At 38.9% G+C, this 143,884-nt stretch overlaps 6 protein-coding genes across 11 annotated transcripts; 5 read left to right on the top strand and 1 right to left on the bottom strand.

Moving 5' to 3' along the window:
* The first annotated feature begins 27,224 nt into the window (after nucleotides 1–27,224).
* On the top strand, nucleotides 27,225–30,345 carry LOC122845853 (microsomal glutathione S-transferase 1-like). Its single transcript, XM_044142344.1, has 4 exons — nucleotides 27,225–27,365; nucleotides 27,610–27,742; nucleotides 28,097–28,188; nucleotides 29,963–30,345. The coding sequence occupies exons 2-4, from the start codon at nucleotides 27,626–27,628 to the stop codon at nucleotides 30,207–30,209; spliced, it is 456 nt and encodes a 151-aa protein (XP_043998279.1). The 5' UTR covers nucleotides 27,225–27,365; nucleotides 27,610–27,625; the 3' UTR covers nucleotides 30,210–30,345.
* Nucleotides 30,346–40,038: 9,693 nt separating this feature from the next.
* Nucleotides 40,039–44,968, top strand: LOC122846415 (GTPase IMAP family member 4-like). 2 transcript variants are annotated; one of them, XM_044143374.1, is made up of 2 exons: nucleotides 40,039–40,370; nucleotides 41,615–43,267. In XM_044143374.1, exons 1-2 carry the CDS (start codon nucleotides 40,349–40,351, stop codon nucleotides 42,580–42,582), a joined length of 990 nt encoding a protein of 329 aa, XP_043999309.1. In that variant the 5' UTR covers nucleotides 40,039–40,348; the 3' UTR covers nucleotides 42,583–43,267. The 2 variants fall into 2 exon arrangements, with proteins under 2 accessions (XP_043999309.1, XP_043999310.1); XM_044143375.1 differs by lacking the exon at nucleotides 41,615–43,267 and adding an exon at nucleotides 43,640–44,968 and having other exon boundaries at nucleotides 40,067–40,370.
* A 252-nt stretch (nucleotides 44,969–45,220) lies between these two features.
* On the top strand, nucleotides 45,221–55,222 carry galcb (galactosylceramidase b). 2 transcript variants are annotated; one of them, XM_044143384.1, is made up of 17 exons: nucleotides 45,221–45,486; nucleotides 45,582–45,650; nucleotides 46,902–46,965; nucleotides 47,070–47,183; nucleotides 47,305–47,444; nucleotides 48,246–48,284; nucleotides 48,417–48,544; nucleotides 50,106–50,261; nucleotides 51,623–51,747; nucleotides 52,159–52,286; nucleotides 52,376–52,465; nucleotides 52,554–52,643; nucleotides 52,727–52,871; nucleotides 53,733–53,913; nucleotides 53,994–54,157; nucleotides 54,257–54,333; nucleotides 54,448–55,222. In XM_044143384.1, exons 1-17 carry the CDS (start codon nucleotides 45,337–45,339, stop codon nucleotides 54,589–54,591), a joined length of 2,004 nt encoding a protein of 667 aa, XP_043999319.1. In that variant the 5' UTR covers nucleotides 45,221–45,336; the 3' UTR covers nucleotides 54,592–55,222. The 2 variants fall into 2 exon arrangements, with proteins under 2 accessions (XP_043999319.1, XP_043999318.1); XM_044143383.1 differs by lacking the exon at nucleotides 48,417–48,544 and adding an exon at nucleotides 49,750–49,880 and having other exon boundaries at nucleotides 45,248–45,486.
* A 1,510-nt stretch (nucleotides 55,223–56,732) lies between these two features.
* ak7b (adenylate kinase 7b) lies at nucleotides 56,733–64,665 on the top strand. Of its 3 annotated transcripts, XM_044142599.1 has the most exons (19): nucleotides 56,733–56,863; nucleotides 57,032–57,090; nucleotides 57,470–57,622; nucleotides 57,714–57,822; nucleotides 58,233–58,327; nucleotides 58,441–58,551; nucleotides 58,634–58,717; nucleotides 58,915–59,003; nucleotides 59,091–59,181; nucleotides 59,256–59,333; nucleotides 59,460–59,609; nucleotides 59,691–59,819; nucleotides 59,898–59,994; nucleotides 60,607–60,729; nucleotides 61,439–61,474; nucleotides 61,561–61,758; nucleotides 62,378–62,598; nucleotides 62,818–62,976; nucleotides 64,136–64,665. In XM_044142599.1, the coding sequence occupies exons 3-19, from the start codon at nucleotides 57,497–57,499 to the stop codon at nucleotides 64,226–64,228; spliced, it is 1,989 nt and encodes a 662-aa protein (XP_043998534.1). In that variant the 5' UTR covers nucleotides 56,733–56,863; nucleotides 57,032–57,090; nucleotides 57,470–57,496; the 3' UTR covers nucleotides 64,229–64,665. The 3 variants fall into 3 exon arrangements, with proteins under 3 accessions (XP_043998534.1, XP_043998532.1, XP_043998533.1); XM_044142597.1 differs by lacking the exon at nucleotides 57,032–57,090 and having other exon boundaries at nucleotides 56,735–56,976; XM_044142598.1 differs by lacking the exon at nucleotides 56,733–56,863 and having other exon boundaries at nucleotides 57,013–57,090.
* Nucleotides 64,666–70,181: 5,516 nt separating this feature from the next.
* Nucleotides 70,182–109,317, bottom strand: si:dkey-288a3.2 (protein phosphatase 1 regulatory subunit 37). The gene is made up of 11 exons (XM_044142981.1): nucleotides 109,173–109,317; nucleotides 108,528–108,628; nucleotides 98,076–98,121; nucleotides 94,861–94,961; nucleotides 94,542–94,661; nucleotides 93,260–93,407; nucleotides 90,609–90,764; nucleotides 90,206–90,318; nucleotides 88,598–88,739; nucleotides 88,286–88,452; nucleotides 70,182–70,862 (listed from the first exon to the last, which is right to left on the bottom strand). The coding sequence occupies exons 1-11, from the start codon at nucleotides 109,315–109,317 to the stop codon at nucleotides 70,752–70,754; spliced, it is 1,350 nt and encodes a 449-aa protein (XP_043998916.1). The 3' UTR covers nucleotides 70,182–70,751.
* Nucleotides 109,318–110,681: 1,364 nt separating this feature from the next.
* vrk1 (VRK serine/threonine kinase 1) lies at nucleotides 110,682–120,642 on the top strand. Of its 2 annotated transcripts, none has more exons than XM_044143370.1 (13): nucleotides 110,682–110,798; nucleotides 112,497–112,675; nucleotides 112,822–112,877; nucleotides 114,672–114,741; nucleotides 115,229–115,316; nucleotides 115,621–115,729; nucleotides 116,352–116,444; nucleotides 117,707–117,839; nucleotides 118,251–118,371; nucleotides 118,463–118,521; nucleotides 118,821–118,990; nucleotides 119,707–119,797; nucleotides 120,346–120,642. In XM_044143370.1, the coding sequence occupies exons 2-13, from the start codon at nucleotides 112,516–112,518 to the stop codon at nucleotides 120,486–120,488; spliced, it is 1,293 nt and encodes a 430-aa protein (XP_043999305.1). In that variant the 5' UTR covers nucleotides 110,682–110,798; nucleotides 112,497–112,515; the 3' UTR covers nucleotides 120,489–120,642. The 2 variants fall into 2 exon arrangements, with proteins under 2 accessions (XP_043999305.1, XP_043999306.1); XM_044143371.1 differs by lacking the exon at nucleotides 110,682–110,798 and adding an exon at nucleotides 111,160–111,190.
* Nucleotides 120,643–143,884: the final 23,242 nt, after the last annotated feature.

Here is a 143,884-nt window from a genome sequence, read left to right as displayed (position 1 = left end):
ATAATTTTCATTCACTCAGGACTGACACTGGCCACATGCATTGCAGGTAGATTGTAGTAAAGCATTGATTAATGTCTGGTTTTAAAATTAGTTAACTGGACTTGTAGCGATCGAACCATTATACCAAGGATTTCTGTCGGCTAATGTGTGATCTCAGGTTTTGAAAATGGGCCGACAATCGGCTGACAGCTCTAAGATCGTAGTGTAGTGTGTGCTGGACATTAAACTAAGGAAATGAGGAATGAAGGGTCAGTGGAGAGCACCGTAGTTGAGCCTTTTTTTCATTCAGTGTCATCAACAGAAAGATTAAAAGGCCAGAAGAGATGATAAAGCTGATAATTAAAAAAAGGTAGATAGTTTTAATTTATTGTGTGATTAACTGTTTATTGCTACAGGCCTATTTCTGATTTGACTGTAGTACACTTGACCTGATTTTCTTGACTGCCACTTTGTTTCCTCCATTACATTGCAAGTAGAGCTTTAATCTTGGCTCTTGATTTCACAGCAAGGAGATTCTGTGAGATCAATAAACTGGAGCCACAATTCAGTGTGAAATAATCCTTGCCAAATAAAATTTGAACTTTCAATTTCAGCAGTACAGAGGACTCCATGTAAAAACATATAACCAGACACATTAAGAGAGCAGTTATCAACGATATAATTGATCAGGTTTTTTGGGGGTTTTTTTACCATTTCATTATACATTAAAATGTTGTAACCAAAAGACAGACTGTCAACAAATAAGTGACAACAGTTTAATGATGTGTGCAGGAACTTAGTTACATTTTTAAGGGGAAGCATGATGATTTGCCCTCTTCACATTTGAAAAAATATTTGATTTGCCCTACCTCCCCCACATTTAGAATAAAATATTACTCCCCCCAGCACTGTATCTATGTCTTTGTGAAAGACTGTATTCCATTTGATTGATAGGTGAATACTTATACCACTAAAACTCCACTTAAGGTTTTCCTGGCTACCTACAAAAACCAGAAATAAACAACAAAGTGAATCGCTAATAAAGGCTGATAAACACTGGAGAAGATGACATCTGTCAATGTCTAGCTCATTAGGAGGTGATAGTACTTTGTGATTTAACTGTGCTAGTGATTCAGTTGAGGTAGAGATGACTGAACTGCAGACATGCAGATCTGAAGCGTCAAAATTGGTTTTCATTCACCTGGTAGTGTGACGTAAATTGTGTCATTTTGTTTGCAGGAAGGCTTCTTCCTCTCCCTCCCAGTAGGAGGTCAAACTATTTTGCACAGAGTTATATGTGATGTGTTGTGTGATTGGTAAGTTTGTGGGACTACTTTATGTGGAATTGCACTCGAACAGCAATGTTTATATTTCGCTTCAACTAGCCCAGTTTTTGTATCCTTCCTCAGTCATATTGTAAACGCTTGTAAAATGTGTTGAGGACAAACTTGAGCAGCAATGGCACTGCCCTGTTTTTATGTATCAAAGCTCTCTTCTGTTTTCATGCTGGTGCTGGTTCAGATTTCTGGCTGAGTAAAATCCCAAGTAAATTTTCACCCGGTAATGCTAAAGAGATGTTTAACTTTATCAAACATTACAAGGGTTAAAAAGAAAACCAGAAATTCTGGCCTATTTGAAAGAAAGCAAGCAAAAAATAAGAACTGGTGTTAAACTGTCATGGTCCAGCTGGTCTGTCACCAGTTCAATGATCCCCACTATAAAAAGCAGACCAATACTAACTTTGTCAAAGGAGTTCTCTGTGCTCCCCAGTGGATAGTCTGATATTTAAAAAAGAAGAAGTTAAATTAAAAAGAGGACTCTCTGATGCTGCGTAACCTGGAATAACAAACTCCACTTTTTAATTGGACACCGTGTTCTGACCCAGTTGCTGTTCTGCCTCCAGTGAAATGTGTGCACTTTGCTGAAGAAGTGTGTAAACACATGCCAACAAGCTAATGAAGACAGAAGCCGTGGATGAAACGTTTGCGCTAAAGCCGACTGAACTCTGACAATATCGGATCCTACAACAAACTTACACCAATTAAAAAGGCATAATGAGGACATGTTGCAGGAGAGCAAACAAAATGATTTCTGGTTTTCAGATAAGGTTCCAGTTGTGTTGGCTCTGTTAAACTGAAGTGTTGTGTTAATGAGTGCTGCTGTATTTGCATGCTCATGAACTCTCTAATTGGCTGACTGACCTGGGAGAGACACCTGACGGTCATGAGCTCTGCCTCTGCACCAGCGGGTCAGTAATGGTGACCTGTGCACTGACCTCTCCAATATGGAGGAGGATAATAAACAAACGTGACAGCAGAGGAATTAGTTTTGAAGGAGAGAGGCCACATCTGAGCTCCACCTTGTCTTTGTGGAACATAGAATGCATTGCAATGACTGCTTAATAAAATCCTTGATTTTATGGTTTATCATCAATTCCTCTGGATAGAAAAACCACATTAACCTTAAACTAATTTGAATTAATCATATGGATTAAGACTTAAGCCTTGAAATTATGTCCATGAACACCACAAGAAGGATCCAGGGCCAGATCCAATCTTGATGGAGGCCTGTCCTAGGAATCCTTTTCATTTCTTGTAGCAAACAAAGTATTCCACATTTTATTTGTATCTGGTCTTCTTCTCTGCTGAGTGGTTGGAGTTTCAACATCAACTGGGACAAGCATTGCTTTTTGCTTGGTCCCTCAGTGGAAGGCTGAACCAAGGAGTGATTCAAAGAACTTGGTGTAGAAAATCTATGTGAGCTAACCATGAAAATGATGCAAAAAGCCAATCCACATGCAGAGATCTTGAGGCTTATCCCAATAGGAGCTATAGTACCAGGAAATTGTATTTGCCTCCCTACATATCTCTTCTTTTTATATTTCTATCACTCCTTAATGTTTCAGATGTTCAAACATATTCTAATATCAAATATAGCCAAAGTAGGTACGATGAAGTTTTAAAATAATTCCAAAGAATTTTAAGTAAATTAAAATTTTAATAAAACTCAAGAAAGTGATTTCGGAACATTCCACTTGCTTTCTGAGCCATTCAAAAATCAAATAGTGTGTTCCAGAGAATTGTCCTTCTGAATAACCCAACTGACCTTGAGCTTAAGGTCACAAACTGATGGCTGGACATTGTCAAAAGTAATGTCTTAGAAACAAAATGGGCCAGTACAAGGATTTGAGCAGGTTTGACAAGAACTAGACCATAGTGGACAAAATATGTCCAAAACTGGAACCTTTCTTAGTTATTTACAGTCTGCAGTCATCAATATCCATCAAAGATAGAAGCGAAAGTGGTACAGGGTTATTGTTGGCCAGGACTTTTTGATGCACTTAGGGAGAGAAGGCAGGTTTGTGTAGTTAAATTCAATAAGCAAACTAGTGTAGCTCAATTTCCTCAAGACATTTGCAGCAGATATGTGTGATGAATGGACCAATGTTCTGCTGGGAAACAGTGTGTCCCCCTATTCATATGGATCATACTTTGACCATTTACAACCTCTCAGGAAAATTGCATGTCCTGCTGTCCACAGCCCCTTTTAGCTGTAGATACTGTTGCAATAATCAGATTCTTCAGTGGTATATGTGACTACGGTAATTATTTTTTTAGCTTAGTTTTGTTTCCATTCTCTGTTTACTATCTGTCCCAGAAAGCATAAGAAATTAATGTTTGCTTTCATCTCTGAAGCATAGCTATATCATAATATATTATTAGAAAACATGACATAACAGAGCTATCTAATGTTTACTAAAATCTGTAGAAATCAATCCTTCTGCTGTACTTGATATTTTACATTCTTACCAAGATGTGAAGTGAAAAAGTTTTCCTATAAAAAGTATGAATGTAGGGATTGTATGTGTGATGTAAATTCGAAAAAAAAACAAAAAAAAACTGAATAATGCAGAAAATTCTGCCGCAGAGAAAGCTTGAAACCTTCTGATCAAGATGTTTATCTGGAAAAGAAAATCCTAATTAGTTTATTAATCTCAAGCACAGCAACAGTTGGATCCTAAGTGCCTAGACTTTCAAGTCTAATCCTATTAAATTATCTTGATGAACCTAATTTTCCTCCTAACTTTGCATGCAGTGAAACAATAAATATGGAACAAAGCAGTATCAAGTCTACTGATGAAACCAAAGAGTTTGATGAGACTGTGACCTGAGTCTGCGATGGTTCCTCCTGAAATAAAAGGCAGTGTAATTGAAATTTCCCCACATCCAGAGCGTCAGACGTGAGCAGAATGAAGGCCTGCTGGTCGGCTCATGCAGAGGCGCTCAATGTGCCTCCACTGCTCCCAGGCTTTAAAGTGCTGGCCACCAAATGCAGCAAACAGGCCCAAAGTCTTTTGTTATTTCAATCAGAGCAGCCTTCAAAGAGCGCCACCCCCCACCCCACTTCCTGTTCCCCGGAGCCCAGTCCTGCAAAGGTAAGGCAGGCGAGTGAAGTGCTAAATGTGTTCATTTGCAGGCGGCCCTCATTTTATCGATGTTTCAAAGCTGCCTGATAGATGCTGCATGAGGCGCGCTCGGCAGGGAAAGTCACTTAACCAAAGGGCATCTGTCAGCTCAGAAAATGGCTTCATGCATTTTCAGCTACTGCTGATGAATCCTTTAATGACACACATCCAATTAAAGAAAAAATAATAATTCTGCCCCACATCCACTTTGTGGACTTTACAAAACTTTACACAAACAATTATCAAACTTCACTAATAACATGTCACAAGCTAAGCTTTTATGAACTTTGCCTTGCAAGAAAAAGTGTTGAAAGTGTTAGTAAAAAGAGTTTTTAAAGTGCACAAACAAACTAAAGTACTAAGGTCACCAGTTGTGGTTGAGGAATTCTGAGATTCTGCTTCACCGCCCTATGCGACACCTTCAGTGCATTAATTACTCATCATTATGGCTTATGTTTATTGTTAAAAGTCAAATACATACTTATATGTGTTACCCTGCAACCTTAGAAGGCTGAGGGTAATGTATAAGATGATCTTCCCTCAACGTGTGGCGCTGTGATATAGAAAGGACGAGACACACATTGAACTTCTTTTACCTTCAACTGGAAGATTTATTCTTCTGGTGTGCTCAATCTTTTCTATGCCACCAACGCGTCACCGCCCCTAGCGGCCGCGCGCGGAATTGCACGGACTAAATGAAATAACACTATATAACTTATTACAAAAATTAAAGATATAAAATGAAAAATTATGTTGATGTGCCTATTTTCTTACTTCTTGGTTTTGTTTACTAACAACTTGTTTTTCACCCCTCTACATATGCAAGAAAAAAAAAGTAGAGAAAAAAGTACTCTTGAATCATAAAATGAAGCAGCTATGTTACTATCAGTAGACTTGGCTACAAACTATGTTTTATAACATTTAGCTCCAAATAGTTTGTTGCAAAAAAGTTAAATATTTGAAGTCATAAAAATGTGATGCCCAACAAACAGGGAAAAGTATTTCAGCATCAAAATTGTCATTTCTAAAGTGCTAGGGTATTTTCACTGGTGCCAGAGATCCCAACAACCCATCAAAATGTTATGGTTGCCACCAAAACACTATTGTATATTGTTCTTTTACTGGAAAAGGAGATGGCAAAATGGACACAGGAACCAGACAAGGATGCAGCAGAGCACTATGAATACCACACCACTGACTCTTGTATAAATTAATTATCCAGAACAGGAGTGCATCATATCTGACAAACATATAAAAAATATCAGATGTCTTGGTGTCCCACAAAATCTACTTCATTACTCTAAATTAGACCCATGAAACATGACTTTCAAGGCTAATGCACTGTGTTTGGAATTGTTTCTGCTGAACACCCCATGATAAATCCTGCTGTAAATGCTGTGTTAAACAGTGCAGATGGTATCAATCAGAAATCATTTGTGGGACCAAGAAAGGTTCACAAATGTCACTTGTTGTTTAAAACAGCATTAATAAATTAGACTGATGACATTAAGGCATCTGTCTGTGGGGATAACCAGACAAATAATGTAATTTGTGTGGCTAAACCGTCTCCCTACTCTGTAAACACACAGAAGATCAAACATTTACAAAATACGATGTTTACAGTAACAAAATGAGTTCGCTCCAGGTTGGTTCCATGAGTGTAGAAAACCACACACATTTCATTTTTTTTATGGAATTAGTAAAAAGCAGGTTCTAGCACAAGCCCTCAAAAATACTGAACCCATTTTGATGGGAAAAAATCTTGTGAGGTCCCGAGTCACATCTGTATATTTATAAATTTTGATTGTGCATCATTTGCTTTGCTCCATTTTGCCCACTGTCATCATTAGCTGCCTTTTTATTGACCAAATCATCACGCAAATTGGAAATGAAAAAATTTATTTGCTTAATAGAAACAAACAATTTTGAAATTTTGGAGTTTTTTTGATAAAAAAGTATTTGCTCTCGGATGAGGTGGTTTTGTGGCTGTATTGAATTAAGGTATACTGCAATGAAAACACTTTTTGGCAGCACACTAATCAATTGATCAACAACCTCATGCTACTATTGATGAAAAAGACAAAGAACACGGCTGTATTAGCCGATTATGCTCTTGGCACAGGATAATTTTTAATGACTTACTGCAGGAACAAACTTATTCATGTGTGGGACATGGTGTATATGGGCAAACTGGTTCAGATCATATATCATTTTTTTTATTTCTAACATAAAAATTGTTTTGTCAAGGAATCCTAACACTGTGAAGTTATTCTTTCATAACCTGTTTCCACTCTCTAACGACACATTTGCTATTGAGGGCAAAGCAAGGATATCAGTATACTGTACTGCTCACAGTCCACCAGCCAGGTCCACGTTTTAATTTAAATGAAGTAGCAAACGTAGCTCAGCAGAAGGTGAACGCTGAATCTTAATTAAATCTTATGGCTCCAGCTGCCCTTTAATTCATCCTAATTTAAGAGGATCACACGGTGTAATAAAGTCTGCTGCGAATTAATCTCACCATAAGGTTGCTCTTATAGCTGCTTTGTTGCCTTTCATTTAGACTCTTCCTATAATTTGATTCTTCTGAATACCATACTGTTTAGAGGTCTTTGACACATCACCAGAAAAAAACAGGAAACTCACAAATCAAATTTATTAAAAAAGTAATTATATGCACTACAAGTCCAATTCTCCTCAATGTGTTGGTTTGGATTAGATCACAAATATGAAAAACATGGAAAACAACCAATTTCTTACAATGAAGATACATTTTCCCTCTTGTTCATGACAGGTGTGGCAGGAATTTTGCTTGGCTGCAGTTTTCCTCCACATGGTTCAAACAAACTTTCTGCAATCTCATGAATACAAATAACTTCCTATATTTCCATGCATAGCTTTGCTCCGATCCAATTTTCCTGACCCATTTTGTAGTTTTGCACTCGGTGTAAATGCAGTTGAGGCTTCCACTCCACATTAAAGGTCACCCAGTAAAAATGAATATGGCAGAAGAACCTTTGATGTGTGAGATATGTATATACGTTTAATTCTGCTTTTCATTCATCCATCACAGAGGTGTTAGATGAAAACTATGTGAATAAGAGGACTCCATCACCGTTCAGAGGATTTGCCTGGAGGATTTGCTTACGGCACACTGTGCATACAGAACGCTGATGAAGATCACATCAATGACAGGGTCTTATGCAGAACAATCATCTTCTGACAGCGCGTCCTCCAAGTACTTACAGACTCATCTAGATGTCAATCCAGAATATTTAAGAGGTGTGTGGCAATCTGACATCTTTGGGACTTTAGCTAAAGCAATACTATTAGCATTAAAACCCTTTAAAGGAAATCAATTTCCTTCAGTTAGTTTGAGCCCACAATGAGATGAGTGATAATCATGGAGCCAAAACAGACTTTTCCATCTTATTCCGTCATTAATTATACATATCAATGGATATAGTTTATTTAAAGAAGAAAAATGGCTTGAATCTGGTGCTCCAGTTGTTTGCTAATGTGATCTGAAAGGAAAATATCAAGGTTAGTATGGTTGAGGTGGAACAAGAATAGACTGTTGAAATCTATGACAGGCAAGGCAAGTTGTTAATTTCTTGTTAATTTCCCAAGGCTGCTTCCCTTGATGAATAGATGAGCAGATAATTGAGTCATTAGCTTAGGAATAGCAATCATATTCAATAAATTATTATTATTATTATTATTATTATTATTATTATTATTATTATTATTATTATTATTATTATTATTATTATTATTATTATTATTATTATTATTATTATTCAGATGAAGATTGTTTGTCAGGTAAAAGTATCTTTACATTAAGCAGGTATTTAATGTGCATTTTTATTAGGGATAAATTTCTGTATTAAACATGTTTTTAATGATCGATCCATTGTTCTAATCTTAAATGTAACATTTTCATTTGCTGAAAGCAAAAACTCCTCATAATTAACAGAAATAAAGGTTTGAAAACCCCAGTCTGTACTTTCTTAACCTATATAATCTATATAATGTGTCTCAGTGAATTGAGTTACTGAAATAATAAACTTTTAAAATAATATTCTAATTCACAGGTGACAAATTACAGCCAAATTACAGTGCTCTAATCTGAGCACAATCAACAGTAGTTTCTTTAAATTATTTATATATTTCAATTAGAAGAAGTAATTGGCTCCCTGATTTGAACTAGAAATATCAACGTGGCAGAAAGCCTTTGACTACATAAAACAGACATGAGAGCTGATGTGCCAGACCTTATATTTATTTGTTTTGCATGAGTCTTGAATAAACTAGATGCATCCTTGTTGTTTCAATACAATTTTAAAAGGAGCAATCAGATGTGTCTGATAAAAAACGTGATTAATTAAACTTCCTTTCACTGTGAGGATCACTGTTAAAGTGGTGAGATTGCTGTTTGGAGCTTGTATGTGCTGTAACTCAATGCTAAGATGAAAAGACATCAGCAAAGATTTTAGTAAAGAAACTGCCACAGCCTACAATTTTTACGGCAATTGGACCACTACCAGAATTTTTGGGGATGTAAGGAACAGCTGCTAATCTTCTGAGGAATTGATGCGGCAACAAATTCACCCTAAAGTCAGACTGTGCTCAAAGAAAACAAAAGTTACTCTTTGTGTCGAAGTATTCTGGAGTCAAATGTGAGGCCATTTGTGTGACAGCTGAAGTTTTCTCAAACCAGATTATCAAAATGAAAATTGACCCAAAAAGTAGAAAAACCTTTCTTAAAATATTGACCAAAAAAACAAGCAGGATCAAACTATTAAAACAGTCCATGCAAAGTCAAAATCCTGACCTATTTGAAATGCTGAACAAAAACTTAAAAAAACCCCGAAGCAGCTTTTCAAAAATGAGGAGCTCAAAATTTCTCCACAAAGACTGAAAGTCAGAGAAACCACAGTTTTCTGTAATTCAAAGTATGATTGGCATTTTTTTTCCAAAGAGAAAAGTACATTAGAAATGTTTAGATTAACTCATTTTGTACTGCTATAAAACAGAATCTTGTTTATGATAATGTAAAGCTGCCACAGATGGTACGTCACTTACATTTTGTAAACTAGAGTATAAACACCGCTGTCCCATGTGCAGAATGAAGTCCAAGTAATTACTCTAAAAATAATCACTAACTGTTCATTAGCAGTAATTTAATTAGGATACATCTCTTCAGTCTACAGACTTTGTTCCATATTCCTCTCTCCGTCCCGGTGATAATTTCTCTCCTGACCAAACAGAGTTATGGGAGGTTGTGGTGATCTCTGAGCAGCCTGCACACCATGGGCCCCGGGGCCACTGGGAACGAGTCATTAATAACAGCCGACCGCTGCTGCCGCAAAACTGGAGCTCTACTCTTAACTATTTCTGCCTCATTTGCTGTTACACATGTAGAAACTCACCGCGGATGTACAAACACACACAGAATCATCTTCTGAAGCAGTTTATGTTGTTCATTCATGACGACGCTAAAAGCGGTTTTGGCAGGATTCTTTGTATGCAGAGTCTCGGTGTGGCATTTGGCTGAGAGATACGCTTGTGCAGCACGACGTTATGACAGGCCTGACATTTTACTCCCTAATGTTGCACATGCTGTTTTGCATCAGAATGTGTCCGTAAAAATAATGAGTCTTATCGTCCTTGGCTTTATTCTCAGAGGATGGTTGTGGTTTACCAGGCAAATGTTGGGGAATTTAAAACATTTACAACAAAAGAAGAGCCTTTAGGTTTGTTATAAAACAAGCAAGAATACATGAGCTTGGAATAAAGCACATCTTTTAAATAAATCTTTCATTGTGCTGTGACCCAGCAGAAATGGCTGCAACATCAAACACACACCTACACTTCCAATAAAAAAGATTGTACCCACTCATGTAAGGTAATAATTTTGTTTCATCGATGGTTTGAGGTGGAGTTATTGTAAAACAACTGGTAGCACAAGTTTGATATTTATTTCGGGCTTTCTGTAATCCAAAACGTTTAAGAATTGTGCATAAAACCTTACGTACTTAAATATAGCCTTGATACTTTTTTTGTGTTTCTCTGGAAGCTTGACTTACTTTTTTTTGACACATCAAACTTCTGGAATACGTTTGGATGAATATTTGACCACTCTTCTCAGGTGAATTGATAATTTCATAAAATTGGGTGATTATCTGTCACCAACCTGGCTTTTAACTCTACACCTTTTCAAAAGGTCAGGGCTCAGTGAAGACAACTGAGGGAGTCGGGTCTTCTCAAATCTTGACACTGTAGTGACGCAGCTGAGTGACTTGGACTTTTGTCAAGTCAAAGATGGAGATTGCCGACGTACAGACAGGAGGAGCATGCTCTCATCGAATGGCAGTTAGTGAGAGGTTGATCAATTCCAGGTGAGGCTCAGCTTGCTGCTGCCTCACCGGCTTCGCTTCCAAGCATTTGAATGGAAACGATACATCAATATATAGATATATTATATTTAGATATATATCTAAATATCTATATTTAGATATTTTTATCTAAATATCTATATTATTACTGGTTTAAAATAAGATTATTATCTTATCTTAATCCAGTCCAAAGCAGGCAGTGGATCCAGCAGTCCCAGGTCTTGGGTTGAAACCTGGAGCTCAGCACATCCAATCCAGGCCTGCAGTGGTCTGCAGCTGGACAACGTTCCAAGTTGAATGTGGGTCTAAAGAAACCAACTTGCAAATAAAAAGAACTTAATTAAGTATTAAAGTCAAAAAGTATGCAGGAGTAATAAATCCCATTTATAACAAAAAATAACATTTAACTAATAGCAAGCTTGCAAAAAAATATATCACTGTATGCAAACCTTTTTTAAGTTTATACATAACAAAAATGCAATACAGTGAAAATCATTCTAATATTCCAATGTTACACATTTCTCCGATTGGTTTTATGTTTATTTTCTTTTCTTATCGGAACATACAAGCAGTAATGCCTGTGACGCCATTTAGCATTAGCTTCATTTCAGGTTGCAAAAATACATCACAACACTCACTGCAGAAAATCACAGCAGGAAGGAATTTAACTGTAAGGTTCAGGTCACTTATCTTACCTACTGCCGGTTTCTGGTAGGAAAAGAAAACCCAAAATTAAAATTTGGTTTGCTGGTGCATTAAATTACAAGACAGAAATAAAATATAAAATGACAATAATATTCCGCACATATATGGGGGTTACACAGCCACAAACACCCCAACCAGTGGCGTGTTTGTGGCTGTTCCCAAAGACAAGAGTACCCTGGCTGGGGAAGCTCTCTCTAAGAATGAGAGCAAAGTCATTGGGGACAGTTTTTCCACTGTTCCGAAAGGGATAATCGACCCGGACGAAGACGTCAACCTTTCGGAGCAGCAGGCTGGTTCAGACATCCAGGATGTGATGAGGGCAGAGGCCACAAATGGAAGAGGTCATGGAAGACACAGAGGAGAACTTCTTTAAGTTCTCCAACGTTTTCCAAAACAGTTGGGTGAGTGCCACTTTTCAATCCGTCCTGAACCTGAGTGTGACCAGGAGGTGTCTCTGCTCATTTTCATGTTTGATAATATAGCATTTTTAAGAGAATGCCTTTTATGCTAACTAACTGAGAAGGTAAGTTTTATTTTATTTTTGAAGAAATGCTCTAACAATCCACAAAGCATTTAGTTAACATAAGATCAACAAGTTTAACTATAATTTATTGTGGAAAAAATGAATTTACTGGCTGCTCTTAATTATGATTCAAAACAAGAACTTAATTGGCCTTGGTCTGGTGGAGTGAACACACTTAGTGCCTACATCTGTTCCTCCATCCCTGAAGGAGCAAAACAAGCCATCAAAGCCAATTGTGTCCAACTGTGTATTCTTAACCCTGTGACTTTTCAAAACAGGGTCAATGAAAAGAGCTTTGCATCTTTCAGCTGGAGCCAAAATGTTTTAAAGCAAAACTTCAAACTCTCGATTTCTCCTCCAGGCTAGAGCATGACATCCATCTATCTACCTGAGGGGACTCCTCAGCCTCACCTCATCAAATGTCACGTCAGCTCTGATTGCTCATCTTTTCTGGGGTTGAAGGAGGTCACAGCCAAATATAACGCGTGAGCAAAAACTGCATCTCTTCCGTGCAGCGTGCACACTAACCTACAGCTGATGATGGATGGAGAGTGGTTTTCAAGGTTTATTGACGTCCAACATGGCTCATAATGAGAGTAAAGGGCAACACATTGGCATCCATCCATTATGGGTCAGATGGAGTCTTTGATAATCATCTTTTTGAAACGCCTCACTGTGTTCCAGCTGCAAGGTCTGTTAGTCAGCCAAGATTTAAGGCTCTAGCTGGAAGACCGGTAAAGGTTAGGAGGCAGTGAACACTGTAATTACATGCAAAATGCTCGAGAAAAGCTGTTTGAGCCAAGGGAAGGAAAGATTTTTTGGAATTGAATATGCAGGTAAAAAATTGACTTTAGCTTATTCATGCTTGAGCTCTGTAGCCTCCCTGTGATTCTTTTTGTTTAGCCATCCTGAAATGCAAAAAGTGTGCTTTTTTATTTCTCTTTCAGATATGTTTTCAGATATACATTCAAGTACAAAACCTTTTTTTTTAAAGTATACATAAACCATTATAGAAAGCACTAAGAACAAAGGACTGAGTCATTCTATTTCAGTTTCAGAGTGTTTAAATGTGAACAGTCTGGGTGTCAATGCACTTCTGAAATGTTTGTTACCATGTGGGTGAGTCTTCTGTGGCTGCTGTCTTGTGATTCAGTCAGAGACTAAGCTCTTTGTTAGGAAGTGAGGCAACAAAAGCCAGAGTATTATTGGTTGAGAGTTAGTTGGATCAACTTCTATCAGAGTGTTACATCCTTCCTGTCGATTTTCATGAGTAATTATTATAGTGGAAAATATGACGCCTATCATATTTGTGCAAACAATGTGAAGAAAGCAACTCCTGGTACCACATGACACATTTAGCTGCAGCACATCTAACTCTGTTGACAGCAGAAACAGTCTGCTTCTTCAATTACCTCCGCTGTCCTCTTCCAATCAGCTCTGTCCTGAAGCTGTTCAGGCGCTTACTTTTAATGAGCCACAGGAACTGCTGTCGTCCGCGTCCGTTGTCACTTTCAACACCGACAGGGACGATCAGCACCATTAGAACGAGATGCTGCTGCCAGAAAGTTTTCCCCACTGATGGTTTCCAATAAGAAACAAGTTGACGTTTTGTCATCTCAGGTGTCGGATCAAAGTGGATCTCCTGTGTAACCAAACAGCTTCATCACAAAGTTCCACAAATGTTATGTCAGCTCATATAGAGTTGTTGGCCTTCAGTAGCGACATGTCCAGATGATTCTTTTGTTAGTGCTGGTGTCTGATACCAAACTGGAGCCTAATGTCTCCGCATTGTGATGCACGTGTGAGCTGATTGAAACAAGACAGCGTTTACGAGACAATACCGGTGTTTTCTCCAGTGTTACAAGGACATTTTCGCCATCTGCCCCTGCAGCTTCGCTCTTTATCTTCTCCGTTGCTGTGTCACCTCATTCATCATCCAAGGATGAACCGGCCCGGCAGCGCGACTTACGTCTGCAAATTACTCCGGTGTTTAACTGAATGAATCCAAACCGAGCTGCTGATTTTCCCGCTGTTGCTCAAAGCTCATTAGTTTAATATTGCTGTTATTACCTGGAGAGCAGCTTCAAGAAACAGGAGAATAAAATAAGCAACTTGTACACAAAATATAAGAAAATAATGTAATAAAAAAACACACAAATACCTGTCTGGAAGCTATAATGGACACTTGTGATGTATAGACCAGAAACTAATCCAAAACCAACTTTATTTTAAATGGAACAAAAATAGAAGGACCAATACAGGAGAAGTTCATTGCTTACCCAAAAGTAAAACTTTGCATGTTGTTCAAATGATATGATAAGCTGCTTACTTTAGCTGCTGTAAGCCAACAGAGCCTAAACCAGAGAAGAAAGAGTCTGTTTTCTTGTTTTGGTGAGTCTCTTTGAAATAAACTGGCTTCAAGTATGTGGTGTGGTCTGCGAAGGGCATTACAGTTTATGAATCATTTTAATGAAGTCTAGGCGAAGTGACTAGAGGAATTAGCCCTATTGCCAGTTGTTCCCATACAAAGCCATTTCTCTCTAGCTTGATAAAATATTGTGTCGGTAAATTAGTCAATTGGTATTCATTAGGACTGCACCAATAAATCAGCCTCGATTTCCTTAATTGTGGGAAATCAGCAATTGACCGATACTTAAATGAGAAATCAGCCACTTTCCCCTTTTGCTGGGCCTGGAGAGAAGGCTGACTGACCGACCCGCCCAACAAATAGTTTCCTGATAGTTTTATTCTTGTTCAGCACTGCCTGTTGAATATCATTTAGAGTTTGACTATTTATGATAAAACTATTGTAAACATCAGAGAGGTGAAACTAAGAGTGGGATTAGTTGAAACCAGTTTTCTTTATTTTACCTGAACTGCAATCATAAGATTCATTTAACAACTTTTTTCCAACACAAACACATCACAGCCATCTGAAGATCGTAAGGAAAACTACTTTGAGATGTTCATTAAACAGTTTCCAGTGTTCTGGTGAAAGAAAAGCTGCAACTCAGCTGTGCCCAGAAATAAATGGGTTACTATCGGCAGGTCGTTCAACAGTGAAATTAGAGAAACACAGATGCTGCCTCGAATGTAAATTGTGAATAAAATTATCCTGAGGCTGATTGGGCGATTCAGCAGCTTTGTGCCTTCTGTGAGAGAATTTAACCCTTCATTACCACACAGTCTGATAAATGCAGACTGTGTGGGTCCAAAGGCTCCAAATTTAACGGTGAATAATGATGCTGCAGATGACTTTAGAAACTTTGTTTCACAAAAATCAACGAGTGTGCAAAATAAACTTAAATTAGAATATGTCAAAGAAAAGCGCCTTGTTAAATAACTCTCTTTTTATGCAAGAACCTCCCTAACCAATTTAAATTCAAATATATTTTTTTTCCATTTTGTCACCTAGTTTTATGCTTTTCAGTTGTAATAGCTGTTTTCTTTTCAACTGGAACGACTAAATGACTGATGAAAGGACAAATTAACAAATCAAACAGTTTTTACCTGAGTCCATCTGTTAGGAGTTGCAGCCTGAAAGGAGTTCCTCACAAGGACTCCTTTCAGCTTATTTGGAAAACCTCCCTTGGTGTGGTATTAATCAGCCCGCTGATACATTCTGGCTAAGGACCAAATAGGGTGTCTTGCAGATTCTGCTTCTTCTAGACTCTAACCATCTGTCACATTAACTTGATGATATAACACATAAACTTGTGATCGAATACTTCCCTGGACATCTCCCAAGACTCACCAGAATGTAACTATACTTTTCAAAATGACCATTTATGCTGGATGATACCATTTCAGGAAGGTGCATTCCCATTTCTCCTGGACTGTTTAAATGAACTGATGTTTCATATTATCAGTTTCTTTTGTAGAACATTGCTCATGGCCTTATGGCCCTCTCTGAAAGAACCAGTCTCTCTAAACCCAAACTGTATGCCAGGGTTTGTTCAGATAACTTAGATCTGGTGTTTTATTTGAGGATAAAATAGGGGCAACACAGAAACAGGTTGTCACTGCCAGTTCAGTCCTCTGTTGCATCTTCATAAGTTAATCTTAAATCAGAACTTTTCTTTCCCAATATGCAGCTATAAACCAATAAGGCTTGGCCTTGACAGAAACTGGGGTTTTCATTTATTCCCATTTGGCAAAATGTCAAAAACTTTGTTTTTGGCATGGAGAGAAGGAGGCCAAATTCAAGTTTCTTATGTGAAGTCTTTGTCTCTTCTTGAAACCAGTCTTGTCAGTCTCCCAGAGTAAGTTGGAATGGTTTGATTCTAGTTGTGGGATTTATGCAAAGATGAAAACTTTTCAAGCCCAACGTTTTCCTGCCCATGACAATGAAGATATCACAAAATTATTAGGAAAAACACAAGATGACTCATATAGCCTCATACAGGTACAAAAGCCGAAAAAAAAGAAGAAAAAAAATGGAAGTGAATGTCAATAATTATTTTACGATGATACTGGTTGATTATAAGCAAGACATCTCAATGAGCATCCTCTTATTAGCTAATTAGCTTTGAAATGACCTCACCCGAATGTGACTCCTTCATTGGTCAGCTACAGGCCATTTAGGTCTAAGAAATATTTACATGTGTAACCAGGTGAAAAATGGGTACATGTAAAAAAATGTATTTTTGTAAACCATGTTTTGATTTATCTTCAAACCAGTCTTGTCAGTCTCCCAGAGTAAGTTGGAATGGTGCTGTTATTGCAATGAGGTCTAAATTACCGGAAGATGGAAAAAACTTTTGTTTATGTATTGTGGCACTCTGACAATGAAGATATCACAAAAGGACATTTTTGAGGAAAAGACACAAGATGAAAAGGATAGCCTCATACAGGTACAAAGCGGAGAATCCAAGTGTTTGGTAATTAATGTCAAAAAATTATGTGAACAAAGCTAAGGAGAGGATGTTAATGTTATGTTTTTTCTTTGTTTGTCCTCCTTTAGATGCCACTGGTTTATTATACCCTTTGTTAAAGTTAAGTTTCTATGTGAAACACGTCTGCATCGTGAGCCATTTTCCCTGAAGCTGAGGCTTTACGTTGATAGAATGACCTCATTTCCTGAATGTTGACTCATTCTTCATTTGTTTCTTTGCAACTCAGAGAGAAAAGTGTTATTTTCATCTAAAAAATAAAGGAAATATTTGACATGCATAGCTGCATTATTCTGCTTCACATGCATAGAATAGACTCTATCCTAACATATATCTCAATAAGCTAGCTTTTTGAGCTAGCTTGTTTCTTCAAATATCACCAACTAACCTAACAGGAAAGCAGACACAAACACTCCTTATGTACCTATATTTCTTAGCAGATTCGTTTTCTTGGGAAAGATTGTAGATTTAAATTATTTAGGAAAATAACCTTAAAGCAGGTGTAAAATAGATTTTTCATTAAGCCCACGTTTTGTTTAAAAGCTGAAAAATCAACATAACCTAACTGAATTCAAACTCAACTGAAAAATACTTAATGTCAAAGGGAAATTAATTGTTGTCATAAGTTATTTTATCAAAGAATCTCCACAGTTGTAGATATTGATGATGTGGACAGGAAGGATCTTCAGTTGCTGTCAGTTGTGCAACAAATCTGAAGAATCCCAATAAACTGAAGCAATACCTCAACCCAAGAAATTAAACCAATTCTTTTGTTATGGCAATACAGGCCTAAAACCATCTATTCACATCTTTCTTCTTTCTGCCATTAGTTCAACTAATGACACAAATATACCTGAACTCATTTGAAGCACAGGTTGACCTCCCTCCCTGAAGATAGAATCCCCTATTTTTGGTGTGTGGATAAATGTAGAAGAAAAAATAGTCTTTAAACAAAATGTTGTTGAGGCAACTCAGTGATAACTTTGCCCTATATTTAAATAAATGTGACCTGGGAATGGAGGGACGAAGTGGAGGGGAAGATCGCAGACGCCATCTATTTCCCCGTTGCCTCTGCAGGGCTCAGTGGCGGCAGTTCTATGACAATATCTCTATTAGGAGAGATGGAAGGTGTGTTGGCTGCACATTATTAACTGCTGCAGGTCTCAGATCAGCGTACGCTGGCGGAGAGTAATGTCTGCTGACATCCAGTTAATGCACACTGCAGTGCTGCCACCAGCCTCTCTTTCCTCACAGCACCAAGGTCATCTGACCCGAGTGGTATTAAAAAACCATTTGTTCCAATTAAACAAAAGGTGTGTTGGCAGAGCGGAGCTGCAGGAGGCGGGTTAGAAGAAGCTTCAATAATACACACAGTGATTACGCCGAGCATGGTTGGCCTGCAGCAGTTAGCATATGGGACTGGACGCTTTGCATAAGGACAAAACTAATGTGACCTGGCTGCTTAAACTCAAAATGATGCAGCATAAGTTCTGATGAGAATCAGCTTCTTCGCTATTCAGTTTCTTTAGTTAAACTCATATTCTTCCTTCAACTTCATATTGCTTATAGCCAGGAGCAGAACTAAAGGCAAAACAAACCCTCAACATGCAATGAGGAACAAGATAACCTGATGGTCCACTGAGAATATCAAAATGCATCCCTTTGATAAACTCCCCAAAACTGATGTTTAATCATTTATTTATCCAGGAGATGGAGCATGACAGGACAACAGGAGAAACTAGTAAAGAAATGAAAACCAGTAGGTCTATATACTGAAGGAAGGTGGCCGATGACATTTGATCCAGGTGAGCTAATCAGGGGAATGTGGAACAGCTGAGGCAAACAGGAAGGCTGAGGGAAAAGACACGAATTAACTCAATATCAGTCAGTGGCAGTAATGCACCAATTTCAGTGTTTGCCAAAACATATCAAAGAGGAAGAAAAAGAAAGCGACTAATTAAAACCAAGAGAGGTGAACTAGAAACAAAAGTAACTACAAATCAAGAGGAAAAAAGCCTAATAATGACAGAACAAACACATCAGAAGTAAGCAAGAGATTAAGCACAAAGGAATTAATTTATGTGGCATAACCACAGCAATTTTACAATTCATAAATTATGAAAAATTCAAATTAAATTCAAAACCAAAGTACCCAAAGATCATAACATACTCTTCCTTTATAACAGCAGTTGGATCTGATCCAAAAATGAGTAACTATTGCATACACTACTTAAGTGTTTGTGTAACTTTATAATTAATACATTTTTACATTCACTCTGTACATTTCTCTTTGGCTTGTTCTATTCAATTATACATAAATCAAAATCCTTCTGAAAGATTTCTTTTTCTCTAGAAGAAGAGAGCCTTCCTTTTGGGAAGGTTTTTCTCCAGCTGCACTGTTCTGGCATGGAGCTGAAGTTTAGTCCGACCCAACCTTGTCAGCTCCGTCACACAATCAGCCTGCTGTTTCAGACTTCCAGCATGTGAAAAGCTTTCCCCGTTAAGCAGAGGTTGATTAGACCTCAGCAGATAAGAGCTGGGGCATCCTGCCGAGTGGACCTAACTGGGAATGGAGCCGAAGGCAGCACAACACAAGATGAACGATCTGTAATGAACCTCTGCAGAATCTGCCTCTGCCCCATTCCCCGTCCTGTCCGATAGCTCATCACGGCCTGATCGCTCCTCTCCAGCAGCTAATCGCTCCTCCGGGTCTCCTCTAGCCCCCCTCCAGCCCTCTGAACTCAGCCGTCACCTCCTCCCACTCCTCCTGTGATGGACGGATAATGAATCTGGTGCAGTGAAGGCAGAATGGGCCTGCCTTGATTTTGTTCGCTGATTACCTTTCTTTCAGTTGACCAGGAGCTCATTGTTCCAGGTGGAGGAGGAGGGGGAGAGGAAACGGCAGGGGCAGTTTTAGCTTCAGCAAGGGAAGTGCAGATGATTTTTTATTTATTTTTTTCATACAGTGCAAGTTTATTTCTCTAGAAATGAAAAAAATAAAATAGGTTGAGCTGCTCTTTACATTCACTTTGCATTCAGGAACAAACACTTAAATATATCCATTGAACTCAAGGAATGTAACTGGTAAATTATTCAGGATGTGAGCTGCTTTGCTTCTGTTTAGTCACACTTCCCTTTTCACTTTTAAATGGGGCTTTCTGAACATCTTTTTCCAAATATCCGGCTTTGCAAACTGCTTTAGGTATGGTAGCCCATTACACTTGTGTTTGACTTTTGGTCGAACTCTGCAAAAGAGTTTTAAAAGTTTTGGGTTGATGTTCCACCAGAGCAGATGCTTAAATGTAGTATGGATTTGTTCATTTCAGAAAGTTGGACTGATTTAGGTTATTTTCTTACTATATATGAACTTTGTTTAAAAGCCCTCTGCAGAGTTTTTTTTCCTACTCTGTTTTCATAAAACATTAATATCCATCTTATTCCAGAAGAACTGTAGTGATAAAAATATTCTTTTTTATATTCTCTGTTGTGTGTAACTATGTTAGCTTGCTGTGGCTGGAATCTTTCCAGAGTTTTCATTATGCTCAGTCATCATTTCAAAGTCAAGGATTGTTTAGCGTCAAAAAATGCACAGAGGTTAATAAGTGTCACAAAGAAGTGTCGGAGAATGTTTTAAAAGTTGTAAATCTCCTTGAAGATGTCTGCAATTTGTTAGGATTTATTATAAGTCCGAATTCTGTTCAATATCAGTAATCCATTTGGGATGATGATGTTCAAAGTTAAAAGTCTGTTTAGAGTTGGTAATTTATTCAGACCTAAACATGTAAGAGTGATATTAAAGTGAATAATTTGTAAAGAGTCTGATATATGAACTGGGTCAGGAATCTGTTGAGAAACTGATCCAGATTTCAGGACCACATTTGGATCCACCTGCTTAATCAGCAGCCTGATGATTGTCTATGAAACACTTATTGATTAACTGGAACTAGAAAAATTCCCCTTAAGTTTGATCTTCACTTTTGGGATTTTGTCTGCAATAGTCTGGATTTTTCCCTCAACATGTGTCCGTGTTCACGTGCATGACTGCTCTACAGGAACTAGCCTGGTTTTCCATGAATTTCTGAGCTTTCTTCAATTCACACCTTGTCCAGAACTAAGCATGTAAGAATGTAGGACAGACACCATGAGACCAAGCGTGACTCTGTCAGGGGATCAGCTCAGGTCTCCGACAGAGGGAGAAAATATACTTTGGTGGAAGGAGGAAGTCTTCCCCAAAGGTCTGAGGGCAGCAGCAAATCCTGGAGCTAATTAATCACCAGTCTGTCTGAGTTAAAAGATTCCCTCATGATCCTGATTTGTTTTGGAGGATCAAAACAAATCAGACCTGTGATATCACATCCCAGTGAGGCCTGAAAGGGATGGAAGCAGCGCAGAGCTTCAGGTGATGGTTTTCACCTCGGTTTGTAGTAGGCTCTTAATCCTGTTTAAACTGTCTCAGGGTGTTATCCGAAGGTAAAATGAGTGTAGAAGTGGAACATGAGGGCGGAAGCTGAAGGAAAGGACAAACGATCCATCTCAGAGACAAAGAGTAAAGGACAACAAGCTGTCCTCGCTGTAGATGGCCAGGGTTAATAGCCGCAAGCTGACACTTCAACCTCTGTGATTAAGGTTTCCTGCTGACGTAGCGCTCACTGCCTGGACAGGACAATACTATTTACCCACAATCCTGCAGTCATTTAGACAGCAGGGCCTTTATGTGTCAGGACCGGACAAGGTCTCACTTCTCTGTGATTGGATGTGAGCGTGTGTTTGCACTCCGATCACGGAGGACAGGATGGTTCGACTCCGCGCTCAGATCCGCAGCGCGGCTCGTAGGTGTGCGCTGATATAAAAGGAGCGTTACAGATGGAGCTGCTAATGTTTCCCAGCAGTTATCTGTTGGCCAGAACAACATGTCGACTGATAATTAGTTTGGTGCTGCTGGATTAACAAGTGGAGACAGAGCACTCAGACAGCTCATTTCATGCTGTGTGCTTCGGGTTTTATTAAGCAGCAGGTGAAGCTCAGTCTGTTTACAGGAAGAGGAAACTCACTCCCTAAAGGAGCAAAACAGTAGCAATTTATGGTAAAAAATTCAATTAAATATGTACAGTCATGGGTAAAGAGGTGAGTGTGACATTTTTCAGCACCCCAGTTTCTGTCAAACTGTTTTATCTTTAGTATGTTTTACATATTTAAGCAGAGAGGAAGACATTGTGTCTGCAGGAAACAATCTATGTGTTTAAACAACACTTGTTGAGTGATTTTATTCCTAGATAATTTACATGTCAGTGTTAAGAAGCTTAGATAATGAAAACATTTTTCTAAGAAGGTTCAAAAACAAGACTAAGGCTCAGTGAAAAGCAGCTTTTGAAAGAAAAGTTCTGAAAGACTTCCTCAAATTTATCAATTTCACTGATGTCTGGAATCTGCACCAGGTTTCTGTGCCAGGAATCTGATGAGAACTGGAATTTTGTTCACTGTTTGGAATCTATTTAGAGCTGGGAATGTGTTCAGAGACCTGTGTAATGAGTCAGAAATATGTTCAGACACCGACCCAGAGTCACAAATCTGTTTATATGTAGGACATTTCATATAAAAATTCTGAATTTGTGCAGGATCTTTTCAGAGTGTGGAATGTGTTATTTGGGAATCTTAATGGAGTTTGAGTAAAGAAGCTGCTAATAACTAAGAATCTGTTCATTTCTTCTTCCTTTAAAACACACAAATCATCCTGTTTATGAATCATTCTATGCAAATAAACTTAATCTGCCTGCTCTAACTCGAATCTCAAAGTCAATCTTTTCAGTCTGGAACCTTTGCATGAATCTGTTTAAAGTTCAGATTGATTGGAGTCTGGAGAGTTGGGAGATTATTTTCTCAAATGGGAATCTTTTTTTCAGTCAGAACTCAGAGTATGGGTTGTGTTCAGGGCAGGAAATCAATTCAGAGTTTAGATTATCTGTTTAGATTTGCAATCTCGGAAATCTAATCAGACAGCAATGTGTTCAGATTCAAGAATCTTTTATTCACTGGAAATTGTTTGTTTTTGAGCTAACATTGGTTCCAAGTCTGGAGTCTTTTTCATAGTCATGAATCTTTTCAGAGTTAAGAATGTATTTAGAAAGTACGCTAATACCAAAGCATGGAAATCTTATTCATAGCACATTAAAACTGTCTTCATTGCCATGACAGCAGACTCTGAAATCTGGAACAAGTTAGATGAACATAATGTCAAAAAATAATCTCATACTGACCAATCAGTTCACTTAGAAAATGACCAATTCAGACAGCTGCAGCAGCTGGACAATCAGAGTATTTTCTGTCATAATAAAGGAAGATAGAAATCTCAGAACTGATGCTGATTTCTGTCAATTTTCTAAACTGCTTCAGGCAAAGACTAAATAAAACCCTAAGCTGCGTGACGGTGGTTGGCCATCTGATCACCTGTTTTGCATGAATGTGCACTGATCCAGAGTGAGAAAATTGTCTGACTAATTGAGCTACTACAAGTCATGGCTTTGGGTTATTTGCCGCTGAATTAGTTTTTAATTTCCTCTGTGAGAACATTGTTTGACCTTCATTTTATTAAAGAGGAGCTGCTGGTGTATGTTCATTTGTTTGTTTAGTTTCTACAGATTTCATATTAAACTGAACCACAGAAGCAGCGTAATGGGACTTTAAATGGTCAAACTGTCTCATAATGTGACTTTAATGAGACTTTCTGATGGAGTTATGAGCTTGTCTGATAAACCACAGCTCTCAGAGGACAACCGCATCCTCGGCAGAGCCTTACACCTTCACAACTTTAATAGATCAAACACCTGTGAGGGTCTGAGCAAGTAATGAGGGTCTTAAAATAAATGAACCCAGACATTATTGGGGTCTGACAGTTCTTATGTGTCTCCAGAGCTCCTTTCCTGGCTTGCTGCGTCACTTCTTCACCTCCACCTCATTCCCAATTACAATACCATTTCTCATTTGCCTCAGAATCGGCTCCCATGGCCCCAGAGCCATGGCCTTGCCCAGTGATGATGGAGGAGATGAAAACAATCAAATGAGACAGAAAGGGAATTTTAATTAGAAAGTTAGTGTTACCTCAGGAAAAGTTGAAATATCCTTTTAAGGCTTGAATATTCCTCTGAGACGTTCTGAGGTTGATCCCTCTTCTTTAGGAAATCGGCTCTACCAGACACTCCGAGGATTTCACCGTGTTCGTCTCTCCCACTGTAACAACAGAACAATGACATGAAATATGCTGTTTCTGCAGGAAACATGTCAGTCTGCAGCTTTGCAGCAGCTATGAGCTGAATTAATGGAATAGGTCTGGATTCGGTCTTCCTAATGTGCAGCCATCAGTGGGATGCATTTTGTAATTACCAGTTTATTTATTTTTTTCTTTTTAAGAGTAATGTTCACTGTCTTTTATGTTCACACATGATGTAGATGTAAGTGGGTCAGATTTTTAAGATCAAGAAAAGTGTTGTGATCATGAGAAAAATGAGGAGAACGTTGGTAAATAACAATGCATATTGAAAAATTTAATGAAAATTTTAAGTTTTAAGTTTTGCCAATACTGTGCATTTGTAGTATCATTCCTAGCATAAACACCTTACTCTACTAATTTTATGTACTGTTCTTTTTTTTAGAAGATTCTCTTAATTCAGGACTTCTGTGCAATTTAATCTCCCAGCAGGTCATGGTGGATCTCCTGCTGAGCCTGGTTTTGACTTCTTTCTGTTAAAAGGAAGTTGTTCCTATTCACTGTTGTCATGTGCTCGCTCAGAATAAAAGAAAGATTGATGCCAAGCCAGTGCCTCGATGGAATCGACTGGACTTCCATATATCATTTTAACAGCTGGATGTAAATCTGAATTTAAAACTGGAATAATCTGGCCTGAATGTTGACTGAATTGGATTTTTAATAATTTATTGATTTATAAATTCAATAATTCATTAAATTGAATTATATATATATCATATCACTTTCTAAATGTACTGAACTGAACTGGAAGCTCGGTTAAATGTCAAAATGTTATTGAAATAAGACAATTATTACCCTTTAAATTCAAAATAATCCAAATATCCTTAACAACATCAGATGTTTTTGCAGATTTCATTTATAACAGCGAATCTGTTCTGTTATTTTTAATTATCTAAAGTTCCTTACACCAGTGTCTAACACAGATAAACAGGGCTGTGAAATGTCTAAATGAACTGTATTGGGACAGTGCCATCGTTAATGAATCCGAAGAATTTGGAGCTGGCTCCTCTCCGCTGTCTGAGCACATTCAGGTAATAAAGCCCTGTGAGGGCGTCAAGTTATATTCAGACTGTCCCATCTGCAGTGAGACACAGAGGAGCAAGACTGTTAAATCCTGTAGTGACAACAGGAAACACCCTGAGCGCTGAAGACAAGAGGATGACGAATTTTGATTTATTGTCTGGGTCCTGCTGTCTTAACGAAATGCCTTCGGGGCTGCAAGTTCTGGAAACAGACCAGAGAGTCTGAGCTCCAAAACATCTCAGGGCTGTTAGACCTCCTGCTGCAGAGGAGGCACAGAGTACGAAGGAAGACACAATGCAGTTTATTTAGACAAGAAGAGATAAACAAGCCACTTTATCCACTTTATATATTTGCTTTAATACATATTTGAGGTAATTTTGTGTTTTTATTCTTTCTCGATGTACATTAGACACCTGGTGCAGGTTTTGAAGAGATCTTATAAGTTAGTGAAAATGTAAGAGATGTTATCTCCAACTTCATCTATCATCTACTAATGAGAGTCAGAGACCCTACGTGTTGCTCCAGTAGATAATCCATCCTTGTTGATGAGATAGAGAAGTGGGGTCTTTCAACAAAGAGTGAGAAATAAATTCAGTGCAGGCGTCAGATCAATGGGCAGGAAGAATAGATCCCTTTGGCATGAACATTCTTACAACTAGTAACAGCATCAATTTTCCCTCCCTCCCACAGAGCCTGAGAGATCAATCACAAGACGGAGGCCTCTGATTGGCCCAAAGGGCAAGAAGCCCTTCAGTATGGAGAGCATCTACCTCCGAGTCTCCTTCTCCTTTAAGGGCATCATTTTTACAACTTTTGCATTTCAATTATGTTTGTAGATACAGCTCACAAGGATTATATTTGATTCTGTGTTTGAAATTGTGAATCACGGAAAAATGACATTAAATAAAGAAATCAGAGTACAACCGTGAACAAAAAATTGTTTAAGACTGAAACTGAGTATCAAAGAGCAGTGGCCACCAGTGTAAAAACAGATAGTAAAGTCAAATTTTTCCAGTGAGGATGAACAAGTCACTAAATAGGTATCTTCAGATATTTAAACTAAAATCTTAAGAGACTTTTTATCTGCAGCCCCATCTTTCATCTGTACTGAATAAATTTTAACTCACCTGCATCACCTACCAGGTTCAGAAGTAACCTGGATGTTTTTTGCATCAGTTTTCAGTTTTGGGAGGAAGCCCACCCTCTTGGATGAGATAAAATCCCAAGACAAAATATGTTCCAAATGTCCCAAAAAATCAGAAGAAAGGTTTTTGGAAAATAACTTTTTACCAGTCTTCTGGAATCCTTCCTTGCATGTCTGGGAGAATTTCAGTCTGTCCTCAACAGTTATCTTAGACAAGTTGCTAGAGCTCTTGTCCAGATGGCATTACATCACTGACTTACTGCAAATACTGAGCAATTTCTGAAGTGGCCACAGCACCTTTGTCAGAAGGGAGATGATCCAGGAATTTGCACTGCCTGCTTGGTCATCCTTAAACATGTAGCTACGACTGTCAGCTTGATGGTCCAGAAAACAGTTCAATCAACTGGAGCAGTTTCTTAGATGTGAGGCCAGTTTGCTACAAATTCATTATTGCTGTATGTTGTTTCTTAGAGCTTAGCACTGCTAGCAGAAGGAGATAGTAATGTCTTTCTCTCTTTGATAACAGCCAGCCTTCTAATTAGATTTATACTGTGGGTCCAGATGGGCACTTTCAAAGATATATACCTCCACTGATGATAAGAGTTTTAAAAAAAACATTTACTGATCAGTTTGGGTGACAAATGCTGTAGGTTTTTTTTTTTGTTGTTTTTTGTTTTTATTATTATTTAGAAAATAATCTTTTAAACTAACAAAACTCTTTGTAACATATTATGCGGTCACTCTCACACAATAATCAAGCGCAAAACCTAAAAGTTCAAACTCAAAATGTGTGTCTTTGCACTAAGAGAAGTTTTTATTGGCTGAGAAACTGAGCAGGTCGGCTCCAAACAGGAAGTGTAACTGAGTCCCACCCACTGAGTGAACTGGGTGGTGTCCTTATGCCTCTTATGCAACATGTGCAGACTGCTCCGCTTCTGCAGAGTCACCGCCAAGAGACAATAGAGCAGAAACACTGTAAGGTTTATTTCATGTTTTACGACTTTCGGCTTGTTTGTTTCCTATTTGCTTTGTATTTTTTATGAACTTGATGTGAGTCAGTGTATAATGGTGAGCGGGTTCACTGTATTTGCTGTGTAAATGCATGAGAACTTTGTAAAGTTGCTGCGTGAGGTGTTGACAGTACATGAAAAAGTATCAGTTTAATAGTTTTTTACAGCTAAAAGGAACACCCTGCTGCCTCCTCTTCCACCTTCACCAGGTGTTAATCTGTAGAAATGGCCGCACTCATGGAAAACGAGGTATTCAAGGCTTTCTCCACCTATGCTGCTATTGTCACACTCAAGATGATTCTAATGGGTCCAGTGACTTCGTACTTCCGCTTCACCAGAGGGGTAAATAACACAAATAGGTTACTGTTCTTTTAGAACAGTTTCTTTATTTTAAGGTTTCAAGTTTTACCATTGGAATCTGTAGCCTACTTACTGATTGGTCATGATGGTTTGTGAGATGATATTAGCATTTCTGCAAACCAGTCGGTTCAGTTTGCTGTCGCCCTACATGTCAAAACTCATCATTCAGCGCAAAAGTTTCAGAACTGAATACCAATAACAAAAAATGTTTTGGCTTCTTTTTTGCAACAGTTTCGACTCAAAGTGCACTCTCCCTTTTTCTGCTACTGGTTCTGGAATTCCTGGAATGCAGATATAAAACATTGAAATATGTGCACATATCATCTCTCCTTTCAGTCCTTCTGTAATGAAGAAGATGTTGCCAGAAAGTCTGACGAAGAAAAGAAGAAGTTGCTGATGAGTCATCCAGATGTGGAGCGAGCTCAAAGGTGAGACGCTCTACCTTTTGTACCTGCTCCGGATAGTTTTGGCTTTTGAATGGAATTTTGAAATCCCTCGACTTGAAGGGGTGGAGGAGGGAATCCAATAGAGAAATATTTTCTTTATAAAACTCCAACCCATTTAAAAAAAAAAAAAAAGTTAGTTACATAAACCTCTCCTTGTGTGTCTGTAATACTTTATTTGTTTGCTTTAATCCCAGGGTAAAAACCTGGATGGTTTCAGGTCCACACACAGAAATCAGGTCAACGTGGCTGATTTGGTTAGCTTTAATAAAAGCATTATTTAGGGACTTTATTTTGAATTGTTGCAGGAGTGCGATGCATCCATTCAGTCTCCGGATCAATGCACCATGAGCTGTGTCAGCGTTTTTGGCTTAAAGTTCTAAATCTGGGAAGATGAAATGCTCCCTGCAGTGCAGAAGTGAATCTCTGTTTCAGACAAAAGAGTTCCAATATTTGTTGTTTTTTTTTTCGCGAGTGATGGTAAAATGGAGCAGGAGATGGATGTACAGATCGGGGCTCTCCTGCAGAAATGATTTCATTGCTCTATTTTTTATTGTGGTAAAGAAGAAGCCAAACTGGACGGTGAAGCTCTGGCTTTTCTCGGCTATCCAACCCTTGTGTGTGCTCCAACCCTTATCTGGATACCGGAGGGCACATCCAGAACTCCACAGAGGGATTTTAAATCCCTTCTGGTCTGGAAACCCCTCAGGATTCCTCAAGAGGAGCTGTGTGGTGACAGTGTGGAGAGGAATGGGTTCCTTCCAGAACAAGTTGCCTCTGTTATCTGGCCTCCAGTAAGAGAAAGGCAGGGATGATTATTTGCTTTTTATTATTTACTCAAGAATACTCAGAGATTATTTGTTTGCATCTTACTGCGAATAATGTGCCACTACTGAGAAGCTGATACTTTTAGACCATATGAATATCACTGTGACTCAGTGACTTATGAGATGTATTTGAATCATTCCTAAATATATTTCAAGTGTTGTATTATCAGATTTACCTTTGGACTGTTTTTCTTAATTATTGTTTTTGCATTGTGTCTTTCATTTTGCTGACTCATGCAGATGTTTGTAGAGGGAGCTGCTCGCACTTTCTCCACTTCGATTTCAAAATGGTACTTTAATATTATGCAACAGGCCATTAAAAACACCTACCAACAGATGCACACCAGGTGTGATAATGACTTATTTTACAGCTCCTAAAAGTCTGAGCATTGGAGGACATCCACCATTTCCTGTTGGTGTTCCTAGTTTAACACATGATTTCCTTTTTCCTCTTGAAGGTGAAGTTTGAAAGCCTCACAGTAACCTGTGGAGCTGGCTCTGTGTTTCATGCTTTTAGATATCTGATAAGCGGACAACACACCATTCTGCTTATGTTTGTCCCTCGGGGAACAGGTTTGTGTCTGACAAACCAGTTTCTGACAGTAAAGCACAGACGTCATATCTACAGGTCGCATCATGTATCGGCCGTTTGCATCAGACTCCCAGAAAATAAGCAATGTTGGTGAAGTCTTCCTGTAAAGGTTCATTTCATCTTATAAATTGTTCTGATGAAGAAAAAGTACATGTCCACATGCATTATGTGACAAATAGGGCATCAACTGCCATTACCAGAGCCTGCTACTATTTCCTGAAATGATGAAAGATTTGCTGCTGTATGCAAGCCCTTTATAAATATAAATAGCTGAAATGAAATGCTTGTAAATAATCTGGAGTTTTGAAAAGATGCATCACTTTTTTTTTAAATCCTGCAGGTGCCACCGCAACGACCTGGAGAACATCATTCCATTCTTCTTCATCGGTCTGCTTTACGCCCTGTCTGGACCCAACCTCTCCTCCGCTTTGATTCACTTCCGTGTTTTCACAGCCTCCCGGATCTTCCACAGCTTTGCCTACATCCTGGCCTTTCCCCAGCCCAGCAGAGGGCTTTCCTACGCGCTGGGAATGTTTGCCACATTTTCTATGGCTTACAATCTGCTCAGTAAAGTTTTCCTCCTGTAGGAAGCGTAACACCCCTGACCTTCTTGCATGAGAGTTCTGTGATTTTTTTTTGATTTTTTTACTTTTTTTGCAGCTGACAGACCCTTCAAATATTGGGGCTTTGAATGAGAAAAAGCAAATAAAGTTTTGCATTGACTGTCTGTGAGTCATTTCTCCCAACAATAGAAACTCAGAACACAAGTTAATGGCAGCAATAACTGTGAATAATACATGTAGAGCTGAGAGTGTAAAATTAGCAGTAGGAAGAAAAAGTGCTTGGAATGTCTTTAGTGGGCAAAGTAAATCTCATAGACTTTGCTTGTTGGGAAAACAGTTTTGGGAGTGAAGTGCTCTGTTTGCAACACATGGAACAAGCAGATCCTTCATATGGTTGAAACTTGAGTATTCAGCAGTTTATATTTTAATATTTTATGATTGGCTTTAGCCTGAAGCTTTTTTTTATTCACAGAATTAAAATAGTTCAACCTCAAAGTAATCTAAACAATTTTATTAGGTTTTTTTTGTTAGATTTTTTTGCATTACTCATGGAGTGAATACTTCTAATTATGGCCATGTTGCTCAAGTGAAAAATGATGCCCAAGCCCATATGTCCAGTAGATGCAGCAAATGAACAGTGGATATCAATGCCATTGTGTGCAATAATTTCAGAAAGACCAGTCCCAAGCACTGAACCCTGTGGTACCCCGTGAGGTATTGTGATGTAGAAACTGAAAAAATTGAACTATTGGAGAAATATGATCTAAACCCAGCTTAGGTCTGTGATCTGCTTTATCAGATGTATGGAGACAGAATACAAACCTAGTTAACTTTAAAAGAAGGCACTGTGTTGATGATTTTAAATATTGTTTTTCTATCTAGTGAAAAGTGCCAGCAGTAAAGAAAATCAGGTCCAACCTTCATTCATCCCTTTGAAGTTAAACTTTGCTCTTGTTTTCACAACCATAATGGTGCTTGCTCCCGATAAGCTCTGAACTGTAAACAGGATTTGCTGTTTCCTGTGGAACGCTTTTATAGAAAAATGCAACTTTATCTGTAAATTAGAAATATTTTTAGTTGAGATTTCTGCATGATTAAATCCATGTTTGTATGCTGTAGTTTGCTGGCTTTTTACAAGTTGCTTGTGAGTTTTAACCTACACCCACAACAAGTGGGTGTGTGGTGCACTTATTAACTCTTCCAGTGATAAGACTTTTGGCACAATTCTTATCATGTAGTGGCAGAAGAGACAGAGCTTATGTCTTACTTAGCTGTGCTTAAAGATTCTGAATCCTCAGAAAATTTCCATACAGTTGTCTTAACAAATGGTCTGATATTTTTCTGGTAATGGCATCAGTCAGGGGGATATCAGTAAAAATAATCAAACCAATCACAACAAGAGCAAACACCATAAAGTCAAACCTTCCAAAACTAGTCATGCTCATTAAACTTTTAATCTACTCATTTTCACACATTCCAAATACAAATTATTTTACTGGAATTGTATGCGGTAAAGGAAAAACTGCAAGGTTATAAGGTGGAATGAAAATTACACATGATTTTATTATTTAAATAAAGGTCTGAAAAGTTTGGCATGCATTTTATTCAGCAAATAGTATTCAAGGGGACTGTTTACTATACCACCACTGTTTGCTGCAGTTGCAGCCATAAGACCTTTGGAGTTCATATCTGCATATCTATAGACTGAAATCTTTGCCAATTTGCCAGTTTTTGAGAAATTTGTCTACCTCAAGCTGAATATAATTTAAGTGTTGTCAGATATTCCTGATTGGATATAGCTCAAGACTTTGACTACTTCATTCTTTTCCGCCATTGCTGCTCTAGCTGTGTATATATTTCTGATTTATGGCTTCTATCCACGTTCCCACAAAAGGCAGATTTGCAGAATGCCTGACTATTAACAGTCCTCATGACAAAATCTTCTACATGTTTGCATGCTTACATTTTATTTTTCTGATGATGATTTAAACAAACTCCACCAGATTTCCTAAACTTGTTTTAATGATCTACTGGCCTTTAAACTTCTTCACAACTTTCTCCCTGACTTGCCACACTTCCCCTCTAACACAATCTTTGAGACCTTCACAAAAAAACTTGATTTATAGCAACTTTAACTAGTTAGGTTACTTTTGAAGGCAATTGGTTTCCTTCAAACGTCAAGCTGACGTCTGACACTCTTTTATTTAAGAGTGTCAGATTAAATAAAAATGCATGCCACAGTACTAAGATTTTAATCTGAACATCTTTTTCATTAGTCTATCAAACAAAGTCCCATTAAAATACTTCGAAGTTGTAATGTGACACTTCCAGGGGGATACTTTTGCAGAAGCTGCATCTGCACCTACCTGTTCATATCACCATGGTAACTGACTCTAAAACATGGTTAGCATTATAGGTGGTTTCTGATCAAAAGAGGATGTGAAGCTTTGGGTGAAAACAATTTCTGCTACAGAGCAACAGATTTGCATACTGGTCCAAAGTTTCCCACCTCCTACTGTTTCCTCTCATTAATTCAAAGGCTGATCAGGGCTGATCACCCTGTTAGGAGCTCGCCTTAAGCCAAACTGTTTGACTAACTGCTGCTGACCTAATGTTTATTTTCCTCTGACAAAACAGAAGTCTTGTTTCTCAGGAAAAGTTTTTTTTTTTTTTAAATTGCTTCGAGCATGTATTTTATTTTAAATAAAATGAAATTGACCATTGAGGCTCCGATCACTCCTGTAAAACAGCTCACTGCTCTGAGATCTATGAAGGATCCCCAGCAGTTCTGCTCAGTGGGAAGTTATGCTCTGCTGTTCAGAGGAAAGCCATAAAACACTTCTCATTATTGGGAGGCCAAATGAATTGCGCACACCCCCACTGTTTCTCAGCATCATCGGAGTGTTGGTGGCAATAAATAACTTATTGATTTGATTGAGCTGAAACATGAGAGTCTGCACAAGCCCCGAGCCATTTGGATGTAATCGAAGCAGCAGACCACATTTGTCTTGATTATGGTCCATTTGGTCCAATAAGGAACAGGTAGCTGCAGCGCCGTTTGTCTCAGTCTCAGCAGGGGAACATAGAACTTACTTTTCTCTTTTGGCCCATCTTCCATACTTACCAGCCAAAACAGATAATTTGGCGATTAAATGTAGTGTTAAAATAACATCGGGTCAGTTTGTTTCAGCTCTGCACTTCTCCTAGTTTTTATTTTGCTTGTTAGTATGGTTCCTCTTCTGGATATCTGACAGTGATGAGCTCCAATCTGTGGTGATGAAAAAGGAGCCAAGCTGACAGGTGACGCTCAGGATTCAATAGTCCATCTATGGTTCAATCCTCACCATTGTCTTTAGAAATAGATCAAGAGCGAAACGACATTCTGGATAGAAGTGGCTGAAATGAGTTTCCTCTGCAGGGTGGCCGCACTCTACCTTAAAGATAAGAAGCTATATCCTATGAGAGAACCTCATCTGAGGTGATTAATTGTAATCAGAATGGCTCTTGGGTGCCTACTGGAGGTTCTCCAAGCACATTCCATTGGGAATAGCACCAGGAACAAGCCCAGAGCTCACTGCGAGAATTACGTGTATGTTCTAGCCAGAGGCCCCACTGGATGCGAGGTGCTGCTGCAGAAGAGAGGGATGTTTGAATTGAATGGCCTGGGATGCCCCAGGAGGTGGAGAGTGTGGTCTGAGGTTTGCTTCTTTGTTAAAAGAAAAAGTTACAAAAATCAATATAGGTGTTGGTTTGGGGAGTATTGAACTAAACCAGAGAGGCAAACGATAAGAGAATGAAAGCAGTTACCTGAAGCCTAATCTACATATTTAGATATTAAGACAAATATCTAGGGAACCAAATAAATATGTATGTGTTTTGACCTTTCATCCAGAGTAAAACTCAGTAAAAACTTCCACCAAAGAGAAGATTTTAGAAAACTATTTGTGTTTGTGTTTGTATATGGGAAAACAGAGATTTGGAGTCCCATGCGTTAATATGTTATGTCCCAATCGACGTTGTCTTGAGTTTTAATAACTTTGTATTCTAATACGTTATTTAAAAGTAGTTCAGTCTATATATTTGTCTATACAAAATGACTTTCATGCTGCTATGTTTAATTCCTACCAAGCAGTCAGATCAGTCGATGTGGCTTGCAGCTTTGCTCTACACTGCACCCTATGCCTTCAGCATATTTAAAACCATCCTCAGCTTTAGATTTGTGTGTAGATGAACTCTTATCTGAAACCGATCCCGTGTGTAAAATATTCTCTTTTTTAAACAATATGGCAGAGATATTTGTTTTTACAAAATACAGCTAAATGTGTGCAATGCCTAAGACGGCTCATCTAATCAAAATTCCTTCTGGAGGCCTCTACTTGGATGTTATCTGATCACATCCCACTGGAAGAGATTCTCTCGAGGGCAGGAAATCACCTGCCCTGTGCAGAAGAGTAATGCTTAGGTTACTGTCCTGAAGCTGTTATGATGTCACCTCAACTAGAACGAAGGAAATAGATGGATGGATGATGGATCAAAGAACATTTAAACATTTTTATGAGATGAATTACAAATTAAATTGTCTTATTTTCTGATCTCCTAATGTGAACCAGAATTTTCACCTACTTATCACCCAACTGAATCCAACATCAACAGATGTACAGTATATGAACATCTGCTTTAACTTGCAATGTGCAGGACAAAACAATGTGATTAAAATTAATCACATTGTTCTGACTTTATTTAAATACACATTTTAATCTGCTTACACTTTCTACACATTAGGTTTAATGTTTAATGAGGATTATGGTTTTAACCTTATGATTCAAATGTTTGTGTGAAATTGTGCCTAATTTCACACAAACCCTTTAGAAACTGACATCCACAGAAACTATTCCTCAGGTCTTTAATTCTGCATTTATACAGCAGACTGAGATGTTCTCGGTTAATAAAGATCAGCTCCTTGTGGATGTCGAATGCATGAGCTGTGGAACAGAGGGAAGCCTCAGTGCTTCTATTGCCCATGCTGGAAGTTACTGTTGTGAATCAGCAAATTACAGCACACCCATGCACATGTTGCACTAACGATTAACCTCATAAAATGTAGCAAAGGGCAATGTGAGCGTTTAGAGCTGCTGATTTTACTGTGAGAGAAGGTTAAGGGTGCAACAGTCTGAGGAGATTAAGAAAAGAATCCTTCCAACAAAGCCTGGTTTTAGAAAACAAAGGATAGAAAAGCCTCAATGAGTAAACAGTTACAACATAAATATCTTTATGTTGTTTTCATCCTCAGGCCTTTGGACATGTGTGCCAAATGTGGTCACCTGCAAAAAAAAATAGCATTTACATGATTGAAAAAGACTTGTTTCTCAAGGCATTTGTTGTTCTATGATCTCTACTGGACTTTTCTCTATTAAAGCCACCATAATACATTGAATTGGAAGTGAGCTTTGCCAAGGGCACTGATACAAGCCCATAGAGCCTGGATTTGGGACTGGATTCTTCTCTGCTCTGTTTCTTCCAACAAAAAGCTGGAACGCTGATCTATCTGACCACAGTCTGCTTTCCACTTTGTGATGGCTTGTCCCAGATCCCTGGGAGCACAGAGAAGTGGACTCCACTGCTGAACAAGGTTAACATAAGGCTTGTTTTTTTTTGTTTGTTTGTTTTCTTTTCACAGTGAAGTTTGATGCGACATCTGTGTAATTCTGCAATGCCGAGCTTGACTAAATTTCCTGAAGTAATCTCTCCATGCGGTACTGTCAGCTATCGAGGAATGAAGGTTTTTGATGCAGAACCTTCTGGGGCATTTGAGATGACGCACGTCCAGCTAAGAGCTGTTCTCAAAAAAATACCCCAGTGTCCTTGAAAAGTTTTAAGATGTTTTTGAACTGTAAGATGAATATGCACATTCATATTAATATTTCTTCAGGGAATTGAACTTTCTAAAAAAGAAAAGAAAGATGATAGCAAAAACTTTACTCTGATTATATTGTCTGAAAATTAGCAGCAAAGTTCAGTGCTCACCTAGTAGTCTACCTAGGCATAGCAATACGTTTGAAATCACATAGTAAGCCTGAACTACCTCTTCAATAGAAATACACAACATTTGTAGTGAGGCCTCTGCATCAGAAATGTATGTTTTTGTCAGTGTTCTGTAAAAATTTAAAGGTTTAAGTATCTACCCTGCATATTTTTAGCTCTCTCTATTTTGGTTTATGCTAAATCCAACATGCTGTAAACCAAAACTGCCACCAACGTGTCGTATATTATTGTCTTTGTTTGCCTCTTTGGATCCGACACCCATCAACTTAAGCTGACTTGTTGTAGTGCACAGGAAAGAAAAAGAACCCAGCTAGCGCATTAGGATTCGAAGAAGGGGCATTGGAGAAAGTTGAGAGGCAAACAAGACTTAATGCTCCCCTGAGGCAACCAACATAATTCAAACAGAAAGCTGCTGCTGGCCTTCTGCTACAACTCAATAATCAATCAGAGGCCTTTACAGTGGTAGGAATGGATCCATAACGCATCCACATGAACTCATCTGTGTCTCTGTAAACACATTACAGGTGAGTCTTAAAACTCAGGAGATTAATTTGAGCCACAATGTGGAAAATATTGGTTGGAGTTAGAGGATCGCTCAGCTGAATGCCCTGCTACAGAGGAATGACTGAAATTTTTCAACAACAGGAAGTGATGCAAAATAAAGGGAAGAGATGTTTGATATATATAAAAAAAAGATGAGTGCTATGAAAATGGCTGTAGACAAGATAATTAGATTAAGCACAATAAAGACGGATGATGAGGATGAGTGGGATAATACAGTGCCTCATTGAGGCATAAGGAGCATTAGGGTTATTAAACAGTCTCAAAATGAGAAATAGCAGAAAAGAATATGATCAGAAGAGGTAAAGATGGTGGTAAAGAGGTTAAGTGGAATTAATAGTAATAAGATTGATCATAAAAATGGATGAATGCCATTATGATGATGAGGGTCAATAAAAAGGAACGAGGGCCAAAATGAATATCGAAAACTGTCTCTAAAAAGGAATGAAGAGAACGACTGGGATGAACAGGAAACATGAAGAGGTATAAGGATGATTAGTGTGATTAAAATACATACAATGAATCAGAGACTGGAAAGACAAATGTGAGGAATAGGGATGAAGAGAAGGAAGCAAAAAACTGATATTAAGGTTTGGGATAAATGCAGTGAAGAACATTAATGTGATCAAAACAAGATTGTAGAAGGATGAGTGTGATTAGGAGGAATGAGGAGAGAAGAGAGATGATAAGAATGATAAAGATTTATTTATGTTGGGATGAAAGGGGATTGCAAGGAGTGATGAGGAGGATATAATGGATAAAACATTGTGTTATACAGAGAGATAATTATAAACATGACGACAAGGATTTGTGAAGAGGAATGAAATGGAAAACAGGGTTGTATTGAAGGATCAGAGGGTACCAGAAGTAAGCAGTTCTTAATTATAAAAAGTTGATGTTTTTGTAGATTTAGAGTGTTATTCTATATGCGGTGTGTTTTCCCTTTCAGGCAGCAGAGACACGAGAGAACATCAGGTTGGACCAAACATTCTTGGGCTCGTCATGTGGAAAAACCTGCCATCCTCAGAGGATTTTCACTTCCCGGGCATCCTCCCAGAGGGAGCAGTGCTTCAGTCAGCTCCGCCTCAGTAAACCCCTCATCAGGGAGCTGACTAATTTTCAACCAAGAAAAGATCTGATGTTATAGAATAGCCTGTATAAGATTTTGTGGAACTTGTCATTTTGTTTGGCAAAACAAAAAAGAAATCCTCTGCTTTTTGACGGAGATTTTAATAATAAACCCAGGCTAGCAGTAAAGCAAGGTGGTGGGAGAAACATTCTGTGGGTTCTTTATAGTCTCTGTCTGCAGAGAAAATGCTGATTCTTTTCTTAATGTACAGACTGCCTCGCAACTCCTTTTGTGCTCTTGTCAGGCAGCGGAAAGACAAATATAGAGCTGAATTCAACCGGCTGGACTCCGGAAACTTCAGCCAACTACCTCGTCAACCCTTTCTGACATTTGAGGTGAATTTGACATTAGAATAACATGCTGAAGGATTCAGTACTTAAAGTCAGAAAAAAAGAGAAACAAAGAAAAGTGTAGGTGTAGGTCCAAAAAAAATAAAAAAAAAGAAAACAACAAATCACAGTGAAAGGTGAGTCTGAAAGCCTTCGGATTCTTGGCAGGTCCCCCAATACACACCAACTGCTCTGAAATGTCACAGTATGCTAATGATTCATTATTATAACTGGCTGCTCTCAATGCAGTGTTCACTCTGAAACCACGAGGGGCATTTTTTTCCATGCTTGGGACATTAAATTTAAATTCTCTTATACTTTAACTCATCAGTGTGAAGTAAATGTTTAATAACCAACATTCATAGATGAGGAGACTATCAGCATTTAGATTGCTTTAATCAGGGAGATTTGATTTCCACTGGGGACAAAATTTCTTGGGAAAAGTAGTTCAGTAAAAGAAAGAGGGCAGGACTGATGTTTTCCCTAGGAGCTACAGGTACACATGCTTCAACTGAATCTGTATAACTGGATCATTGAATTATATGTTTCTATAGGTGAACGTGATTAAAATGTTTTATAAAATGCCTTGAAATAATATTTGCTGGGAATTGGCACAACAGAAATAAACAATTATTAATGACATGGGTTGTAAATGTAAAAGAGGAACATTAGTGCTAATTGCTAGTGCTAATTCAAGTGCTAATTTATTAAATGCACAGAGAAAATATTTAATGAAAAACAAATCTAAAAATAAATAAAATGAATAGGCACTTAAAAGTAAGTAAATAAAAAATGAAAAGGAACTAAAAGTAGACAAAATATATTCATCACAGAAACATTCTGAGACATATGTAGAAAATAGCACTCAAAACAATTGTTAATAAATTTTATGAATAAATAAGAAAAATAAATAAATAAAATTACCAAAAAGCAAGGAGAAATAAGTGAATAATAATGAAATCAATGACATGTCATAATTTCCAATATGTCAGTGATTGCCTTTCTTTTCAACAAGAACAAGTGTATAAAAAGCAAAACAAATAAAAAACGAATGTCAAATTTTTCTTTAAAAAAAATCTTTCATTAAATCTACAACACACAATCACCATCACTTTTAACTTAATGTGTCTATTGATCCTGAGCAAATACTGGCACCCTGTGGCGATTTGTAGGTATTGCACCGAGCTGAGCAGTATTCATCTGAACTGCGTGGTTCCAGCTCCCCTTAGCCTTCATTTTGTTCCTATTACACCTGTGTCAAACAATACATCATCATTTTTTTTCGTTATTTGGTGTGGCTTGACCAGGATCAAGGAACAGTTACAGGTGCTGCTTCAGAAAACAAGCTAAATTTATGTGTCTAACTTCTAAATATGGTGAGATTTAACTCTGAAAGAAGACAAGAGAAACAGGTTTCACTGTCTGCTTTCTGCAGTTGGATGCTGCTGCATCAATCAGGTTCATGAGACAAACCAACTACACAGTGGAAAAACCTGTCAGAGTATCAATTGACGCGTGCAAACAAATGACTGAAGAAGCAAATAATCACTGCGTTGGAACTGTTCAGTCAATGTCTAGGCCTCAACCTGATAGAAATGCTGGAGAGGATTCATCACAGAATTAATGCCTGCAAACCTGACAGAACTGTGTCCCCCAGCCTACCTTTTCCTGACTCCCATTTCAGTTTTTGCAGAGCTGAAAGGTTCACAAACATCTGCTTCAACCTGATTTTCTTGTTGTGTTAAGATTGTAGAAAGGAATGTTTTCAGCTCATTCAGCTCTACAAACCAACAGATCCAGTTTTGGTTCAAGAGACGATCCCTTAGCCCAGTTTAGTCTGAGCTGACCTGAGGCAAACATAACCCACCAGGTTTTAGGCGTAAAATTGGAGCTTTAACTATATCGAAATCTGGTTACTCTTGGTTTGTTAAAATAGTTCTTCTTGTTTTTTCCTTTTGACTTCAACTTATTCGTGCATATTTTCAGCTAAAAAAAGATACAAAAGGAACGCCCACTTGGAAGTATAAGACAGCTCAGGTGTGGGGAAGACAGGCTCATTCAAAAAAAGACAAAGAACTGTAGGAACAGCTGCGACTGTCAACATGGCTGGGACACAATTTGCCGGTAAGAGAAGACTCTGAGGAATTAAATTTTTTTGCCTTTGGTTCAGGAGGTTGGTCTGACATTCTTAACTCAAATTGTGTGTTCCGGTTTCTGTTCAAATGCATTCATCTCAGCAGTACTTCCAGCATGTCAGGTTGAAAGTTGGGATTTTGATTGAAATTGTGCTGGTTCAATGGTAAATTTAAAAATATATGAATTGTTTATGTTTGAACTTTTTACCAATACTATGCTCTGCAGACATACCTGAAGATCATGTGGTCAACAATTTCTTGACTCAAAAGAAATATTGCTGTCTGATTTATCTTTTGGAAGTTGATAGATTTAGCAGTTGTTTGAGATTTAAAGTTCATCTTTAGAAAAAAAATGGTTTGAAATGAATCTCCAAATAGTTTTTTTGGTTTTTGCTAAAAGAGCATAACGCACTTGTTTGGAGAAAAAAGTATGTTTTATCCATGCTATTGTTACTAATTGTTAAGCAAAAGATTTTAAAAGAAAAAAAAAACACAAAAACAGGAGTACACCTCAAACTTTTAGCAGATAAACTGAAAGGAAAATGAATCCTTTTTTGTCAAATGTCCAGATTTAGAGTCTATTTTTAGATATTCTTTCTGTTAAAAAAAACAAAAACATCACGAGCTAAGTATGACACAGCATTTTTATGGCAGTGACTCAGAGATTTGCAAGTTGAAGATCCAGCTCATAGATAGAAAAGCAAACAATGGTTTAGTCAAAACAAAAAAAGTTGTTATAAAATGAGCAAAACAGAAGGAATAGAGAGAAAAACAAACTTCATGAACCACATTTAAAATATATCTTATTTTAAATCCAGCCTTTAAAGACCCAGAATTATGATTCATTTTTGCTTTGATGCACCTAAGCTATTACTAAACAACCTACCTGACAATATGAAAAAGGCTAGAAAACCTACAAAGAAAAACATGATACCTGGATATAAATGGGAATAATAGATAAGAAAGGTACCGGTAGTCACTGATAAAAAGTCAATTGTTTTAACCTGCAAATAGTGAAGTGCCTTCCCAAGAGTGACCAGAAACTGAAAATTTATTCAAGAGTAAATGGTAAACTGGCAAAACGATCTCATGGGCCGATGAGACAATAAACTTATTCCTTGCTATTGGCAGCACATTGGAGATCAGTTTTCTGTTGGTGTGTGCACAGTGCAGCCAACAGTGCAGCCAACAGTGCAGCACTGTTATGATGAATGGTGTATTTCTATCCAACAGGGTTCACAAGCGGAATAGATCCAAGGGAGAGGAGAATTATTCTAGTCGGGAAGACTGGAGTTGGGAAGAGTGCCACAGGAAACACCATCCTTGGGAGGGAGGCTTTTGAGTCAGACCTGTCTCCATCTTCCCTGACGGCAGAATGCCATAAAGCCAGGGGCGTCGTTAACGGTTGGAATGTGGCCGTTATTGACACTCCAGGATTGTTTGACACAAACTTTACTCAAGAGGACGTGTTGAAGAAAATCAAGATGTGCATCTCTCTGTGCGCTCCGGGTCCTCACGCCTTCCTGGTGGTTCTTGAGTTGGGCAGGTTCACGCAGGAGGAGAAGGATACCGTCAAGATGATCCAGGACACCTTTGGAGAAGATGCTCAGAGGCACACAATGGTGCTGTTTACTCATGGAGACCAGCTGAAGAATCAGACCATTGAAAACTTTATTTCAGAGAGCATAGACCTGCGAGCCCTGATTGACAAGTGCCAGGGCAGATACCACGTCTTTAACAACGAGATCAAAGATCCAAAGCAGACCTACTTGCTTTTAGACAAGATTGAAGAGATGGTTGTGGCCAATGGTGGAGGGTACTACACAAATGCAATGTTCGAAAAAGCAGAGGCCGCCATATTGAAGGAAAAGGAGCGAATTCTGAAGGAAACAGAAGAACAGCAGAAGAGGGAGCTGAACCAGCTCAGAGCCAGATACAGTGAAGCCGTTTACCGCAGAGAGGAGACCAAGGTGATCATGCACTACCACCAGGAGGCACGCAAAAGAGCTGAGAAGTCAAACGAATTCCTCGCCGCACCAACAATCGCTATAGCCACGACCTGCGGTGCCGCCATTGGAGGTGTGCTGGGTGTGTGTGGCGGACCAATCGGAGTGGCAGTCGGGATCGCTGCTGGAGCTGCAGTCGGAGCTGCTGTTGGAGCTTTGACAATATCAGTTAACAAAAAATGTCACATTCAATAACACAAGAGGGGCCAATTCAGCTCTCAGTCTGTTTCTGATTAATGTAGAAATACGTAGAGCTTTCAACAGCTTCTTTTCTGTCAACTTGATTTTGCATAGATTAAATCAGTAAACACGCATGCTTGATAGGATAAAAATAGATTTGTCAAATTCAATGCTACATTTCTCTTTATTCCTGAAATGAAATGCTATATATGAGTATGAATCGTTCTTTTATTCTGTTCTATATATTGAGAATTTTCTAAATATTAAGGGATTAAGGGATCTGGAGATCTTGGGAAGTTGTAAATTGTCTGAAATCAAGTCACAAACATTAGTCCAGTGACAGCACACCATTGTGTACATCTATTTAATATGAAATTATTGTGATTTTCTTTCCACTTTTTCTTTTGATTTTAAAAACTGTAACATTCTGACATTTTACAAATTAGAAATAAAGACAAAAATGACATGAAAATAAAAGTCTTCTTTCTATTTTAAACATAGCAAAACTGTGTAGCCTTCAAATTGATTTATTTCATATTAATGATGTTTGATTCATGGTCTCAATATACTAGTTTCTAAATTTGAGGTTTTGTGGGTGGTATATATTCTGGTATACTGCTGGTGACTTTTTTTGTTTTGCTTTTTTAGGCTTTCTTGTTTATTGTTTTACATAAATAAAGATAAATTTTCGCCATGATGATCCTGGTTTCTAATTTCTTTTTAATCTTATGTATGTATTGTAACCTATTCCCATAAAAGAAGTATTTCAAAGATTAGGTCAGATGGTAAACCAATGCTTTTTTAAAATTATTTTTATATAACCTAGAAATTATATGTTACTGACTTTCTGTGCTTCTACTGGGATTTTATTTTATCTTAAGTCCCCATGATATTTCGTCCTTTGTTTTCCACACTGGGATTGTTCTGACTGGTGTCTAGTCTTTGTCCATGATGTTAAATTGGTTTAAGATTATAGTACAGTGATCAAACTGTTTCCTCAGACTTCAGACCCATACAGAACCATCAACAAAAGAAAAACAGACACCAAATTTGTTACTGTGTTTTTCTGCAGGATCTAAGAAGAAGAAGAAGAAGAGCAGCAAGGACACACTCCGGATTGTAATGCTGGGGAAAACCGGAGAAGGGAAGAGTGCCACAGGAAACACCATACTAGGAAGTGAAGTGTTCCAGTCGCTGGCGTGTCCATCTTCCTGGACACTTGATTGTAAGAAGGTTGATGGAGAGGTCTTAGGCCGAAGCGTTACAGTAGTTGACACACCAGGTCTGTTTGACACCAATTTTCAGGAGAAGAATGTTCTGAAGAAAATTGAAACATGCATCTCTTTGAGTGCTCCGGGTCCCCATGTCTTTCTGGTGGTCAAGAAGCTTGGAAGATTCACCAAGGAGGAGGAAGAAACCATGAAGATAATTCTGAAGATGTTTGGTTCTGAGGCTGCCCAATATTCAATGTTGTTGTTCACACATGGAGACAAACTGAAGAAACAAACTATTGAGCAGTTTATTTCAAAGAGTTCAGCCCTTGAAGAGTTTGTCATGGCTTTTTCCAGTAGATATCATGTCATCAACAACGAAGTGACAAGTGAGGAGCAAGTCCGCCAGCTACTGGAGAAAATTGATCAAATGGTTCAGGAGAACCATGGCAAACACTACACCAAACGGATGTTTAGGAGAGCAAAACAGGCCTCAAAGAGGAACGAACGAAGAGCTTTAGAGATGCAGAAGAAAAATGAGATAGAGAGGAAGAACACGTTGAAGATGGAGGTGGATCAAGAGATGACAGCATTGGGCCGAACGAAGAAACAAAACAAGTGTCGTGTGCAGTGAGAAACTCGTTTTGCTCTTTGGGAACAATACAGTGTGTAGTTAACCTTTGTGTCTTCACTGAAGCTTTTGTCCTGAAATTGTGTTGGATGGATGGATATTCTTTTTTATGTATTGATGTTGGAATCTTGTTAATTTAAAATGTTCTTTCTCAGTTTTAGTCCTCAATAAAGATCTTCTTGGAAAATATAAATAACCTTGTTTCTATATAAATTGCAAATAAATTATGTAAAAGCATGTGATGGTGCTTAATAATGCTTAGTTTGATAAAAGATGGAGAAAGCTAAACATATGCTGCACATTACCCATGGAATATTTCACAGAATTAACTGTAATAAATTACTTGGTCTCCCAGAATACTGTGGAATGACTCCATACTAATTTGAATACAGTCTTCAGTTGTTAAACCAGATTGAATATGGTGTGAACTCGGATCATGTAAGGTCATGTGATTTGTTATTGTAAGTGGTCCTTGTCAGTAAGCATTTGCTATCAAAGACATATTTTTGACCGCAATTTCTCTCTGGTTTAAGTAATAAATAACTTTAAAAAGCATAAATTGCTGCGTCAGTGCCATGTGAAATAAAGGTGATCAGTGACTGCTGGCCACATAGTAGGCCTACAGTTTTATAGCACAATCAAGTAGCTATGTCACCTTAAGTTGTTATAAAAATGCTTATCAAACATGTCTTAAAAAACGTTTCGACTTTTCAAGCTCAAAAATGTTCCTAGAAAACTTCCAAGTTTTTTGGCGAAAATTTCCATCTTTTTTTCCTACATACAATGGCCCTACCACGCCGTCATACCTTTTCTACATTCACGTGCTCATCGTCACATGACCGGCGGCAGTCATGTGACTCCTTGCACGCGGAAGCGCGCTTATCAGAGTGAGTCGGAGCGCGCAGGGTTTTTGTCCAGACTGACAGCATGGATCAGCGGGTGTTCTGGGTGTTTGCCTCCGCGGTGTGCCTCCTCTCCTTCACCGTGCACTCTTCGTCCGGGCAGACCTACCCCCTGACTGATGAGGGGGGTCTGGGCAGAGTGTTTGACGGGATCGGAGGGTTGAGCGGTGGAGGGGTGAGTCCAGTCTTTATTTGCAGCTTCCTGGTTCGTTTTATTCTCGACCAGTTCGCCTGTTTGAAGTTCATAATTTAATTCTTATTGTTTTTTAGGCCACATCCCGGTTACTTGTGAACTATGCTGAGCCGTATCGGAGCCAGATTTTGGACTACCTGTTTAAGGTGAGACTATGAGGCCAAGCTGCAGGAATGATCAGCTGATTTGTCTACGTAAACAAAGGGAAACAAAGTAATCGGATAAGTTTGTGTGCGGAGCAGAGTAACTTCTGTTACAACAGGCTGGCTGTTGGTCTGGTTTAGTTTTTAAAACAAAGTTCTGTCTGGAGAAATGTAGTTAAACAAACATCGGAGTTTTTAAGGGAAATGTAGACCTTGTACAAGTATGGCGGGTATGAATATTAAACATAAAGCTTAATCAAATTTTCAGGAAGATTTTGTTTACTGTAATCAGGATGATCATTTCCTGCTTCAAGTTCAGGCTTTACTGTAATAGATAGTGTGTTTGGAAACATGAGACTGGAATACAATCCCATTTCCAATAAATCTTTTTCAGAAGTAGTTGATGGTTTTGCAACAACCAGCCTTTAATACATGTATGGCACCGTCCACACTGGTTGACCCTTGTGGTAGAGATGAGCACAAAGCCTTAAAAAATATATATACATGTATTTTTTTACAGTAGGATAATTTTTCATTTAAAAAAAAAAGAATCCAACTTTGAATTTAAGAACATTAATTCAACGGAGAAAAAAGTTTTCTAATTGTGAGATTATGCTACTGTAATAAAATAAGGGTTTATGTACAGGCTTTTGACATGGCTTTACTAAATTTGGTCAAGAATTGAGTTCTGCATTTTATGACTGATATGTCAGTCTGCAGCAGCGTCGATTCACAACAAATGTTGTCTTCAGGCACTAAACCAAAAAAGAAAAAATATATATATATTTCTTTATTTCAATTCAGTCATGTATACATTCTGGTTCATCCTTGTTATCAAACAGTGCAGTATGCTCAAATAGTTATTCATAATAGCTGAAAACGTGTCTATCGAAGGAAGCCCAGTAGATTGCATCGAGTCACCGATTTGCAGCATTCTAGTCAGATTTGTTATTAAGAGTTGAAAGAAAATGTAGCTTTCAGGGCGTTTTACAAACAAAATGGCATGCATTACAGCAGAACCTGAACTGTCCCTGTTAAACCACTCTGGACAAAGTAAACATTGTTTAGGCTGATACGACATCTTTAGCCCTCCATTTGTTTAGTTTCCCCATTCCTGAGAGGTTTTCACCTGAATGTTCTTTGATAGTCAGCTCTTTGGAGGTAAAACCTCAAATTGTCTCCCTAATGAACTTTTTTGAGTAAAATTAATGGTCACTTTTCCATGTTATTATACTGTCTGTTTTGTTCCTGCAGCCAAACTTTGGAGCCTCCTTGCACATTCTGAAGGTGGAGATCGGAGGAGATTCTCAGACTACAGGTACCTTATATAATGTTCACACATGTGTCACACAGTGCTTAATTTTTGCAGTTGGAGTGACCGGATGCGATTACGTTTTGTTTTTTCCATGGTGGCTTCATCAGATGGGACGGAGCCTTCACACATGCACTATGAGAACGATGAGAACTACTTCAGAGGCTACGAGTGGTGGCTGATGAAGGAGGCCAAGAAGAGGAACCCGAACATAACGCTCATAGGTGGGGAAGGGTTTCAGCTGTACCAACCTGGGAGCTGAAATAGATAAATTTATGACCCAAAAGTGACTTCATGAAGTGTAAAATGGTGTGTTACACATGGATAAACTCTGTGTTGGTACAGCGTTACCCTGGGCGTTCCCAGGCTGGGTCGGCCGTGGGGAGAACTGGCCTTATGACTTCCCAGATGTTACTGCAGCGTACGTGGTGAACTGGGTCATAGGAGCCAAGAAATACCACGACTTGGACATTCAGTATATTGGGGTGAGTATTACTTATTATTACAGCACTGGTAGATATCCAGTCATGGCTGAACATTTTCTGACTCGGGTTTAATTCGTTTCTATGTTGGACTGAAAAGCTTATGAAAATGTTTGTATGAGCAAATCAATCAAGTTTCAACCAATACTCAGAATTGTTTTTTTTGGAAGATCAAAGTTTGCTGGGAGATTATCGAGATTAAGGTCTTAATTATCAAGATAATACTCATCTATCAAGATAAAACTGATGTTGATGTTGGAGTGTTATTTGATGCACCTTCCTGCAAAGTGATGATAACTATTGCTGAGATGGAGAGACAATACTTTTAATCAAAACTGGCCCAAACCCTACTTTCTATCTGTCCAATTATGATTTCAGATGGATTTACACATAATGAAATAATGATTATTTCTTATTGTCATGAATAAAATTTTGAAACTAATAAAGCTATTTCTTTTGAATTAATCTGCATCTGAACAAAAATCTGAAAGCAATATGAACTGACAGCACAAAAACTAAAGTTACACAGTACATGACTCTGTCCAAACATTCACACATTCTTAAATCAAACTCAAACTTCTTACTATTATTTGCTTGTAAATCTTTTGATGGTTAAAATGATCCAGTTGGATTATTGTGTGAAATATATTTAATTTAAAAACATATTCTCAGGATCTCAAGTGAAACTGGGTTAATTTTTAAGGGAAAAAAGGAGGAAAATGGCAGAAACTGAAACGTTTTTCTTGAATTTTTGTTTAGCAAAATGTCGTCTTGCCATAAAATGTTCTTTTTTTCCCCGCTTAGATTTGGAATGAGCGGATATTCAACTCAAAGTACATCAAGGTGAGCAGTGTTCCATGCATGTGAAAAACGTGCATGACCTCAGTGCACAGTCACCCATATGGGAAGAACAGCCACTCACAATGAGCTGAGATCTTGGTGAAGTTCTTCTGAGAAAGTTTTCTTCCTGCCAAGGTTCTGCGGAACATGCTGGACAGAGTCGGTCTGACCGACGTTGGCATCATCGCCGCAGATGGAGACTGGGACATCGCTAAATATCTGATCGCTGACCCACACCTTAATGACTCAGTTCAGGTGATTGGGTAAGTAGCGCAGAACTCCTCCTGTAAACTCAACCGTTCGGAGTTCGTTTAGACTGATTGGCTAAATTATGACATTTGGAGGAGAAAGTTCAATTTCGTTTGAGAGGTTTATCGCTGAGATTCCACCTGCTCAGCTGACTGTCGGTGGCTGTTTTTCCGTTTGATTGTGAGAAACTAACACGGACTGAACATCGTAACCCTTACAATCATATGAGCATGTTTCTGCTCTTAAGCTCAATTCTTTCTTTGCTGCCATCATGGAAAACTTTGAACACATACACCTATCTTCTGCTGTCACGTTTTGATAGTAATCAGTAGCTCACCTGGCTTTTTGACAAACAGACTGAAAAATACCAAATTAGAATGGAACTCATACTGGCAGCAGGAATTTTACAGAGTGATGATTTCAGCTTTGATGATAATCTGTACAAAGAAGTTCAAGATAATTGGTTTGAATCTGTAACAGAAGAACTAAAAGCTTAATAAACCAAAAGAATTGGGTCATTTCAGAGTTTGGAAAGCCTCATCTAACCACACTGCATACACAGAGAGGAGTGTGTAGCTCTGTTAGTAAAACACAAGTGTTACTTGTGTTACTAGAGTTGCTGAATAGCTTCACCTTCATCTGATCAAGGCAAGGCTTTCCAGTCAAAGTCTCTGTAGAGTTGATGAAACTCCATGCCTTTTGGTGGCATGTTGGTGACACCATTATTTGCTCTTTGTGAGGCCTGGTTTTATTCAACTCCTTGCCCAGCTTTGTTTGTCACAGTTTCAGTTGTTTTAGACATTTTAGTCATTGCTTTGACTGTAGATGGTGGCAAGTTTAGGTCAGCAGCTGTTTTCTTGCTGCCATTTCCAGATTTGTCACGCCAGACAAATCTGAATTACTTCTACGTTGATGGAGAAAAGGAAATTATTGCTTACAGATGAAGTTCAGAGATGCTGTGATCAACACAGAAAGCCAACGTATATTTATTTTGTTGTGGTTGTAGGGGATTCATTAGATGTGGCGATGGTAATTTTTGTTAAAGCAAGTATTTCTTGTGATGGTCTTTTTCTCACGAAAGATACATTTATTTTAGGGTTTTTATCTTAAAGTTTGTGTTTTTCCCATAAAGTAAGATGAGTTTTCCATGCCGGCAGCAAATCTTTAAAACTGAGTGAGGTGTGAATGTCTTTCTGCTCTCCATCTGTAACTCCACCAGCTGCTGCGGTACACTCTGGACAAGACTGGTTTGGAGTCGGTCCGGATCGTAGCCAGCGATAACCTGTGGGAGCCCATTACCATGTTTCTGATGCTCGACCCAGAGCTCAGCAGCGCCGTAGATGTGATAGGGTAGGCTGTAGTCCGATTTGTTCCTGCTTTTCCGCTCCAGGGACTGCGCTAACAATAACCTCACTTCTGCGTGCCAACATGCATGACATCTCTGTGGAATGTCTCAAGGAAATTCTTGTCATATTCCTTTAGTTTACTCGGCATGTTTAGGTTGGAAATCATCTTGGCCTTTTTTATTTACTTCATTCTATATTACTGTTAATAATCTTGTTTGTTCTGAATCAGGGCTCACTATCCAGGAACTACCACCGTGCCACAGGCCTTGACCACAAAGAAAAAGCTGTGGGCATCGGAGGACTACAGCACCTTCAACGATGACGTGGGAGGAGGCTGCTGGGCGCGGATCCTCAACCAGAACTATGTCAACGGACAAATGACTGCGTAAGGCACACGGAAAACCCCAGTAATGTTCCAGAGATGAGAGCATTCTTGTGACAAATGGCTCAGATTGTTTTGACATTGTAACACCTGCTGGTTGGTAGAATCACACAGCAGTCTCAATCACATATTTCAATCTAAAGTTTGTATTAAATGAAAATGTGCCTCCGTTTATCCAGTAAAACCAGTCCTATTTAATGGATTCAGTAAAAGGGGATAAAGTCAGGTTTCTATTGCAGCAACTCTGAACCTTGTCATTACTTCACCCTCCTACTGCTGTCAGGCATATTCTTGTTGACTGTTCTCCTATTTTCACTTTATATTTTGCCCCTTGGAGCAAGCATAACACCTGTCATACTTCACTGCTGTCAGATCTACTTGTATTACAAGTCTGTTTTCAGTAATTCCCTCCATTCTCTACTGGATTGCATTACTCCTGCCAAGCAGTGGTTGGACCAGTATTTGTTTTTTTTCCATCATGGAAGACTGAATGCATTTTATTTAAGGGTATCTTTGATGCAGATGTCATTGCTTTGACATTTAATTGAAAGAACTATATTAGAAAATGTGCACTTAAAAATTGACCCAGTCAATCCTAAATGTTCACATCTGTCTTCTGGAGCTCTGGCATCTCATCCACAAAGCCAAAGATGAATTATGCTCCTAGCAAATTCAGGTTTCTAGTCATATCTTAATTTTACCAACATATGTCTTCCTGCTGGGATATTAATGTTTGGAATGACTCAATTAGAGTCCTGACAAAGATCGGGGTGATGGTCAGAAAGATTTCCAACTGCAAAGAATTGGAGCTAGTCACCAGAAATAAAGTGCAAAAATAAAATGCAAATTAAAAAGTGTTTTTTTGAAATATATTTCCCTTTTACATTGTTTTACTTTTTGTGAATCATCAATCTCTTTTCATTTTAGGAACTAACTTCTTTGTTGAATGATTGGAAGTAATTTAACATCCAAGTTTTCCAGGAGACAGACTGTATCAGATATGGTATAACTGTATCAGATACAGGCATACTGTATAATAAATACTTGATTTATTGTACAGCTCCAGCAGTAGGTTAACTGAAACAATGAGCACTTTTAAAATAGTTAATGTTTTAAAAGTGCTCAGACTGAACTGTTGCCCTTTGATTTGAAGAAGTTTTTCTCTCTTTGTCATCTTGATGGTATTTTGAATGTGGTGCGTTGTGTCTGCTCATGTTATCTGTTCAGGGATTGGTTGCACTGACTCAGTTTTGCATCAGAATAGTTTGAGGTTCTTGCTGTGCCGCTCCTCCCTCCCTGTTTGCAGTCTGAACAACTGAAAGGGTTTAACAGATGAGAATAAAATCATACTCTGTGTCTTGCAGAACCATCTCCTGGAACCTGGTGGCCAGTTATTACGAGGAGCTGCCGTTCGGCAGAGACGGACTGATGACAGCTCAGGAACCTTGGAGTGGAAACTATGTGGTCGAATCTCCGATCTGGATCACAGGTGTGTCACGGTTGGATACTAGACCCATATGAGGAGTTTGGGTTTTTCACTCTTAAAAGACAAGCTCCCTAACCTTCAATTTTATTAATTAATTCCAATATATTCCCACTAATCTGAGCCTTGTTCTCATGGAAATGTTCTTGACCTTGCTATAAAATCCATCCAACATTCTTAGCATCTGGACCTGAAGGAGCTTCCATGTTGTGTAAAATCACATCTTATTTTTCCTTCAGTTTCTGTCCTAAAGTTCTCAGATCTGGCCTAGTACTGAGTGTAACATTATGCTGCGGTTCGATTGGTTTTTCCTAACTTCCAGCATTTGTTTCCTGAAGATGTTCAGTTTTATTTGTTCCAGCATTTGGAATGAGGTTCCAGAAATCATTCCAACTTTTCAGTGTCTGTTCCTTGCAGCCCACAGCACACAGTTCACCCAGCCTGGATGGACATACCTGCAGACTGTTGGACACTTTGCTCATGGAGGAAGTTATGTGGCCCTGACTGACGGGTATGGAAACCTGACTGTTGTCATAGAAACCATGGTGAGTTAGTTCTTGGCCTTTACAGTGATCAGCACCTACACAATGAACATGTAAAGTCAGATAAAATGAATCGTGTTTTTCTTCCTCAGACTCATAATCACTCCATCTGCATCAGACCTCCTCTCCCTCCCTTCAATGTCACGTCCCAGAATGCAACATTTCAGCTGAAAGGGTCCTTTGTAAGTTCTAATGAGCTCCTTCTATGTCTGATGAAACTTACTGAGAGATGCTGGTGCCTTTACTCTCTGCTGCCTTTCTTTCTCAAAGACCTCCATCAAAGAGCTGCAGGTGTGGAGGTCGCACTTTGACTTCAAGGCGAAGAAGCACTCGCTGTTCGAGAAGCTGCCTCCTGTGAAGGTTAATAAACACAAGCTTTTAATGCTGTGAAGAAATAGATGTTGGGGCCAGTCTGTATCCTGAAATGTTTCTGCCCCCTGCAGCTTGTAGATGGATCATTTACTCTAAATCTGGCTGAAGATGAAGTTTATACTCTGACCACCATCCGGACCGGACAGAAAGGGAGCTTCCCTGAGCCGCCACCTTCAGCCCGCTTCCCTAAAGTCTACAAGGACAACTTTGATATTCGTAAGTTCAGAATCACTCGTAAACAAAGTTAGTTATTCTTTCCCCAGATGTTAGAGTTACATGTCAGAATTTAGTAAGTTGGAATAGAAGCAACAGAATACATATATATTATATTGCTAAATCATATTTATGTATTTTTTTTTCGATTTACTCCTCTTTAATGTTTTACATGTTTGTCCTATTCAGTTAATTTTTGCATTTAAATTTTTACCCTTGAAACTGCAATTGAACCATTGGATTTTTTTGTATTTTTTCTTATGAATTTTTGTTTTATACAAAGAAAGTTGTTTGTTTCTTTGTTTTTTGGGGGGTGGTATTAAACGGCTTACATTGTCTTTTTTAGTTTAGCCAAGTCATTAAAATGTATCGTTCAAAAACTTGTACAGTTTATTTTCTTGTTTTTACTAAGGCAAGAGTATTTTTATAATCGTTTATTTCTTCAATATTTTTGAGAACGTTTATAAGGATGTATTTCAAATAGAAGCAGCTTTTTAATAAAAAAGGAACAATTTCCAATCTTTTCCAACTTTTCTTAAAATTAAATTTTATTTACATCATGCCAATTCACAATAAATGTTGTCTCGAGGTACTTTGCATTGAAATGATTTTTTTTGTAATGACAAATGCATTCAAATTGGCACTAGTTACCAAACAGTAGAGTAGGCTCAGGTTTCAAAGTAAAAAAAAAATATTTTAGACATGAAAAAAGTATTACTTGAGGTGGAAGTTTAAAAGCTTACACTGAGACGAAAGAAGTAAGCTGAAAGTATATTATCATTATACTTTAAAATAATTTTTTTACTATTCCTATTTAAGAAATTTAAAGATAATTTCTATAGTTGTTACTTTGCGTCCATGCAGGAAACCCTCCGTTTTCTGAGGCTCCTAACTTCGCTGACCAAACCGGTGTGTTTGAGTACTACATTAACCTGTCTGACCCCGGACCACATGCCTTCACGCTACGGCAGGTCGTGATGGAAAGACCGATCACCTGGGTTGCGGACGCCAATCAAACCATCACTGTCATTGGAGACTATCAGTGGTAAGACAGCGCTGTGATCGCCTCTGCTGTTTTCAGAGATCCGCATCTCAAAATTGAATCCACTAATGTTTGCATGACAGGCAGAACATGTTGGTCACCTGCGATGTATTTATGGAGAACGTAAAAAGCGGCGGTGTGTTCGTGGCAGCCCGGGTGGATAAAGGGGGCCAGTTAGTACGCAGCGCTACAGGAGTCTTCTTCTGGGTGTTTGCCAATGGATCGTACAAGGTTACCAATGATCTGGGTCAGTTTTGTCCTTCATCTGTGCAGAACGGAGCCCAAAACACAGGCTGTGATTTTAATGTGCTTTTTTAAAAAAAAAAATTCTATCTTTGATTAACAGCAGGACAGTTGGTGCTGGCAGAGGGACTGTCAGGAACTAGACCTTTTGATTGGCACAACTTGTCCCTTTATGTAAAGGTGAGAAAATAATTTAACTTGTGATGAGATCTTTATGTAACAGCTTGTTTTTAGGAGGAAAACAAATGCCAGATGGTTGAATGTCTGTCTTATTTAATTTTTTCTATGCTGCAGGGTCAGAGCGCCTACGGAATGCTGGACGGACGGCAGCTGTGGAATGTCACTGGAGTTTCTTCACCGAAGAACGGCTGGGCAGCAATCGGAACGCACTCGTTTGAACTGGCTCAGTTTGATAACTTTAATGTGTTGGCAGAGTAAAGATGGAATAGGGAAATTATTCTTTCTTGATTTAAAAAAACATAGGAAACTTAATTGACTTTTGCACAAATGAAGAGAACAGGAAGTATGTAATGATGTAAAGTACACTGGAGCTCTGAGCTTTACTGCTTAATGAATTTTTATGTTTTTTCACATTCAAGGGAACACAAAGACTGCACTATGTGGTTTTTAAGGAACATTTTGCCTGAACTGCCTCACCATGAATTATGATTAAAAATTAATGTGATGAATCCATTTTGTTCTGGGGGATTAAGCCATTAAATGTCATTGTTGGTGTTTAGAAGACTTTTGCCTGATTTTGTTTATTAAATATTTTTACCTATAATCTTGTGATTGGACAATTAAAAATAATCTGTATTTCTAACATTTTATTTGACTTTTATTTCCATTTAGGCTATACAACTTAAGTTTCAACAAGTACTTTCCTCTTCAGCTTAATTTTATCTATAAAAATCGATCCAGTTCTTCTTGGACACCCCTGGGAAAGATGTTATTCAAAGCAGTTGTTTTTTTCTATATATTTGTGCTAATGATGTACTGTAAAACCAAAAAATGTTAATGTATTTTTGCCCAATAAAGTCTAAGGTGGCATTTATTGGTGCACAAAGGATGTGGATGTAGACATTCTTGATACAATTGTGTGTGTGTGTGTGTATGTATGTATGTATATATATATATGTGTATATATATATATATATATGTGTGTATATATATATATATATATATATATATGTATGTATGTATATATATGTATGTATATATATATGTATATATATATATATATATATATATATATATATATATATATATATATATGTATGTATATATATATATATATATATATATATATATGTATGTATATATATATATATATATATATATATATATATATATATGTATGTATATATATATATCTCATAAAGAGATTAGATATGAGAGATGAGATGAGATATTCTGCACAGTGGGAAACACCCCGAAGGTAGTGGAGAATGACCGAGCTAAGATCCTGTGGGACTTCCAGATCCAGACAGACAAAATGGTGAGGGCGAACCAACCAGACATAGTCGTGGTGGATAAACAACAGAGGAAAGCCGTTGTGGTGGATGTGGCAATACCAAGTGACTGCAACATCAGGAAAAAGGAGCATGAGAAACTAGAGAAATACCAGGGCCTAAGGGAGAAACTGGAGAGGGCCTGGAAGGTGAAGACCACAGTGGTGCCTGTGGTCATCGGGACCCTCGGGGCAGTCACCCCCAAACTGGAACAGTGGCTACAACAGATCCCAGGAACAACATCAGACATCTCAGTCCAGAAATGTGCAGTCCTAGGCACAGCCAAGATATATAGAACCCTCAAACTCCCAGGCCTCTGGTAGAGGACCGAGCTAAGAGGAAGATATATATATATGGTGGGTGATATATAATATATATATATATATATATATATATATATATATATGAATAAAAACAATCACAAATAGATTTCCCATCACACTTAACATGTGCGGCCCCGAAATATAATTTTCTTGAACTCATTGTTTTGAAGAGACGATTGATTCATGTTTTATAACAAATTGAGGAAGTCTAACTTTTAGGTAGTAGTAATACTTATTTTAAGCCACTGTTCTAAGGGGACAACTAGCCAAGTCAAATTGTAGTGTTAAGACTTGTTTTTCGTGATGAAAAAAACGATCCAATTCTTTTGAACGGCTCTTCAACATGAACGATGAGACTCGTCTCTCACACTGCAGTAGCTATTATTATTCTAGTAGTCAAACTACAAAAAGGGGCTGAACGTACGAGCACAGAGCACATTCTGATGGCCCTGTGAACACAACAGTTTGACCTCAGTCACATAAAATAAGTCTAGATTTTGCTATAATTGTTTTTCTCTTTCTCACCGAAGCACGGTTACCTGGCTGCTACACTGATGCAGGTTTCATGTAGCATACAGCACTTGTAAAAAAAAAAAAAAAACAAGGGTATTTTATGATTTATTTTATTTTATTATTATTATTTTTTTTTTTACCTCAAACGTTTTTTTCTGAACTTCAGCCGCAACAATAATTAACATGCAACCAGCATGAAATGTTCTGTCCTCCTTAGAAAGATGTACATTTCAAAAATGGATCATTTGAATGACTTTTTGAACGTCTTTTTAAAGTAGACGGATCTATGAGCTTCGGTTCTTTTCAAAGACTCCCAAACGTACGCTAGTTAGCGTGATCACTAGCGTACGTTTCGTCGCCATGGTAATAGTCAAACTTCGACTTTATAAAGTAAAATGCCGCATAAGCACAAAGCGACTCTTAAGCGGGTTTTTATCAACAATATCGACTCGTATTCGTCCAGAAACATCGCCAAGGTATTGAAACACTGACAGATTTTGTCTGCTTCTCTTTATTTTATGTTCACGGAAGATTAAACCCCGCTTGGCTTCGTTGTAGCAGAAGTGATACGTGAGCTTGTCCGCCATATTGTGAGTGTCGACTGCGCCTTGGAAACATGTTTTGTCTCCGAATAAGATGCTAAATTTACGATCTGCCAATTTTGACAAATTTGCTTTTTGTGTAATATTTAATTTTTGATCTGGTCTGGAGATAATTTACAATCTGCAAAACATAAACATAAGTCAGGGAAGTGTTTCTAAAATAAAAATAACCTTTGTTTAAAATAATGTTACTGAAGTATAAAAAGGTGACTCAAGAGCAAAAAAAAAGTATTTGGTGAAAAGAAGACCGTATGACTTTAATGTCTTAATTATCTTTTTGTATTCAGGAGGATATAATCGTATTTTAAAATAGTTCAAAAATAGGAAAGATGATCTTTTCTTGTGTCTATGATTGCCTGTTGTATAGTTCCTATGTAAGGTCTCCCTAAAAGTCATGGATGAAGAGGAGGAACAGGAGGAGGAAGTGGAGGAGGCTCACCACAATCAAGCCTTTCAGATGGTTGGAACTGTCTCTAATCTGTCTGATGAGCCCCCACCATACATCTTGGAGGAATACTGTGTAAGTAATCTGATCCAAAACTGTCCCGTCAGATGGTTTCATGAGGTAGAACCTCACTGACTGATTTTGATTACATTGGGTCTTTCTGAAGCATCCTGGAAAGGAAGAACTGCTGTCAATTCTGATGGAGTGTCACGTTATCCTCTACAACATTAGTCAGGATGCCGATCAGGTGGAGGAAGCTTCCTGGGCTGTTAAAGGTAACCTTTCATTCACAGTGATGCTGTGTCATTAATGTAATTTTAACGTAGTAATTATTACAACATTTTGATGATAATGGGTAAATATCTGAGTTTTTGCTGTGGGACGGAGCAACTTCTTCCAATAATTTAATTGCAATGTTAAATTTTTCCTTTCTGTGACCACGTTAGTGTTTTCCCAACATTTCTTATAAGCACAATTGTCTCTAAATTGAAATGTCTTTTCTTGTCCCTTTCTCTCTATTTCCCATCTCTCCAGCACACTTGATGTCCAACATCTCCAGCATCCATTCAAGTTCAAATCTAAAAAAACAAAATAAAATAAAGATACTTCTATGAAGTTTAATTTATGATAACTGATGCAGTAATAAATAAATCCAGCAGGAGTCATTCTTGTGTTTCATTCACAGCCCTCCATGATCAGAAAGAGGATTTTACCAGTCAGAAGATCTTTGTCCTCATCTCCACTGTGATGACATGGGCCTCCAGCATACCATTGGATCCAGTCAGTCACTTTGAATTATGTTTTAACTCTATTCCTGCTTAAATATTTAATCTAATCTGGATGTAATTATCCTGCAGAATCTTATCTTTGTGTTATTTTTTTTTCCATCTCAGGAAGACCCGGAGCTTCCCTTCACTGATGAGATTTTCTACTGCAGAAAAGCTCATCCTAGCTTCAAAAAGCACATTGACCTGGAGAAAATAGTGGTAAAAGTCGGCAAATCTGTGAGTTCCCATTTCAACTGTCAGGTTCTGGTTCTCTTGCCAGAAGATGAGTGAGACTGATGGTGGTGGGTTCTGTTTACAGAACAGAGAGATCTTCTCCACCTATGTGGTGGCATCCGGCCTGCAGTACGGAATGGGGGAAGGGATCTTTCACTTCTTCTTCAAGGTACCATCACAAAGGAAAACACAATCCCCACTGTTTTAATTCAGACATACTTTCAGTCTACTGAGTGAACAATGGTCACTGTTAAAAGCTTCTCAGCTGGAATTTAAACACAATCCAGATAAATTAAATTAAGACAAAACCAAAGTTGCATATGTTGATTTATTTGACTTAATCTGTGAAATTCTGTATGCTTTTAGGAATCGTGGCTGGGAGAGGCAACTGCAATATCCATATATGGAGATGGAAAGAACATCATTCCCACCATCCACGTCTCCGATCTGGCCAGGTAATTCTTCTAAACGGATGTAGACAGGCATGCAGGTCTCCTGATAGCCGTCATTTTGATGACTCGTGAGTTTCCTTTTTGTTGTAGCGTGGTCCAGAATGTAATCGAACATCAGCCCAGACCCTACTACCTGCTGGCTGTGGACATGTCAAACAACACCATGGAGGAGTTGGTGAAGGTGAGAAACAATCCAGAACTGATCCAGGTGAACAGCTTAAGAAACCAACTTGTGTTTGCTGATGATTTGTGCAGGTTATTGCCAATGTATTGGGACCTGCTAACACAGTGAACAAGCCTTTTGAGGACATCTACCTCAACCAAGAGTTAACTGTAAGTTATTTTAACATCAGAAGAAGAAGCTTGGATTAAACGTAGAGGTAGAGCCCCTCCCAGGAGGAGTTCTGCTCCTCTCTGGATGTTAGGAATCATTCTTGACGGCTTTTTTCTACCTGTTAGGTGATGGAGATCGATTCCCTCCAGGTCAACCTTCGGATGGAAGCGACAAATGTTGAAAACCTGTTCTCTGTCCACTGGCACTGTGAGGCTGGTCTGGTAGAAAATGTGGACCTGGTGGTGGAGGAGTATCGACTGTCTCGAGGGCTTCTGGTGGGCTGGACATGCAAATTCAACCTCACATAGTGGTTCTGTGACGGAGCTGTGTTTGAGAGACTTTGTTGTTTTTCGCAGCCTCTCCGGATATGCCTCTTGGGTCCTCCCGCAGTGGGGAAGACTACCTTGTCTTCAAAGATCTGTAAGCACTACAAACTCCATCACATTACTGTGAGGGACACCATCTATAAGGCCATGGCCGAACTGGTGAGCCGCCATACCTCACCGTTATTTTCGGTTAAAGCTGATCATGTTTTAATCAGCTCTGTTCGTATTGTTGATCAGGAAGTCATTGTGAAGAACCCAGATCCAGATGCTGAGGAAGTCGCAGCAGAGGCTCAAGAGCTGCTCAACACCCTGAATGAGTCCATTGATAGTGATGGTTCGAGCTTACTGCTTAATGATCTCATTTGCTTTTTTTAGTCAAGTGTGGTAAAACTGATTTATGGCTCATCTGTGTTCCAAAAAGTCATGTTTATAAAATGTTTATTTCCTGATTTACAAGTGAGATTAGTGCTGGGAAATAATGAATTGCTTAGATATTTTTTTCAGAACTAGAATAATTTGAGGTGCTTTAATGCAGCACTAAGATTTGTCCTGATTTTTCCTGACCCTAGCCCTTTTTTTAATAATTTTTTTTTACTGTACATTACAGGCAATTGAACGCACCTAATTATAAGTTGCACCCAAGAACTTTGAAGAGAAAAAAAAACAAGTCGTAGGCCAAACTTGCTGCAGGTTTCCACATTATAACATGAGATAATAACACATAAAGATTTTCTTACTTTAAAAAATGTATATCTGTGACATACACAAATACATTTCATTCAGTACATGTAACACAACAGTTAAAAAAAATAAAATACAAAGCCTACCAAGAAAAATCATATCTTATCAGAGATCTTATTCCTTTTTACACAACTCTGAGGACAGTAATATTTTGCACAATAAGAAACAAGAGACGGCGTGCCACACTTCTCCTTTTATCTCCCAGATTTTTCAGAGGAGCAGCTCAAGGTGTTGAGGGACAAAATGATGTCCAACCAGTGCAAAAACCAAGGTTATGTCCTTGATGCTTTTCCCACCACGTATAAGCAAGCCGAGGACCTGTTCGAAGGTAAGAAGGACATGCTACCTCCACATGCATCTTTACAGCGCTTTGCAAAGTATTCATATCCCTGGGAACTTTTTCACATTTGGTCTTATTTAGAAAACTCATATTTAATTTGAATTTTATGATGCGTAAAGAAGTGCATCATTTTCCATTCTGTTTAGGAAGCGATACATGGAACGATTTCATTTTTTGCAGAAGCTACAAATGAAAACTTGTAAGGTGGTATTTGTCTCTAATAGTTTTGCACATCTCCTGGTTGAGATCTTTACTCATTTTGCACGCGACCCATGTACTGAGGCCTCAGTCCAGCTGGCACGGGTTTGAGTCTCAGCTCGTTGTTCTCTGCTGCATGTCTTCCCCCTCTCTCGCAACCCTCTTTGCTGTCAATCTACTGTAAAATAAAGTCCAAAAAAATCCTTGAGGGAAAAAAAAAACACAGATTTTTTTTTTCTCGAGGGATACGGCACCAAAACTTGCTCCAGCTCAGAGGCTCTTATTCTTCTAAATACGGTCCTGGTCTTGATGTTGCTATTTGTTCTCTAACAAACCTCTGAGGCCCTCACAAAGCAGTTAGATTTATGAGACAGAATCCCACTCAAGTTGACTCTATTTACTAATTAGACAATGTGGTTGCACTCAGTGGATATGAATACTTGGTCAAGGCCCTGCATATATACAACAAATAAAGAATAAATAATTTCTTCATCTTCAGATGAGCAGGAAGATTTATCTGAAAAGTTCACACCAGGTAGATTTGCTCCATCATCATTGGTTTGTTTTATATTTTTATTTAACAACCCTGGATTAACATGGAGCTCCTTGGTTTGCCTGCAGAGTTTTTGTTGGTTCTGGACGCCACCGACTCCTTCCTGACAGACCGAGTGATCAACCTCTCCGAGGAAACGGTACAAGACCTCGGCTACGAGCCGGAGAAGTTCCTAAGCCGGCTGGCCATCTACAGAGATAACATCCAGGAGGAAAAATCTGTTATCAGCTATTTTGAGGAGCTGGATGTCATCCCTGTGCTCTTGGGTAATGTGATGGAGGACAACGTCCTGTGTAGAGATGCACGATCCTATATTAATATTTGTATCAGTTCTGATACAGAGTAAATTCTTGATCGGGTTTTGGTGACAATGTGCCCCATTCATAAGAGCAGATCTATTCAGTCTAATTCCACACTTTGTTCTCTGAGTGACGTCATGCTTTATTTAATTTACAATTTGCCCCTTTTGAACCAATAGAAAAATAGTTTGTTGGAGTTTATTTTTACATGTTTGACTAACATAGTCAACCTATTGTTTTTGTTTGTTTATTTATTTTACATTAGCTGATTGCACCAACTGAACAAATTTAAGTTGTGTTGTTTTTACATGTTTTACCAAGCTTATGAAGCTACTGATGTATTTAAATATGCTGTACTGGTGCACAGTTATAAAATAAATGTGTAATTTAGTACATTTATGTCAGTTTTAAAAGATACATTTTCAGTCAATCCAGCACTGTTTTTCTGTATCGGATTGCTATCAGATGGTACTAAACCTCAGATATCGGTATTGGGTGTGAAACAAAGTAGATCGGTGCATCCTTAATCTTGTGTGGGTGACCAAAGGAAGGATTCTGTTGTTCAGTTCATTTCCTTGTGTTTCAGAGGCCACCAATGGTGAAGAACCCGCCACCTCGCTCCTGATGCATAAGATCTTCACCACGTTGGGCCCCCCTAGAACGTACAGTCCCAGCCCTCAGGAAGTGAAAGAGGAGGAAACGAGAATAGCAGAAGAGAAGATGAAGAAAGAGGCAGAAGAGAGGGCTGTGGAGGAGCAAAAAGAGGAGGAAGAGGCCAGGAACAGGACTGCACGCTGGGAGGAGTGGGTAGGTGGACATGATTCATCAAGAAGAAATCAAACTGCTTCCTGCCTGATGGTCTATGTGGTGCACATGAGAAGCATCAGATGTAAATGTAAGACAGTTGTAATGTGAACAACTTAACACCTCCACATTATTTAGAAACGTCCTGATTGTCACTCTATGCCTGCCGACTGTCAACCTTCAGAACCCTTAAACACCTCCAGTCCGATGTTTGTGTTTCAGACTCAGAGCTCAGAGGAGGCAAGGATGCTGGAGGAGCTGTACATGGACAACCTGACTGACCAGATGAGAAGCTATCTGATGAAGAACGTCGTGCCAACGCTGGGAAAGGGTCTGATCGAGTGCTGCAGAACTCAGCCGGCTGAGCCTCTGGACTTTCTGGTACTGCTTGGGTTCAAGTCAGTTACTTTTCTGAACATCTGCTGCTATAAGGGAATCATCACGGAAAATGAGCATGGGCAAGATTGTAGGGAGAAAATTAAATCTAGTGGGAGTTATTTTCCAGCATTAGATTTAAATTTCCAACTGATAAGAAAAAAGAAGGAAAATATATTCATCTATAGTATGTACAATTCTTCTTCTCAGCTGCACATTATCTTTGAGGTTTAGTCAGTCTAAAAGACAAAAGCTCCTTTCTGTAAGAATTGAAGCTGGTTGAAAGCTTCAGTTATTAACAATCTAACTCTCAGATGCCAAGAGGAATCTTATTCTAATGTTCAAACTGAGACTTATATTTACATAATCTAAGAGTGGAGAATTGGAAGGTAAATTATATTTTAAAAGATTATGAAACACCAGAGAAACTATCAGCGTTTTATTAAATACTCTCAGGTTAAGTAAACCGACCTATTTGGGTGTGATATGTGCTGTCGGCATTTCCATGGGTCATAAAACCTGCTTCCTTAGTACTTGTGTCTTTGGCTTCTTCTGGAATCAGAGGAAGGCACTGATTTTTCCCACCACTAAGGACACTTTAAAATAAAAGTTTTCTCTTATGGGTTTTGGATGGCTGGTCCTTCTTTACTTCTGATTTAGGACCAGGTGAAACTCTTAGGAGAGGTACTGAGGACATAAATGCACATCTGGGTGATGAAAAACAAAAAAGAGTGTTACAGACCTTCATTCAGTAACAGAAAACTCTGAATCTTGTTTACATCAAATTCTACACTAACACTTCCGCAGTTCACACATGTTGATCAAACGGGGTTGATCTGCTATCAAACCTTTTCTGCAGTGCCTGTCTCAGGATCACTTTTCCCGTGTTACTTGCACTTGATAAGGAAGCAAACTAATACACGGTGCTGCTTCCTGTACGGCATCAGGGAAATTAAACTTGTACAGTTGCAGAGTATCAGTGGCTGTTTTCATTAGCAAAATGATACAAAAAAACCTGGAAAGTCAGAAAACATTAATAACTTGAGGAATCTGACAGGGCAGCTGAAGTGAAAAGGAGAGCAAATAATCTTTGTAATTGAAAGGTTAAAAAGCAAAACGAGGTTTATTTCTGCTCCATGATGCATTTTGGTGTGTCTCATTCCAGGCGGAGTTCCTGTTCCGGAACAACCCGCATGACCACCCCCCGAGAAGCGAGGACCCACCTGAGAACTGTGGTTTTCCGGCGCCATTTGATTAAACTGAACATTTATTTGTTGAGGGAAACCTGGTTGAGTCGCTGTGTTTTTCTCACATCGGATGTGAGCAGTGTTTGGACTCCTGAGTACTGGCCGTGACTACAAAACAACCATTTCAATGTGTGCATGAATCCAGAAGCTCATTAGAAAGTTAATTTGTTTAATGAACTCAGGAGCAACAACGCTCCAGTCATAGCTGCTCGGATTTGGCTGTAGATATCTGGGACGGAGAAACGGTACAAAAGGCAGCTAATATGCAGGTCTCCGGAGTTCCCACTCACAGCTCCAAAGTGTTCATAATTAGCCGTATCAGAAGCCCAAATAATTTCATTGAACATAATCGCTATGCAGGGAAATTAGAGAGAAACACTGTGACAAATAACACAACGTGAAGAGAAAAGAGCAATTCACTTTCTGTAATAAATATGTTGGCACAATGTTTGAACTGCTTCATGAGTCTCTGTCATCAACTTGTTCCTGTAAAATAAGTGTTTTTTGTAAGCAACACACCATACATTACCTTTAATGAGGTAATGTATGGTCATTACAGCCAGTGAGCCAATTCAGCACCTTTAAAATGTTTGTCATGTCACAACAAACACCTGATACCAACTGCCAAACTGCCAAGCACCTTGGTGGAGACAAGGTGATAAGGGCTTGTTCTGTTGTGAATAGAATAGAATATACTTTATTGATCCCCAAGGGGAAATTGCTTAATATTATCTTCTGTTATCTTGATAAAAAACGACTTCTGTTTCTCTCATCTTCCTCCTGTTGATATCTATACAGTGTAATGGATGTTTTAGATGTGTCCCTTCTTCAAACGTAACTGATGAAATGAATTTAATGTTTGAATTGACATAATTTATTCTGTATGTCCACTAGGGGGAGCCACTTGATTTTAACAATCTCCTTGAGCTACTTGTAATTCCAAGCTTAAACCATCGAAATAATTCAAAATCTCAAAACACGTTTAAGCATTAAACTTTTCTTTGCACTTTGCAAGAAATAATCAGACGTGATTATTTCTTTTCACCATTTTATTTCCTATAATCCAAAAAGACCGCATGTTCAAAGAGCTGAAACTCAGCGAGTTTATGACCCACTTGCACCACCAGGTGTCAGTCTCAGATAATTTGTTCGACGTTAGGATTATGACGGACTGGATAACGTCCTTCTCAGGAGAAGATCAAATCGGGAAAACTGGGCAAACTCTGCAGATTTGTCTCTATTATGTGTGAAATCCCAGGTTTTTTTTTTCCCATCAGATCATTTACACCCCACTTTCCTCAGTTGGACTGAATCCAGCCTCACTTATCCTGGTTTCTGTTTCCGAATAACACCCAACCAAATGAGTAACATTCCTCACTAACATGGACAGAAACCATGAGCTCAGACTGAAAACATACGAACACCTACATACACACTTGCACAAGAAAGATGTGTTTGTTGCTTAGGAACAGTTAGCCTACAGTCGTAACAAGAGCTTTGTTCCTGAACATCATGTTGTTTCCTCCGTTGAGCACAGAAACGATCAAGTTTTCTACCAATATTCATCCTCAGTTTTTAAAGTCAGTAGAAATCGGAATGTTGTCCGTCACACACTTTCCCTTTTCTCATGCCAAATTTTCAAAAATATTTGCAAGCAAACACATCTGAAGATAGAGTTTGACTTGCAAGTCCTAAATTATGTTAAATATCTGTGTTCATGGCTGACTGAACAACTCTGAGGGCAAAAATAGAGTATAAGTCCAGTCAGTAAAAACTAGACTGTTCATCTGATTCCAACTTATTTCCATACAAATAAAATAGCATCAAAAGAACAGCAGAAAAAAATAAATAAGAGCTTACAAGAGCAGGGACAATTATTCTATTAGAAAAATAAATATCATATATTCAAATAAGCATATCTTGAAAAATCTAGTTTTGCACTGCTCTTATGTAAAAATAGGAATAGGCTGAATATTTTCTGTTAATATTTATGCAAAGACAGAACATGAATATACAACAAGCTCATGAGATGAGACAAAACACATTACTAGACTCAGGTTTAAAAACTCAGATCCAAATTCTGCATTAAAATCTAATCACTATAATTTTACGATCCATGTTGGACTAGTTTTGACTAATCATTTTGTTTTTACTTATAGCAAAAGGGACTCATGACTCTACATAGCTGTAAAATTAGGATGGTTAAGCATAAATTAAGACTAAAACCATGAGTTATGTTTTCATAAACTAACAATTAATTTGAACTTCAAATAATGACCCAATCTGAGCACTAAAACCAATCATGCAGTATCAATGATCAGAGGCATCTGGATTAAAATCGGATCTTAATCCTTAAGATAAAACACTTATTCCCTTTGAGACTGTTAACCCTTTAAGGGCCTTCACAGCTCTCTGACAGTAAGGCTCTGTCCAGCTCAATCTTTAGCTCAGTACAAACTTAAATCAGCTGTAGCTCTGCTCTTCTCTAACTTCCTCTCCTGTCAGCTGTTTCTTGAAGGTTGGCAAAGTAACAAGGTGTCTGCAGGGATTCCTGCCCTGCTCCTCTTCAGTTCTTATTTTTCTGGTTAATGATTGGCCAGGTGTTACTCCAACAAGCAGGCCAGCAGGAAGAGAAGGAGTCAGCTCCATCGTTCCAGGATGATGGTTCAATGTCCTGCAAAACAGCAGGCCTCTGGGTTAACCTGAGTCACATCTTAGTGGCTGTTTAACATCATCACGATTTCTGGGAAGTTTTTGTAAAAGTAATCATTCATTTTTCTTGCTCAAAATATTGTTTTCCCTCAAAATTGAAACAAAAATTATAAAGTATGAGAGTGTGCAAACTGCTTCAGAGCTCCTGTGTGTTTTGAATCCCGTCAATCAAACTTTATATTACCTGACATCATAACACCAACTCAGCTTTGTCTGTCCTATACCGTCATTTTCAGCTCTTAATTTTATTTTAAACCCTTTTCATCCAACTCCTTTTGTGCAATTTGACTGTTTTAAACTTATTTACTAGTAAATATCTTCTAATATTAGATAGGACATTTGCTGTCACTGCTCCTAATTTGCAGAATAACTTTCCCTTCAACATTAGATCTCCCCATAGTCTTGAACACTTCCAAGAACTCATTAAACCACATTTTCATTTTTTGGCATTGACATAAGGCTTGACATTGTAACTAACCTGTTCTGTCTGTTTAACTGAATTCGTTTTATTTCTATGTGTTTTTATCTGCAGTTTTAAGCATTCTTTGGTGCAGTTAATAGCTGTTTTTAATAAATAAATTGACGTCGACATCGAATTGTTCCTCTGATGACATCTAAAAGTTTGATGTTCTGTGTAGAACATCATCAAAACAAATCAGTAAACAAGTAGAGCATCCTACACATGCTTTAAATGGCAACATGAAATAAAAAAAGACAACCTATTGGTGAGTAATAACTTCTGAATCCTGCAGCACTGTCACCTTGTTTTAAGTTTATATTCACTTTTTGGTTTCTGGTGTTTAGTTTGCCCCTTCATGTGACAGTAAAGTTTTGAACCCGCTGAGAACACAGATCCAAGCTGTGAGTTTGGAGAACAACTGTAATAAATCAAAGGTCTTCACTGCTGCCCAAAGACAAGTGTGTGAGCACCCAGAGGACGCTTTGAGGGGCGGATTGGCCCCTGCCGAGCCCCTGCCTCAGGACGGATGGATGGAGGGATTGTGTTGACAAGGGGGAAAGACAAAGAGGAGGAGTAAGGAGGAAAAGCAGCCACACATTCAGCAGGGAGGCTGAGCGCTGCAGCCAGAAACTCATCAAAGAGCTGGAAACACCTCCAGCAGCCCAGCAAAAGCAGGATGCTCACATATCTGTGTTGTGATGGATGGATGATGTGTCGAGGGGATGTTTGGTTCAAACATTGTTCATTAGTAAACTACATGACTGTCCTGCCTGATAGTTGAGGCAGAATGTCAGATGGTGACGAACGATTACTGATCTGGCTGTCAGGAAAACTTCACCTTCTTTCCTGCATGCTGGGATCGCATCTGAGCCACAGCCTACGTCATACAGAAACATTTCATGCTCCCAATGTAGGCAGCGTCTTCATGTTTGTACCACAGTCCCACGATCTGGATGCTCAAAAAGTCACTGGGCAGACTGGAGGGAAAAAATATGCCATTCCTTAATGTATTTATTCAGTACCCTTACCATAATAACATATTCTTTTTCTCTACTAGTTTAACTTTCAGTCACACAATTTTAACACGTTGATGTACAAGTTGACTCGATACAGAACTTAAATTTGCTTCAAAGTTCTGCATTTATAGTACTGGCAAGGCTGATTGGTTGATGACTTGGTCACACCAGTTAACATTACTGACTGTATTCATTACTTAGTCATCTAAAAAGGACAATAAAATAACTTTAAATTAGTTAACTAAATGCCCTTCTAGACGCACTACATGTTTTACTTCTTTTAACTGTACAATTTTTGTACCATATTGGTTAAATGTAAGTCAACTATAGCGAACCCTAGAATTTTTAAAATGCTACAGAACAAAACTTGACTTCATGGATTGGATTTATATACACAAATGGCTTGCCGCCTTATAGACTCACTAAGTAAAACAATAAACTGAACCTTCTTTATAAGCATCCAGAAAAACTGCTTTATTTAGCATAAATATCTATCTGTGTCTGGACTTCTATGTGCTATGCGTATTAAAAAAAGAAAAAAAAAAACATTATTGAGCTACATGAGTTAGGTTTTAAAAAATCTGAAGGAAACTTATGAAAAATCTCCTTCCAGAAAAAAAAAAAAATAATTCTCACTGGCCTCTTTCAATAGAGTGTGAACTTCTTCTGGAAAGTTTCCATTTAGTTACTGTTTAATGAATTTTTATTTTAACATGCTTTAACTTGTCTCAAATTAGCAGAACTCTACAGCATTTGAAAACCTTCGAACTTGTGTGATCACAAGAACTTTTCTGTGGAAGTCTTCATCCCTTTATGATGATGAAGGACTCTTATACCACAAATGCTGATTTGCTCCCAGGATCAGGTTGGACCGGGTTCAGGCCCCGCAGGCTTCAGGGAGGGTTTGGACTGAGCAACCAGCTCTGGGGTCAGACTGGCAGGAGGAGAGGGATGTTGGGAAGGTTCCACACAGACACCTCCCACTCTGGTGTGGGAGGGCAGTGGAGTGTCATGTGGGAGAGAGAGTGAGAATGTATTCATGTTTAGGTGTGAAGTTCGTAGATCCTCTCGGTGGTTCATCTGTTCTGCAGCATTAAGACCACAGCAAGTGTAACACAGGCATATGATTACATAGGTGTTGGGAAGATATATAATAATGTAGAAAGATATGACCTACAATACAAAGATGGAGGAAATCTGATAGAAAACATTGCCATGAGTACACACATACGCAAAGTACATGAGTAGACACCCTAAGTGCCATTTTATGAGCTGATTAACAGGTGCCATAAGAAAATGTTTTTATTTTTGATGGCCAAATTTAAATTCAATACAGTAACCATTAATGGAGACTTTTTTTTTTTTTTTTAGAATAAATTATTTTGATGATTCCCTGGTGAATACTCTGATTTGCCAAGAATGGCAGATTCGGCCACAATAAGCTCAAAAATTCTAGATTAAATTAGAAGAACGGTAAAAAGCCTTTTTTTATTTAACGCACCAACTCAAGTTTAATTAGCCAACAGTGGTGTAGTTGTCCTTTCTCAGGAGGGCTCCTCCTTCCCAATGACGGGACATATGAAAAACAACGACAAATGGATTTGGGTGCAATGAATTTAATGTTTTCCCAGTGCCGCAGTGAGCCTGCGTGGGAATGACGAGCCATATCACAGGAACAGGCACTGATCATGGGTTTTATCTGCAGCAGTAGCAGATATTTTGAAATAATCAACAGTCTATGATGGAAGAAGAAATGAGCAGAAAAAAATGTGAAACACTTTGTCAAAGTTTTTAATGATTCTCATTCATCCACATACATTTACAAGTAAATTTTCACATTTATATTTCATGTTTTGTAACATCAGTTTTCCTATCAGACAGATTATTGGAAGGAGTAATTTTGAGTCCACTGTTTTAAGATTAATGAACTCAATAAACTTTTTTTAAAGCCCAGAAACAGTAAATCCTTCTCAGTTTACCTGTCACTATCTTCCAGTAAAAACATGTTGCCTTTCAGCCTGAGCACTGATTCCTACGTTTCAGTCCAAACTATGGAGAAGAACAACTGGATCATTCATGCTGACATTTAGGAATACTGCAGTTTAGCTCAATGGATATTAAATCTGAGTGGTTCTGTGAACCAGAGTGTATCACACAGAAAAGAGAAGTATAATTGGGCAGATTTTTCTATTTTCCAGCCCATCCACATATGAGTAAGTCTTTATGTGTTGAATGGCCCAGTGGGAACATTAGGAATATGTTAGCATTACTTTTAGTGGAGTTATTATTAGCATATATGCACGAGTCGGATGTTTAGATTCTTTCTTGTAATTTCAGATATGAGCATCACTCCATGTTCATCTCAGACGCGTCTCTCTGGAGCCGGCTGGCGTTGGCATTGCAGCGCTGGGTGATCTCTGCTTGAAGCCTCTTCTGAGTCTCTGTCAGAAACTCATCCTGGTGGTCAACAGAAAAACAACGCAGCCGTTACTGGTTTAAATGGAGGCGCTGTGCTGATAGTTTTAGGAGTAACCAGTCAGATTAATAGGGAAGATATTCTTTTGCTCTTTTAACATTCTGTCTGTCCAACTGAGAGTGTCTGTTTTTCACTAGAATTTATTGGACTTTTAAAAAAACTATGCTGAAGATAAAGCTCAAAAGAAAATCTATTTCAGATGATACTTTTATCTAAATAAGCTGCTGAACTATGTTGAAGTGATTCTGTCAACTGAAACGATTCATTTCAATGAATGAGCAAAGCGTTTTGTTGGAAATGTCTGATTTCAGCCTATAATATCAGGAAAGTGGTTTAATATAATTAACCACTTTCATTAGCTTTCTTTTTAAAGACAAAAATTATGTGATTTTTCTGATATCAAATGTTATTGTATAATGAATTTGTTGTGCTGGACATGAATTAGGATGTAATATCTAATGTCTAGAAAAACGTTTCGGAACAAAAAAACTTTTCCATTAATACAATTAGACTTAAAAATCTTGTTTATTTAAATCAAGAGATGTAAAAAAACAAAAAAAAAAAACAACCAACATCAACTCCGCTTGAATAATACAATTCTTATCCTCAATGGAAAATTAGATCTTGAATATTTGTATTTACGTAAATGTAAAAGGCAGATTTTTTTCCCCCACAATTATGCTAAAAATAAAAATTTATTTTCTATAAAGCGAAAAAGTCAGAATTCAAAACGCAGAATAAAGAAAAGCTAAACTCCATGTTATATTGTCAGCAATATGTGGCTTAAGTTCTGGGAATTTCTCCTGTGTAACTGTATATAAATCCAGGCAGCATGTTCTTTCTTTGCTCTTCAGCTTTCAAATCAACTTAAGTTAAATCAGAACATGACTGTTTACTGGCATTCACTTGTAAAGGTCAGCAACAATTTTATCTGTTTTTTTTTTTTCACATTTGCACAGAAATGCTTGTTTCTATTCGCTGATACTCGACCTGGGTTCAAATAAAAAACCATTGAAGAGACCCTCAGAAAATGTGGAGAACTAATCGAGACGATGTGAAGAGATTACAGAAACCAGCAAAGATGGAGAGCAGATTAGGAATGTTAAACTATAGATATACTGATTTGAACAGGTTTTAATCTCATTTTAGCCTTTCAAAATAAGAGTTTTCTTATGTAAATCAACATCCTGGAGCAAAGCAGAGGTTTGACTCCTGCCTATCCCAAACTCCCTCCACGCCTCCTCCCCGCCTCTCCTCCACCGTGGCGGTGGTCTGCAGCAGAGCAGTTAATAAAGAGATTGATTATCAGCCTGTCAGGAAGTGACAGTTGGACAGGGCGGCTCTGCGTGAATGACAGAGGGCACGCTCACCACGCAGCAGCCAACCTGACGCTCACACACACACACACACGCACGCACGCACACACACCCACACGCTCACAAGACTGTGCCAGCACAGAGGGTAGGTGGAGGATGTGGAAGAAGGCGGAGGGTGGATGGGTGAGAGGCGGGCATGTGGAGAACAGAGACGCAACCTTCTGCCGGTAGAAGTGTGTGTTAATGTGTGTGTGTGTAGGTGGAGGTGTTGGAGGGGGTCAAAGTTCACAGTCGCCTCCTTCTGCTGAGAGAGATGCCAAGCCCTGCAGCCAAACGGGTCAGAGGAGATTCAGGAACACACACACGCGCGCATGCCCACACATACACACACACACACAGACACACACTGAGTCTGTTTCTGTGACTTTTCCTCTGAACAACAACAACACAACGAGTACTTAAGGGTCTATCAACAAAAAATCTAATATATTTCTAAATTTAAATTTCTTTTGTGGCATTAACTCAATGAATGCACTCATTTACTGATCATCACGCCTGACCCTAATCAGTTATTTTGTTCCGTCAGTTTATAGTCAATGGGTTTCAGTTGCTCTGCTCACAACCTTGTTCTGTTGTTTCTAATTTGTTGTCAGTACATTTCTAAACAGAACATCAGGTATAGGTAGGAAAAATCAAAATGGAGGCTCAATGACTCGGTTACCTCTCTTTGGGACAGCGTGCTACAGATTTACTACACTGTGTTTTAGTTTTAATCACTAGAGTGCTGCAAAAATGGTTAAACAGATAAATGGATGTGTGTTTTAAGCTAATTGGATTTGCACAGAAATCAAGATTCTTGAAAATCCAGAGTCGTAGAGAGTTGGCATAAGTTTTGCAACCGGACACACTCTCCTGCTGTCAACACTGTTTTTCTGTTACTCTGGTTCAGCAGGTGGAACAATCAATACCTTAAGTACACAGAACCTGAATCTGAGCTGTTTACAGGCAGAGCAGAGGAGGAGACCACAGATGGGTAGTTTCCCTCTGGCTGGGTGCCACAGAAAAACTCTGTGTTTGTTCAACTCCTCAGCTGATGAAGACAACAACCTTCTGCTGGCCTGAATTAGAAAATCAATACAGACTAAACACATTAATGTTGCCAAAGCAGAGGGTCAAGGTCTCACTGTGGCTTTCTTACTGGCAACTGAAAAACTGCTGCAATTCAAGCTAAATGTTTAACTTACAAATATAAATAACTTTTTTTATTGCTTTTATTTTTTACATGTTAAGATTGTGTATGTACGCTGCAGGTTGTTTTGTAGAAACCAGTTTTGCCAAACTTGGAGCAATTCTTAATCTGTTGAGATGACTATTCTATGTTCCTTCCTGAAAGTATAAGGCTGCAGGAAGTCTTATTGTTTGATACGTTACATGATGGAGTTTTATTATTATTATATATTAATTCTTCCTACTGTGTTTCAGTTGAGTTTATGTTTTACAAATACACATAGCAGAATCATCTGGTTAGGCCCATCTACCAGATTGCAATGCTGCTGAATTTCTCTATTAATTTCCTCAAAATAAGGTTTTGGTTTTGTAAAATTTTATTCAAAACATAAAAAATTCAAACACCTTTCACTCAGCCTTCTTCCAAAGTAGCAAACACCAGCTGTGCTCTGCAAAACAAGCTCATTTTCAGACTTAACGGACATTAATGTGGTAATATCTTGTTCTTTAAAGAACAACTGGACTAGAAAACAAGTATGGTTTCTTTGGGAGGATTTAAAGACAAAGCTTCTTCTCTCTGGCAACATGACTAAAAACAGCTTGGGCTAACAGTATGGCCCAAACTGTCATGAACTGGCAAAGTCCAGCAAATCTACAACAGAATGTTCAAATGGCCTAGTCAAAGTCCAGCTTGGCTGAACCGTGTGATGGAGCTGTGTAGAAATAAATATTTTTAAACCTCAATGATCTTAAATAAAAAAAAATAAATGAAAGTTGACACATGTTACAGTCAGGGTAACTACCTTACGGCAGCTGAAAGTGGTTCAACAAGCAATTATATTGTTGAGTGTAGATAGTTCTCATTTTATAAATAGCTCACTCTGAAATCTTGATTTATTTATGAGGAACAGAAGAGTATTTTGAAATAAACTGACAGTTCAGGTTTCAGGAACTTTTAGGTGGATTTGTTCGAGTTTGATCAAGAGATTAAACTTTTACGTTCCCTTCCCCTCTCTGCTCCTGTGAGAGGAAAAACTCAGGTGCAGCTCCTCTCTGCTTACAGCCAAACCGCAGAAACACAGAACCTGAGAGCCGAGAAGAAACCGATTCTTCTTCCTGTCCGTGAAAACTCATCACCACATAACGAACAAGAGCAGCCATGTTTCAAACATCTACAAATTCTTATGAGACTGGTAGTCTCTCTGTATGTGTGTGTGTGTGTGTGTTAGAGAGAGGACGGCGATGATAAAAAAAGATGAGTTTAGAAATTCTCTGATAATTGGAGCCTTAAAAGCAGCTCATTTTTAACGATGTCACCACGACTGCTCGATGACAATTAATCTGTTTGCTGCTGCTTCCTGGCATCTGTGCCAATTACTTTATATGCTAATGTATGTAAATGACACCTCAGACGCCAGTCGAGCGCCATGCGTGCTGCGTATCCTCTGTATTTTTCTTTTATTATTTTATTTTTTTTAAATTGTTTTGTTGAGACTGATCATCAAAACATGTCCTTTAAATCTTGATGTGTATTAACACTCGTGGATATTGTTTTTTCTAACTTTTTTGAGTTTTTAAATAAAACCTTGCAATTACAGGTAAATGGACAGTTGGTGCAAATTATCAGAATTTAAATTTTTTTTTGGCAAAATAAAAGAAGTTTTAAAAAATCTGGTGCAAAAGAGCAATTAGTACCAAAAAACAAAAACAAAAAGTTTCACACATTTAATAACCAATGACTAAAAGAATATAACGTATTTTTGGCTTAAAATAAAACAAATTTTCAGTTTGAAATTTTACCCTGACTTAATTGGATGAAAAAAAGCAAGAAAAAAAAAAGCAATGATTGAGTTTATCCTGACAGTGTTTTGCACACAGCTGTCTGAAAATAAAACTCAATCAGCAGGTGTGAGCAATAGCAGGTTTGTACGTTTGTCTGGATGATGTGTTTGGTTGTAAATGAGAAGACTTTAAAACACAAAAAAACCCTAAAAAGATTTTTCAGCTTTAACTGCAATTGGCATATTTAAATGAACAAGTTTAACTGGATGCATATAAATGAAGACATGCACGAAAATAATTACATGCATACATAAGAAAACATCCAGCAGCCAAGAAATTCTTATTTATGATAGCTACTTTTATGGCTAAATATTGGGGTAATGGTACAGAGGACTTCTAACCTTAAAGACTTAGAGCTCATCACCAAAGATAAAATAGTGGTGGGAATATGCAAAAAGCTGGTTGCCAAAGAGATAAGAGTTGGATGAAGAACCTGAAACAGCTGAAGTAGTTTGGACATTTGGAATGAAGAAATGTAAAGTTTAATAGGGAGCAGGTAGGAAGAAAAAAAAAAAGACAAAGAACACAAGAGGTTGAAAGATCCATTTCTTTTTGACTTCATCATTAAGCATCAGCTAAGAAGTTTAACTTCCACCACACTGCCTTCATAACGACAATGTTTCTCTTGATATTTTGTTTCATCTGGCAAACTCATTAAACAAATGCAAAAGCTAAATCATTAAAAAAAACAAGATCTTAAAAAACAGTTTAATTCCTAAAAAGTATCAAAGTGAAGCTTGGAAGGAGTTAAAACAAAAAAGTACAAACAAAAGTGATTCTGAAATGTATCTGCTATCATGTTCTGGCAGAACTTGACAGAGAAATACTGAATTCACAATATTTAAACTTGCTCTGAAAATAATCAGAGAGAAATTCCAGCAGGAAGTCAAATTTCACATTAAAGTTTTTTATTGCTCTCAGTGACCACACATTGGAATGCCTTGGTGTCCTATTATTCCATTCCTGCTTGTAAACATTTACAATGAGATTTCATTAGGAATTTGTCTCAAATTTGTGCCAATGTTTTTATGATTTATACCAAAACAAGTAGCTTGAAATATTTGAGAATTTACCAAAAATTGTTTGCAAAAGAGTTTATTTTTGAGTCTAAGACTTCAAAAATAACTACAATCTTAAAGTCTCAGAATAATCATTCCTTGTTTCACATTATTACACCACAGCAAAGTAATGAAAGTATTAACATTCAACAGTATTTTCTTGCTTTCTTTTTGCAAAATTCACATTGTGATGAAGAGGCCGAAGGAGCATTTTGTAGGTCAGTTATTGTTTATATTGGGACTCTAAACATTTCAGTGTTTTACTCTGGATTCTGGTCTGAATCCAAATCATGTTTCGTCTTCCCTGAAACATGTTTCAGCAGAAGATTCAGCTGCCCTGCTGCAGCGCCGACCGACGCGTCTCTGAGTAAATGTTAATGCATGCACTCCGAGCAAATTCATGCACCCCTTGCCTTTCCATAAGTGGCAGCAATTACCAGCATTTGTGCCGCTCGTCTGCAGCAGTTCCAGCACTCGGACTGAAGATGCCACTGTTGGACACCGAATATTCCCTTCCCGTCTGCGCATATATGTTTTTATGTTCATCTGTGACACGCCAAGCCGTTTGCTTCTCTTTTTGTACTCAACATGTTTGAAGTTTCAACAATGCAGAGGAAACAACAGACAAAGAGACATGCATTAATCCAGCTGAGTGATCGTCAGCGAAGACAAAAAACAGTGAGGAAAAGTCAAAGTATCTAAATTATATTGTGGAATTTAATTGTTGAGTGTTAAAACTGGATTCGTGTGTCACTCTCCACATGAAAGGACTCTCTTTTCTTGATTTTGTTTAATTTTTATATGCAGCATGAATCCCAGTGAACATGACGAATTATAGAAAGATCTGAGCGTTGCTGCAGATTTGAGGTTTTTATTTCAGTAAACCACATATTTTGTTTTACAAATGAGGTAGAATAACAATGCAAACATATGTGCTGCACTGTACATCTCTACAGCAAATGAGCAGCTGTGATTTCAAGTTTTATCTGGTTTAAAATAAATTATTGTAACTCAGAATAACTCTGAAGCTGTCACAAAAACTTATATTGGATATAAGACCAGGAATAAAACCTGAGCATCCAACACTGCAGGAATGCAGCTTGATTTACCGTACTTATATTTGGTTAATTGTTCTGTTTTTGTGATTTGAATTCATAGCCTTAGATCTGTAAATATTCAGAGAAAGAAAGAAAGGCTGTTTAATTTTCCTGCAGCAGCTCAGAAGAAAAACAAACCCATAAATCGGAACAGGAGCTGAAAACTTTGGTTAAATTTGTTAAGGAATTCAAGTTCTTGCTCCCAGGAGTGAAAGGAAATATGCAGCGTGATTGTACTGTGTAAGTATTTAAAGTGATTTTATTTGTAAAGGAATACACCTCGGGCTCATCTAAACTTGTTAAGATGGATAAACAATTATTTGACAAAGAATTGATTGGAAGTGTTGAAGAAGACCGATTCTAAAATGATAGAAATTAAATGAATTTTGAGTTTGAAAAACAATGCAGAAGTTTTCTTTGCAGAACAAACAAACATTTGATTTTCATTAATGAATCACTTTTGAATAACTGACTTTTAAAATCTTACATCAGGCAATAGAACACATTTAAAACACTAATCTATTATAAATGTAAAAGAAAGAGCTCAATTTATATTTCAGTACAAATATTAAAGTGGAGAGATAAAAAATGGTTCATATTTTTTATAATTAGCTGACCATAAAGTGGATTTTTTTGATTTTCTGCTTTATTTTTATTACATAGGCAGACAGAATAGATTACTAAAAGTTTCTCTGCTTCGGACCTCAATGAATGGAGTTGAATACCGCAGCTTTAAGTGACATCTCACTTCCTATGTCCTCAAACTGATTAGATTTATAGATTTAGTTATATATTGCAACCATGTGCTTTAATCTACTGACGGAAAAAGTGTCAGCATATTTTGGCAGCGGAGTCAAAGTCCTGGAAGATCCGTTCACACTCATCAACTGAGTCCAGATCCGACTAAAGAGAAAAATGTAAACACGTTTGACTGCAACTCAACTTGGGTTGATTCGAGTCACTTTCTCTCTCACGTCTGCAGACTTTATTCTTCACCACCTCTCACACTAACTGACCACAACCAGTGCAGACCGATGCAGACAATCCCCGACTAGGAAACGCATCGAACCAAACATTTCTAAGTGATTTAGAAGAAAATGATAGGAGAACTAAAAATCTTCACCTAAATGATGTAAGTCATGTACTCAAGATGCCCGGGTGAAATTGGAATTAGAAATAAGAAATCTGCATTTGATGTCGGGGTGTTTGTTTGGTCCATTCTCAATGAAAAATCTAAAGATAGGTGGCTTAAGTGATATTTTCTGTTTGTATTGGTGGAAAGGAAGTATTTTTTGGGATTATATTGACGTACAAAAAGCCATTTCTATATTTCTAACATTTCTGTAGTAACATTTCTGTAGGTTAAAAAAAAAAAAAATCCAAACAGAGACACCCTGACTCCACCTGCCCCCATCCTCTATGTGCTCTCAGCGTTTATCAGCGGTAACTTTCTAATCCTTGTTTTTAGCAGCAGCGTGGAAAAGCCAACACTCCTCCATGAGATTACAGACGGCCCTGGGCTGCTGATTATCTGAGGAGACCACTGCAGAGACCCCCGGCCAATGGCATTTTTAACTCTGTTTAATTGATCTTCACAGTTTTACAAGTGCAACACCACAACGCCCCACCACCCCACTGGAAAAAAATAAATAAAAATCTGCTTGTTTTGGCTGCTGGATGTTGTTGATGCAGATAGTTCTTCAGTTTCTTTGAGTCTAAAAATAGGCATAAATGCTTTTGATCTCCAAAATGATAATTTTACAATCACTACAGTCTGGGAGTGATCTGTTTGGTAAAGATGAGCTAAAACTTCCTGCATGCTCACTCATATCAAAAAGCTATTATTCTTTAGATTAGAAAACCTGCATAACTTATGTAAATGTAAAATGCTGTTTCTGTGGTGCAACTACATCAAAATAGAAATTAAGAAATAATTAGGGGTAAGTGAAAAGATTTTCCCACTCAAATGCCAACAAACATGAGGGAAAAATGCTATTTCAAAACTCACATTTCTCGAAAACAGTCAGTGCCTACCAGTCTTTTCTTCAAGTATGAAACCACATTTATAACAAGGTCTTTAAACTTTAAAATTATAAACAAGAACCCTCAGAGAAAACCTTTCTATAAGGCAGAATATCAATGTTATTACAAAGGAATTGCAGATGTTTACACATTTGCTAGTGTATGATAGAATTGCCATTTAGATTGTCTGACTTGGGTCAAAGAGTTTCAGTATCTTTACAGAAGCTTCTCATAATAGTTTACCAAATGTTTGGGACATCCCTCCAGACACAACTGGTGTAGTGGAAAAATATTTATTGACCACTTTGCTCACAGAGCATGTCCCACCAAGACTTATTAGAATGACATTAGAGAAGCGATTTTATGAATTAACAAATCGATGGAAATCTCATAAAGTCATGACAATATTATGTGACTTTCGAAATTGTTTAATTGCATAGTAATCTTAGTTTATGTAAACTTCTGAATTCGAAGAAGGCCACATTCATGGAAAGTCAAATTCTGTCAACTTGTCAAAAGAATGGCTGTGGGAAAAGAAGGACCTTCTCCAGTCCTGACCTGATTCCAATAGAGGACGATGGAGTATTCCATAACATTGGACGTGTGTTTACAGGAACAATAAGAAAAAAATAATATTTGAAACACTGCATGCTTTATTCCATAAGGTTTTGTGTTAGTAGAAGGAAAAAGGACAGCACAAACTGGGAAAATCATCATCACAGTTCATGGAATGTGGTTCAGTCAAACGGATTGTAATGGATAAGAGGAGAAAAACGGCAATGGAAGTGACATAATTGTTTTGTATCTTTTTTTTAATCATATATCAAGTTTTTCCTCATATTTTTATGTAACATTTTATCAAGTACGAATTGATCAGCTGAGTCTTTCTGTGAGACATAAATCATTGGCTCCGTTGAGGTGAACCAGGGGACAGCTGCAATGAAGCTGAAACTACAGAGCTTGACTCTGACTGGCTTCCTGTCGGCGCTTTAATAAGATGTCTAACTACAGTGCTCTTCACGGGGAATGCCAGGACACTAGCGTCTGGTGCCAATTTTGCCCAGAACCACAAGAAGCACAGAGGAGTATTTGGGATGAATCCCCTTGACCTCTCCAACAGAGTGAAGGGGATCTGGCATCTGCTTTAATAAGGCTGCCCACTCCCCAGGCTGTGGATCGGGCACTGCCGCCGGAGGGGAGGTGGCAGAGGTAACAGCTGGCTGTGGCCAAGGCATCATGGCCGTGGCATGACCACAGATTTATTGGCTGTGTCCAGGACTCCAGCTGATCCTGTCCCAAGGTTCCTGTCACACTGATGTCTTCATCACTAAGCTGAGCAGACAGATCCAGCCTGCCAGCCAGTGAAAGTGACAACAAATCCAATTACCTCCTCTCCATGGTGCCCGGCCCAGGCTGTGGTTTGGGGAGGGGGGCGAAAGGGGTGGCTGAGATGTTGCGAGACAGCATGGCCGGTTGTCCTGCATGGTGCAGGAGGTTTCAGAAATTTCTCACTTGGTCTACTTCAGCAGAAATATTCATTCAGAGGCTGAGGAGGAAAAGTCTGTCTCAAGTCAGGCAGGATGACACCAGCAAGAAAAACCTGGTCAGCAACACAGTGACCATCTGCTGGTTAACACCAACATATGGCTTAAGCTTTGTTTAACATCTCCACAGCAGAAACACCAGCATATTTGCTGAACCTTTGATAAATGAGAAGCTCTGCAGTCAAACTCATCCAATCCAAGTTCATTTTAGTTTTATTCTTCAAAAATTGGTTGAGAAAATGACTGAACCTTAGTAGGAAGGCAGCTTGGAAAGCATTAGATACTGACTCTGGATAGAAGCTGCAGTCAGTTCAGATCCAGGTGAACATCTGAGCCAATTACTGTTCCCACATCAATTCAAGATCACCTCATTTTCCATGTTGTCTGTGCAAATCAGTGACGATATGATCAATCTAATTTAGAATCACTCTAAATTAGAAGCTATTTAGCTATGTAGCGATACTATAGTGTAAAAATAAATAAATAAATAAAATAAAATAAAAAAATTAGCACCTCTGAAAAATTGTGAAATGCAAAGATTTGAGCATGTACTTGGTTCTGGAACAGAACTGTTTTCAAGTTTGCGGTGAGTATGGCTCCTCTGTGGGAAGAGTAGTCATGTTGCAGTTGGAAAGATGCAAGTGAGCTTTCAGCTTCCTCCCCTGCCATTTGGTGTATGGATGTAGGCATGAGTATACATTAGACTGGATGACTATGGTTGCCACCCAGTCTGGAGTAGAAAAGCCTAATCACCAAATTCTGAACTAATGTTCCAGGTTTTCACTACCAAATCATAGCAAACATCAAAATTTTGTTTAATAAAATAAGCATTGAGCTTCTGTACAGCAGGCAGCCAAAAGCCAGAAACCCGGAAACACTTAATACACTCGGTGTGTGTGTTCTCCCTCTGTGTGGGTTTTCTCTGAAAACTCTTCTTTCCTCCCAAAGTCCAGAAAATACAAGTCAGATTAACTGGAGAGTACAAATTTCTCTAGTTGTGAATGTGGTTGTTTCATATCTCTGCATTGGACTGTCAATATGTTCTTCAGTTCTCACCTGCTTACAGGAAGAGGGGCCACCGCCAAAACCCCTACACCAAACAAGCCCTCACCTTCATATCATAGTTTGATGTACATAATGATTGTAATGATATGTTATTCATTTCACCTGATGTTATATATTGTATATTATATTTTATGTCTTTATTTCAGTCTGTTGCATGTTTCTTTTCTGTTTAAGTCAAAACAAGAAAAAAAATATTTTGAATGCTCCTTAACTATGAACTAAATGGATTAAATTTTGCTTTTGGTTCTTATGTGCATAAATGTTTACTTTAATATATTTTATGAATTAAACTATACAGGCTGCTTTTATTAACTTTGTAACAAAATTCCAGCACAGAACATGATAAACTCTCAACTGCTCAATGTTGAACTTTATTCACCACTATCAAGCTCCATTCAGGAGGAGTATGACAGAAGATAGTGCAAAAGGATTGAAACTTTGGTTCTTCCTGAACTCTAAACTGCAGCAGTCTTTGCTTATCTTCCTCAGTTTCACTTTCAGTCACTGACTCCGGTGGCCAACCGGAGAAGATCACTCAGCACTCGGCCTCCTGACATCTCTCCATACAGCGACGGGATGATCGATTCAGGAGAGCACAGAGAGCTCGGAATATTTGGATTGCATGCTCAGAGAGCTACGGGGGCTCTCACTTTTTGAAGGTGGTTGAAGTCTTGCCAAAATATTTCATATTCATAGTTAAATATTCAGCACACATAGTGGACAGGGGCAATTTCTGCAGTCAGCCCGCCATTCACAAGTGAAAGGGATGTGGCTTGTGGGTGAAGGGAGGGAGAGAGATAGACATGGATGGGACTTCATGGTAGTCAGATGAGAGGCTGCCAGCTGCTGATGGGTGACTGTTTGAGCGTGGCGCCTCAGGACATGCCCGCTGAAAGCCGATGCGATCCGATACCCCCACTTGTGCTCAGCTTATATACATATGCCCCCTCTTATGCAGAGGAGACCCATATCAATTGCAGAACTTTCAGTGTTTTGGTCATTATGCCAAGTTGTTTGAGCGAGCGTGTTGCATGTCTTAGTGGGAAATGTGTACTTACTGGGCTATGACCACTGAGAAAATTCCCCTCTGCATAAAACTACTGTGTGGCTCTGCAAAAGTCTTGATATGACAAATGTTACAGAGAAGTTGCTGAGTGAAACAAAAAAAACACTTCATCAATCAAATCAGAGGAAGTTTTTAAAACAGAACACATTAGCAAATCAACTGAATATGTGCAACTCTACTGCAGAAATCACTAAAGTCTTGTTTATAAAAAACTGAGATCAGCACTTTAATAGAACTAACAAGTGTCACACAAGAAGTATGCTACTGAATATAGTATTTGAACATTCAATAATATTTGAATATGACTCAATGTTAACAATTTACGTAGGATATTTAGTCTCAAAGTTGAAACCATAATCAGACCAAGCAGTTTAGTTTAGGCCTTGGAACGTAAATATCTCATCCATTCTAGAAATCATCTTCCACCTAAGGTTAAGTCCCAGATGTGACAAATCCAGGAGAAATATCCAGCCATTCCTTTCTCCATTAGCTGCATTTCCATTCCAAATGTGTACAAAACTTTGTCAACATTCTGCTAATGTTGACAAAACACAATTTTGCATTTGCGGTGTTTCCACTAAGTAAGAAACACAATTAAAATTACACATGAATACATTTGTTCATTCGATAAGTCATTAAAAAACAGCATCTTCATACCACTTCCTGTTGTCTTCATCTTTTCCACCAGTAGTACCATACAGTGGTTGATCATATGACTTGTGTGATGCAAAAAAAAACTTGTTTCCATTGCAGTTTTGCGAAATACACTAATTTCGATACAGCTGAAAATCTACCTCATCCTAGCGCAAAAACTTTTTTTTTGCAGACATCAGTTCCTGTTCAAATGGAAATGTAGATGTTACACTTTGGATGTTTTCTCAGGATAGAACATGTCACCCTTTTCTGGACCGTTTGTAAATGAGTCTTGCTGTGATCGATCAGAACCGGATCACAGAGCAGCTCCACTTACCCCAGGACTCGAACCAAGCCCTGATCCAAACCCATTCCGCTCTTCTCTTGACTGCACACTGAAGTGATTATACCCCCAACTCCGTACCCCAACCTAGCACACACGCACACACTGAGACACGCTCACGCTCAGAGGGGCTAATTAAAGCTTTAATATGCAAATGAGAGCCGCAGTAAATTACACAGCTGGCAAATATGCCTGTTTTTGCCTGAAAATACATCAGGAGCGCAGCGACGAGTGTGTTGCTGCAGTTGTTGTGTTTGCAAAGAAACAGGGGATCACCAACCCCCCACCCACCCAGCTACCCTTCAGCTATTCCACCCCCAAACCCCTGTCGCCTGCTGGAGAGACTCATCTAGCTTTGTCCCTTTCAGAGGCATCAAAAGGAAAAGTCAACTCTGATTCCAGATGTTGGATAACATCAGAATACAATGCTGCACTGGTATCCCCTCAGATATGCAGCCACAAAAAGAATTTCATGGTTAAGTTTTCGTATTTGTCCTTACTTGCATTGTCCAGTTATGTCCACATGGTATCAAATGTATAAATTGGGTGTGTTTAACAGTTAGAGTATTAGAAAGCCTAGGAGCTTCCTAAACGGCCAGAGGCCAATGTCAAAGTTTCAAATTGTCAAGATTCTTTTAAGTTATGTTTATTATATATAGCATTTTATAACAACTAAAGATAACATATGAGCAATGGTGTAGGAGACTCAATGATTCCTCAAACATGCATAAAATATGTAAAGCAACACTCCAAGTATGTTTTTGATGAGGGACTGACACTATAACATAATATACAACAAAAAAAATACTTTACACAATACACCCCTTTTAGAAGTGTCTTTTAATTCATCTGGTAAGATAAGAAGTTGCTCCATCAAGGTGACTGAGTCCTGTGAGCCTTGTTGTGTACTGCAGTTTCAGTGCAGATCTGGGAACAGTTTGATTTCAGATCCATCCATCTGCTTGGAGCCCACTTTGTTGCCACCCTCCGAGGCTTTGCCGTGAGACTTGTTCTGCGTGGTTGCTGCTGACTCCCCAGAGCGGCAATGTCATCATGATACAAGCTGCATGCATGGTCGGGCTGTCCCGTCACCTAGCCGCCCTACTGGGACAGGACAAGAACCCACAAACATACCCAGAGACCCTTCTGTTTCATGCTACACCTAAAATATGAATCAATGCTTCCTTGTGTGCTGTATTTTCCTCAAAGTTCAATAAAAACACAATTCTATTCTCAGATGTAATGCAAAGCAAGACAGAAACTTGCACAGAGCAGTCAACAAAGTTAAAAAATGGACATGACCTATCAAAGTTAACCCAAGCAGAGCAAGTAAGGAGCAAATGTCACAAGTTTCTAAAGGTAACTTTACTTTGGTTGACAAACCACAGAGAAATGGGAAAAGGCAAACAACCATGTCAGTGCCCCAAAGAGAAAGTTTGTAAAGACAACCCAAACCAAACTGATGTTTGCAAGACAAAAAGCAGAACCGGTCAATGCCAAGAAAATGAAAAGGAACAAGAAGTTACAATGTGCCAGTACAAATCTCAATCTGATTGAAATATTTTGTGGAACCTTAGGAGAGCTGTCAATTGACAACTCTCTGTGAGCATAATGCTATGTACAACTAGTGAGTAAAAGTGGCCACATAATCCTGGAAAAAGAGGTGGGTTTGTTGTTAAAGATTGAAGTTTGTTTTAAAAGTCTACAAGGAAAATGTGATTTTATTTTTACCCTTAAACTTTTAGACTAAAATGGCATAATTCAGCTTAAGAAAAAAAACCAATTTATTAAATTAGATCACCTTTTTTTCAGTATACCAAGACCAATGAGTTACTGAATATCCACACATACAATTCACTCCAAAATTGATCCCACAGACAAGACTATGCACCTCTCTGACATGCGACATTCAAAAGAGGACACTCTCCTGCCTTATCTCTAACTCTTAAGCTAACAGGACGTTCATGTTGGACAAATCCAAAGCCAAATATTTAGGCATCAAACAGGCGCCAAGGCCCCGTTGTCCAATGTGTGATTAAGAGCGTGTCGGGCAGAGGAACTTCACTTCATTAGCTGGTCCCCTGATAAGGATGTATACACAGCTCCCTCTTGCAGTGGCTACAGAGAGAAGATGCCCCTCAGAAAAGGCTGCTTTCCACCAGGGCCAGGGAGCATGAATATTTTAAAAGGGTAAATAATTAATAATTAACAGCAAACAGGCCACTGATCAAATGGAGCAGTGTGGCAACAGACATGAAAACTCCGACTCTTGTAAACAAAGACGAGAGGACCCAGATTTCCTCTCCTTCTTCTACCTTCTTCTTCTCTCGCTTCCTAAATATGCGCATCCCCACTCCCCCCTCTCCCTCCCCCACCTCCTCATGAAACCACACACACGGCGGAACACACACAATGCACATCAGCAAGTGCCATAGCCCCCTCCAACACTTATTTTCCCCAAATTTCGACGTATTCCTCTGCGGCCTGGGGAATGTGAATGAGCAGGAACACTTGATCTGGCCACCCGCTGCTTTCTGATGGAAAGATTTGGTTTTTAATACGATCGTCACTCCTCCCACCTGGATAGGCCACGGCAAGACAAATCCCATCTGTGTGGCTCCAGAACCTGCCACAGCTTAAAATGCCCGGCCACACAAGCTCCCAACAACGGCGGGAATGCTAATCATATCTCTCGGCAGCTTTAGGGGAGGAAAGGAACTGAGGAATAAGATGAAGAAATCCCAGCTTTAATGACACACATTCACAGAAACATCCTCCAGAATCTGGCACATCTTTTCGCCTGATTTTAGCCAGAGGAGGCGTTTCATAAAAATCAGACTTAATCGTGTAAACAACATGCAGACAAACAGTAAACCTCTGCAAACAAAAATAAAACTACTCTGGAAGCTGTGCACGGATTGCCTTCAGAGTTAATTTTAAAGTAAGCATCCCCTTCCTTCGAGATTTTAATTAATGCTTTAATATGCAAATAAGTCAGCAGAGATAAAATCATGACAAACAGATGGCAAGTGTGGGTAATTATTTAGTGAATCCAGCAGGGGCATGTATTAAAGTTATGGCATCGTTTTCCTCAGGCCTCTGCAGCCATGGAAAGGTGGAGACAAAAAAACGTATAACATCACAGACTTTGACTCTACAAGAGACAAATCTGAAAACAACAAAAACCAGTGTAGAAATTCATCAAAATTCACCCGAAACTACTGGAGAGCTGAAATATAGAAACATAGTCACAACATTCCCCAACCCAAAATTACTGGCTTTTATGCTTTCATTGTATCATTATTATAAATTCACAATATAGCATGATAAAAACTAACATGTACAACTTCTTTAGGCTTTGAACTTTAGTGAGAACTGGGGCAGTTTGTGAACAAAACATTTCACAATATTTAAAGGACTCATGACAGGAGAGCCTGACCAACAGTCGCACATCAGATTGATCTGGATTCAAAATGTTGACTCCTTATCTTAGCATAACTGATTGGGAAACAATCAAGCATCCTTAAATACCCTTGATGTGTTTAGATGACGTGGGGAAAGCTTGGACCACTTCTAATCTAATGTAAAGTGTATGCGTGTGTGTGTGTGTGTGTGTATGTGGGGGGGGGGGCTTTTTGAGTGTCAACATACATGGGTTGTGCATTACCCCTGCACCACCATAGCACCCCTGGATTCCATCTCTGCCGTTTTGCAAATGATGAGGCCTGGCAGATCTTATCAGAAAAGGACTTCAGGCTCTGAAGTTCTGTAAATCTTAAAGCAAGGAACCTTGTCTACGGAGTAGTAACTCTACGTCTGAGGCTAGGACTCTAGGACAGAAAAGAATGGACTTGATTGCCATTTTTAGGTTGGGAATAAGTTACAACTGTAAGTAAAGGAGTTACAGTATTTTGTAGTGTTATTTACATGAAGGTGTAAATAAAGTAGGGTGAATTTTTTATTCTCTCCATTTGGTCTCGGTTAAATGGTAGAATATGGATTAACAAGCATTCCAACTCAGTTTAGTATTGGAAAGCTAACATTAATTTAGATTCTGCGAACTACGACAAATTGGAAAGCTAAGATCTAAGTGATTCTCGACTGGAATAAATCGACCAACATTTCCAAGAGGTCTAGAGTCAACCAACTGCAACAGGAAATCCTGAGCCAGACCACATTAGTGCCACCTACCAGCTCTTGTGGAGGTATGGGATCCACACCCAGATGAGACAGAGAGCAATTAATCCTCAGCGCCAGGCTGAGGGCCATCAAGCCTCCGAGCTTCACTCGGTTCTGATGGAGGTCCAACCTCTGAATAAGACGACTTTCAGCGAGGAACTCAGCCAATGCCACAGCACCTTTACATGGAGGGAGACCTTCAAAAATTTGTACCACAAATGTATTCCTCAACATGTTTTCAGCAGCAGCAGAACAGAAAATCTCAGAAGACTGATGGAATTGTCTACAAGACAGTAGATGTTTAGACATTACTGTGTGCTGTACCTTCACAGGTGATGTTGCTTTGGGCAAGGCCGAGATGCAACAGCGAACTGTTCACCATCAGTGGCTCCCTGATCACCTGGATGCCCTCGTTCCCCAGGTGATTGTCTCCTAAATCCAGGACCTCCAGGATCTTCAGACCTGGCTGCAGAAACAGGGTTCATTTACTTAAATCGCTGTTTGTGTCAGTGTTGAAGAGTATGCTAGCTTGGCGAGACTGAAAAACTTGGACTTCCATCATTCAGCTGTGAATATTATTCCATTTAAAAAATTTTCCTCTCATGTTAAACACTCAGAACTTCTGTTTTCTCTCTCCAGAGTCGCATTAGCATTGAAGGTTGATTAGCTGGTGCATGAAGCTGGGGGTGTTTGGTGCACGAGGGGCCCACGTCGCCTGAAGAGGAACGCGACGCCCACTCCTGGCTGCGTCCCGTCGCCTCGCCACCCTCCTCTGGTCACTGCTCTGAAAAGAGACGGAGCACGGGGGTGGAAACACGCAGGCAGGCGACTGACAGACCTGGAGAGCGTCTTCTTTGGAGTTAATTTGCACTGCCGTGACAACAAACAAGCTCCAGACCCTCCTCCCTCCCCTTTCTCAGTCCTTTTTCCTCACCAAGTTGAGGCACACATAAGAGCCTCCACATCCGACGCATGGCGGGAGCAGGGAGAACATCCCGGATGGATATGCACGAGGGATAATAGCAGACAATTAAAGAGGCGACTGCGTGGTTGAAAGCTGTCAAACGTGAACCCCACAGGGTTTAGAGTGAGAAGTTTAAGAGGAAGTGGGGAGTGTGAAGAACCAAAAACAGTGTGTTTTCACACATGACATGCTGACTTTAAACTGGAAGACAACAAGAGCTCTGTGTAACACAAGCACTCCCAAATACTATCAGAACAAAGGAAACCTGGACATCATTATCAAGACTTAAAACACAACTAATCTCCTGGAAAAAGTCTAAGCAGATGAGCTAAATACCACCCTTCCAATCCGCCATCATAATCCACATGAGCAGCTAAAGGTCTAATTATGGTCATTATGGCGAACTCCTAGAAGTGGCAGCTCACATCCATTATTTCATCAAACTGCTCTTCTTATGGTAACACTGCAGATCATATGGCTCAGTCATAATTTCCACCCGTCTGAGTTGCACAATAGTATCTCACAAGACAAGAAGAAGCTGTTTATGTATCCAACCAAGACAGTTGAAGGTTATTCAAAGTGCTCAAGTAGGCAAACGGAAACAGGACTGAAAAATCTTCTCCGTGTTTTTCAGTACTAAGACCGAAGAAACACCAAAACAAATCAGTCTCAGAGGATTTAAGAAAAGTAGAACATCCCTTGACTACAAAAGTGTCCTGATGTGGAAAAACCTTTCGCATGATTTAACCTGAATGAATAAAGCAGACGCCAGAAAAATGCAGGCATGATGAATGTAGTTTGAACACATTTTTTTCTTGACAATATAACATTTAAGACTTCCTTCAATAACTTTCTTAAATCAACTCTTATTGCTCTGAGATGAAACTGATGAAAGAAAAAAAATTCGCATTTATTAGTAAAAGGTCTATATTGGCAAGGGATTAGACAACAGTGTTCATGCTCCTCACCAGAGTCTTGGCCAGGTGGTTCATGCCTCTCTCCGTGATCTGGTTGTTCTTGAGGATTAAGACTTTCAGACCTTTTGTCTGTCTGGATAGACCATCACACAGCTCTTCCAATCCTGAAAAACAACCACTGTTTATTAGCGTTGCTTGGGTCAAGTTTGACTTTAAAGAGGTATGTAAATGATGTTATCAGGATAGAGATGTGAAGGTTCCACCCCGTCCAAGGCAGTCTTAGCACTTACTAAAAGTGCTAAGACTCATGAACCAGCCTTCAGTTTCCCATCTTTTCTCCCTGTTTCCTGCATGTGTTCATCAGTATCTCTCCAGACTCGTCTTTTGAACTTTAGTACTAACCTTTTACAAATCCAGTTGTGAAGTTTAATCAGTCATCATCTCTGTAACTTACCTGGATCTCCTAAAACATTGTCGCTGAGCTCCAACGTCTGCAAAGTGTTGTTGTATCTCAGCAGCTCTCCCAGCTGCATGGCATCCTGGTAGCCATTCAACTGGTTGCTGGAAAGATGGAGCTCCAATAAAGCTCTGTTTGTCTTCAAGGCACGAACTACAGGCAATAAGAAAAAGGGATTTAAAAAATGATAAGAAACACAAGCAGATGAAAGTGAGGTCTACAACTTGATCTAAATCTGATGACTATAGGTGGCAGCTTGGAACTTCTCCAAATGGGGCAGAGACAACCATCCACCTTTTTCCGAGTAAAGCAGGCAATCAAACTTTAATCAGGCAGTTAAATGTTCCTCAATATGAATTATTTTATCAGCAATCATTTTCAGCAGGTAGTTGGATCCTGTCAATATTGCTGCACTGTCTGCTGAAACGATTATATGAGACAGTATGAAGGGTCAGAAAAGGACCAGAACCAACAGGTTGTCTCCTCACCTTGGAGAAAACTGAAATGCAGTTTCAATTTATATGTATTAAATCTGATCTACTGTGTCCTGAACGCCAACCACAAGGCCTCTGCAGTGGGACTTAGTGAACGTGATCATGAAAATGATTTCACAGCAGGAGTCCTAGCCTCCAGCAGTTCTTACAATGAAGAAGCGGTTGGTCTTTCGTCTCGCAATAAAAAAAGGTGAAAGCAGACACGTTACTTCTCAGAAGAGGTAATAGAACACCTGTCAGATTTCTGCATTGCCTCTTAACCACTTCTTTTCATGACTTTATCACTGTTTAGAGATGTATTTGAAATCCAACTGTGTTTGGGGTATTTTTGTGTCCTTTGTGTTGTCTGTACGGTGCTGTCATTCACTTGTGTCCATGTTTTTGGACCCTTGCTGTCCTTCCACCTAGATCAATGCCACAGATTTAATCAAACCCACAGGCCTGCATGTGGAATGCCAACATTGTCATCAAGCCCAGCGGGGAGCAAATGGTGAAATCGGTGGGATTGATCTGGGCCAACTCCACTGCAAGCACCCAATCCGCTCTGATCGAAGGCAGTGATCCTCAGCTGGGACCCCCGCTGGGGAGGAAGGTGGAGGGATTGGGCAGAGGGCTCGGTAAAGGCATGAACGATGGGGGGAGAGTGCGGGTTGTGAGTGGGAGGAGGAGGGCGGTTTGGTAGAGTTGAAATATCAAAGAGATTCAGGAAGTGCCTGAAAACGAGGAGGGAAGAGTGGGCAGCATACTGAGTCCATTTGGGTCTGTTCTGCTCCCAGCTGAGTGGAGGCGACTGGCTCTGAGCATGACTTTGATTTTCATGTCCACATGAGAAGTCATAAACACAAACTAAATTCTTTCATTTGATGATCTGATCATGAAAAATGAATGTTTCTTGATAGATGTATTCCATGTTTGAAACCTAAACACAATAAATTAAATGGATTTATTTTCAGTTTAACATCATAGGCAAAATCAAAGAAGGATATGTTTATGTAAATTCAACAAAATTTGACCTTGAATATGTTTTGTGTAAAAAAAAATGTGGACTGACAGTTGCAACCTAAACTTCTCTGATTTCTTTCTTCATCTGATGCATACATTGAAAAATATCTCAAAACTAAAATTAACAGTTTACTTGCTCACGACATCTTCAATGAACCCAGATATTTTTTTTCTTGAATAAGTTTCAAAAATAGACACGAACCATGTTGTTGTCTCAATGTGTTAAGGTTTACTCTTCACACATTCAGGACAAACGGGAGACTGCCACTGTGCAATCTGTCTGATTTACATCTGATCTATGTCTGTGTCTGCCTTGAATTAAGATGTGTTTAGGTGTGTGTTTGTGCATGGATCCTTGCAAAGCACTAACACAACTCTCTCTGTGTTGTGCTTGCTTGTAATAAATGTATAAATGCGGGTGTCTGTGTCCTGGCTGCCACAGCCTTTAAAGACATGTGCGGTGGTGCGTAAAGTGGCAGGTAAGAGATTAGGCCTCTAATCCTGGTCCAGACCTGCAGAGATGGTCACAGGTCAAAATCTGGTCCTGCTGACCAAAGAACACAAACACTCACAATATAAACACACTAGAAGCTCTTGTACTGGATTGTTCAGAGGGTAAAAGATGTTTCAGCACATTGATAGTAACATGTTGTCTGAGCTAATGCAAAAGCAGAATCAACACAAGTTTCTCAAGGGCATGGTTAGCATCCAGGTTACAGTTTTCCAGATATTAAATCAAGGCTAATGATCAAATTCATTAGTAATTGATCATAGTCAGATGTGACCATATAGTGACCACACAATGCCAAGCTAGAAACACATCAGTAATCAGCAACTGTTTTCAATTTGGTAAGATTAATAAAGGTTATTTCAAATATATCGGAATTACATCACTATTAACGAAGAAGATTATTCAAAGATGAAGAGACAGCTTTGTAAGAGTGAACGTCACAAGAATTTTAACCCAACATCAGAGCGTGCGGCCTTAATAATTTTGGCTTGTTTAGAGAAACACCTGACACCTTGCACTTACTGAGTCGACCATGAAGTTCTCTTTTTATCAAAGTATTCCAGAATAAAATGTGAGGCCATCATTCTGTCAGATAAAGTTTGGCCTACTAAAGCAATGCTGAAAAGAAGACTGTTCCTTACCTAGTGTGAACAGCGATGAGCCACTGAGCTGGGCATTGTTCAGGTGGAGCACTCGGAGTCGGCTGGTCAGCAGAGCTTTAGATAAAGACTGAACCGGGTAGCCAACCAGGCACACATTACAAGCATCCAGTCTAGATAGACACACACTCTGAAACCAGAAGATCAAGCAGAAAATGGACCAGAATTGTGTCAGAATATAATCTGCACGTTAATTTAATCCATTAGTTCAAACATGTTATGAAAATAAATGTGTTCTGATTTGTGTCCATTTTTACACTTAATCCTTTGAGTAAAATTAGTGTTTCTGTATATAGTTAAGATTACACATTGATCAAGATTGAAGCAATCCCAGTCAGATAAAAGAGCAAGGAATTTTCTTTGTTTCATAAATCACTTCTGCTTGACCAATTTTAATTATAGATGTAATAAATATCTTGCACAACATTGTTATATGTAACAAGCAGCCTTTTCAGTTAATGAATAGATAGACCAACGTCTATGTTTAGACTATGCCTAGCTAAACATAAAATGAGCTAGACATATTTTCTAAGTGAATTGGTGACTGAAAATTGACTGTTAACAACTCCCTCCATCATGCAATCCAGTACCAACACCAATGTGTGAAGGTTCCCTTTCCAAGTTCTCAGAAGAGTTCTCCTTTCAGATTTGTAAGATGGTTCACTTGGAGGATAGGTTAAATCCGTTTCCTGGTTAGTTTATCATCCAACTTTTGTCTTCCAAGTTAAAATGCTCCAGTCGGAAACAAAGACATCCTATATCTATCTCCAGTGACACTAAAAGAGCTGCTTGGAGAAACCCTATGGGTACTAAGGACATTAAGTTAGCTCAGCAGAAACGTGAATGGAGCTATTCTGTGCTTAATTCAGAGATAAGCAGATGTAATAAAGCTGTTAACTTGTACTTTGCTTTCAATGCCAGTCCACTGTTTTCAGTGTACAGCAAAATAAAGAAGTTTGCCTTCCTGCTTTCTTATTGACGCAGACTGAACTGCCTCGGGTTCACAGCCAGAGCTGAGATCTGGCTGGTTGTAACCTGTTGTTATCAGTTACATCCACTGATGCAACCTGTGACGCTGCTTTTTTAATCCTCAGCGAGTTTGTGGCTGCATGTGTCTGCTGAGTGACGAAGACTTCTCACCGTGTTTGTCCAACCCTGCATCTTCTCTCCACTTAATGCACCACAAACTCACTTTTTCCGGATCAACATTATCCCTGTGAGAAAGCCTACATGAAAAGATTACTGTTCCACTGTGTCAGCCAACCTGCTTTATCAAATGAGCGAGGGCCCTCCAAGATGATGTTCCCATACTGCCGTTGTCAGAAATGTCAAGATATGTTGTGGATTCATAGTACAAAATCATATCCAGCAAGGACGATGCACCCTGGAACAGAAAAACATGGTGAAGGGGTAAAATGAAGAAAGCAGGGCCTGAAATTTGACAGGAATGTTATGAAGTTTCTTTGGGAAGGAAAAAAAAAGAAACAGTTTCTAATCTGATACAAGGAAAGGCCTGAATATGAAACTGTATTGGAACTGGAAGACGAAGACGGGGGAAAATAAGTTTTGCTCATAAAACTCACATTTTCCTCCAGTTGCGCTGCCTGCAGATTGATGAAATCAAAGTGCAGCGATTTCAGGACGACTTCCAGAGCTTCACAGGAGCGGTGGTCTAATCGCTCACCTTGATGGAGGCAAGCAATCAAAGACAAGATAATTGGGAGGCTGTTTGCTAACAGGCAAAATTGCACCGCTCTGAACATGCTTTATCCTTTTTGTGAAATGAGTATTTCAGCATAAAAAAAAAAAAAGAGGACAAAACAACTTCCTTTATAGTCGGAGTTTACCTGTGTGTTTATGTTTTTCTTTTAATAAAGTTCTGAAACTTAATCAGAAACACAGAGAGAAAATAATGATGATAGCTCCGTTTTTTCATGATTGGACTTCCAAGATGTGAATGCTCGAGTGTGCATTGATTACTGTCTGCCTGCAGACTGCAATAATCAATAAAAGTACCTGTACACAACAGCTTAACTTCTTGCAAGAGAGAAATATTTTCATGTTTCTTTACCACAGGAGAAAAAAATCAAGATGAAAAATGAAAAAAGCACATCAAAGCCAAAAGATCATGTTTGAACTGATACTGTAACTACATCAAGCACTTCCAGTTTATTTTTCCTTACATGCCATTTTGTATTACTGTACATGTCTATGTAGTCACATAGATACATAGTAGCATCCCAACATGTTTGATTAACTTTTTTTTATTGGACATAAGAAAAAGGAAAGTTTTCAAACCTATGGAAAAAATACAAAAGAAGCATATATTTTAGAAGTTCCTCCTGGATTTCTAGCCTCATTGAATCCAAGAAGCTCCTGGGATGAAATCTTGGTTTGGGCATTTCTATGTGGAGCTGGCATGCTTTTCCATTTGCTTCATGTCTACCATCCTTTTGCATGTTTTTTCATGCAAACGGATGGCAAAAGGGTGCTCCAGTTTCAAGTACAAGAATAATTTTTCTTTAGAAGCTGTTGCATTGTTACAAACTTGCAAGATTTTGTTTTTATAAAAATAAAATCTGATGGGATTGAGGAGTATCAGAGACCTTTGAATTTCATTCAGAATGAGTGATGGCTTGGTTTGTTGAGTGAGCACTCATAACCTTCACAGAAAAAAAAAAATAACTGAGTGATTATTTTGTCATTTTAATGTGAATATTTGGTTGTTAACTTTGTAATCTGATTATTGTTATTACTGAACCTTCATCTATAGTGATCCAAATCAAACTGTTACCAATCAGAGAAATTTCTGTGACTTTAAAGTATTTTAGTTTCAGCTTCTTCTAGGTTTAATGTTATATTCACAGCTAAGAGAGAGGAATAATAATTATTATCATAACCATTTCCAGAGAACCCTTAACCCCCTCTGTTTTAACACTAATCACTTTACTGAAAGATGACAGAGGCAGATAATAACGTCGAGATCCTCAGATGTCAGACGTGATCAGTGTGTGACAATAGAGATGCCCACTGTGACTTCACTTATTAAGAAAGACCTGTTTTGAAAACATCATAACCAAACATGGAAACACAGTTTTGTCTATGGAAACACAGAACTACTGTGTAAGGGATGCACCCTGGACAGGTCACCAGTCCATCAAAGTATTTATGCATCAAAGTTAATTCAAAATGATATCATTGTTTTAGGGTTCAAAGAGTATGACTAAGTTTTGACAAGCTCCAAGAAAAATACTTAGTGGAATTAAAGCTGTAGGTTGCTGATAACACCAAAAATCAACCTGAATGTTGAGTCTTAGAACTGGGTTACATATAGGGGATGGAGTGTGCACAAAGCTTATGTAGTGTTTATTATTGTGATGAGAGTATATCTGTCCCTGCGTAATCTGATTGGCTTTCAAGACTGTCCAAGAGGGTCTTATGCTGAGGCTATTGGCCCCTTTCCACTAGCGCCTTGTGGTTTGACGGTTCAACTCTTCTCAGGCACGTTTCTCTTACAATTGAGTAACAGCTCAAGTGCGTGTCATCGTTATGTGGCGGACAGAGAAAGAGTCCAAAAAGTTGTGCAACATGATTTGTACAGAACACAAAAATGGAGACATGGAAGCTTAGTCTTTGTCTTTTTGTCTGACTAAAAAAGGAAGAGAATCAGAAAAGATTGCAGGTGGAGAAGTGCAGGGGTGTGTGAGAATCCCTCTTGTCAGACTTCTGACGTCACGTTTTCAACCGTGCTTGGAACACCAGCATGGTAGGCTCTAAACTAGGGGTCCCCAAAGTCGGTCCTCGAGGGCCAGCATCCTGCATGTTTTAGTTCTCTCCCTGGTGGCACCAACAACCTTTTCAGCATGTCAATGTTCTTCTTAGGCCTTCTAACGAGCCATCATTTGATCCAGGTCCGTTAAGCTAGGGAGAGAACTAAAACATGCAAGAGGCCGGCCCTCGAGGACCGACTTTGGGAACCCCTGTATCTAAACCATGAGTTCCAATAATGGCGGTAGCATTATTCTAGGGTGGCACCATCGTCTAGTGAGTAGGTGCTACCTGATATCAAATGGGAGAATCAGTCAAGGTTCTGAAGATTCTACACAGTGAAGCATCCTGTGTAGCATCTTCAGAAGATGCTACACAGGATGTGTTGAGGATGCAGGAGAGTCTCCGGTTAAAGCCTGGAGCAACATTTTGATGGAACAAGTACTCCACAGTATGGCGCAGTCTTCAGAAAAATCTTGATTGCAAAACACAGTTGGACCAATCCTTAAAGAAACAACCAATAAAAAAGCTAAAAAACAAAACTATGAGGGTGTCATAATGATCTTTAAAAAACAAACAAACAAAAAAATTATGTACAATAAAACATAGAGATAAACCAAGTTTAAACGGAACAAAACCCAAACCAGACTGTAAACGTCCAACCCAAGAAAAAACATAACAAAACCAGACACAGAAATCACAAACCGTGACAAAAAAGGAGAATAATTAGAGCCCATGGAGTGCAGCAAAGGCACCATTCTCTTCTTGCCTCCACTAGGAGCTTTACTGGTAAATTTCCAGTCATAATCTGATAACAAGCCATAAAAGTAAAGCAATCGTGTTGTAACTGCATATGAGGCTTTGGTAATGGAGAACAAACTCCTTTTTTTTATATTTTACTTACTTGTGTATTTCTTTTTTTTTACATTTACATTTTTGTTAAAACGTGAAACATTTTTAAAAGCAATGAGTGTTGTGAATGTGACATAAAGTCATATTTAATGAAGACAGAGTGAGGCGCTCATCTTACCTTTGAGATCCAGACATTCAACGCTGCCTCCTCCACACACACCCTGCTGAGAGAGACGGGGAGAGGTGTGAGGAAGAGCTGTGAACACACAAGATACACACACACACGCACACACACACACACAGAAATGCTCTGTGCTCTCTTTCTGCATGGCCTTTTCCATCCACCGTGGCGGTTTGATCAGGGAGGCGCATTGGACGCCGGAGCATGAATTATGAATTTCACACAGTTTACTGCCGCCGTCGATGCTGGTGACACGCCGTCCTAATTAACCAGTGTATAATAATTAGAAACAGCTGGTCATCAGTTGATGTGTTCATTTGCTGGAGCCAGTGTTCCACATACATCTAATTTGACTGCATCAATCACCGGAGGTGGCAGATTTGTGCGGTGGTGGAAAACATGCTGCTGTCTTTTTTTTTTCTTTTACTGACAAGCAAAACAGGGTGACTGAGATCTTTAAAAAGCTTGTTTTACATAAACAAGAGCATGTAAGATCATGTAGGATGTCTATGTTGCAACTGGATGTGGATTTTTATAGCTGTAAGCTTGCAAATGGACATAGAGATTGTAGCTTTAAATAAGAGTTTATTCTGTAAATGTAGCTCTAAGGTGATTTCTGAAGTCATCTTTAAAAGTCTGAACATCACTTTGTGAAAGCTCCAGTAAGGCTCCACCAGGGGGCCCCGTTAGTGTGCAAATTGCACTAATTGTTGTTTTTTTTGTTTTGTTTTGTGTTTTTTTTCCCCTTACACTAACAGATTTTGAAGAATATCTTTACAAATTTATGAATCCAAAGCTATCTTGTGTCTATTTCTTTGACAGGTCGGATTAAAAACTGTGAAGTGGCCTTGTTACCCCTTAAAGCCTAGATTTTTGACAGCTTCTCCCCTCTGGATACATTACTGGATCATTTGCAACATGTTTTCTTTACATTCCCGATTACAAGTCCCTGTTCATAAAGGCGCCGCGAGTATTAAAGTACTTGGAGGACAAAAGGATGGCGGCAGCAATGTTCTCCTGTTGAAATTAGACTGATCAATAGGACATAAACTGTTCCGTCTGTGTGTGTGTAATTGGTTGACGTGCCTGAATTTACCATGAAATGATCAAGATGCACACACACTCACAAGCAGAGTGCATTCACGAGCCGCTTCCACTGTGACAGTTGGTGAAATTACTGATAAAAATATAACACGCGGGATTTGTGAGGCAGGCTTGACAGTATTTACAATGTGCTTTTATTTAGAATGATTTTCTTCCATTTAAATTCTATAATAAATTTTTTAGGGGATCCCACCCCTCCTCCATTGCTGCTGTGATTTTCGTCAAGGCAACAATGACTGATCAAAGTACAAGGAAAGCAGTTGTATGGAGGGAATACGTTTTCCGACTGTTCATGGAAAAAAAAATTTTTTTGAGGAAAGCCCCTTTCATTGCATCCTTCACTATAATATATGTTTTTTTTAGGTTGTTTATTTAATTGTATAGTTTTATATTTAGTATTTTAACAATAAATCTGGTTAATTTTAATAAAGGCAATTTGAATATAATACTTACTTATTAATAATTAACAAATTAGGAGAAATGATCTAAAAGTAATAAAAATAAACCTTATTCTTCTTATTATTATTTATATTATTATTATTATTATTATTACTATCATTAAATATATTTATTTTACCAAGCGAATTTCATTTCAAAATAGATTGTGAAAAAAGGGGGAAAAAAGAAGCAAAAAAAAAACAGAAAATGATCTGATCTTTTGATTCTTTATTTAACTTATTTATGTTTGTTTGTTTTGTGTAAAAACTGGAGGCTGGTGTAACATATGCAGCAGTTTCTCGCAGCAGATTGGAGGATTCATTCTCTCCCTCTGCTGTCGTCGTCTTTTGACTTTAAAAGGGCAAAGCGAGTTCATCCTGTTCCTATGCCGTATAACAAAACTGCAGAGTTTAAACTGTTTTTGAGAAAAGACTACACCAACAGTCTGAAACAAAAAAATCACACACATTTTCACCTGAAAAACTAATTATGTTACATATATTTTAATACATCTCATTAAAAGAATAAAGGATTTCGACTTTTTTTTAGCACTTTTGCATTTTAAACTTTTTTCTTGCACAAAATCAATCAATCTGAAATACTGTTCATATAATAATAAATTAATCAATTAAATAATAAGATCAGACTAAAATGTAAAATATTTATGAAAGGTACACATATTTTAACATTTTAATTTTGAGAATTTTTATGTTCTAAAATACCTATTCATGTATTTATTCATGTTTTTCCCAGACATGAAAATGTTTTGCTGTTCAACGTTTTAAATATTTGCATAAAATAGAAAGAGTGTCCTTTTTTTCCTGCTTCATACAAAAACAACAAAAAAAATGATATCAACTTCCTGTGGTAGCAGCCTCCTGTAGGGGGCGCTCTAGGCCACTGCCTTTCCTTCGGACTGCTTCGAGATATGTGAGATATGCTCTATGGAATCTGTTCAAATTAAGTGAGAGACCTTCATAAAGAAGGTCTCTCACTTATAAGAACACATTAAACGGCTTTCTTTTTTTACTGAAGAAACTCAACGGAGGTGAAAATCCTGCTGAGGTAATATCCATTATATTTGTCGTATTTTGTTCTATTATCACCTTGTTTAGTTGTGGGATTCCAGCATGAAGCTTCTTAAAAGAAATGTTGCCATTCTGACGCAATCCCTGTCCTGATTTTCTATTTCATTAGTTAATCCACATTAATTTTAGAAGTCACCATGTCCAGCTTGAGAAGAAGTTGTGTTGATCACAAATCCAACAGTCAGTAAGAAGGTGAACTTCATCTCACACACAGTGAAACATCTTCCTCCCCACAACGAGCAGGCGGCGGCTGTTTCTCATCTTAATGAATTTCTGAACTTGTTCGTTTATTCCCTCTTTGCTGCCGAAAAGAAAAAAAAGAAAAAAATCAAGGCGTTGGCTGCCAAAGCAATTGATGTGTCAGGAGGGAGGAAGGACAAAATGGAGTGATAAAGGCGTTCACACATATTTCTCCACAAAGAGAAAAAAAAAAAGAATCTGGATTCCAAACTCCGCTGCCACAGAAATCCTCTCTGGTGCCTCCACTCTGCCTCTCCGGATGGCTTTGTGCTAAAAAATGTTTGAGTTCACCAGTTTTCTCTTTTCTGTTTCTTTAATTAACTGACAGACACCATAAATAACTAATATATATTTATATGTTTTAGTGTATGACAGCTCTTCGGGGTTAAAAATCAGGCCCACACTGTTCCTTTCAGCATCTTTTCTGCACTGAAGGATAAATAATTTAAAACAACACAACCTTTTATCTCGCGCTCTTTGAAGGCGGCAAATTAAAAATGTAAATTGGAATCTAATTAATATGCAAATGTATTCATTTGCTGTTAACAATTAGCAATTAAAGCTGTAGTGTGTAGAAAGAGCTCAGACAAAATTAGTAACTTCATTTATCATTAAAAAAAAAGAGAGATCTAAAAGCAAACATAAAATTGCAATTGACTTTCAGAGCGTTTCCTTCTGTCTCAAGCTTTGTTCATCTACCGTGTTTTTCTCATGTGTGATAGTGTGCGTTTAGCGACTTAATTAAAGCCACTTTGTGTCAAAGATACCGTCCCCTTAAATGGCTGATGTCAGGAATAATGTACACATCCGAGGATGAGGCAAGCACTCGAAGTGGAGCTGTGTGTGTATGCTTGCGTGGATGTGTGAAATGTTTGAGCTGAATTTCAGATTCACTTCTGCAGTTTTCACGCTCTCCGTTGAAATCAGACCCAATGCTTCAGTGTACACCATGTTTAATGGAGAAAAGAGAACGCAGCGGGGATGATCGGCACATTTCTGATTAGGAATAGAAATTATTCCAACATCAGGTCTGATCTGGATTCGACATGAAGAAGACTTGAGAACAAGCCTCCTCAGAAACTGTGACTCTGGAACATTCAGAGGGATGCAGGCTGGAGGCTTTCAATCGCAAACACGTTTCTTTGAGTGTTCTTCATTTTTGTCTGAGAAAAATTGGAATCTGAAACAGAAATCTTTAAGCCACCGAAAAATTTTAATTTTAAGATATTGACAAGAAGAACTCTCCGCAATCCTTTTCGTGATTACAAATGAAAACTTTTTTCACAATAAATTACATTTAGAAAAGCAAAATAAAAAGAGCAATGGAAACATCTTAGCAGCTCCATCCTAACCTGGTTTATTTCACCTTTAGCAGCAACATAAATAAATAAACACCCCTCCATAAGCTGGCTTCCATAGCTTTTCTTCTTCTACGCTACTTTAGCAGTTCTTCTTTGATGTATGTCTGACAGCACTAGTTCTTGATTATCTTTTGAGGCTGAAAAATGTCCAGAAATATCTGAACTTCAATCTAGTCATCATAATGACCATAGCAAAACTTATATGTCCAGGCAATTGACTTATCACACGTCAGGGCTCTTTTTGCATGGACACTGCATGTTCTCTCCAAGTACTCCAGGTTCCTCCTACTGTCCAAAAAGATGACTGTGATTAATTGGTCTATCTAAGTTGTCCTTTAATATAATTTTGTAAGTTTATGGTTGTGTCTCTGTGTTGCCATGTGATGGACTGGCAGGTTATTCTGCTGCAATGACTGCTAGAGGTAGACATCAGCACTCCTGCAGCCCTGCATGGACAGGCGGGCAGACAATGGATGGATAGTGGGCTATGCTACCTGCTGGAGTAACTGTATTAGACTAAATTTCACAAAAATAGCAATCTGTTTTGAGCATTTCATTCAAAATCTGGTTTGTGCAACAGGGCAACCCCTGAGGAATGGAATTGGACATTACTTAATCTGGAGAAAATACAGCAATTCAGGATGATACTTTCTAACCAAACCCCCAAGTATACACAAAGACTGCTGGATTGCACCTTTGGTGGTGTGCAGTTCATTGGCAGCCTCTAATAGTGCTGATAAAATACTGAAAACACCTAACAGTGTTTCTTTCTAAAAGACAACGGAGCTGAAGAATGTGACGAGGTCAGAGAAAGAGCTCAGAGATAATACCTGTGGCCAGGAAGAACCTATTCTGTTTGAAGTGCAGCAGAATCATGAGTACGTTCACACTCAAATAAGGTTCTCTAAATTTGTCTTGATTTGAACAAACATGGATTACGGAGAGTAAGGGGTGCTCTTAATTTGGTATAATGACACAGGTATAAATATTTTGGCAGGGCACTTTCAGTGTGCACATTTCATGCTAATGCATTCAGAAAAATCTTTCTGTTTTTGTGCCATTCAATTCTTTCTGCATGCAACCATTTTTTATTTTTAGTGACATCATGATGAGACTAAAAGATCCCCTTTTTTATGTCTGAAAGGATTTACTCTGGAATAAAAATTGGACAGCTGACTATAAAATCCATCTCCATTCGGCGACTTTAAATCTGCAACCGGGTGATTAGCAGATCATTTACATGAGCTGACAGATGTGTTTTTGTTAAAATGTGGTCATTGTGGTGCCGAAGCCTCTCCACTCACCGAGTCCAGGCCTGTAATATTATCCCACTTACAAAAGCTCTCATATTCCACTCAGTCAGGCGTGGAAATTCAATTCGCCCTAATAGTGCCCCACCAATAGTGCATCACACATGCCTTTTACTTTAACTGCAACTGTTCCCAATTCAATTAGACGCAGAGCATGTAAAGTAGAGTCTTTTACACATAGACAAGGTTTTATCCTTTTTTCTCCCACCAGTTCAGCACGCTGGTTCCCAGATGGCGTTTAGGGAAATTGTGTGACGCTGCAACGGCTGCGGAGGTTGTGTGTTTTAAATAAAGCACGGCTGTGAATACGTGCGGCCTGTGGTGATGCTCATCCCGACTTGAACTCCCTGCTTCTCCTTCAGCCATGATCGTCGTTTCAAATGTGCCACTAAGTGCCCCGTTATCGCCGTCTCGGCCTGTAATGAGAGGAGCGACATATGTCCGGTCCTCCTGCTGCTTCCTGATAACACGGATACCGGGAACTCTCATCCACCTCCTCCTCCCTCCACTTCTCTGGGCTTTTATTTTGCTGCTAACAACCAGCCAGGAAAATAGTGCAGCACTTACTTAGTGACATTTACCTCGACTATTCCACACGAGGGAGGGGTGCCGCAATAACAATCAGCATGCATTTAATTTAAAAGGAAAAAACTCCAGCCTTTGGAATCACACAGGCAGAAGGGGTTTGGGGGTGGGGGGTGTGAGGGAAGATGCTTTCTGTGTGTGTTTGTGTGTGAGAAGATTTCCGCAGTGCAACATTAATGCTAATCAACAGAGCTGAGAAAGCAGCGGTGGTCTGTAAAAACAGATTTTCTCTTGTCTTTTTATTTCTGGAGGGATTCTCGTTCTTTTCCCTCCCCCAATCCTCCCATCCTTCGTCCTCAGAGGGATTTATCCCAGGAAAATACAATTTCAGGGAATTGAATTTGACCCTGATTTAAAGGCAGACATCTACTCATAAATATAGTGTGGTCTTTTTTTTTTTTTTTGAAACCGTTGGCAGGGGGATAAATAATGAAAGTTAAGTTGTGGTAATTGATTCCTCCTCAGTCCACTCAACTGAATAATCTGCAAGGGAAACAAGCACTAAGCTGTTCATTAGAAGATTTGCCAACATGCAACTAATTCTAAGCTTATTCTCCAAACATCATGGAAAGAATACAAACTCACACTTAAAGCTTCCTAATCTGGAATCCGTTTGTAACTGCGGGTTGGAAGATACTTCTCAGGAAGCATGTTGAAATTAAAACTGTGAGTCAGCCTGTTGGTTTAACTCGAGTTAATGGGAAACAGCTGATTGTTTTGTTTTTATTGTTTATAATTGACTGAATTACTAAACAGAGTGCTGTTTAGTAAACTTTTGAGTATATTGCATTTACTGAAGTGTTAGCTGGCAACATGAATTGGAAGTATTTTTCTTCAGCGATAATCTGTCATTCATTTCTGGGGGTAAAATTACACCTTTCACCAGCTTGATCTAAATAATGTTTAATATCCATTATTTCCCTGAACCAATCTGAATATGCTGGAAAAAGCTTGACAGGAGTAAAACATTAGACTTCATGTTCAATAGACGGACCAGAGGGTTGTCTGGCATTTAACTTGTATCAGATCTCCAAGGGTTCTGATAGTTCTCATCCAAAAGTAATGAATCCCTGGACATTGCCATGCAACATGCACAAAGCAGCCCCAGAGGCAGAGCGAGCGTTAGGTGTCCAGTGCCAGAACAACAAGATGCCCAATTCTTGGTGGAAGAAGGGCTCTGTGAGCAAATTTTAAGAGTAGATATTGTAGATTTGGATTGTTTTGGCACAAACAAAACTAAAAACACAAACAGTCTTCAAATCCCCCATCTGCTCCATATTGAAAAACTCTTTGTTCCAATCTTACGTTCCAGATAGGTGACTACCGTTGGGAAATTATCATAACTGTGATAAGCAATGCAGCCGTGAGAGCTTTTAGTCCAGCTCAAAATGCTCACCAAAGAGGCTTTACAGACGGGGTAAAAGAAAAGAGTAAGGTTATCAGTGCTGAACTGAGGTTCAAAATTGTGTGTTTTTTAAAAAGAAAGGAAAAAATACTCCAACTGATGCACCGTTTAACATCAAGCATTAATCACCGGGAGGGAATAGTTTATCTTGACTTATGATCATCAACAAAATAGCAAAATATTCAAAAAACTGAACACGACATATTGTCTCTAAAGTGAGCTTGATTTGATTTTTTACAGAAAGGTCAGGCCTTTAAGTTTGAGGTTTTCAGATAGATCTTACAAAAACTTGAATTTGCAGTGGTGGGTGGAGGGATTATTGTGATTATTACAAGGTACCCACATATTCATTTTTCTTTTCTAACTTTTCAGCATCTTGGCTTCCATCGGTTAAACCCATCAGCATCCTTTATACTGATAAGTTTTATTACAAATGTGCAAAGTGGGAATTCACTAACTTTGTCTGAGACTTTAGAGAAGTTTCTGTTTTCAGAAGTGATCTGGAGTTATTGCAGAGACTCTGACCTTTACTGTTGTAATTGAAGCAGCTCCTGAAGTGTTTAAAACATTCCTCCGTTAAACTCCTTCTTCATTCAGAAGCCGTCGTTTAGAGCCGGTTTGATCGGCTTAATTACTTTTTTAATCACAGAGACCGGCACTCGAGTTCACACAGTGAAATCAGAGTCAAAGCAGGGCGGCCTCCACCCCCGCTGGCTCTAACCTAATATTGTTTACTAAAGATGTCACCAGCAGCAGTACTGTTTTATCCACTTACAGCATTTCAAAGAAGTGCAGAGGGCCTCGTGGGTTCTTAAAAAGCTTTAAATAGTCTTCAGCGCTGATCCTCAGGGGGATCACCGCACGCCTTAAAAGACCTAATTTAATAAATTTTCTCTTTAGGCGTTCTTTTTTTCGATTTGCATCGTCTTATTACAGATTCATTCACATGCTTGCCTTTTTTTAGGTCTAAATATCTCCCCTCCTTGTGAATCTTTAAACATACATATTTTTACTGTTTCAGGAAGACCACCTACATTTGTTTTCAATGCAGCAGGATTCATTAGCACCTCGGCCTCTGTATGCCTAATGTTAGCATGGCTACGTCTCTAATTTCCCACAAATAATTCCCCTTGATCTTCAGTGAAATTTATGCAGTAGCGGAGAGGTGGAGAGCAGTGATTTAACATGGTAGGTTAGAATAAAGTGAATATGTACATAAAATGAATAATAAATGGCAAAGAATGTCTCAAGAAACTGGAGGGAAAAAGAGAGTGTTGCATATGTGAATAAAGAATATTAGTAAAGAGAGAGAGTGAAACTGAGTTTACACAAGCAAAAAAAAATCTTCTGCACACTATGGAAACTGGAAACTATGACATTTGGGATCCCACATTCCGAGATTAATTAAATAATCTTCTGGTATAAATCAACAAACTTCAAGTGACAATAATAATAATAATAATAATAATAATAATAATAATAATAATAATAGAAAGACTGAAACTGCAAATTCTTCTTGTTTGTCAATAAAATGACATTTTAAAGTTCTATAAAAACTCCATTAGAAATGTTATTTTTGCCCAGGGACCTAACCACTCCACTTTTTAATGAAATAATCAGGATCTTAATAGGACTATACACATCCTTTGTCTCCTGTTTATCCAAGATCAAAAGTTTGGATAAACTCAGAATGAGTGACACTCATTAGCTTCGTTGGTGTTCAAACCAGGAGGAATTTAAACTCTCTGCAGTCAGTTCTGAATCTTCATCACATTTTCCAAAGGTCTACTATATGCATTGATTTTCTGTATGTAAAATTATTGTAAAGATGGCTCTATTGGTTTCCATAAGAAAACAAACAAACAACAATAACAAAACAATTAGATAGCTGCAGCTAAACACTACTCTCAGAATCCTGACCAACACAAGCAAAATAGACTATAATGCACATTTTTTTCATCCTTTTTTTATGTTTCAACACCCAAACATACTGATCTAAATGGAGTAAACTTAACAATGCATTTACTTTGTATGAAATTTGTATTTTTTAAAAATAAAAAAATAAGGTTTAGAATTTTCTCTTTTATATTGTTAAGTTCAAAGAAACAGATCTTTCACATTACGAAAAGGTTTGTAAATTAACCTGACTCAGGCTGCTAGAACCAAATCATTTACATTATGCAACAACATATATTCATACTCGACTTGCCTGTAAAGTGTTTCTCTACCTCTGTGAATCTCAAAATCCTTTCATTTTTAATCAAAGCTGTAGCCTACATTTGGCTGTGACAGGCTTGACTTGTGCTGGATTATAGTGTTCCTATTGATCTGTTTTTGGAGAACTGTAATGTCGTTGCATGTTGCAGTTATTTTATGTGCAGAGTTGCTGATGCTGCTTGGAAGCAAATGTACATTTTCGTTAAACCAATATTTCACTCCGAAGCTTTGTCTCTGACAATGAGCATCAAAAGCCGCTACATGGTGAAGGCTGTTGAGCTTCATGGCTACCATCACGCCATCGAATATTATCAAATGTCAATAAGATCATGTTGTGGAAGACACATATGAGCTTCTGGAGCTTTTACACATTTACAAGACAGTGACCAGATTCTGCTCCCTTGGTTACTTTTGAAAAACAGTTTATCTTAAAAGAATGTCTGTCATCCTGGGTATAAATCTGTAGGTTCCATACAGCAAATTGACAAAACTCATTTTTTGATAGGGATGCTCGCTTTGATGGGGATGAGTGAATCAATGCATTTGATTAGCAGTGTTTGATTGGTACTCTCCCTTTTAAATATTATTGAAGCATTGAGGATGGAATTAGCTTTTGTTGCATGGGCTTTACATTGGAGTTCATTTTGAATACTCAGTTTCACTAATGCAAACATTTACACAAAAGACATTATGCAACACACCTGGAGTTGCTGGAGGATGCTCTCTCGGGGTTGGACCTGGTGTTTACTGCAGCTCTGTTGATAAGCTCCAATTACATCCATTAGGGTGACACACCTATCATCTAAAACAATAAACAAGAAAATAGTTTTTTTATATTTCTCAAGTCATCTAAAATAACTCAAATGAGCCGATAAGAAGCATTTATAGGTTCTGCCATAAAATACTTGTCCAAAGTTCAACTTAAATGAAAACCTTACTGTTTTCACCCTCCACTGGGGTTCCACAGAGATAAATACTCAGGCCTTGTTTTTTTTAACAAAACTTAATACATAAGTTCTTCCACTTAAATTGCTTCACATGTCACTGCTATAAAACCAATATGTGCATAATTTCTACTAGATCAAATCATGGCTTCATCTTCCAAATTCAAATTTTGTCTTTCAAAGAATATGCATACAGATCACAGCTGATCAGTACTGTTTGTCTTATTTTATGGGTACTTCTCCCTCTTTGACTAGGTACCTTCACAGAACTATTACCACACTTCATAGGAATCTTTTTAGTAAACTGAGTGTCCTTTAATTGCAACAAAGTACACAGTAATCATCTGTTCAGTCCTCCTGCAACTGTAATTCAACTAAATGTGCAGTTAAACAGCAGCTCACCTGTTCTGCCTGCATCCTCTGCAAAGCCGGACACTATCTGTTCATCAGGAGGGAACGACACATGTTTCCCCCCTTTCTTTCTCTTCTTCTGGTTTCTGTCTGGATTCTCTGTGCAGTTCTCACCACTATCACTACAGCGCGTCATCACAGCAAGATGGGTAAAAAAACCAAACAAACAAACAAACAAAAAAAGTGCAGTCAGTTTAGCTCAGTCAATGTATGAGACCAAGATGTGTGAAAGGAAAGTGAAGTTTTCCTGATTTAAAGGAAGAAGGGGAACAAACAAGGGCCCACTTCCAGCTGCTCGCCCTGCTAGATGGCACCTGGAAACAATGCACTGAAGAACCAATATCTTATTCATGAGTTGTGCTCCAGGTTGCAGGTGATACTCAATATGTTTGTATCAAATGACACATTCAAAACACATAAGACTTGCAACATTTACATTGCTATTTAAATGCAGAATTCGCAACAACATTCAGGAGATGGGCTGCAAAGGTGAAGGATTTTTTTTCCCCCCATTTCATTATGAGAAAAGCATCACACATACTGATGTCTTTTGATTTTCCACAAAGAACAACAGTAAACAAAAACTCCTCTGATCTCAGAATTGCATGCTTTAATGGTAGCCATTTCTCATCTTTTCCTGCTTCAGTAGTATCCTTGTGTTCTATATTTTATTTTAGACGGCACCAAATACTAAGGAAAATATGAACTAAAGAGGTTAATTTGAACAGGGAAAGGAATTTGAAAAAAAATATGGTAATTTCAGTAAGTGGCCCAAGGCATCAGAATCACGTGTTCTTTCAAATGAAGTAAATCCACAAAACTTGTTAGTCTCTGTTATTGCATTTTAAAATGAACTTCCTACCGAATCTTTGACTGTCCCGCAAAATAACACGTTTTCGACTAAGCTTAAGCCGTCAGCTAAATGTATTCACATTTGACTCTTGAATATTGACAGAGGAGTATAACTCATTAACTCATTAACTTTACGAACCTTGAACTCAAGTTATAAATCGGTTTATTTTGTTGTTGTTTTCTTGGTTGACAATTTGTCATTTTAGGTTTGAGAGTGCAGCTATATTTTCTAAGTTTTATACAAATTCTATTTAAGCATCCTATCAATCAATTTACCACATGAAGTTGTTCTTCGTCGGAAGTATTGCTGCATCCGAAGTAGTTTTGATGTAGGACATTCCGGGCAGAATTATAGTTCAATAATTTCAAAAAACGGGAAATTTTAAAGAAAAAAAAAACTTTATGTCTTAGTATGTATAGGGGAAAATTAGTAAAATATGCATTATTTGTTGCATGTTTTATTCGGTGGATCATGTTAATCTTCATTTATCGTGTATATAAATTACTTCTATATTATTTTAAACTCTTAAATAAAATGCGTCTTCGGTTCTTTCTTATGACTGAAGTGTATCATTTGATTCTGAATAAAGATTTTCCGAGGTGCTTTGGTTTCCTGAATGCACCTTTACGCTCTGACCGTTGCGCGTAGTGTAGGACCAATAGAAAGCTTAAGCACCGTGACGCCGCTTCCTGAGCGGTAGTTTTGCTGCTTGTCTGTCTTCGAACAATTTTAGCCAACAATCAACTATAAAGAACACATCCAGGGTGTGTATTGTTATTTTAATCCTCGTCAATGAGTGTTTCAATGGGTGACATATACATAAGGCTTACGATTTTTAAACGGAGCAGTTGTAGTGAGTCTGCGCAGTTAGCACGATGCTAACCGGTGTAGGTTTCGGTTTTATTTGTTTTTACTGCGGCTCACAGGTAGCATTAAAGCCATTTCTGTGGTTACACATATGTTCATATACTCTATAAACAGAAACTGATGGGTTGGTAGAGAAAGAACACCATTTAGTGCGTTTCAGGTTCGGGGTTCGACTTCTAAACTTCTCGGAACTGTTTTAGTTTACGTGATGACATCACTGTTTATATCCGGGTTTGATCATCACTTGTTCCCCAGTGTGGAAATCTGCGCACCGAGTGGACGTGGTTTGGTTTGTATTCCATTGTAACGACTCATCAGCCGCGACTTCACCCAGATCTTCCGTTTAGATCCATCAGCCAGAATGCCTGACTCCCAATTCGACCGTGTGACTGATATAAACATAACAAAGTTGTTCGCAGAGAAAGAAATGTAGACACTCGTACTGCCTCGTCTTCTTTCCAGTATTCCTCTCAGTTGTGCAGATTCATCATGGTTGAAAATCTGTAAATGGCATTTTTAAGATGATATCCAGTGAAAGCATTAGTGAAACACCTGTCAAGCTTAGGCCAGTCTTTCTTTTCGTGATTTTGCACCTAAGTCAGTGCTAAAACCAGGAATTTGATTCAGTTGTTGTCCGGCTTTCCAAAACCAAAGCACCATAAACATCCAATTAATATGGCATCCTCCATTTGTACCAGCTTCACCTTCACAAATTAAATTATATTGCTCTCCCTACTATCCATTCAAGCAAAAACCCTGAAGTTACAAATTTCTTAATGTTTTTTTTTTTTATTGCAACAATGTTTGTAAGCACTTAATAATAACAGATGTAGTCAGATCTAAGGCGCCCTGAATTGTGCATAGTTTATTAGTACTGGACAATAGTGAAATGATGGTCAGAAACAGCAACAGATTTAATGAAAAATATTTGCTGTAGTTGCAGATTGAATTGCCATTGTGGTGATGGGACTTTGTAACTGGTGACATCAAGATGAACACCAGGAGAATAAGAGAGATTTAATTTGCTGTTAATCAGACTATGAATGTTCAAGCTCTGTGTTTTTGCTGTGTTTTTTTGGTCCTAATTTTTACACTTTAAAAAAATTCAAATTGTTGATTTTTAACATTTTTCACTGACTTTGAAGAATGACTTAAATATTTTTATAACCTTTATTATTAATATTTTTTTATTGAGTGAACCCTGACAGCAACTTGAGGGTTCTATTATTTGGATCTAGAGACATTAAGTTGCCAATGTATCAGTTTTAAGATACCTTATACATGGTGGAGGTTGAAACTTTCAAACTCCGCCATCACTCATCCTTTCTGCTGTATTAGAATATAAATGTCACAATTTTTGATTTAAAAATGAACCTTGTGTATCATTTTTGAAAGTATTTTCATGGGCATATATGTACCAGTTTCTCCATCAACAAAGCTTTTTAAGTTTCAGTGTTTGGGCAGAGCTGGCCAATCAAAGCACACAAAGCTTCCTTAAATCAGTTTTTAAAAGAAAAACTATTCAGTAGCAAGCTACAGTCTGTGAGCCCAGCTATAGGATCTTCATTCTTTAAATCTGGAATTATCTCTTACAGCGCTGAACGTCCGTTTCTGATGCCTCCTAAAGCCAAGGCAGTGGGGAAAGGAAGAGCTCCTGCTAAGCGGAAGCTGGCAGAGGAGTTCCCACCTGGAGAAATCCTGACAGATACTGGAAAGAAGTCCTGGAAGCTGGGAGTTCCAATCGGCAAGGGCGGCTTTGGTCTCTTATACTTGGGTATGAATCCCCCAGCATCTACTTGCTTTTTATCTGGGCATGTTTGATTTTAAACATGTAAAAAGGATTGTATAAAAGGCATATTCATGCGTAGGTTTTTTATGTGAGCATCACCAACTCCTAACATTCACTCTGTTTTTCACCAGCTGATCAAACCTCTGACAAACCCGTTGGACCAGATGCTCCCTATGTTATCAAAGTGGTGAGACAGATTACCGTTGCATTGTTCAAACGTCCCCAAAATTTTTGTATGACATGAACACCTTCTGAGATACTTCCTCTGAACAGTAAAAAACATCATTATGTTGTTTTGTTTTCTGTTTGGAAAAGTCTTGAATGAGGAGTAGTATACCTTTTATCTGGAGGGAGTCCAGAAAAACATTTTCACTTCAGCAGAAGTGATTTGTAGTAAAACCAGACTGTCTGGCTCATTAACTGCAAGAGAGTGAAATCTGTTGGAGGTGCACAATAAATCAGCCCTGATTTCCTTAGTTTTGGAATATCAGGTGATTAGCTGATACAAGTGAAGCTGATCTTATCCATCGATCTTATTTTACTCGACAAAGGTCTAAAAATCAACCACTGTCCTTTTGTGCTCTGCTGTGAGAGAGGTTTGACTGACAGACCTGCCCACCAGGTGATGTCTGCACATTTGCAGTTAACAGTAGTCACCCACTGTTGCCAACTCAGCAGCTTTCTTGCTGTATCATCATCATTTCAGTCAAAACAAAATTAGACAAAAATCTGAACTAAAGATTGGTAATTGGCTACCGGCTACCAGCCAGAATGCTGCAATCGGTGCACCCCTGAGATCTACAGTTGATAAATCAAAACTCTGCCTGAGAAATTGCCTAATTTTAGGTGTTAAACAAACATTAGAATGATCAAATTTGAGCTAAAACTTGGAAAAAGATTGTTTTATCAATAGATAATTTTCTCGCCATGGTCTGGATGTCTCATCGTCTCCCATCCACCAACACAACGGTCCCTCTGTTTGAAAAATGTGGCCTAAGGGTATTTCTGAACCTGCCAGTAAAATTTTATCCACATAGACACTAAAATAAAATAAACCAAAAGAGGAATGTTGGACTGATAGCTCAATTTCAAAATCAGGGGAAATTGTGCACTTTTCACATTGACAGTGCATGTGGATGCATAGATGTTAGCCCAACCATTAGTCATTTGTAGTTTTTTTGGGAACAAAACTCAGAACCATGATCCTCGTGTGTGGGATTTATATCCCTTACCGTATGACATTTGTTTGATATATAACCAGTTAAATTTGGTTTAGATTGCTGGTCAAAAGTAAAACGATGTGTTTGACTTTCCTTGTGGTTGCACTTTGTCACAGATTGAAGGTAAGAATTTCTTCCATATTGTCTTCATTTCAAACACTCCAGAACCTTCAGACAGAATTAGAGGAATTTGCTGCAAGTGAAAAGCAGCTTGCGTAGAGATTAGCAGCTCAGAGCCTAAAGCCAAGGTCTATAGCTGGAAAAGAGTTAAATGCCAGGGTGAGGATGAATTACTGCTCCAAGTTTAGAAGTTCTAGTATCTTATTGTTTTGTTGATAAGTAGAGGAAATGGAAGCAGCATCTGTTATGATTTGTACTCTTAAGAAAGAGCTGAAGTAAAAGGGGAAATTTAGTTCTGTAGTCTGGAAAAGTATGAAATTTCATTTGAGCGCTTTCCAGACTTCCCTCCATTGTTTAGTTCTCCATCCATAAAACACACAGATTAATAATTGGCAGTTTCATTACTTCCAAATGTATGAACTGGATCCTGCTGCCAATTGGATATAAACTGAGTACATTTAAGGAAACTGTCCCCTCCAACACAAACTGTGGGTCCATTCAGCTCATACAGAAATATATCCCTGTGGCTTAAGTAGATTTGTCTCATCAGTAAAATTTTAATGAATTAGGACATAGTCTTTTTTTTTTCTTTATTGGATAAATATGTGGACTAACTCCGGTGGTGGTTGTTGTGTCCGCAGGAGCCGAGTGAAAACGGACCGCTCTTCTCTGAGCTGCATTTTTACATGAGAGCTGCCAAGGCGGATCTCAGTGAGTCTCATCATCATCATCACCATCATCATCCATCAGCTCCCAGAGCTAACCCTGTGATCAGAACACACAGCAGGCCAAGCAAATAAGACAAAGGCAACTTTCTTAATTAAAATCAGTGTGTTGCTGCAGAGGGTTCCTCTGTGGGAGGGGAGGGCGGAGCTTCCCTGGCCCCCAGGCCACCGCTCTGCATTTTATATAATAACAATCCAAATGTCAATCTCCCCTGACAATTAACTGCTATATTACTAAGGAAGCAAAGACTCATCTTTTATTCATATGGGACTCTCACGTTGTTGGTAAATATTTGTCCCAGCAGCAGATTAGCTCCCAGGCACGCTGGACAAATACCCTTCACTCACACACACACCTTACAACACACAGAACTGTAATCTCATGGCGTTCCTGCTCTTGTAAATCATAGTTTTCTTTGGAAGTTTAACCAACCTGACCATCTCTAATTTAATTGTTTCCTCTTGTTGTGCAGTTCAGAACTGGTTGAAGGCTCAGAAGCTGAAACATGTGGGAGTTCCCAGGTACTGGGGCTCAGGTCTGCATAGCAAAGGGGACAAAAGGTGAGCTGAGGATATTTTTTTATGTTTTACAATATGACTGTAATCATCCTAGGTTACTTTTTGGGCTTCAATCTCAAATGCTTCTTTATAAAATAACTGATGAAAGGATTTAACTTCTATTGCATTTGTTGAGGTTTATGGATATTTATTAAATTGAAGCAAAACACAACAGATAAGCAGATACTGGTCGATTAGATCACATTTCAACATTTCACGTAACAGTCTACTTGTTTCAAAAGTAAGAATGATGTTTCTGTTGGGTTTTTCGTCCGTGCGCCTGTTTTTATTTTTTTTTATTTTTCAGGTACCGCTTCATGGTGATCGACAGACTTGGGACTGACCTGCAGAAGAAGTTTGAGGAATGTGGAAAGAAATTCCCTAGAAAACTGGTACTGCAGCTCGGTCTTCGCCTGGTGGGTCATCCATCATTCCAGTTCTTTCATTTTCCTTTTGCAGCTTCTACTGAACTCTGAATAAATGCCTAACGTCTATAAAGACATACATCATTTCCAAGAAACTATGTAGTTTGTATAAATTTAAAATGTATAAAAACTATACATTTTTATAGTTTTTATATATATATTTTTTATAAATGATGAATTTAAATTATTTTAAAATAGATTTTTAGTTTTTATTAATTTGCAATTTATAAAAAGTATATAAAAAATAGCAAAGCAGCTGTGAAAAATTGCTGAATGGCGATGACGTTATGTCTGGAACGTCAAAATTAGGGATCATTGCAAGCAACATGGAGAACACAGAGAACACTGACAGCAAAATCTCCCCCTTGAAATTCAGATCAAGAACGGAAATTTAATATGCTGAAGGTCTAGTAAGAAGAAAAACTCTAGGAGAAATATCTTAGAACTGTAGCTTGGAGACCTAGCCAACCAGCACCCAAGGAGGAATTTAAAATTTAAATGTCTCTGTGTTGAACCACTGTAGTGAATGTCTGCTTGTGAAGGAAATTCTAGTTCAAAACACTGAAATTCAGGTTCATGCAGGACTCATCATCTCCTCATCCTCCCTGTTTAGCTGGACACTCTGGAGTTCATCCACGAGCACGAGTATGTTCACGCCGACATCAAAGCATCAAACCTGCTTCTGAGTCACAAAGATCCCAACCAGGTCAGTACCAGTGAATCCAGCACACTGTGGATTCAAGATCAGAAATGTTCTTTGTTGTTGAGAATCAGTGTTTTCTGTGACCGCAGAGATGATTGTGTTTATGTGTGTATGTGGTTTATTTTTATTTTTTTTTTATTGTTATACACTCAAACTGCTTCATTAGACTCAATTAAAGCCTGCAGAGCATGTGTGTGTGTGAGATTAAAAGGAAGCAGCTTTGAGATTTTTCCAGCAAAGAAGGTGGGGGTGGGGGCAAATATTTAATTTGGAGATTAATAATGTATCAGTGGTGTTGTTATTAAAGAGCTATTTATAAATGACAATTTAAAAATCAGCCCTGCGGGATTTCAGCATCATGTAGAGTGGCTGTTTTTAGATTTTTTTAATGCTCTTAAAGCTCTCTTTTCTGAGCTGCAGGGTTTTCACACAGCTTCTTTATTAAAACCCAAACGGACTCAAAGTTTCTCATGTCCGCTGATATTAATGTAAAGATGGAGTCATCACTTCTTTCTGCTTTCTAACAGACAGATATTGACCCATTTTTGTCACCAAAGGTCTTGAATTTTTTCCAGTTTTTTGGTTTCAGTTTCTCATCTTGTTTTTTGAGAACTGATCACAGGATTACCTCACTGGGGTCAGAATTTGAAAATATTCTGACCATACGTCTAAAACTTAACTGTTCCAGTCTTTTAGCTACTTCCTGCATGACTGTATCTGTGTTTCCATTCACCATACAATTGCTCAATTGGACTTTTCAAAAATAAATTTGCTTAATGGAACTACACCAATCTCGAAAAAACTCCTGTGTTTTGAAGAAAAGTTTTGCCGGCATGATGAGGTGGTCTTTTTTGGTCGTATCGAAATTTATTTATTTTACAAAACTGCATTGAAAGCAGTTTTTTTGCACATCTCACAAGTAACATGATCAACAACTGGATGTCGCCTCTGACGCAAACCATGAAGAAGAAGACGGCAGAAAGTAGTTGGAGGATGATGGCGTGGCATATTTTTGTAAATGATTTATGTGAACAAACTTATTCACTTATTTAAATTTGTTATTGCCACATTTTGAGGAGCCTATGTTAATTGTAGCTAAGAATTAACATAAGTTCATCAGGACTTAATAAAATGTCTCATTAAAAATGTTCCTGTCTCTGTTTCTTCCATCATGCAACACACTAAGTCATCTTCAGCTTCTTCTTAACGTCTGACTGCACCCCTGAGTCTATGATGTGTGTAAATGAAAGTGTGCCGTCTTACAGGTTTACCTGGTTGATTACGGGCTGGCTTACAGATACGCACCTGACGGCGTCCTCAAGGAGTACAAAGAAGACCCGAAGAAATGTCACGATGGAACCATCGAGTTCACCAGCATTGACGCCCACAAAGGAGCATGTAGGTTCAAATGACACAATTTGGTTGATCCAATGTTTTTAGATTAGCCTTTTCTTTCACGCAGTAAAATCAAATTATTTCTCTGTTAATCTCAGCCAATCTTTGTAAGGAATCTCAATGGTGTTTTATGCTCAGTAGTGTTAATAACATAAAAAATGGCTTGCGCAGTGTTATTACTTTTATGGATCAGTGATGTGGTGAGTGAGGGGGTGATATGTCCAAGCCTGTGTGTTATAGTAGGAAGATGCTCTGGAACTGGATTAATATTGATCTCATGATGGTAAAACAAAGTAAATAAGTGGATTTAAACAGTGTCTTATTATATCAGGGTGGACTTATCGTATTCCTTTCAGCTGTTCCTGGGGTGATTGAACTTGCTCTGTTTTTTGTTTTTTTTTGTTTTGGCTGCAGCTCCCTCCAGGCGCAGCGACCTGCAGATCCTCTGTTTCTGCATGGTCCAGTGGCTCTGTGGTCGGCTCCCCTGGGAGGACCGGCTGCAGGACCCGGTATACGTCAGAGACGCCAAGATCAGGTGGGACTTGGGGCAAAATCTGGGCTGCAGCTGAAATCGCTTGGCTTTCTCCAAATATCCTAAAAATGCATACAATTTTTTTCCCTCTCAGGAGTCAGGAAGACATCTCTGATTTTTTGTCTAAGTGTTTTCCCCCTCAAGAAAAAACAGGTGAGAAGAAAACTGAAGGTTAACTCTCTATTCCAGCTTTAAAAGGCAACCAGGTTCTAAAATGCAACAACAGTTGTAATTTTAGGTCGCTTGTTTTATTAAGACAGGAAATTGGTGTGATTGGTTGTTTGTGTGGTGGCTGTCTCCTCCTCTTTAAGGCAGAGGCATTTGATCTTCTTCCTTCTGTTTCCCTGAACTTCAGCTATCATAATAAAACAAAATTTCTCTGAACACGATAGACCTCATCTCATTTATGTGGCTGTATAATTGAAATTGATCTAGGTGTGCTCATGTTCTAGATGAGATCCAGAAGTTTATGGAGGAAGTGAAGTCTCTAGGCTACAAAGACACACCTCCGTACAAGAAGCTGCGATCCATCCTGCAGAACGGGCTGAAGAGCATCCAGGCGAAAGATGACGGCCAGCTGGAGTTCACACCTGTCAGCGGAGTGACAACACCTCCTGCCAAGGTCAGCACACACACACACACACACACAATGCCTAGACACATTCTGAGACTTTCAGAAATCGGTTCATAATCAGTTGGATAGCCGTTTGCATTTTAAATCTGTTCCTTGGAGTCACATAAAACTCATCCTGATCCAGTTTCTTTTTTCCACCTTTTTTTTTTTTTTTTTTTTTTATGCCGCTGCCATTGTTCTGTGCTCTTTGTTTCTGTGCCACGTTTGCTCTTTGTGCATATGGAAGATACCACCAGGGACCAGCGTTTCCAGCCAAAAGGTTGCCGGGTCTCTGCGCTGGTTATTGTATGTAATTATCCTGCCAATCTGTTCACCTCAGCGGGCGCCGCGTGGCCATCATTAGGCATCAAAATGCAGCAGTAGATAAAGGGGAGGAGGAGTGATGGAGAGAAACGGGTGGTGGGAGAAAGTCGTCTTTCATAGACATTGGTCTCTGACTGAGACTATCAGCGGTTCTTCTTTCAGCCCTCAACTGGAGCTGCAGCTCTCTACCTGGGCCGCCTTGATGTTGCTTAAACTGGAGATGTTTCTGGTATTTTAATAGCCAGAAAAAACGTAGAGATTTGTAGCAGTGCAATTACACAGTAGAAGACATACTGATTAACATTTTTCTTCAACAATGACAATTTTTACACAATAAAGTAAAAGACAAATAAGCTAATGAACAGATCACAATTTATTGTTTTAATTTCTGACTTTAAAAGATGACCAAGAGGAAGAAAGCAGCAGACAAAAGGGAGGAGAACGATACAGAAGAAAGTTCTGTCAAGAAAAGGAAGTCCTCAAACGAAAAAGGTGAGATTCCAACAACATACATGTGGGGCTGGCAGATATATCACGGTATGAGGTTTTCATATCAGTCGATATCGATAATTATTGACTAGTTTTTGTTTTAAATGTCTGAAATATAACCAAACTGGTGACATGACTTTTTCTGTTTCAACCACAATTTCCTCTGAAGTTGTTTTACTCATTGTCTTGTTTTATGTCTCGTTGTTGTTTTAGTAATTAAGATGTTATGAGGCACAAAGGCAAAAACATGAAACTGCTGCTGTGCACGTTGCTCAACAGGTTGTTGCTAGGCAGTCAAAGAGTGAGTGAGTTTGTTGATGCCATCAACCTTGCTTAACTGGTTGTGCAGCTAAAGCCTTTCCTCTGCCTACATCTCCCAGAATTCTGTTGGATTCTGGTTTGGAGTTCAGACATATTATCTGTTGATATTGCTCATGGATTTATCGTGATATATATTGTTATTGATCTGCTATGTGTATTGTTCCTGGCTTTTAACGGCTGGTTGCGTCGATCCTGTTCAGTGAATTATGGTTCTGATTTTCCTCTTGCAGAGGTCAATGGAAAAGAGGAAAGTTCCAAAGCGGCTCCCAGAGCTCGAAAGCGTGTCAAGAAATCCAAACTGGTGGACATGGCAACCCAGACATCACCTGGACTTGCCCGGCAGACCAGAGGAAGAAAGAAAGTTGACTCCTAAATGTTCATTTGTTTCTACACTCCTCCTCATTTTTCTTTCTGTTTCTGCTGCTTCTTAAACACTGAGCTGTTTTTTTATGTAGTAATACTCTGAAAATGTTTGTCTGTGCCTGAGTGAAGCCACAGTTGTTGAAATAAAGAGGAACTTAAACTAATATTTTTGTAATTTCACCCACTGCTACACTAATTTATCAGTTATTTTTCAATTTCTGATGGAATTTATCAGCATAACTCGTTTTCTTGGAATTTCTATGATATTTCACTGATTTTCTGCACATCGAAAGCTTTTATATTGCGCTCTGGTTAGCTCATTAACAGTAGTCGTGCACATTAAACAGCCTGGCTGTAAGAGCCCTAGTTGACACCCAAATCCTTGAAAGGTGTTATGTCCTGCAGAGGTGCTGATTAAAAATTAGAGCTAAAATGTGGGACACTCTTCCTGTTTATTGGATTATTGGAGGAAATGCTGGATGGTCCATGTAAAGACTTGGTCAGCCTCATCAGGATTTAATAAAATGTGTCATTAAGCAGCTGATGGATATTTTTCTGAAGTTTAGCCCAAACTCTAAAAACTACATGCCTGCTAATTCCCAGAAAGATTAGATAGGTTTGAGCTAATTCTAGAAATGACTGTTTTTAATTAGTAATGAAAACATATATTCTTGATTTAAATGCTACAGTCCAGCTCCCAGATCAGTGCTTTATAAAGACATACACCAGCCACAACCTACAGCGCAGCACCAATGAATGAAGCCGTTACCTCGGAGACAGGACAATGCAGGAATCTTTAATCTCCTTGTTTGTGCACCTTAGATTTCCCCAGAAGATGTCAGAAACTCAAGTCAGTTGATCAGAGTTCTGTTCTCCATCACAGCGAGCGCTCACGTTAACACTTCACACTCGAGGTGTTGCTGACAAGCTGTCCGTTTCCCCCTCATCTGTCTCCTTTCCTCAGGCCCCCACCTCTCTCATTAACTCCCAACAGGCTTCCTCCCTATGGAGGAAGACATCTCCACTAATGTTGGTGGCGTGAGGGCTCTTGGGGGGGGGCCCTGCGGCACCTGGTGGCTAGCTATTGATTGTTGCAGCCTCCTCAGGAGTAAAGAGCCTCTCCAGCCCCCTCCCACACTTTGACCTCAGGGGCGTCACAGCCGTGGGCCCACAGTAGGGGGCAGCAGTACATAATGACAGTAAATTGATGTTGCAGGGTGGGGGGAGGCAGAGATGAAAAAGAGGAAGAAGGGCCCGGCTAATTCATTGTGGGGGTCTTACCTGAGCGTCCTCTGCGGTCCTGAGCCTCGCAGCAGTCGACTAACCGCTGCTCTCATGATATGGAAGCCGACCCTCCCCAGGCCAGAACTCAATAGTAGTTTCCTCAAACGCCGGGTTTCTGTGTTTGTGACAATTGTCAGTGTTTGCTGTGGTGGTGGGGGTCCAAAACTTAAAGACAAAGAACTGTTGGAATGTTTGAGGCAAACAGTTTGGAGATGGATGTAATCTCATGAATATCTCCTAGTTTAAAATCAACCCGAGTTGCTAATCAAATGCTTTGATCATCAGTGTGACTGCCTTTCACTCAGTGGATTAAGATTTTATGCACATTTTATACCCCTTTCATTATTATGGAAACTGCTGCAAATCTACAACACAGTCAGTAAGAATCAGGGTTTTTGTAAAGGCCTACTTAAAGTCCAGTGCTTCTCAGATTGAAATGCTGTGATAGGACCAAAACAGAGCTGGACAAAGAACACAGTAAATTTGAGTGCTGATGAAATAGGTTGCAAACACATCTGAAAACAAATTAAATTATACTCTTCCTATGGTTTTTGTTGCCATGAAATAGTCAAAAACAGGTTTAAGAATTGAGCTGAAGGCTGTTATAAAGCAGCAGATGGTGAGAAACCAAACTGACACACTAAATCGGTAAATCATGTCGTATTTCAAGATATTAAACTTACTGAGAGGAGCTGAGCCAACATATATTTTTGACATTCTGGTGCCTGTTAAGACTCAGAATGTGATGTAAAAAGTTCCAGAGAAGTAATTTTTCTTTTCATTGAGCTTTAATGTAAATCGTACGCGGCTCTTTGTCTTGCACATGTGAATAATGTGCTGTGTCAGTGGCCTCCTGCGTCGTATTGCTGCATTCTCCGGCTCTCCAATTGTCACAGCTTCAACAATAAATCTGCATTTCACCCTCCTCCCGCTCCTCAGCCAGGTAACACACACACACATTTTATTCCAGCCACCTTCCAGCCCTAAAAAAACAGAAAAACTTTCCAACAGTTGCAATCATCCACACCTTCTTCCCTGCAAATACCTAGATAAAAAGATGCAATGAAATTTCACTGTTTGCACTATAATTTTAGTTCTCATTTTCCTTCTTTTTCTTTGTCAAAGCAACACAGAGAAATGTGCACACAGGTTCCAGGTGTGGGTGCAGTGTGTGGCTGAAGTTACGCTACATTTGCCTTTTGAGTTGTGTGTAAATATTAGAAAGCAGCGGGTAGCTGGAGCAGGGGAGAAGCCAGCCAAAGCAACAGCAGCACAGAGACAGGCGTCCTTATCGGTTTTGTGTTCAGACTCCAGCGTGCTCCTGCTGTTTGTAATCTGCAGCCGCCGCTGTGAGCAAAACTGGACAGGCATTTATTGTCCCAGCAGGAGGACGCTTGACAAGAGAATGTTAAACACTCAGCTACCTGCAATTTTCACCAGACGATAGCAGACATGATAAAATATACACACCCATTTAATTTCAGATTTTTTTTTTCTTCCAGTGTGAAGAAGCAGCAGTAAAATGAAACTTAGAAAAGCTAGAACCCTTTCTCTGCTGCTGATGCTTCAGGTGGAGGGTCAACTTTGCTCTTCAGAATGTCCACTGCAGAATATCTGAAGACTTTCATGCAGATTATTAGCAGCACAAAGATTTTTATGGGGGGAAGAGGGGGTGTGCTTTCTGTTCTGATGACAATGATTGATAATGTGAACGCTCAATGGCAAGAAAAATATCATTGGATGTCCTGTTTAGGTTTTTGCCACAATCCTTGTGGCGGAACAAGTGGAAGAAGATTCTCTGGTCAGACAAGACCATATTGAATATTCCTGATGCAAAGAAAGTTTGGAGGAAATCTTATCCTGAACAAAACAAATCCACTGCAAAACATGGTAGAGGCAACATGATGATGTGAAGGTGCTTATTTTCCTTTGCAGAGATGAGGAGAACAGAGTCAATGGAAAGATGGGTGGAGGTAAATACAGAACAGTCCTGAAAGAAAACTTACTGAATATCAAAAACACACTTACAGAGGTTCACCTTTTTGGAGGATGATGACGTTGGGAATTTGATTTATTAGTTTCTGTAAATTGATGTTGGGTTTCCAGAACCTTTGAAAGAATTTAAACCTTTTTCAGTCGTGTTCATGTTATTTGGAGCATCAGCAGTTAAAATTAATTACTTTTTGCAGCTCACAAAACCATCTTTTGCTAACACACAGTGTTGCTCCTGTGACACCAAATATCTTAATATCTTATCACCCTGAGGCGGACACTTCATCTCCACCCACCCACCAGCCACAGCCCGTTTGGGCGCCGCAGACTGATCATGGATCGATTTCATTGGGAAATTGGCAGCCGAGAAATTCTTTAACTCTTGTTTGGCTCTGTTAAATTGGATCACAGTCGGTAATGGATGCCATGCTGACTGAGCCATTAGCAGGAAATAAACTTATGTGGACATATTTATTAAGCAGCTTAGACCTCAGGCCATGAAACATCTATTAGGGGCTAATCAGCCGTGCTGTCGGACCGCCCAGCTGCACTTTATAGCCTGAAAAATAAATAAATATGAAGGGTTTTTTATCAGGTCATGTGATCTTTTCATGTCTACAGCCACGAATTCACTCAAAAGAAACATGATTGTTCTAATTTGCTCACATGAATCTTTCAAACACTTCAGTTTTGTCACCATCAAAGAAAAAGCAATGAAATATCACTTTAATCTCCTTCCATGTTCCCCTCTACAGAAGCCTTTTATCCTCTGTCAGTCCCACAGACAGTGTGTGTGTATCGGGGTGTGTGTGCTCCATCCTGGGGGAGCCCGCTCCATTCCCCTGGATGTCTGGAAGAGGAGACAGGGTCCGGCTGGTGGGCTGGCCCCAGGCGGAGCCCTCTGTGACCGGGGTGAAGAAGCTTGTCGGGGGTCCGTGGGGAGGTCGTGCTCGTTCAAAAAACACTGAGGGCCGGTGGGAAGCCCCAGGCAAAGTCCCACAGTGGGGCCACAAAACATTGTTGTGGTGAAAGCGTTTGGGTTCAGGGACATGAGGATGGCGGTCAGCTGGAGAAAAGGTCTAGACTTTTATTCTGTCCTCTGTCACGAGAAGGCTGTCCAAAGTTTACTGTAATATTAAATACAGTTGAAAAATAATGAAAAGAAGATTGGTTAAGGTGATATATTTTAGTAAACAACTTATCAGTTTGTCTGTAGAAAGTCCATCCAGCCTGATTATTGAAGACTAGCATGGAAAGCATAAAAGTTTTTCCTCTTTATCTTCCTAAAACTTAAGCATCCAGTTTGTCTCAGTTGCTTTGGCGCAGGTCTTGGATCATCAATATTTGCAAAACAGTGAGTGCATTTCTCACAACAAGTCACATAAGCAGCTATACCCCAAGGATTACCTGCAAAAGCCAGTTTCTTCCACAACAGCCTGGGTCTTGGTTATAGAAAACCCACCATGTTACCATGGTTACACATAACAACTGTTTGAACTTAAAAATGTAAGAGCAAAAATCCTTCCAGCTGCATCACATCCAAACCCAGAGGGAACGATTCTCTATAAAAAGAAATGCCTCAACCAAAATAAATTAGGAATTTGTTTTTATTTTTGGGTTAAGAGGCAGACAACATATACATTTAGATTTTTGTTAGAAGCTTTGTAATAAATTCAGAAAAATGTCAAGGTGTACCATGAGTTTTTCAAGGCACTAACATCCAGACAAATGTGGATTGGTCAGTCATTTGCTTTATTTAGAAAATAAATCCAATATATATATATATATAAAGATTAAATTATGAACAAGAAAAAACGTGAATGTTTCGAGGAATTCACTAATAGAAAACAATATTCGTCATCCCTCAGGTCCCTATAGTCTTGTGAAGCAGATCTCAGATCAGTTTTGTAGGACAAAACTTTTTCAAGCAGTGTCTTTCCAGTTCCTAGAATAAATCCACACTTGGATCATAATCATCACTATTTGACGCCATGTCACTGAGATGATCTAAAAAAAAAATCTAGTATATTGTCAGCACAGTGGATAGATGGATTATAATTCTGAAAATGAACAATTTTTTTATTTATTTCTGTAAAGTCTGCCAGATTCCTCCTCTAAACAACAGAAGTACATGTGTTGGTATTTGTTGTTTAAAAGCCAATTACATAATGATTCAATATTTTTTCCCTAATAAAATATTCCATTCATAACAGATCATTAATTTGTGATTGAACTTTTAAAAAGACATTAAGTTCAGTTCTTTGAAGATCTCCCGAAACCCAAAGCTTTGTTTTATTCTTACATATTTTCATTCATTTATTTAGTCTTGAAAATATACATTAGCATTTGCCAAATCTGTACTTCTTTGAATTGTTGGTACTCATAATTACATGTACCGTACTTTATTACCTACAAAGCCAACATTAATCAGGATTTTCCCTTTATTCTTTTTAAACCCATGCATACTTTACAAAAACGTCTGGGCTGCCTGATAAACAAGTAGAAGAAAGCAAAGTTTCATATCTTCTTTTGGATCCATCGGCTCTGAGCTCGCTCCAAACCCCGGACGCCCGTTTCAACCCACTTCCCAGTTTGGCTGGTTTTCCCTCTCTGACGCTCCTGATCGGCAGTAATTAAACGAGCGAGCTGCTTCCTCGGCCTGTAAAGCAGCTCTCCTGGGTCTGATACTACACTGAAGCTCAGCTCTGTGGATCCACTTCTGCACAGACACGGCTCTGTGTGCGAGCGTGCTCGGACATGGAAGCAGTGGATTTGGGGAATATGCTTAATGAATGTTTTAACCTCAATATTTCCTCCTGAAGATTCATGCATATCGTGATCTAAGTTTGAGATGCAGGACTGATATTTATGATTTATTTATTGGAAAAAGCAGAGTATTCATTGAGGGATTTTGTGACATTCAAATGTATTTTTGGCCTCAAAATATATTTCTTTTAGATTGCTTGAGTAGAAAGATTAGAACTAGTAGAGACTCCCTGGTCAACATTTACATATAAGGCCCACATGGGTAGAAAATGGGCCGTAAAATGGGTAGCAGATGAATCCCACTTTTTTTTTATCAGTCAAAAGAAAATGCTTAGTAAGAAGAAAGCCAGCCTTTTATATGGCAGGTCAGGAAGGTGGATCGTGCCTGACAATTTACCCACATTGAGGAGTAAGCTTTAGTTTATGAGAACTTTATACCTTCAGTAAGAATAAGGATGTGTTGTCCGTCTGAAAATCTGTAGAGAGAAAACTTTGAGGTGCCAAATAAAGACGAATGGGTCAAAATCTCTCCTAAGATGAGTTTACACTACAAAAATGTCCTGAGTCACATTTCTTTGGGTTTCAAATACTCCCAACTTTCAGTTTTTTTCTGGTTCAAATTCTCTTTTAGCTAAAATGAAGCCACCTGAAAATGAAGCCACTACTTTCAGTTGTGAATGAAATGCTTCTTTCCCACACTGTTTGAGCCAATTGTGTTCCTTTCTTCAAACAATTTTAAACTACAGTTTATAGTTGTCAGTTTACATCCAGATTACTTTGATCTTTTTTCACCTGAATGTTTTTCTTCAGTTTTCCATGCCTGTGACTTTTCTTGCTGCTCTCACAGTCAAACATGCGTTTTAAACATGGAAATCTACTCAAATGGCCCTTTTTGTGACCTCTGGCTCTGCACAGCTCCATTTTTCCTCCAACCCGACACCTCTGCACGCCACTCAGTGTGTATATAAGTGGGTTAGTGGGTATAAAATGTCTACCTGCCAGTCGCTTCCATCGGGCTCCCAGGGGTCAGCCGGAGCACAGGTCTTATGGAATGTCCTTTTTTGAATGACATCCATATTTTCTCCAGCGTGGGAGAAGAAGGAGGTAGAGAGACAGTGCTCTTTTGGATTTGAACTCCAACTTGACCCCTGACCTCTTTCTCTCCGGCTCGGATATCAAACCACATGGCCATCTGCCCGTGACTGCAAGGCGAGCACAGAGCATGAGGTTAATATCATACACTTAGGGAGCAGAATACAGACTGCAATTATCTGCTATTCTCACACACAATCCTATTATTTGATCCTGGAGTCACGACAGATGGAAGGGGGCCAATCACATCCTCCGCTCCTCTCATTCGCGCCTCCGCCATTCCTGTGCTGTGCTGAGAGGATGGGAACATAATGTGGGAGAGGGCGAAGAGGGGGCAAGGCGAGGCTGAGAAGGGGCACAAGGGTGAGGTGGAAAAAAGGAAGGTGGAGAAATGAAACCTGAGCCTCCTACTCCTCCCTCCTTCATCTGTCCATCCATCAAATGAGTAAAGACCAGAGCAGAAAGCAGATGCTTCTGGTCTGGATCGAGATCAAATACAAATACTGGATCATGAGTAGCTCAGTGATGATATTTTCTAAATTAGCTATTTTGTTTCATTCATGAAGGTCTGAAAACATTCCATCAGCTATAATTGATATTAAAGCCATTCACACACTCCTAACCATTTTATGAACTTCATCAACATTTCAGCCCAAAATTATTCACACTCAGACATCAATGTCAATTATAAGCAAGTAAAAACACAAACAGAACCCAAAGCATACCGTTGCTGCCCAGCACTTGGTCCATTCAATTTAATACAATTAAATTCAAATTAGTTCATTTCAATTCAATCCATTTGAAAAAATTATTAATCCCATAGTGAAATTAAATGTAACTCAAATTATGTAAGAGTCAAAGAGTTGTAAATGCTGATAATTGTGGGCAGGAAGGCTCCCCTGTAGCAGTCTGCCTTACAGTGAATCTGAAAACCCTGTCTTATGAAGACGTTGCTCATGTCCATAGTGTCCTTCATCTTATGAAGAATCCCTCAGTTCTCCGTTGTCCTCAGATGTTCTAGAGCTGCCCGGAAAGCAGAAGCAGCCTTATTGGTCAGCTTCTTTAGCCTCTTTAAGACACTGGCATGTGGTTCTACCCCAGTGGATGATGTCAGAAGATATCACACTCTCCACTACAGTCTTACAGAGGATATGCAGCATCCTGCTGCAAATAACAAAAGGCCTAAGCTTTCTTAAGAAGCACAATATGCTCTGTCCCTTCTTGCATCCCCAGTCTAAACTGTTGAGCAGGTAAACAAATTAAAGCTTTGTTTAGGCCAACGGGCCAACTCGTCATATATGTTAAGCCAATAGACATAATTCCTCTTAATCTTGAAAAGGACCAGCCTTCTTCCCAGCCTTCCATCATCAAAACTGTAACTCATTCAGAGTATGAATGCTGTAATTCGCCAACATTAAGAACATCAACTACAAAAATCTAAATTGTTTTTAGTAGGCTCCTTATAAATGTTAAAGTTTTCATTAAAATAGCTGTATGTAAGACAATGTCCCTTCAGACTACACAAAATACATGCCTGTGTCATTAGTTGAAGATACTTGGAAGAAGCATGGTGATATTTTGTTGACAAAGTTAGGACCAATACCTTAATTCTGAAAATTAAGACATCTGGAAAAGAACTAGAGATTAAGGTGGTATTATGATTGTATTCATGGTTTCTCCTAATTTTAAACTATTGTTGACTTAGATAACATTTTATAAGTGGAGGTCGGTTAAGAATAGGATCATTTAGTAAAATGAACCCTGATTTACATTTCTCTATGCTCTTTTCCAAACCGTTTCTGCTTGAGTTGCAGGAAAGGCTTCCCTAAAACTGAGTTAAGAGTGCAGCTCTGTCACTCATCAGTCCATTAAATAAGTGTTGGAGTTCGACCACGGGCTCTACGAGGACGGGAAGCAGCGGGCCCCTCTCCAGCTAACCCGTGCTCCTCTGCTGCTCCAGACAGCAGATAAGGAGGAAGATGGATTGGAATAATAGCTCCCATAAAAAATCCAGCCGCCTCATCAGCCAAAATCACAGCGTGAGCCCGCAGCGGAAGAGAGCACGCCATCCTCACTAATTAGACTCAAACGGCTTGTCCAAATTTAGTTTTGGAAATGGTATACTGTTAGAAATAAAGGTGTTAACTGGAACTATTTAAGACTCTTTGACCTGTTCCCATAGGAAATTTCCCTTTTTATCTCCTGGTGTGCCATCAGAAGATAAACCCACAGTGGAGAGGTTTCAGCTTCATGCAGTTCACTTACTGCGCTAAACAAGCCAAAAATAATGAGTTCTTGTAGACTGACCTGGTGGGCTTTCAGTGAGAAAAGCTGTAGGAAGAGCTGTTTTTGTGTGGGTGACATCGTTGAACCAGCTCAATGTTAAAACTGCGTCTGTGTTTGTTTTAATGCAATAAAAAGAAACTTTTGAGAACTTTGAGTAAACAGATGTTTGCTTTTTTGTGAAGCAGAAAGTCTGGACTACTTGTCAGTTGCATTAGCATCACTTCTCTGTATGTGTACAGATGGCAGAAACTAACTACAGCTTGATATCTAAACAGAGATCGTTTTCTGATCTGAAAAATGCAACAATGACAGGGTTAAATTTCAGAGATTTTTTTGCCTTTGGATTTGTCTACTGGAACCAATGCCAACACTTTGCTGATGGAGCGCCACAGTAGAAGGATTTTCCAGGAAATCAACAACAGTATTCCACAGTGGCTGACTGAAATGGAGTTTGGGGATCATAGTTGGACAAAAGTACTAAATAACTTTTGCTTTTTTTCCTCATCTTCACTTTGGTCTTCCTTTAGCACTCTAGAAATGGCAGAATATATCCATAATATTCACCAGCCTGTTTATTAAATGCACCTGTTAAATGGATTGTTATCACAAATAGCAAATCATTCAGTCATAGCAGGAATTTGATACAATTGGACATCAAAACTGTGGTGAAGCTGACGATGAAGGGAGATTTAAGAGACTGTGAACATGGAATGGTTATTGGTATGAATCATCTGATTATTTCAGAAACTTTGATTTTTTTGGATCAAACACATCTAGTTTATAGAAGATGGTGTAAAAATGAGAAAATGTTCAGCTGTTAGTGCAGGAGGTAAGAGCATTGGCAGTGTAGCTTTTGTGTACACAGAAGCACCAGCAACCTAAAGAAGCACTTGTTACAACCAGTGTATGAAAAGTACCATCTCAATATAAAGCATAAAAGCTTGAAGCATAGGCCAGAGCCTCAGAAAACCACACTGAGTCCAAAGATGCTGTTGGTGATAATATAATTGTGTGAGGTTTACTTTCACACTTTGGGCCCCTTGGTACCAGTTCAGCATTCTTTAAACACTGCAGCCTACTTTATAATTGTTGCTAAACTATCCCTTTATGTCCACAGTCCACTAATGTTATATGGCTACTTCCTGTAAAAGTCCATAAGAGTTAGTTGCCTGGAATAATTGTGAGTGGTGGTTTATCAAAGATTAATGTAATCCATCTATCCATCCATTTTCTGTTCACCCTTGTCCCTAATGGGGTCGGGAGGCTTGCTGGTGCCCATCTCCAGCTACGTTCCGGGCGAGAGGCAGGGTTCACCCTGGACAGGTCGCCAGTCTGTCGCAAGATTAATGTAATGTAGAATGTTTATTTAATTAACCAATTATTTGTAGAAAATTGATAAGAATTACAACATTATAAGTATAAAAGGTAACTCTGTAATTAAAGGTAATTTAATCCAGACTGTAAATAGATTAAGCTGTCAAAGGTGGTGCTAGAAAGGATCCTTGAGGAACTCCTCAGGAGTTCAAACATGAGTTCCTATCACCAAAACTGTCACTAGATAGGAGAACAGTATTATTGTTTACCTCAATAAAATGGATTACAATGCATCCTTACTTCCAAGCCATTACCACCATGAACAGTTTACACATCAGATCATCCCAGCACACCAGAATGCAGATTGAACAGGAGCAGCATTAAGTGTTTTGACCAAAAACAGTGATTATATGTTGCCTCAAGGATGCACATTAAACAGGAAACAAAATCAAGCTCCACACCCCTCCAGTTATATCAGCAATCTGAAATTTCACTTACATTCCAATTGAATACAAGCTATCATCACAGACCAGCTTTATCTGGTGTGATATATACCCACAGGCTGGAGGAAGGGGGGTGGGACAACACACAACCTATTTGTGTTTATGGCTTTGCAGGGAAAGAGATAAATGACCCCCTGTTTTTATTTGGTTTTAATGAAGTAGGGATCGAGGGACTCCCCAACATTTGCTTCCCTCTCCCCTGCCTGTCCTCTTCCTCCACCCACTGCCTTTTCCTCATTTGTGACCTACATGCATGATGGCTGACGAAGGACACAGGTTGGAGGGAAAACTCACCTCTCTCCAGGAGGGAGGTGTGAAGTGGACGATGCGCCTGGTACAAACGTGTTAACCCCTCCAGTCTCACAACCTTAGAGGAGCTCCCTTGGGTGAATGGGGGGAAGGTTTGTGGGAGGATGGAGTGGCGGGACAGGTTGGGATGAAATCATAATATGTGGCCTCCGCATGTTCTCCATACCAAACGGCCGCACTGGCTCACCGTTAATTGGACACTCGGGCCCCCAATTAAGGCCACGGCTCAAAAGGAGACTGGGGAGAAAAACAAGGGCAAAACACACACATCTTCAAACTCACATACGCACTCCTACACCAAGCTTTCCATGGGACTTCATTAAGAGCAAAGTGAAGGGACTCCGGTGGGAGAAAGGACTTGCATACGAGCTGCACACACACATGCATCTGTAGCTTTAATAGTGCATAAACATACCTAACTCCTGCTCATCCACTCCTAAACTTACATCACAGATACAATGCGAGTCTGGGTTGAAAGGGGAAAGTTTGATATTTCTGCATTTGTGGATACTGTGTTGAAAAACTTCTTCTCATCGTTGAGGGCGTTGTTGTAATGGGGTACAGATACTATCAAACGAATACTCCTATAAAAGATATAATGTGCACAGGGCATTGAAGTCCCCCATCTTGCTCCTATGCTTTTCTTCTGCTGTCCTTCCGTGTTGTGTAATGTTCCCACTGATGATTCATTATTGGTTCCCTGAATTTACGTATGTTAACAGGCATCAGTTCTCAGCAAACAACTGATGTTCAGATCAATGATTCTTTCTGGGGATATGAGACTTCCCATTGCTAAAGATAAGCATTAAAATGAATGTACAGTAATAAGAACATAGTCTCTGTTTTCCTTTTCTTTTTTTAACAGGTGCAATTTAGTTGGTTTTAATGAGCCGAGTGACTGAAGCAACATGCAAAATAAAACAACACAGTTCTAACAGATAAATAAAGGTGATAAATTCTAGTGATTTAAAAGTTAAGCAAACTTAGTACAAAGTCCAAAACTACTGTTAACAAGTTGATGGAAGGTGGTAGTAATACTGGTAATAAGACAAAGCCTGGTTTCTATTGTTCAGAGAAACTGTCTAAATGTGGCTCTACAAAATTTACAACTTGACTCTGCACGAGAAGTCTCGCTCTGCCAATTATGGTACTAGCAGCAACCAGATGGTTACTTTTGTTGACAGATGAAAATAAAAATACATTTAGGGCAAAATGTTATGTTCAGAAAAACCTGATTTACACAATCTGAAACACATTGCCACTTTAAACAGGTAACCAGTGAGGATGTAATGACAATTCCCTCAAAGGTTCTTGTTCGTGCCCGCTGCAGCTTTCAGTACTGTAGATATGTGAGCGCCTGTTAGCGCCTCACTTGTTCTTATTTATTTATTTCTTTGTCACTATATGACGAGAGCCCAGTGAATGTAATGAAGAAGACGAAGTGTTAATATTTAAAAAGGTCGAGTGTTTCCTGGAGTGTCTGAGGGATGATCCTTAGGGACACTGCTGACTCTTCAGCTGTACACAGAGAAACGCTGTGGTTTTTGTCATCTGGTCACACTTGTTTCATGTTTCATGAATGAGATTATTTGTGTGAACATTAATTTTTAATGCAGAGTTATAAACAAACACAGTGTTAGTGCTCTTAATATTTTTGCATCATTAGAATTGACAATTTTGTGAAGTGTCATATCTGTAAACTCCACCTATTTATGGATAAAATGTCAGCAGATGTTTTTAAGGCTTTTGTGATAAAGAAGCATGAGCTCTTTAATTTGGATATAAAGTGGTCAACAATGCCTAGTTTGGATTTCATCACAGAAAACCTCATTATTCAATCAATACAGTGCCATGGATGAAAAATACATACAGTATTTAATCTTCTGTGATTCTTTCTTTGATCATCCAACCATTTGGGTGTTGCCCTACATCACTCACTCTGGAACCAGCAACCCAACATGTCTGAGCAAGGGGCCATAAATCCCATTTATTACACATTAGGAAGTAACCCCAGAACATGTGCTGTGAAACCTGGCCTCCCATCATGTTTCCCAGCTTCCAATTAAAGGCACATTATGGTCCAGGTCCCTGGGACCTGGTCAGACAGTCAGAGTGCTTCAGTGCCACTGCTTCCTCCAGGCATGCCTGCAGGTTTCTCTTTCTAGAGCCATGTTCGCCAGTGGGGCACAAAGTATGTTAAGAGTCAATGCTGTCATTGTCAATATGATTCTATCAGTATGAGTGGAGATACATCAGGGGACAATGTGCAACATAAAATAAAAACATTTAAAAAAACAAAGAAAAACCACAACGTAGAGGAAAATATTCAATTTAATGCATTTCAGTTCAGTTCAATTTAGTTCATTTATGAAATGGCAGGTTTTCAGCAAATGTTTATTGAAGCCAGCTTACAATTCAATTCAATTAATTTATAAACAATCAACAAATGTTTTGAGACACTTTACAAACAAGTAATTTCAATTCAACCCTACATACATTCATCACTACATAGTTAATAATGTCACACAAAATATTCCATTAGTTCTCATTATTACCATGGGAAGATTACAACTTGAAATATTTACTTTGATTTTTTCTAAAATGTTTAGAACCCTACCCAAAGCCTCACTCCCATTTTCCAATGTTACGCTGGGTTAAAACTCACACTGGTGGACTCTACCATTTAGGTGATTACTGAAGGCAATTAGCATGTCAATAAATCCAATGGATTTGTCAGCAACAAACCAATCAACAGTCAGAATTTGTCACGAAGTGAAACGACCAATACCGGGAGAAACTGAACCTACTTTATCTCAAACAATGTCATCAAAGGTTATCATTACAAAAACATTGTGGTGAAAGAAATTTGGTGAAAATAAATTGGAAAAAATAAATTAGTTAAATGTCATCAGTTTTACCCAGAGCATAAAAAGGGCAAAATAGTTTGTTTCATTTTCAAAACCCAAATTGTTTCTGAAAAAATGTAAAAGATGAATAAAGGCAGCTGAATCCATCAGTAATCAACAGTAACTACCCCACACCTTTAAGAATTTTTTTGTAAAAAGTATTAAAAACCATGCATAATTTTTTTTCTCTTCATGTTTTTGACTGGATTTTTGCTTGTAACCTGACGCAATATGAAAAATGAAAGAGGTATCAAAACTTTCCAAGGTGCTTCGATCCATCGTTGATTTAATTATTTAGTTCTTGAACTTTCAGAAGATGCGGTTAAAACGATAATCATCTTTGGTGTTCTGGGGAACAATCATGGACTAATAATGGAGAGGTTTATGCCATGAAACCTTTCCATAAGCATCAGTACTCAGTTTTTCAGCTGGTTGGATGTTGTTACATCACACTCATCCATGCTTACTGTGCATATTCATGTCGATGCTTGCAGGTAACTCCCCTCCATCCCAAAACACTCTCACTCAGCCCTCATCATCGCTGCTGTTATGATGCAACTCTACGTTTTCCTTCCGGGCACCTTTCTTGCTGATGCAATCATGTTGGCCACCTAACATGCTGCTGTTATTCCCACTCTGCTTAATTACATCCTGCTTGTGTCCGTACGCAGGGCACTGTGTACATCTGAGCTATTAATGGAATCACAGGCGAAGTCCTACTTTACAACCATTGTTCATTTTGATGTGCTGCTCGTTTGTGAGTCCAGCATGTCTTCTGAGATCAATTGACTGCGTCTTGTCTTTAATGAAGGCCCCAGAGAGAAGGGGGAAATGTGGCTGTGCCAGGACACCGCTGTCCAGGCCCTCAGGTCACAGTAAACCTTTTAATTGGCTCTTAGTGGTCGGTTATTTCTGCTGGCTGCCGTGGCACTAGCTGAGCCCCGTCACCTCCTGTGGCCACTTTACAATCACTAAACTGACAAGGTGGTGGTCAGGTTGCACTGAGATCAGTGTGCAACGGCCACCACAACAGGTCCACTAAGAGGAGGTCGTTACTTAACATGGCAACCAGCTCCTCATCAAAAGAAACATGTGGGATCTTAGGGGAAATGCTGACTTATCCACTGCATATAAAAACAAAATTCTTCCCCTGTGAAATTAGGAGGAACTTCAACTCAAATCATCAACATAAAGTAGAAACGGAGGAAATTAAAGCACTAATTAAGATAATTGACTGACCTAAAGTTCCATGTTTGATGTTTGAAGCTATGTTATTGTCTTTGTCTCAGAAAACAAAAAATACCTAGAAATGCAAAAGTACTTTTATCTCTTGCTACTTTGAAAAAACTCAAATTTCAAAAGTTAAACATTAGAACAACTTTTATTCCATTACATTTTACACCCAAGTGTCATGTTTTGGAGTTTTGGGGGTTCCTAAATACAGAAAACGTACAACTACCAGAGTCCACATCAAAACACAAATGTAAATGAGGCAGCTGCAGGGCATTCACATTCATTCACATTTGGTTCAAGACTAGTTTTCATTGTTTGTTCCCTTGTCAGGTGGTAGAAACTGGGAAAGCTTGAATATAGAAAATTGGTTAATGAAATATATATTTTAAAAAAATATATACTCATTTGAAGGGGGCACATCTAATTTTTTGACATTCCCCACTTTATCAATTTTAATGATTGATTTGCACCAAGTAAACATGGATTAATTGATTTGGTATTGTGCTAAAAAGCAATTCCACATGTAATTATAAATGTATTGATGACCTAGATTTTAAGCCATTTAGACATGTTCTAGCTATACCATGTTTAACCCATAAAAAGTGTTTAGATTTTTAAAATTATTTTTAGTTTAGGGTATAGTCAAAATAATTCAGCTATTCAAAAAAAACAAGTTAAATCTAATAGATTCCAGATAAATAAGGTTATTTTCTTCACCTCTGAATACTGAAACTCTTCTTTGTCACATGTGAGAGAGGATCGTTCTTCAGTCACAATATGTGGGATGACTCTGCTCACTTAACGTCTTTGTTTCATGTTGACAAAGGCCTTCCTCTCTCTTTTTCCACACGTGTGAGTAAAAGTGGAGCGTGGCAGCGAGAGGGGGGTATGGTGGCATCAAAGCCGCCTGTCAGCTCGTAGGTACGGCCTTCATCAGGAGACACATCGTCTTCCTTCCTTTCTTTTGTTTTTCAAGCAGGCATCTTGAGCCGATGGCAGCACGTTGTCTAATTAATGACTGACCTAAAAAAAAATAGTGTCACTCATTGCTGAATGTCACTACCATCACGGTTTAATATGAAGATTGTCAGGCTCTCTGTTCTTCATATCCTCATCTTTAACTGGGATAATGATATGTTGTAGTTGACCCTGCAGTGCTGCAGAAATCTACTCTTTAACCAGCCCCGAAGCAGGCTCTGTGATATCTGTCATTCCGCCGTTAGGCTGCGAAGAGCTCGTTTGTGTCGTCGTGTCAGTCGCTGGGTCTTCACACAGGCACGCAGTACAGCTTTCCATCATCTTAACAAATCTGTACTGTTGAAATTCTGTAAACTTAGAGGCAGATTGTTTGACATCAGTCCGTGCACTGAAGACATTATTTACTGGCTAAAGTTACATTCAGTGATCTCTTCAGAAATGAAATGGAGCAACCATCAATTTCACTCAAGCATCATCAACAGGCCACACTTCAGCAATAAAAAGTAAATTTTGTCTGTTTTGCCTCAGTTTCTTGTCGTTTTACTTGTACATATTCTATACTGTAAAAATTATTCCTGGGTATGCAATCATACCCACAGGGTTTATGAGGCTGCTTCAGAGCATCACACTACCACCACTATGTTTGACTATTGGAATGATGTTCATTTTCGGAAATGTGATTAAATGACACAAACTTGCTACATGCTTCTTCCAGTTGTGGATGATTTGCTGGAATCCCAAAGCCTTGGAAATGACTGAATGCCCCTTTGCTGACTGATAGATGTAAAGGACTTTGTTTCTCATCAGCATTTGAATTCCTTTGAATAGAAACTGGATCATTTATTTATTTACACTTAAGAAATTTATGCAGTTTTTCAGTTGAAAACTTAACTCAGTATGCTCTCTCTTTCCATCCGTCTGTCCACCCATCGTCTTCCATTTCCAGGTCAGCTCCTCTGGGGGAAGATTATTTCTCTTTAATCCAGTGGTTTTTAGCTAAAAGAATGATCTGTATATTTCCCTTGTGTGCAAGACCATGCGTTATTTATGTAAGTAATTGTTGTTCATGTGTAATCCTCACTCACAGTCAATGTTCTCTCAATAGTGAACAAAAATGTAAAAAAAAACTATTAACAGGCTTCCCTGTAAGTATCTACCTGACTAACTGCTCTCATTAGGATTAGGCTTTCCTGCAGCAGAGTCGATGTGTCAGGCATTTTCTTCAGAATTGATTATCAATTGATTTGTTCCCAATAACTGACACTTTTGGGACTTTCCACAGGTATGGCCAGGTATGATGGCTAAATGAACATGGAGACACACAAGTTAAACACCTTCATTTGGGCACAGTAGTTTTATCTCCAAACAGTTTCTGTAATTTTCACACAGCTGAGTCCTTCCTGTCCTGCTGTTTAAACCAAACCCTGGGGCCTGGCCCCCACAAAGAGGTGAGCACCAGCCAATCTTCTCTTACCTCTGAGGTGTTAGGCTTTAACTGCATTTCGCAGGTTTGAAGGACACACACACAGAGGACAGGACCGGTCCTGTGTGGCCCGTTGGCCCCCTGCAGAGGGCAGCATTTTGCAGAAACACCTCAGGCTGCATATCTATATCAATAGAAAGGAAACAGTAGGAGAAACACAGAAGGAGGAGAGAAACTGCAGTTACAGAAGTGGCATTTCCAGACCAACCCTCCCTCTGTGCATCTTCCCTCCTCCCCTTCAGCTCCAGGCCTCATAAAATTGGACTTATGGCTGTGTTGCCAGCATAAATAAGTCCCTTTGATGGTTAGCGGAAGAAGTTATGACCCTCCTGGGTATGGTGAGGGACAGTGGCAGGGCGGCTCGCCTGGCGCCCCGTGGCTCTGCTCCTCGTGCCGATTCAGGGCACGCTCTCTTCATTACCGCCGGCCACCGGGGACTTGTTTTTTCTGCAAGATTAATGAGTGCCGCGGAAATTCTCCAGCGCATCTCGATAATTAAGTCTTTGTTTATCAAAAAACAAGTTATATTAGGAGCAGGAAATTCGCAGTAATTATTCATAATCCTAACAATTCAAGTGTAGCTACCTCATTTGCCTGTGTAATTCTGCTTTTTAATTTCTTGCATACATTTGCATATTAATTTTGCCCATCGACTGCTGCAGGGGCTCTGACAGTTTTCTTTTTCTTTTTTTTTTTCCTCCCCTCACTCGGTGTGATGTTTTTCGCAGGGATATAGGCTCAGCTGGGTGGCATTTTGGGCAGGGGCGTGATGATAAATGAGGAATATTTCTAACTTGATGGATAATGAAGACAGCCCTTCCCTTTCTCTTTCTCCCCCTCCTGCTTCATCACCTTCAGCCATGTGGTCATTAGGGGCAGAGAAGCCACGTTTCATTGGTGTCAAAGGCTGTCTGCTGGGTGAGGAGAGAAGATCAGCCACCATCGGCCAACATGGCATCCTGTCAAAGCCCTTGATGACACTCTGAGGCTAGTGTTGCCTCAATCCTCCCATGTTCTCTCTTTTTCGTCCATCTTATCCCCACATAACCTTCTGACGTCTTCCTCATGATGTCTAGATGGCCTTTCTCATCACAAGCTACAGACTGCCAGGTTCCTGGTTTTTCTTGATGAAAACATCTCTGAGGTGAGGTGACATATGCTTAAGTGGTAGGAGTTCAGCGTTCGTTAAGTACCAGGCGTTACACAACGCTGACTGTTGCTGTCATAAAGAAATGAATATTGATGATCTTAGGTCCCCTGCTGCATGCTGGGTGACGTGTTTAAAAGTCAGCCCTGCAGCCCGCCCCTCCCACACACACACACATATACACATATTTTGTCTTGCTATCATCACAAAGACTTCTCATTAACTTCCATTTATTTTTCATTCATTTCTATACCCTAACTCTGACCTTTACCCTTACCCTTCACCTAATCATGACCAGAGCATACTTTACTGTAAACTTCAAATTGCAGCATTACAGCTACAGAGACTGAGCTTGTTCTTGGTGAGAAAAGTTCCTGTTCTGAGCACAGACGGTTGCTCTTCTGCTCTGCTGGTGCCAATATGCTCAGTGGTCTCAAAGCTCATGTAAATGTCACTACTTAAACTACAGCATATTGTCAGATCAGATGCATTGGAGTTGAACTGCTGCCTTTCTGTGTACTTGCAGACACAGAGTCATCTCGATTAGACAAACAGGGACTGATACAGACCCCTGACCCAAGCTCTGTTTGTGGATTAGAGCCATGGCTTGTGCATGTCCTTCATCTATTTACAGAGTCAAAGTTCAGCTTCTGAAAACAATTTATGCATGCTGCTGTCCATCACAGCCAGTATGACTAATGTGCAAACCTCTGAATAATCATGGGGACAGAGACGGTGAGAAAGAATGGTTTAGGAAATGGAAGGGAAAGTGACGGGGAGTCATGGGGCATGTTGGCGACTCGTAATGTGTGATTGGATGGCAGGGACACGACCCTTGTAATTGCAAGGTGCAAAAGAGCCCTGCTGCCATTGCACAGGGCTGGCTAGAGAGCCGGGTGACACTGCTGGGGCGTGGAAGAGGCGGCTGAGGTCAACGCAGATGACACCTCATCAGGGGGAGCTGGCGTCTGAAGCAAACAAACATGAGTTTTTCTATAAATCACCTTCAAACATCTGCTGAAATTAGACAAGCAGCTTTTAATTATTGTTTTTTATCTTTGTTTTTGATTCACATCCACATTTTGACCATGGGTTAGATGCACATGCAGAAACAGCTATTGAAAGTGAACATTGCTCAGATGCAGCAGGTTTCTGTTTAGTGTTCAACTTTTGACAGTTTGTTTCTGGTACTGTATCATATTAGATCAGGAACGTTCAGAAATACAGCTAGAACAATTCTTTGGCATTTTCAAAACCCACTGAAAACCCCCTTAAATAGACCAAGTACTTGATTCATTCATGTCCTGTACTTTTGGTAAGTCCAAGAGTTTAATCGTGTTTCTAACTTGTCATTCCAGGTGAAGAGGTTAGAGAGAGACTTTGAGTGCTGAGACTTTCATTCTCAACAAAACTTCACCATGGTCACTCTGACTAATCTCCAACATAAAAATGGCAAAGCAGCAGATAGCTGTATTAGTTCTTTAAACTGTCTGAGGCTGTTCAGACCTCGACTCTGTGACATTGTTAACCCACAATGTCACATCACCAAGTCCTACATCAAGCCTGAATGAAAAGGTGAACTTCTGAGAAGACGTGTCAGACTGACATACACAAAGATGCAGAGGTGGGAGATGGGTGTGTGTGAAGGTGGGGGCTGGTGAAGTTGAAGCTTTTTCTTTTGTGGCACCCTACCTCCTGATCATTTACATCAAGTTGACATTCGGAGAGTTTACTCTGGGGTCTGTAATTGTATTCTTTCGCCAGTTCTGCATTGCCAACCGTGAAAATGGAATCTTATCAACCCTGACCAATTTTTAATGTACAAAATGAATTGGCAGAGGTTCAAAAGAAGGGGGAGCCACAATTCAAATCAGGTGAATGATACACGGCAATTTTTGTTCAGTGAATGATTGAGCTGCCCAGCCCCCCCTTCCAGCCTCCCACCACCTTATCACCCCCTGCCTCCTACTATCACATTACACTGGATTTATTTTTCTTTCAAATGGACGGGCGAGCTGAGAGGGGAACAACTGGAGCTAAAAATGCATGTGTGGATGCGATGTATGTTGATACAAAGCATGTGCATGTTGTCTGAAATATTTCTGCAAAATTGTATATGGGTTGCCCTTTGCATTTATTCAAGGGTATGGGAATGAGTTAGCCGTATAGATGACCTGAAAGAAAACGAACAAAAAGCAGGAAAAGTTTTACTGCTTTCATGCAGGTGCATGTTCACAAACTCAGTTCAGAGCAAAAGTATTTCACTTACCTTTACATTATGTCAGATATTGGAAGTACTGTTTTGTCCTTTGTTAAATTGTAGTGATAGTTCAGTTTTATTAATGTCGGTATAAAGTCACGGATCAAAACAAGTCTAAATTAAATTAGAAGCACAAAATAACCTACTTTTTACAAAAAATATTGCAAGTTATTTTTCAAGGCACAATTTTAAAAATTCAACACCTGAAACCGTTTCTTGCTTGGTATCTTGAGTCCCATATTGTATTTTAGGGGAATTGGAGGATAACTTTACAAATATTAAAATGCTTTGGAAGTAGAAATGCAGGAATGGCTTAATATTAACACGATAATCTGTCTCTCACTAGCGTCACATATCTGTTCTTTACATTTTCTGTTCGAAATGATTTTCAGTTCAGTTGGTTGAAATAAATCTGATGTGTGCACATGTGTTGCTGTTTTATTTCTGCTTTTCTTTCCCTCTCCTTCCCTCACTCATGGTTTGAAAATCATCACACCTGCTTTGTATCTAATTGATTGCTCCCTCTGTAAATATTTAGCTCAGTTTCTTTGTTTAGTGCCAGACTATTGTTTTGTCATGCTTCCCCTCATCTCTTGCACTGAGATTTTCAAGCTTATTTTCAATGTTTCATGCAGTTGTTTGTATCCTGCCACTGTAGTATTTAGATTTTTACCAAACAAATAAATTGTAGTTTTTATTGTTTTAGTTCTTCATTTGAGTCTTCTGGCACAAATAGGGGAAAAGCTTGTTTGAGTTTGGTCTCATTCTTTCCGAAAATCCTCTATCCCAAACTTCAAACTTATTTGTTCTTGCAAATATGTGTGTATATGACGATGTAAGTTAAAAAAAACAAACAAAAAAAACAACATAGAACAATAAAAGTCGTTGTATTCATGACAGTTCTTCATGCAAGTTAAGAAAAATTGAGCAAAACAAAATTAGGGTGTGCAAATAAGCCAAGGGAAAAACACCTTGATTTCTTTGGACTATTGAAACTAAAATTAAAGCTCATGACCATAGTTGTATTTGGAGAAAAAAGAGAGAATGCTAGTGGTCCATGACTCAGTTACACCAGTTATTTCAGAAAGAATGGGTCAGAATTTCAGCATACTTCTGGGAAGAGCTTGAGGAAATATACCTATAATGTTTGATCCAAGACATACAGTTAAAAAGCTTAAAAAAGTTTTGTTTGATACGTTTGACTTGATATGATTTGTCATTCATTTAGGCAAACAAAGCCTGTTTGTCAGTTTAGAAAGTGTTGGTCAGGTTTTCAGTTCAACTGGGAATTGAAAACTTTGCATACTGACTCGATTTTCCTCTCACTATGACAGACTGGTAGACTCAATGTGCCCTTCTTTTTATCCTTATCCATGTAGAAGACTGTTAAGTACTTAAACTAATGTATTTTAGGGTGGTACTCATCCCCAGCTACAATTTGGTAATCCCATGCTTTCAGAATGAGCACCTTCAAATCACACCACTACCCACTGGAGGTCCCAGCTCAAGAGAGCCAATATGTGTGACTAGCAGCAATGAAATGAGAAAAAAAGTCACTGCCAAATGGCCTGAATTGTTGAGAACAAAGTAAACCACCATTTCATTTTGGCAGTACAGTGATTCAGAAAGGGGTGGCCACAAGATCCCAGGAGAGATTTGTAACAAATGTTTGGCCAAACTCCCAAAGACCCAAAGATATAAAACATTACAGTAATATTTTTAGTTTGGTTTGATGTTTTGAAGTGAAGAGAATGGGGATTATGTAATTAATGTTCCTGGGGGGGTCACCACTTTATGGACATTTTGCTGCTTGTTTTACACCATCAGACACTTGTCTCAGAAATCACAAGAAA

This window comes from Gambusia affinis, linkage group LG16 (genome assembly GCF_019740435.1).
Source record: "Gambusia affinis linkage group LG16, SWU_Gaff_1.0, whole genome shotgun sequence".
NCBI lineage: Eukaryota > Metazoa > Chordata > Actinopteri > Cyprinodontiformes > Poeciliidae > Gambusia > Gambusia affinis.
The sequence above is the reverse complement of the archived record's forward strand: the minus strand, read 5'-3'. Positions and strand labels throughout refer to the sequence as shown.

Bases quoted from the DNA above. Each gene is read 5' to 3' on its own strand.
- ak7b (XM_044142597.1), top strand. From the start codon at position 56,896: ATGCCGCATAAGCACAAAGCGACTCTTAAGCGGGTTTTTATCAACAAT. The intron at 59,182-59,255 runs GTGAGAAACAAT...TGATTTGTGCAG, and splicing joins CCATGGAGGAGTTGGTGAAG to GTTATTGCCAATGTATTGGG. The intron at 59,995-60,606 runs GTTCGAGCTTAC...TTTATCTCCCAG, and splicing joins TGAGTCCATTGATAGTGATG to ATTTTTCAGAGGAGCAGCTC.
- vrk1 (XM_044143370.1), top strand. From the start codon at position 112,516: ATGCCTCCTAAAGCCAAGGCAGTGGGGAAAGGAAGAGCTCCTGCTAAG. The intron at 115,730-116,351 runs GTGGGTCATCCA...CTCCCTGTTTAG, and splicing joins TGCAGCTCGGTCTTCGCCTG to CTGGACACTCTGGAGTTCAT. The intron at 118,991-119,706 runs GTCAGCACACAC...TGACTTTAAAAG, and splicing joins TGACAACACCTCCTGCCAAG to ATGACCAAGAGGAAGAAAGC.
- si:dkey-288a3.2 (XM_044142981.1), bottom strand. From the start codon at position 109,317: ATGACGCGCTGTAGTGATAGTGGTGAGAACTGCACAGAGAATCCAGAC. The intron at 88,740-90,205 runs GTGAGGAGCATG...CTGTTTCTGCAG, and splicing joins ACCACCTGGCCAAGACTCTG to CCAGGTCTGAAGATCCTGGA. The intron at 70,863-88,285 runs GTAGGTGGCACT...GTTGACCACCAG, and splicing joins CCATACCTCCACAAGAGCTG to GATGAGTTTCTGACAGAGAC.
- LOC122845853 (XM_044142344.1), top strand. From the start codon at position 27,626: ATGGCCGCACTCATGGAAAACGAGGTATTCAAGGCTTTCTCCACCTAT. The intron at 27,743-28,096 runs GTAAATAACACA...CTCTCCTTTCAG, and splicing joins ACTTCCGCTTCACCAGAGGG to TCCTTCTGTAATGAAGAAGA. The intron at 28,189-29,962 runs GTGAGACGCTCT...TAAATCCTGCAG, and splicing joins GATGTGGAGCGAGCTCAAAG to GTGCCACCGCAACGACCTGG.
- galcb (XM_044143383.1), top strand. From the start codon at position 45,337: ATGGATCAGCGGGTGTTCTGGGTGTTTGCCTCCGCGGTGTGCCTCCTC. The intron at 52,872-53,732 runs GTAAGTTCAGAA...GCGTCCATGCAG, and splicing joins CAAGGACAACTTTGATATTC to GAAACCCTCCGTTTTCTGAG. The intron at 54,158-54,256 runs GTCAGTTTTGTC...TTTGATTAACAG, and splicing joins CAAGGTTACCAATGATCTGG to CAGGACAGTTGGTGCTGGCA.
- LOC122846415 (XM_044143374.1), top strand. From the start codon at position 40,349: ATGGCTGGGACACAATTTGCCG. The intron at 40,371-41,614 runs GTAAGAGAAGAC...TCTATCCAACAG, and splicing joins GGCTGGGACACAATTTGCCG to GGTTCACAAGCGGAATAGAT.